This window comes from Aquila chrysaetos, chromosome 2, assembly GCF_900496995.4.
Source record: "Aquila chrysaetos chrysaetos chromosome 2, bAquChr1.4, whole genome shotgun sequence".
In the NCBI taxonomy this organism is placed as follows: domain Eukaryota; kingdom Metazoa; phylum Chordata; class Aves; order Accipitriformes; family Accipitridae; genus Aquila; species Aquila chrysaetos.
Genome location: NC_044005.1, coordinates 71,027,827 through 71,129,977, shown reverse-complemented (window position 1 = coordinate 71,129,977; position 102,151 = coordinate 71,027,827). Strand labels below are relative to the sequence as shown.

Sequence of the window (102,151 nt, the reverse complement as noted above, 5' to 3'; positions counted from 1 at the left end):
TCAGTCTAGGTCCTTGGGCCTGGCCACTCGTGCTGTCGTTAGCCCAAGTGTCTTTGCACGGTAATAGGCATTACGAGTGTAGGCCACGGCAGGGAGGTGGAGAAGAGGAAATCTACCTTGGATGGCTCTGGCAGCCTTTTAGGTCTCTAGTAATTTCTGTATTCGTTGGCCAAGCAGCACACTGGTGAGCGCACTGGAAACCACAGGAACATGACTTCAGGGCAGCTTTTTGAAAGCTGTGTTTCATTGTGTTTGAAATACTAAGGCGCAACAGGAAAAGGTTTTTAGCTTTATTTCCTTGGTGCTGGGAAATACGTGCCAGGTCTGATCAACGCAGCTGCAGCTAGTACTTCTGCTTGAGAAAACCTGAATCATTGGAGCTTTAAGATGAAACATCTTCTCAAATTGAAGTAGGGGGTACTTTAAAACAGAGATACTTTTCACAATAACAAAGGGCTCCACGAGTTATTATCTGTGAAAAGTCCCGGTGTGTGACTGTGATTGCATAGGGTGTGCTAAGGTTTCTAAATCTCTTTTTTGGCCAGGTGTGGCGTGGTTTCCCAGGTCATGGTTACACAAGCTTGTGACAATGAAGCTCGAAGATTCAAGCTGCTGGGTGATTTTTCTGTGGCATTGTGCAGGATAGCATTCTCTTTGTTTAACCGACTCCAAGGTATTTGGCTTCACTTTTTAAAGTTACACAGCTGGGACAAATCCACAAGGCATTATTTAAAAAAAAAAAAAAAAAAAAAAAGGAGCAGGAGGGGAGCACACAAAGAACGTAGCTAAATGGCTTTCCACCAGGTGGTTTTCTCTTTTGTGAAAATAATCAGCAGCAGCCAGATGTGCTGCTCCTCCACGTTTTTAAATAATGAGGCGGCACCAATTTTCAGATTTATTAATAGAAAAATGACTGCTATTACCAGCTGCAGCTTTTTTTTTTTTTTTTGGAGAAAAATACCCTGTTGCTGCTTGATGAGATACTTTTCGTTGATGTCACCTCCGCGCATTTTTAATCGTCGTTTGCTTTGAACCTCTTACGTTAGGCTTCTTGCACCGAACCAACAAACTGCTCTTTCAAGAATCCACAAATACATTGATTTAGAAGAAAGCCGGTGAGCGATGACGCCTTTCGCCCTCCGTCCTCTCTTCTTTCCGCTGGAGAAGGGACGGCTGCCACCCACCTCCCCGCCTGGGCGCGGCGGAACCCCCTCCTGGCACGCCCGGGCCGTTACTGCCCAGGCCGCGGGGCGCAAGCACCCGGGGCGGCCGCTCCTCCAGAGGCGGGCGGCGGCGGCCCGCAGGCCCTGGGGTTGTGCTCGGTCACTTGCACGCATCGGCGCCGCCATTTAACACCACCCGCGGGTTCCGCGGCGGCGGGCCCGCCCGGATGACGGACCGCCCGGCCGCCGGACCGCCGCGCCTCACGGGGCCCTCCCCCCGCCCCACCGGCGGCCGCAGCCGCGCCCGCCGCCGGAGACGGGCCTCCGACTCGATGGTGAAACGAGGGAGGCGGGGCGCTCTAGGCACCCGCGCCGCGCTCTATGGTGCGATGGGAGGAGCGGCGGGGCGCGGCCGACGGCTCCGACCCGGCGCTCTCGGCGCCTTCGGCGGGCACGATGTCGCCTCCGAAAGGTGAGGGCGGCGGGGGGCGAGGCGGCGCGGGTTAGCCGGAGGGGACCGTGGGCTCTCGGAGGGGGGCACGGCCGGAGAAAGGGGGGGGGGGCGATCCCGCCCCGCGCACGGCGAAGCGCGACCCGCGCGCCGGCGGCTCTCCCCCCCCCCGTCTCCCCTGCCCCAGAGGGAGTGGAACCGTCCTCCCCGCCGGGGGCTGCGGCGCCGGGCGCCACCACCGCGGGGGCGGGGGGAAGGGGGTGTGAGGGGGCGCGCGCGGCCGTCGCCGGGGAGGGGCTCTCCCGACCCGCCTTCCCGCCCTCCTCCCGCCGCCCGTGAGGGGCCCGGCCCGGCCCGGGGCCGCCAGTGGCGCCTCCGCCTTCGGGACCACCCTCAGCCGCGGCCGGCTCCGGAGCCGGTTCCCGTCGCCGGTTCCCGCTCTGGGAGCGCCGGGAAGTGGCGCAGCGCTTCTGGGGCTTCGCCCGAGGCCGTGAGGCCCCGGTCGCCGGTGCAGGCGGGCACCCCCCTGCTCCTCGGCACCCACCCTGCGGCCGCCGCAGGCGTCCCTGAAAACGCCACCGGGGCCGGGGGCTCCGTCGGAGTGCGCGCAACCGCGCCAGAGCCCCGGCCGTCCCGAGGCCGGAGCCCTCGGGCCAGCCAGGTGGGCTCAAACCCTTCAGGAAGGCGACGCCTGTCCCTCGGCCGGCTTCCCCCGTAGAGGGCCTTGCGGAGGGCTCCGCAAGCTCTCGGCCGCAGGCTTCGTGGGGACGGGGAGGGGGGGAACCCCGGGAGCAGGAGGGCCGGGGGCAGGAGGGTTCCCCGCAGCATGTGCGAGGCCGGGTCTGAGGTGCCCGCCGCCCCGGCAGCCCTTGGCGGGCTGCGGGTTGCGCTTCGTGTGCCAGGCTTGGCCTTGGGGCTGCTATTTAAAAGAGCCCCGGCGGAGCGGTTACAGGAGATGCGTGGGAGGCCCGCGTTTCTATCCTGAGGCTTTTGGCCTGTCTGGTCCCTTTTGCTGGAAATCGTTTCTTGCGAGTGGGGTTTACTGAAACTAGGGAGAGAAGCTCTGGGAAAGAAACAACAGCTTCCTTCAGCTCTTCTTTTTTTTTTTTTTTTTTTTTTCTGAAGCTGATATAAGTTCAGACTTAGCAGCAGAAGCATATGGGCGCCCCAGCCATGTTTTCCTTCTGCCCCCAGTGCTGCACTAGTACTGATGCAGGCATGTGAGCCAGGCTGGAGAAATGTTCAGGCTGAAAACTAACTACAAGTAGCTTTTTACATAACGCTAGAACTGCCCAGTATGGTTACTAGATTCATTATGTCCTGCTGCATTTGGTTTACCCAAGTTTGCAAACCATTGCCGAATTAGGGCGCTTATTTATTTTTTAAAGAGTAGTTAATATAGGCAAGGATTAAATTCAGTTTTAGTTTGGTAGTACGTAGACTTAAATTTGATGTGTAAAAACACATTGTTAATATAATTTCTGTCAGCACTGAAGTATCATTAGAAAATACATTTTTGTAAAACTGGACTGGGTTAATTTTATTTCCTGGTTGTTATGCCCTTGGATTCCCACTGCCCCTCCCCACCCTCCCCGCAATCCAAACCTAATTTGAAAATGGATTACAGCTTGTAAGTCTCTTTTAAGCATTGTTAGTCCAAAAACTAATTGGCTCTACCTTTTAAAAGTGGTTACTGACGTAGGTAAGATTTTTATCTATAAGGAACTAGCTAATTTAAATGATTGCAGCAGCAGGAGGTATTAACTGTACCTTGCAGAAATGTTATGCAACAGAAGACATCACTGGCTTGAAAGAAAAATGAACCAAAACATCGCTTGCACTGGATTCAGCAATTCATTCCCATCTTAAATCAACAAAGTTATTACAAATCTGCCCGGAGCTTATCTGTTAGCTCATTCCCTCATCAGCGGAGGAACATAAACTTACACTAATTAAAGTACGTTTCATTAGGATATTCAGAACATGACAGATAATTGCCTGAAAGATGCTACTGAACGACCAACATCCACCTGTCATACATAACAAAGAATAATTTGCTGGTTTGAAAAATGGTTTTGTAGACACCACGCATTTGCTCATGTCTCATGTTGTAGCTCGTGCCTTCATGCAGAGAAGTCCTGTTTGGAGTTGTGCACTGTTCTCTTTATTGGTACGGATGCAGACTTAGCCATTCTCTGACATGGGAATGAACTGGCGTGGCCTGGCCTCATCCACCCGATGAAACTCTCAGGCCTCAGAGGAGGGCGGCTGTATGAAAAACTGCCTTTCGCCAGTAGACCTGGGACAGGCTGACTCCCAAATTATGCAGGTTAGTAGTTGGTCCAGGGCAAAACTGTTAGAAGAATTGCTACTGTTGGAGTATAGCAGTGGGGAAGATCCAGGGGATAGCACAGATGATACATAGTCCTTGTTTGGTTTCATTTACTTGGAAAGCCATAACCTTAGTGTTTTCTACAGTGAATAATTTTTCAAGGAAGCCCTTTGTGTGAAGTCCTATCACTGTTCTAAGCAAAACTCTTCTGCTAACTTAGGTGGAAAATAAGGCTGAAGGAAATGCTGCCTTATTTATTAAGATTTGCTAGATTGATTCCCTTCTTTGCTGATACTGAACTTTTCCTCTCTCCTTGCTTTTACTAGTCTGCCAATATTCTTTGTGTCAGACTTCAGTATACTATGTGGAGAGGATCAGCTGCCCTTTAAGAGCAAGCACTTATTGTCAGCTAAAGAGCAGGAAAGCACAGAAGGACTTTTTGATTACTATCAGATAAATGTTAGTCTCTGATTAGTTTTTCTAGAATGAAGGATGATTATGAGGGCAAGAGGACACCTTACTTTCAAACACCTGAAATTCCTATACAAGCTTCTTTGAGAAGAGACTTTAAAATTTGACTTAAACTTTTTATAGGAAGTGTTTCACAACACTGTAGTTATTGTATGCTGCCACAGTAGTATTTGATACAGTCTTCCAGCTGGAGAACACCCTGTTGCAGTTCTTAAATTAAAATGAAGGGCATGCTGAGTCATCATCTTTGTTTCCTTTTAGAAAATGTCAGCTTACTGTTCAAGTTGTACTGCCTCACAGTGATGACCCTGGTTGCTGCAACGTACACGGTCGCATTGCGGTACACAAGGACAGTGGATACAGAACTCTACTTTTCAACGACGGCTGTGTGCATCACTGAAGTTATCAAGTTGTTCTTGAGTGTGGGCATCTTGGCGAAGTAAGTACGGGAATGCTAATCAGTATTTGAAAACGAATCCTTGCTTCTAACCTCAGATTCTCAGATACCGAAGCACGGATACATTTGAGAACATGGCTGGATAGTCATGCTGTGGAAGAGTCATTTTAGAGCGGGTTAGAGCGTGTGAGTCCTTCTCAACTGAAACTGCTTTGTAAACAGCACAATATTCAGGTGTGTCCTTTCTACATATTTTCTATTTTTGTATGCTTTGGATTAGGTTCAAATGTCAGCATGGATTATCTGCGATGTTTTGGATCTTTAAAATATTGGTGTAGATGAAAGCTGGACTATGAGCCGTCGTCTGCTGAGTTATATATAATTGTAATGTTCCTACCCATAAAGGTTCCCAAGCAGTGTTGCAGACAGACGTTTTGCTGTCTCTCTTAACCTTGGGGAATCAATGCTGAAAGACTGTGGTCAGAAAATATTGGAGTTTCTGTAATCCCAGACTGCCACTAAGAAGAACTTTAGTCCACAGGTGAGCATCTGGAGTAGGGAGGCCATCAGTCTGCTGTCTTTCCTCTCAGCTTCCCTGTGCTACATCCTTGGAAGAATCTTTATATTGTGGACTTTTCCAAAGCCCAGTTCTTGCTGTTGTGGTAGAATTTGTTCTTTTAGGGTCTCTGCCTATCCCTTTGTAGCTTTTGGTACATCAGAAGTCTGGCTGTTTTGTGCTAGAGGATCATGAAGTCACATGGTGTACTTCAGATTTTTATCAGATCTTTCTACGTAACATCAAAATGGCATTTTACTTGCTTTAGAAATGAGACAATATTTGAATTTGGTAAGGCAGCTGTGGTGAGCTGCCTTTTGTTTAACCTTTCATTAAATGTAATGTGTTAGAAAAGGCAAGTGTGACCAGTGGCAAACTTCTATTTTTCTTTTTATGCATCCTGGGCTTCTCACTCTGCCAGCACAAAATGTTGGCAGAAGTGTCTGCTGACGAGTGGTTGCGCTGTGGTTCTCACAGTGTTGTGGCCAGTGTGGATTCTGATCCAGCCTGCTTTCTGGAGACTGCAGCAGCCCACATTTCTCAATAGTGAGGGACCTGTGGGTGGCATTTGGTAGCCTCACCTGCGTGTATAATTTCTCAATCTGTTCTTGTGCACCTGGGACCCAGGCTGTTTATAGTATACCAGAGGGGCCTAGTTCAGCAGGCTAAACAGTCTGCCTTTTGTTCAGGGTCAGTAATATCGTGTTTGTTAAACATACGAATGGTCTTTTTGCTTGATATAATTAAAAAGGCAAGTACTTTTAACTCAGAAGTCTATTATGTTTTTAGAACAGCCCGGCACAGCCAAAAATCCATGTAGCCCATCATCCTTCCTTTGACAGTAGTCAGCAGAGGATGCTTAGAACAGAAGTATAGGCAATAGGGCAAGCACGGCCTGAGCTTTCCTTAGCTGGTGGCAGAAGCTTATGGATTTCCCGGCCTGGATGCTGTGTGCACGCTGTGGCTGTAGCGCCTAACGATCCTGTCCTCTGTGAGATTGTCCAGTTTCTTTTTGAACTGTTAGCCGCTACTGTATCTGTGAAATGACTTCTGCAATATAATTATACAGTATATGTAAAAGTACTTTTCCATAAGCCCTTTATCTAGCAGTTTCACTGGATTCTGTCTTCTTGTGTTGGCAGACATCATGAATAATCTTTGTCCCTTCATTTTTATTTTCATATCTCTACAGATCTGTATTGTGTTTTCATCACTCATTTATTTTCTAAGCTGGGAGTCCTAGTCTAATTTTTCCATGATCATCCTAGTACCCATCTCCACAGCATTTCCAGTATTGTTACATTCCTTTTGAAACAGGATCCAGAGCTGCATGCAGCGTTCAGGATGTGAACATGCCATGGCATTAGGCGGAGGGGTGAAGATGCTTTCTGCCTTGGTCTCGGTTCCTTTCCTAAGGATTTTTAATGTTCTGCTCATTTCTCTGAACACAGCTGAGCCTCGAGCTGGTGCTGTCAGAGAGCTACTCGCATCTTTTTCCCAAATGCCCGTAACTGGTTTAGAGATGGTTGCTATATTTTGGGGTTGTCATTTCCTATGATTCTTTCTCATTTATAGACCACTGAGCTTTATTTGCCAGTTAAAATGGGATGAATCTGATTCACTGAGCTGTTTGAAGGTTAAAATATCTATTCTGATCTGGTCAGCTAGTGGGGTTTTTTCCTCCATGGTTGAGAGAGAGATGGGCACCGGCAGACACTATTCATCAGGCCGTGCTCACCTCTTCTTAGTAGGGTGTCTCGCTTGCTGGTGGGTCCGATGCCTTCCTTTGCTGTCCAGGTAACTGAGCTGTTTCCCAGATGGCAAAAGATCTGGTGAATTCTGCTTGGTGTAGTGAGAGCCCCTTCGGCAACTATTGAAAGTTTCCTTTTGGATATCGCATATAATTGAGTATAATCAGCAAAATTTGCCAATTTCCTAGCAATCTCCCATTTTAGATCACTTACGAATGTACTGGAATTTATGCTGTTCAGTATAGTTTCCTGCAGTGTCTCCTTTACAGCTTCCTCCAGTTTTAAAGTCTTAACCAATTTGTCTCACCTAAGGCAAGGTGCCTTTGTAGTTTAATAACCAGTGAGAAGGTAGAATACAATCTGTTTTTTCTGTACAGTGGGATACATTTGGGTGGGTACCTTTTTCTTTTTGAAACAGCCAGCATTGATCGCTGCAACATACAGGATACTGGAGTGTGACTCTCGCATTGTTCTGGCTGCAGAATTTGTTTTCTTACACATTCTTACACTATGCCTTCGCTGTGTTTACTTTTAAGGCTTCTCCTGGAAGGCACATTGAGCGGATGAATGCCAAAAGATTGTCTTTCAAAAGAGAAGTTTATCATCGTTTAAGCTCTGTTAATTGTTTACTCAGCTATACTCTCAACTTCTCATATTTACTTAAAGTCCAATTCACCATCTGGTAATTACATTGTCTACATTCTTAGATGGTACTTAATTACTTAGCAATGGATGAAGAAAAGTAGAGCTGCTTTGCAAACTCTAGTTTTAACTTCAGCTTTTCTAGCAAATGCAGGTTTCTGTTGCAGAACTGATTGTTGTTAGTATCTCTCACCTATTCAGATCTATTAAAAAAAACATACTCTGTTTTTTAAGTCAAATCTAGATCAACGTGAAGAACACTGAATTCAAGCCATATCATTATTTTCTTATTTGATTTTGCAGCGTACATCTTTGGGCACCTTATTTTGCATTAGCAGCTGTACACAGAGGCTTGTTTTAAATTCTTTTTTGTGTAGATTTAAATCTGTCTCCACGTGATCTTTGTACTGAATTCAACTTACAGTTAGAGGTTCAGAAACTACTATTACTGCTGAGATTTGGCTTTAAATTTGTGACCAGCTAATTCACTGAGCATGGTCTGGAACAGAAGCAGGTATAGTTTAAATATTATTTTCTTGGTTGACAGTCCACCTTAGTATTGACTAGAAGCCACCATTACTGTGTGATTTGGGGTTTTTTTGACTTCTTATTCTCACAGAGTAAGAGAACTGTATCTGCACTAATTATATTTTATTTGCAGTTAGACATTTGAGATAGAAGCACTTGGGTGTTACCAGGAACTCTAAGTTTTCTTTTACTGCTTATCTCCCAGTGCTGGGCAATATAATAAATACATTGAGGAATAAGTAAACCAATGATTTTGCCTATAATGTCCATGACTCATAATATTTTATGCAGTTCTCTATCTAGTGCAATTAACCATGGTGAGCTGTAGCATGAACTCTTCCCCTTCCTTGTATTGCAAACTTAGCTTTAAGTACTACTTGTCTATAGATTTTCATGTCAGTGATTGTCCCTTGGGGCATGACATGTCTTGCAGAAGACACCTATGTGACATGCTCGGTGTCACCAAGTGTGTCCCAAGCGAAGTATCCCCTTATGTGAGGACAGAGCTTCACATGTGACCTCGATTGTACAGTGAGAGTGTGGGAAACCATACTCACCTCTGTTTGGTAACTGCACTGCCCCGACTCTGTTTTTTTGTGTGTGCTCTCTGTTACGGGAAAATGACAGAAAGAATCCCTTGTAGCTGCCTGCATAAAGACTGCTCTCACTAAAAAAAACGAAAGGAGAAAAGGAGGTATATGCTTGGTGCTAGGCAGGGAGGAAGGCAAGGGAGGAGAGAAACATGGGTGGAATGATCATGAGAAGAGAGAGTCTGTAAATCTTTGGAGAGGAAAAGTTTAATAACCTGGAGCGCAGAGTCAGGGGTTGATCAGGAATGGAAAATATGCAGGAATAAGGTGGTTAATGAAGGAGCCTGGGGCATAGAGAGATTGCTAATTTTGGTAATGGCTAATAAGAGTTTGGGGCAGGTAGATGATGTACATTTGTGAAAAAGAAAGAAATTGGGACGTGGGTGAAATGTGGGGAATTGGGCTCCTGGAGCGCTGAGGAGGATGTGAGCCATTTGTTCATATGCGTGCGTAATGGCAGCAAAAGAAGTGTTAAATTCAAGAGTGATACAGGTTGCAAGTTGAGAGGCCTGTGGGAGGGGACAGAAGTGATTTTGGATGTTGGTATTTGTTAGTGGCCAAGCCAGAGAAGAATGGAAAGGGGAACATGGGACTTGGGGAAAGCTGGGAAGGGAAGTGGAGGACTTGAGTAGCAGCGACAAGTAAGCAAGAAATGTCAGATTGATGTACAAATGATAAGGGAGAACTAGCAATGCAGAGGTCAGCTTTAATAAGCTGAGGAGCAAGCCGCAAAAGGGGACAGCAGCAAGAAGCAACAGGTTCTTCCCCATTGCCTGCTCTTGCACACACTGTAATTACGTGAAGGAGACGTGTGAAGATGCAAGGTGACAGGGAGCTGCCACACACCCCACCAGACCTCTTCATGTGTGTGCTGGTGCCAGTGCAGCATCTCCCGCAGCACAGGTGAGAAGAGGAACCCAGAGCTGGCTGAAAAATGAGAGGTGTTTCCAGCTCAGTAGTGTGCAAGGATACCATCTTTTTTGGCTGTACTGTGAGGCCCACGTTAAAGGGGATCTGGAAAATCACGGGCATTTGACATCACACACAAATATTAATACCCCCCCTAAAAAAAGGGGGAGGGAATGACAACCTTCTGTCCCACTGGCTGCATAGTTGGTGCCTTATTTCCACTGTTTGCAGTGTTCATGGTTGCTGTTGTTGTTTACTTTATTACACATTAATGCATCTAACCTCCTGGTTCCAGAATGTTGTCTTCACCTTCAGGGGTTTCTACTTGATAACCTCACTGTTTTTTCCCAGTTAATTTTTCTTTTAATGAGCACAAGGTACAACAGATTGTTGAGAACAAATTTTCAGCCTTCCCAAAGGATTCATCGATTTGATTTCTGTTTTCAAATATCAGTTTAGGAGAGCCCTCAGTTATATTACTATTTTATTTTGCAGAGAAACTGGAAGTCTGACAAGGTTAATAACATCTTTAAAAGAAAATGTATTCGGAAGTCCTACAGAATTGCTAAAATTAAGTGTACCATCTTTGGTGTATGCTCTCCAAAACAATATGGCATTTGTGGCTCTTAGCAACTTGGATGCGGCGGTGTACCAGGTAACACACGTTTTTGTCAGTAACTGATCTCTAAATACATTTCTCTTTACGGTTTCATGAGGCATGTGTGCTAGGTATCTGTTTGTGTAGCATACAGTACCCTCTTTAGCCTCAGTCTTAAAGCCAGATGATGCTTTGTTACATTCAGAGCATACACTCTGTTGCAGTGCTCTGGTTTTCTGAGCTAACCCGCTCACTGCTAGAGTCACTTCAAATTCACTTCGTTTTAATTGGCAATGGTACAAAAACCCAAGGATCTGTAGGAAATCAATGAATATAAAATTTTATTTGTCATTCTGTAGTTGAATTCTCTATTTTATTTTCTTGTTTGGGAGGAGTTTATAAAACCACATCCTCTACACTATATTCCCATCTTCTTTAGGTGACATATCAGTTGAAGATCCCTTGTACAGCTTTATGTACAGTCCTAATGCTAAACCGTACCCTTAGTAAGTTGCAGTGGTTCTCTGTCTTCATGCTGTGCGGTGGTGTTACCCTTGTTCAGTGGAAGCCTGCTCAGGCTACAAAAGTACAGGTAAGAGTTCACATTTTGCTGCTTCACAATGAAGAATAAACTGCCTTGTGCTTTGTATTTCACTTCACGGCAGCTGGGATTAAGGTAAGGTCCCTTACATTCTACACAGCAGTCAGTATCTCTTTCCTATTTCCAGCCACTTCATCTACAACATAACCACTAGTTTGATCATTCACTTTTTGCATTTATTGTGTACCAGTTCAGGCAGGCTTGCGGTATTGCTCCAGTCTCACTTGTTGGAAAGGCAACTGATTGCTACAATTAGTATAAATTACCACAGTTCTATCATAATCAGTCTAAGGCACCTTCATAGGAGTATCTGAGTAATACATTGTTTCCAGCAGTTGGCCCTGGTATCATTGTAATTGTTGGAGCAGAGAACTTGGAATGGAAGCACTTGGCGGAATTAGGAGGGAAACTCCAGTGCCTTGTGGGTGTGGGTATGTCAGTTAAACACACCCTTCAGAGGCACTGACCTAACCCCGTTCCAGGAAGAAACAAGTGTCTTCTGTTTCTTAGGTTTTAGCCGCTGGTCAGCGGCATTAGTGGGAAAGGCAGGTCATGCAGCTGGGAAGACTGGCCGCAGCCAAGTAGATGGTGCCTCTGAGCACTGCAAGGGTTGGTGAGAGCACACACAGAAAATGAAACACCACACAGCTACACCGAGCTAATCTGAAGGACAGCTCTAGTACATTTTATACTGTAATGAAATGCTAATAATTTTGCTGTACTTAAAGAAGTAGCTCTGGAATTGATTACTGTAAATTACTGAAGTGTTGCATCCTTTTTAAAATAATGGTTGATGTTGCAGGTGGAGCAGAATCCATGGCTAGGGTTTGGAGCGATTGCTGTTGCTGTATTGTGTTCAGGATTTGCAGGTATAGTATTATTCCTGTACGCAGGTCACAACAAAAGGACTGGAGAACTCATTTTGTTTAAAACAGAACACTCTACATTAGTTAACAGTCTTTGTTGATTAGAAGATAAAAAAGGACTTTATCCCTTCCGCCCATAATTACGTTCTACTTGCAGTAATTGTGGCAGATTCATGACATGATTACTCCAGTTGTCAAGCAAATGACTAGGAGCACATACTATTGGTTTTATGTGATGCAACTTAGAATGCTGGTTTGCAAGTGGAAGTGTCTTTCAAATGCTTAGAATAATAATGTGGGGGAACATCCATAATGACTCACTCCAAACAATTAATTAAGGTACATCAATTTTATAAAGTTGGCTTTACAGTGAATAGCTCCCTTATGGTGATCACATGGAATACTTGCATTTTTTTATAAGGGCAGCTGAGCTCCTTGCTCAGTTCTTGTGCTAACTCAGCCCCGAAATACACATTGCTGTAGTCCTGTAAGTGGTAAATCTAACTGAGATGCAGAGGGAGCACGAGCAATGCGGAGAGAAAGATGAGTAGCAGGAAGCCTAGATAAACCGCATGAAGGATTTTTGGTTTGGTTTCGTTCTACAACCAGTGTTTCCCCTCAGAGTAGTTTTTCTCTGGCTTCTGCAGAAGGAGACCAGAACTTGAGGACAAGTGAGCTGGTGTGGAGAAATAAGGAAAATCAAATTACTACTTTGAAATTTGGCTCACAGGGGCATATTCCCCTGGCTGTAAACTGGATTCTTCCCCCTCCCTCTGTAAGAAAACAAGGTACTATCACCCACCTCTAGTACCGTACAATCCTGCAAGAATAATCTTGTGCTGTGCATACACGCTTGTTACTCATAGAAAACATTCTGGTTGGCAGGGGAAGAAAGGAGGAGGGTGTCGTTCTTGTTTGGCGTCTTTTCAGTGAAATGGGCACTTTGAAGCAGAAATACTAAGTAAGACTGTAAAGCTCAATCAACTTTTCCTGGAAGGTTATAAATTTACTCCTTTCAACAGATGCTCCCAAGCCATGAGACAAAATACAGCATTCACTGTGAAGCCTGCGGAGTCTCCTAAAGCTCTCTAGCTTTCTCTGCTAACGCGGGTAGACAGCTGTGCTTCTAAAGGTCTGCAAATTCAGACCGTTGAAAGGGGTGATGCAGGCAGCTCTAGAGGATTTAGACACATACAGCTTTCTTCTGCAAAAGGATTGCAGCTTGGGCGTTTCCTCACTGACAGCTGTAGCTTGGAGGCAGCTGGGAGGACAGAGTATTTCATCAGTGGAGCTCCTTGTGCCCTTGGGGCTTTACATGTTGAAAACATAAATCCTATTCAAACTCCTTTCCTCCTCTTCCTTCCCATGTCCACATAAGAAGTTATTTTGGCATTAAACCTTCAGTTTCTGGACTGACCATGTTAAGTGTTTTATATTATTCCAGCAAAGTCAAAAAAGTTATGTGTTTTTGTCCCTCAGAGATGGAAAGGAACTTTATTCTTCCAACTGCTGATCCTGTGATAACTTCCAAGTATCCGGGGGCCCAACAATGCTTATAGAAGCATTGGAAAATATATAATGCCAGATCCTTTGTGACTTGAAACAGTACTGAAGAGTGATTTCTCCTAAACAGCACCCGTTCTTTCCTCCATCTTGCCTAGTGGAGCAATTTTAATGCATTTTCAGAAATCTGAGAGCATGGTTTCATTGGTTTGCTTACTGTTTTCTTAGTTTATAAAATTTACAAATATGGTTCATATTCAAGCCAAATTTCTGGTACATTGATTATATCCGGTTGTGCGGTATGGGTCTTCTCAGCGGGCAGAAATCTCGAGATAGATTACTGTGGGTTCTTTTAAACACTGCAGTCATTAACAATACTAGTTTTTTTGTTGATGTTGTTTAGACCTCAAAAATGTATATTCATATGAGATAGCATCATATTTCTTTGGGTTTTTTTATTCTTTGAACCCCTGAAATATAAATCTGTTCTCTAATTTATTCACCATAAATATTCACTGTACTGTATGAAATTATAAATTGCATTTTTCATGACTAAAAGAGTAGCAAGACCTTCCTTGAAGCTAACTCGGGGATTTCCAGAGGAGTGTGTGCCTAGGGCTTCTAACCCACAGGTCTTTTCTCTGTGCCTTCTTTGTCAGTTCCATATACTTTTCTCATATCATATGAAGGATCTTGGGCGACGTTAATCAGCAGTAAACTTGTAGTCAGTAGGGATCGCAACAGAAGCTCGTGGAAGTGGCTGAGAAGATCCAAGTCCTGCAAACTGCTGTCTGTGTTTTGAAATGCTGAGGAAATTCCAGAGATAAGCAGAGTCCTGGTGTGGAAGCAATGGTTAAAAAGGCAGGTAGTGATGGCCTTTTAGTCTGACATACACCTCCTGAGTAGAATAACGAGAAAGAATTTGGGGAATTTCAGTAATGCAGAGCATAAAAGTCACACTCATCAGCGTGGCACTGTGAACAAGAGCTTTAGGTTAAAATGAATTCCATTTCCTCAAAATGAATCTGTAGTTTCAATTAGCAGAAAGCATCGGTTTTGGTTTGCTCTTGTAATCCACTGAAGCGGTGGTTTCAGAACATCACCACTCTGCCAAGTACTCCGCAGGCACAAGGCTTCTGAGGAATTTTCAGTACTGAGGTAATATAGTCCCACCCCTGTTTTTAATTTTTTACTGCCAAGTATCCCAATGGAGGGAAAAAAAAAAAAGAAAAAGTTCTACATCATACTGAAATACATAAATACTGTCCTGGGGATAAAATACCAGGTGCCAAGGTGAAACGCTTTTTTCTGGTGTAGAATTGTACAGAAGAAACTCTGCTGGACAGAAGCCTGGCAAATCAAGCAGAAATGAGTAGTTTCAGTTGTCGATGAGGTTCATTGTTACAACAACTGTAAAGAGAAATAGAATCTATTTTTGATGTTATGTACCCATTAAAATGATCCTGTTGTGGAAGGCACGCTTTTGTAGGATGTGTTGTTGGGTCCCTGGCATTGGGAACTTCTGAGAAACTTAACGGTCTGTAGGACAAGATGATTCCAGTAGTCTTGTCTGGCTTTAAAACACTATGAATGCTGAATCATTAAAGATGACACTTCATCTCACTGAAACCGTTGTTTTTTTCGTTGGTTTTTTTTTTTTTTTTCCCAGGAGTTTATTTTGAGAAGGTCGTAAAGAGTTCAGATACTTCCTTGTGGGTGAGGAACATTCAGATGTACTTGTCTGGGATTCTGGTGACTTTATTCGGTGTGTACATGTCAGACGGAGCCCAAGTTCATGAGAAAGGGTTTTTCTATGGCTATACATACTACGTCTGGTTTGTCATCTGTAAGTATCTTGTGGTTTTAGGGTCTTGTTACATTGTTTTGCTTTTTTAACTATGATAGAACTGATGGCAGAAGCTACAAATTCAGTCTGACACACTGGTTTTTTTACTGTGTTTTGAGGGATTTTATTTAAAAGTATCATTTTCTTGGAAATTATTCACTTGTTCAATTTAAAATTGTGCTGAAACAGCAGTCTAAATAACTGAGTAGTGAGCAGATCCACTTTAAGTGAGTCATAACTGATCTACTAGATGCCACGTAGACATCCCATTTTGCTGAATGTTGCGTTAAATTACCTCACCAATTAGGACGACGTAGCCCAAACAACGAGTACACCGGTGGAGTAAAATGCATCATTTCAAGAGTAACCTACTGCACCTTTTCTAAGAGAAATATGTCATCTGCTTTCCAGTTCTTGCCAGCGTCGGTGGCCTCTACACTTCGGTCGTTGTTAAGTACACAGATAATATTATGAAAGGCTTTTCTGCAGCGGCAGCCATTGTTCTTTCTACTGTGGCATCCTACATCCTCTTTGGCCTCCAGATAAGTAAGTGCCTTTTTGCCTTTGATTTGATGGTATGTGCGTGTTTCCTTGCTGGCCAGCAGGCCGCACACAGTTCATACCAAAGCGATCACCTGTGCCTCCTTTGAATTATTTCTGGTTTTAACTTCAAGTCTTCTCCAGGACTCCTATGCACTAACGTATCATCCCTGTTGTGTTACGTAAGGTGCCTGGTGGTCCTGTGCTTTCAAAGGCATTCACGGTTTGCTCTTTCAGAGGCATCCTACAGCCTCAGGTGGAAAGGTTCTTTCCGATTTTAAAGAGCTTACAAGTTTATACAGCTTTATTCATGAATCACTTTCTGATGCAGTTTAGTTTGTGATACAGCCGTTTACCTGAGACTGCTGTTGATAAGTTATCATTTCTTGTTGGTTTTAGTAGAGCCAGTGCCAAGTTAATTCCTCAACTATTTCTGCAAGGGTTTTACACATCCTGGTTAAGTTATACCTGCTACTGCATGAACTTTTACCTTCCCTGTGCGCTGTGGACATTACCACGTGAGAGCGAGTCAAACAGCAGCTGGGGTCATGACTGACGTGGTGAATGTTTCTGAGAGGAAACGGCAGATTTGGGCTGTCCTGCAACTACAATGGATTTTCTCCCTGATCAAGTCTGTGTCTGATGCTGTACCCAGTAGCTCCTGCGCAGTCATTCACTGTTCAGTTTTGGGTATTTTTTACTTTCCTAACATAATCCAAAGATGGTATGGTGTAATGGTGGAAAAACTAGCTTTCTGATGTGGCATTAAGGAGATGAGACTTAAGGAAAGCTTGCATAAGGAGAAAATCATTGGTGTTTGGCTGAAAAAGAGCACCTTAAAGCAAGTGGTGAAAAACACAACTAGTTTTAAAAATTCACTTGCGCAGAACATATTCTTCATGGCTGACACAAATCAAACCTAGACTGGTGATTATTGTGGTTTAACCCCAGCCAGCAACTAAGCACCATGCAGCTGCTCACTCACTCACTCACTCGACACCCAGCTAGTCCCTGAGGAGCGATCCCTGGCCCCCACTCCCCCCCGGTTCCTATACTAGATGTGACATCCCATGGTATGGAATACCCCATTGGCCAGTTTGGGTCAGCTGCCCTGGCTGTGTCCTGTGCCAACTTCTTGTGCCCCTCCAGCTTCCTTGCTGGCTGGGCATGAGAAGCTGAAAAAATCCTTGACTTTAGACTAAACACTAGTTAACACACTGATGTTTTCAGTTATTGCTATCAACATTCTTCGCATACCTAACTCAAAACACAGCACTGTACCAGCTACTAGGAAGACAGTTAACTCTATCCCAGCTGAAACCAGGACAGTGATCTTTCTGTGAAAGCCTCATCAATAGTGTTTCTTAACCCTGCTTAGAAGTGGAAAGGCAAACCAAATGAGTTATCACAGGCTACTTTGTCACATCCAGTGTGTCTTTAAGTTTATTGTAACATACGCCTGTTGGATGGCGTCTGGAACTGCAGATGTTTCACACTTGCTTTTCTGACCATCACCATGTTCTTGCTGATATGAGACTAACTGAAATGGTGTGGGGATTGTAAACAATCAAGAGTTCTCGGTGACAGAGGACAAGTCTAGATTCTGTGAATTATTAACAGCTTGTTGTCCTGCTTAGTTTTGAGTAACTTCAATACTATCATTCAGATATCATCAGAATTTATATAGCTTACTCTTCTGAAGATTTCTTCTTATACAGTGGTGTTTATTTAAACTATTTTGTCTCCTTCCAGCTCTTACCTTCTCCGTGGGTGCTTTCCTGGTGTGTGTTTCTATTTACCTCTATGGATTACCTCGACAAGACACCACGAAAATCCAGCCATCAGAGACTAAGAGCTCAAAAGAGAGACTTGCTACTGTGTGACATTGTCCATTTTTATGGACAGATAGACAAGAGAAAAAGTGGACTCTAAAAAAAAAAAACCTACATGTTTTTAAAATGAGCCTTAAGCTAGTCATGAAACGGTTTCAGTGGGATAGACTAAAAGCAGAAGTTAGCTCTGTTTTACATGTGAAGCTTCCAGTGGCTGATGCTGAGGCTACATTACAGCCGAGGAGCTGGATGGGTGTTTTATTGAAGGTATTCTTCATTCACATTGGACAATGAAGAGTCCCATTTACAAGGAAAGCAGAACAAAGGAACCAAACACTCAATTGTATATAATGTATATAACGGGGGGAAATTGGTTCTTTGTGTATTTGATAAACTGTCTTGCCCTTTGAGGGCAGAAATTCCCAAAAGCTTCATAAAAATCTATTAAAAAGAGCAACTACTGCCAGCATTTTCTCTTAAACTAGTTGGCAATTGCAGTTTGATTAATGACAGGAAAAGTATCTCCTAGGTGATACAGATGAGGTGACACAACCCCACCAGAATAACCATTCTTCAAGCATCACTTACCTAGAAGTGTTTAGAAGTAGCACTTGCTGTTTGGTTTAAAAAGTCAGAATGAGACCGGTGTTTCTCTTATGTTGCAGATTTTCTTTCACCTTTCAAATGTTTTTTATACCTGCTGTAGCTGGTAGAGAGATCTCCTCTCTTCTCCTCCTTCTCGTTTTATCAACCCCCAGCTGTACAGGGAAAGGTTCACATGTGTTCTTGTGTCTCTGGCTTAAGTATGAAGGAGTCAACTCGGTGTCAGACTAGAAGATTTTTACCTGTATGTTTTATCTCTAAGACTTTTTGTGCACACAGAGTGATGCTTGAAAAGAGTTGCTGTAAGGCATGTTAAGCTTTGATTTAATTTATGAGTGCCGACTGTATAATTTCAACCTCCTCCCTCATTTTCTGAGGCCTTCCAGAAACTGCAACTCTGCATTGAGGGAAAACTGACTTTGGTGCATTTGGGCAACTCGTTTACATTCAAAGTGGAGTCAGAAAGGTGACTAAGTTTATATCCTGGTTAGATTCCTTCAGACATGAGTTAACCAGCTGTGTTTTCCTTGAAAGTGGGACACGTTAAACACAAACATACTTAAATTCTGTTCCAGTGGGAGGGGATGCTCCTCTCTGCCTTTCACCAGCTGTTCTGTGCATCTAGAACAGTGTGCCACCAGAGTGCTGCTCTGGTGAGTCAAGGCTTTGGTGGTAGTGGGCATTGTCAGGCATTTCAGAGGCTGGAGCAGCCACCTGCACCTCTCCTCAGTGGTGTGGTGGCTCAGGGATGCCAAGCAGCAGCTGCCGTGTCTGACTGCGTGTATGGTGCTGAGGGAGCACTGCGGTTCCTCTTCTACCAACTGGGCAGCAAACCCTCTTCTCCCTGGTCATCACGTCGGCGTGACAGAGGAATGGGTGAGGAACAGGATGTGACAGAGTTGGCGGTTGGTCTTGGCTAATGTTACTGAAGGGTGAGTGCAGTACAACACACAGGAAAAAAATTCCCTGGCAGGGTCTGACTAACCCGGTTTGTTACAGGGCAGCTGTAGCTGTTGTACCACTAGGCCTAAGTACACAATGGCAACTGCAGACAGGGAGAACGTTGATCACTTAATTAGGGCAGCACAATTAAATACCAGTTCCTCTACCAAAAGGACGTTATATTTACGAAGGTAAATGCAGAGCAGTTCTCTCTATGGGAAATACCAGGAAGACTGGTATCTTAAGTACACTATTCCTACCAAGTGCCTGGGAGAAAGAGACTGTGACAGCTCTGGCCTCCCTTAAATGGCTGTGCCACGCAACCCTTCTGCAGTCGGTGTGATGGACTGTACAAACCTCCAAGAGCAGACAGAGTTTCCACACTGCATTAGCAATGATACGCAGGAGAGTATTATCTTGAAAAAAATCCTTTTACTAAAGGATGTGACTTCACATTGCATACAGCCTCATTACATTTGAGTTACAGGTGTAATTCCAAGAAGTTTCATTCCGCTGGCTAGAACCAAGCGTGCAGCTTGAAAGAGACAGAGCCTTGCCTGCAAAACAAGAACAGCTGTCAGCTTAATGATATCGCTACAGAACAGGGCATGGTTCTCAGGACAGCAGTTAGGAGCAGCCTGTCAGAGGTGAGAACACTGTGCCCATGCAGGGCGCTGGGATTCGGATGTACGCGTAATTGGAGTACTGACTAACACACCAGTGCTGGCAGAATTCGCACCAGCTGTGGATAGCCCATTGCAGTGTCAACAGAGGGACACTTTTGTCAACCAAGGGAAGCTGGAAAGGGGTGTCCAGCCCAGTCTAATACCCTCAGGGCAGAGCGAGCAGAGGCGATGCCTGCAAAAGAGCTAGCAATGACTAAAAAGTGAAAATCTTTCATGCGCCACAAGCTGTTACAGCCTGAGGATACTGCTGGAATCCCTCCTCTCACTGTGCCTGGGTTAGAGGTGGTCAAGCAACTATGGGCTGCTTTGAAAATTTCACTCATCCTTGTCAATGTCTTAGCTGTTACACAGCTGGCTGTTTGGGAAGGGCTCTATCAATCAGCCTTGCTCCAAAAAAATGTTCTTGAAAGCTGTCACACTGTAAGGGTTTTTTTTTTTTACAGGATAAGGAACTGAAATTTTCCTTATAGCTTGGACTGTCTTAGTCCATCTTCAAAGGCAGGAGTACCTACAGCATCTAAGCTCAAATACAGAGTGCAACTCCATCAATTCCACTGAATTTTTTTCCCCCACAACACAGCTCAACACTTGGATGTGAATTCCTACCAAAATCAGCTAGGTAATTGCTTTTGAAATAGATGAAAGAGAAAATAAGAAAGGCAGTGTAATTAGTATATCATTCACTGAGCAGTTAACGGGTCAAACATTGCCTGGGAGATCAGCAGAAAATAATTTGCATCTATGTGGAACTGCATGTTAACAGTTGTCAGCCTCCGTGCTTTAGCTAGAAAGGCAATACAGACAACTTGGGATAGGTAGGTGGCAAGAGGGAGGAGACAGGTTCAGTTATCTTGTAATTCTCTGTCTTCCCACATAACCACTAAAGGAAACCACCAGAAATTAACCAGCAAGATAAACACTCAAATGTTTACTTTTTAAAAGTTCAGAAGGAAAGGCAATAAGGAAAGGGGTTTGACTGGGTTTGGAGCAGTTGTCCTTATGGAGCATTCTTTTTTGGGAAGGTCAGGCAGAGCAGCCCTCTCCAGCAGGCACAGCCATGAACAAGCAACCCTTGCCTTCCCAAAGCAGTGCCACCCATGGGAGAGCCTGACTATTGGCTCATGGGCCTGCAGGTGCATATTCACCCCAGTGGTTACACAGCTGGGCTGGCAAAGCCTTAGTGGATCATTCCTTGGGACGCCCTACACAGGCTCCAGCCACCGCCTAACAACCCGGTGCCATACCTGGGCTAATTCAGGGGCACTGCCTTTCACAGGAAGAGTTTTATGTGCCACAGCTGCAAGATGGCTGAAATGGAAAGCATGGTGAGAACGGTGAGAACAAGCAAGTCTCTTGACAAGAACAGTGCTATGGGCTACATAAAGCAGCAGAACTGGAACAGCCGCAACTGCAGCACGCCAAAGATTTATTTCCAACAGCCTCTTTCACCTGGCTGAGGGAGGGTATGGTTTTCTGTAGCCTGCATGCCATCAACAACATATGGCTCATAAAATAAACCCAAAACATTCTCTCCACCCCCACAATCAACAAACCCCAAAACCGGTCTGGAAAGATCCTTGAGAGCCTGCCCTGTCATTCCCAAGGGGCAGGATTCCTTAGACAAGTTTCCTTAACTTGTTAAAGCCTTCCCCATACACAGGCTCTACAGCTTTCTCCAGCAAGTCTACTCCCGTATTCCACTGTGCTGTCAAATCAGACAGGTCCCTATGGGGACCCTCCCTATGGAGGTCACATATGCAGTATGACTTACAGTAATAATATGCTTTGCCCATCTCGACACATAGTCTGAGATCAGTGGTTATAAAAGGGGTTTGGACAAAATTTCCTAGCTGAAATTTTGAGATTTGAGAGCATATTATCAGCTCAGATCTGCTCTTTTAGATATGATTAGTCCAGCATGATTCTGGGTTCAGACACTGGGTTACAGCCAAGTGATTCTTTTTTCTTGAAAGCAGTTAGTTTCTGAGGAGGCTCCTGGCTCCTTTGTCTCCTGGTTCCAACCTTGATCTCTACTATATTATTTGCTATCCTACTTTATACCTTTCCTGCTCTAGAGAAACTGCCCCACAAATTTACATTTTCCCACTGTTTTTACTCTTCAAAGCAGTGCAGATGTGAGGGCTGCAGAGCCAGCTCAGGAAGACCTGTCCTTACCAGAGACGGACACCAGTATCGGCAATCACCTTACCTGAGTGTGAGGAGGTAGCTGACAATGTGCTTGGGTTGCAGATCCTGAGAAGATCTATATAGGACCTCATCATACCTGTGAAGAAAGAAAAGGGTTGTTTGGTGTTGAAGTGGTAGGAAGGTGTACTCAGATATAAGGCTGATCAGACTTGCTTAAGTCAGAACAAACACACAACCACAACTGCAGAATTAACCAAAATAATCTTCTGAACCAGACCCAAGTCATGTAATTAGCACACAACTGATTGTTTCTTTCTCATTCACTTATTATTGAAGGAGATGATTGCTTCTGTTCCTCTTCATGCAAACACTGTAGATGGCAGAGCTCAGAGAGGCAGGCTATAGCAAATAGAACACAAGAGCTATATTTGCTCCTGGAACATTATGTCTGGATTTACATTTCAACACTAATTGTAAGTTCCTAGGAGCAAAAAATGTATTAAATAACCAAGACAGTCAAAATAGTCCCTTAGAAGATGTTGCCTTTAGTAAATGCAGCTTAGAATTTTAAGTAGCTAAAGGAAATATTGTAACATTAGAAAAGACAAAAACAAAGTGGGTTTACATAATCCTGGAATAAAATTGACTTATGTAAAACAGTATTAAACTGGATAGTACAGGCAGAGTCATGGAGATCCATGTTTTTTCTTCATGTGTTCTGCTGTCCACTTGTGCACATCCTCTTTTTCACAGCCTGCAAGAAGTTACCAGCACCTCTGGGGCCGAATAGATTTCAAATTCAAAGTGGGGAATGGACTACTCCGGGTCTTTGCTCAGCTCCCAGGCCCATCCCCTCCAGCATGCCCGAGCCAAACTTCCCTGGGATCTTCCTCCTTCAAAGGCAAGCTGCGGGAGAACTGGGGAGTGATGTCTGATAATGGGGGCTCCGTGGTCACGTAAGAGCTATAGCACCAGGGAGGCAGTGTTCCCCATTCCCTTGGCGGGTAAGCTACAAAAACATCTCTTACACATGCATTCAGCAGCTCATCTCAGCCAGCATGCCGCAGGTGGCCACTGTTCAAACAGGGAGGGTCACTGCCTTTATACCACTGTGCAACAGGTGTGAAAGAGACAAAATTAGGGGAAGCTCTGCATTGTCTCAGGGACCACATAGACACCTGCAGCTGTTGGCTCCTCAGAGACAGCAATGTAGGTATAGAAAAATTACTGTTAACTTAACAAGCACCATCAAACAGCCATTAATAAAGCTTTATGAAGCAACAAAGTTGGTATCAAATGAAAGGGCCCTCTTTTGATACCAATTTTGCTGCTTCATGAAGCTGCTGCTTCAGTGTTGGCCTACAACAACTTGTTAGATTATTTTATCAGTTAAATAAGTCCACTTTTGCAGGGATATACACACTACCTTCAATCTACTACTCATTAGTCTGCAAAGTTAATGGCATTCAGAACTAGTCAGCTAATTTTAAGGGCAAATGTTTGGTAGCTTTTCAAACAGCAGAGCAGAGCCATGGGAAGTGGGCTTCTGACAAGTCAGGATTGTTTACCATAGAAACTTTTCAAGAAGAATCTACTCATGGTGACTCACAAGAAGGACTGAACAGTAATTGTTACTCCTGAAATCATGGGATATCTAAACGTGAGTTTGTTAGCCACTGAGTGCCTGGTCTAGTGGATAACCTAAATACTGCTTTCTGCTGAAAGTAAAGGCCCCAGGAGATGTTTCATACAGATTCCATATGGTGCCTGGCCAGACTCAAAAGCCTTTGCAATAAGGAGACCTGAAGCTCTATAAAAACAAGAGCCCTGCAGTGGAGCAACAACCTCTGTTTGGAAATGGACACGTCTGGGATGCAGTGATCCCTGCAAATCAAACTGAAATACATTAACCCTGTCAGTTTTCACACATAAGACAGGCAGCTATACACTAATTAATAAAACCAAGAATTTAACGAATTTTCTGTGAAATACAATTGCATTAGATAAATAAGACACTACTGGTCTTACTTAGAGTGCTGGCTGGTCTTGCTGTTGCTCAAGAGAACATGCAGCATACAATAAACTGCAGGCAGACCTCTTGAGGCAATTACAGTTAACGGTAGGACTCTGCAACCTACGCTTGCAGGCTGAAAGGCGCCACCTGGGACTCTGGCATGGCTTTTGGAAGTCTGATTTTTAAACAGATGCCCTCAAGAAGGCCTTAGTGTGGCCAAAGAAGTTAACTCTCTGGCACTGTGCAGTGCACAATGCAGTATACAGGACCTCTCACTAGGAATTCTGAAAGCCTCAATTACTTCCAACTCCATCACGGGCTGTGCAACATGGACAACTCCCTTGTCTCCGTATTTTAATTACACACCTGTGAAATAATGAAAACAGAAACTGTTCAACTTTAAGACTGATTAATGAAGAACATTACTTCTATTAAAAGGTATTAGTTGTGCATGTTCAGTAGCTCTGAAGGATGTTGAGCTACTGAATGTGCATGCACATACCCCATTTCACGTCACCCAGGAGCACTTCCTCTCCCCTTTCCCACATGGCAAAAACAGAACAAGAGGAACCAAGCAAATCTGCAGCTAGTATTTATATAGAGCTTAGCATATTTTTCTGAAGACAAGAAGTAATTAAGAGGCTCATGTACACAGAGTATGTTCCAAATACTGCTTTTTCCCTCGTGTGGTTTCTAAAGTCCACAAAGATTTCAAGTGAGGGCTACTGTTGGCAATCAGTATGACCCAACAGACAAGCCATTGCCTGAAACAGCCATTTTTCTCTTATGATGGTGCAGTCTGTGCCTGCTCAACAGGCTGGCAACAAATTCAGAAGTTTATTTTAAGGGAACTGGTATTTTGAAAGAAAACTAGACAAACCTGAGAAGATGCTGAAGAACAGAGATGGCATCTGGCTCTTGCAAGCATGCCACATTAATGTCCGTTAGCTGCTCATTCCCATGCATCTGTTCTAAACTAAAATGTAAGAATGAAAAACAAACAAATGTTGGATGAAAAACTCTTATTTGCAAAGCTGAACAAGAAAAAGAGTAATTTGTGTTTTTAAGAAAAAAAGGGTAGGCATCTTCTGCTCAAGCTGAATGGAACATTGAGACAGACTAGCTGACTTCAACCCAAGATAAAAGAATTAAAATTTGTGATAGCTATTCAATATGAACAGGATCAGAGATATGCATGGAAAACAGGCCCAGAAGATGATGTTAAAAGGACTAGGGAGGTAGACAATACCCTAGTAATGGTACCATAATACCATCAATACCTAGATGATAAGGGAGTACACGAAGAATAGACTACAGAAAGGGATCAGGCTTGCATGCTCTCCCTGAATACCATCTCCTATTACCATTGCCTTAGACAGAATACCAGGTTGTATGGGCTTTTGGCCTGATGCAGGAAGGTCTCTTACTTGCTTTTATGAAAATACATATCCATGTCTGCATTAAAAATGATCTGAAATATCACTAGAATTGCTAAAACTGTTCAAACTGGACTCTTTTAAAATTCTTTTTAGAAAATAACCAAACATGTCAGGTCTTTGACCTGAGTCAACAGGAAGGGGTCTGCTTTTAAGCTTGGTTACCAACAATGGGAAATAATAGAATGTTTAAAAAACCCCACTAGCTACAGTGGTAGCTAAAAACATCTAAGTTCTGTGATTTGGTATATGTTACAAGTACTGGCATTTTGGTTTTGACATCAGTTTCTTTAATCCTAGGGCCACCATTCTTCTTCACTGACACCAAGCACACAGAGAGGCTGTTCCTACAACTGGGAAAGTACATGGACAGTTAGCTCAGACCTGTGGAAATGAGGTGGAAATTTCATTTTAATTGGCTTGCTCTTCCAAGAAGTCTCAGTGATTCCTATCATAAACTCACACCTCTGCTGAAAAAGTGAACGTGTGTCATATTTAGGGAAGGAGTTAACACTACTACTTAACAAAGCAGTAAGTTAATAACGTTAAAATACATGTCAAACTGTACTTCTGCATACAAACGGGTCCTCTTACCTATAGAGTCTGGCATGGGTGTACTGCAAGAACACGCCTGTATCTCCACGACTTTGAAGAGCTCGATCCCAGCTAAACTGATAATCAGATGACAGAAGGCCCCGGAAGTCCTGGAACAATAAATTAATGTCACCTAGATACAGCTCTCCATCTCAATTTTTAACTTTTCACAGAAGCTGCAAACACATCTGGAGGCAGCTCAGACTCACCTGAATTATTAGTGCTGCAAGACCAACTTTCTCTGCTGTCTCCATAGGGTCTTCTACCTCTTTGGTTGCTGACAAGAAACAGAGAAAAAGAAATTGTAACTCTGTAGTAGCATAACGACACCCTTGGTCAGACTTGGAGATGCCAATAAAACAGCAGATCTTCCGTAACTGTGAACAAGCAATATGGAAATTGTCAGGATGCAATTCCAGGATAAAAATCTTCCTTAAAAGTTGAGATACAGCTGTTTCAGATGTGCTTTTCCCCCACTTCCCCTAGTATGTGTAATGCAGATTTTAAGGTCAAAAGCATTCATTACAACAGACTGGATAGACTACACTCTTCACAATTCAGACAGCCAATCTCTAAGATCAGGAAGAGAGTGACAGGGCAATTCAGATTTTGTTTAAAAACTCCAAGTGATAGGGAGGCATAAATAGCCAAAGAAAAATTGTTCCAATAACTAATGGAGCACTTGGATGTACATTTAGGGAGCATTCACACCATCCACTGTAGATATCTAAACTGACTGTATTCAGAGAACCCGAGCTGTGAGAATCATAGAATGGTTTGGGTTGGCACAGACCTTTAAAGATCAACTAGTCCAACCCCCCTGGCCATGGGCAGGGACATCTTTCACTAGATCAGGTTACTATACTCATGCAACCTGACCTTCAACATTTCCAGGGATGGGGCATCCACAACTTCTCTGGACAACCTGTTCCAGTGTCTCACCACTCTCATTGTAAAAAATTTCTTCCTTCCAATCTAAACCTACTCTCTTTCAGTTTAAAACTGTTGTCCCTTGTCCTGTCACTACAGGCCCTGGTAAAAAAAGTCTTTCTCCATCTTTCTTATAAGCTCCCTTTATATAATGAAAGGCCACAATAACATCTCCCCAGAGCCTTCTCTTCTCCAGGCTGAACAACCCCAACTCTCTCAGCCTTTCTTCATAGGAGAGGTGTTCCAGCCCTGACCATTTTCATTACACTCCTCTGGACCCACTTGAACAGGTCTAAGTCTTTCTTGTACCAGGGACCCCAGAGCTGGACACAGTACTCCACGTGGGGTCTCAAGAGAGCAGAGTAGAGGGGGAGAATCACCTCCCTTGACCTGCTGGCCACGCTTCTTTTTATGCAGCCCAGGATACGATGGGCTTTCAGGGCTGCAAGCACACATTGCCAACTCACGTCCAATTTTTCATCCACCAGTACCCCCAAGTCCTTCTCGGCAGGTCTGCTCTCAATCCATTCATCCCCCAGTCTGCACTGATACTGGTGATTGCCTCGACCCAGGTGCAGGACCTTGCATTTGGCCTTGTTGAACCTCATAAGGTTTGCATGGGCCCACTCCTCAAGCACCCGTTTGGATGGCATCCCTTCCCTCAAGCGAATCAGCTGCACCACTCAGCGTGATGTCACCTGCAAACTTACTGAGGGTGGATTCAATCCCACTGTCCATGTCATTGATGAAGATATTAAGCAGTATTGGTCCCAGTACAGACCCTTGAGGGACACTACTTGTTACTGATTTCCACTTGGACATTGAGCCACTGACTCACATAACTCTCTGGACACGATCATTCAGCCAATTCCTTATCCATCTAACAGTCCATCCACCAAACCCGTATCTCTCCAATCTAGAGATAAGAATGTTGTGGGGGACTGTATCAAAAGCCTTACAGAAGTCCAGGTAGATGACATCCATAGCTCTTCCCTTGTCCACTAATGCAGTCACTCCATCATAGAAGGCCACTAGATAAGTTAGGCATGATTTGCCCTTCTTCCTGGGTAGACATGACAAGAGCCTCTCCAAAGCATTTCTGACTAACTTAACTCTTATCATTACAAAAGTCTTAAGTCATTACAAAAGAACTTAAGTCTATCATTACAAAACCTAACTAATCTAGGAGAGTCTAAGAGAGAATGTCCTCACAGCAGCTGCAGAGACATGTCTGCAAAGCTATTTCCAGCTTTTTCACAACTCGAGTGATATTCTTTAGCAGATAAGCAGCATGCTGTTGCGTACAGAAATTCACCGAAGGGCCTGTCTCATTCCCTGTCTCACAGGGAAGTTCACAGGGCCAAGCTGGTGCTCCAGTTCATCAGAAGTACAGTAACATTGCCTAGATAACAGCGCTTTAGAAGCTGGATCTTCTGGGAAATCAGTTGCTTCTGTTTGGACCCACAACCTTGCCTAGTGAAAAGGTGATGCTTTTGACATATATAATGCTTTCTATTTTTAAACTCAGATCACAGTGTGCTCTACCAGGGTGTACTCTTCCTGTTTTGTCTCTACTGGAGAGAAAGGAAGATTCTAATCATAGTCTTTTACAAGGCAAATCTGTTCCACTTTGGCAAAGGCCAAGTGCTTTTTTTTTATTGTGGTATATGTAACCTATTAAATTTGCAGAGTTCAGCTTACGATTTGCTGTCCTAGCTGATTTCCCACTAACAGCAGAATATGGAGAATTGTGCTGTTCTCTTACGGCACTACTTAAGCTGAAACAGTTTTGCAGTACAGTTTTAGTATACTTAGATTTCTGTCTTTTGCTTTGCTATTTCTTTGTGCCAGGTCAGTAAAGCCAACTGAGACAACTTTGAGTAGTTCGTACTACTCATACCTTTGCTATTTACAAAATTCAGGAAGGACTAAGCTTGAAGAATATGGGGATAGTTCATAGCCCTGAGAAGTCTCAGACTGGCTATTCATTCACAAAGACAAATATATTTAGATTACGTTATTATATTTCATAACCGAGATTTGTTTCAAAACAGAAAAACTGTCTCAGAATTCAGGCTTTTGTTTAGGTGCTTGACAAGACACAGACAAAGCTATCTAAGAGAAAGTAAAGCAGCAAAGGAAATTGGCATTGTAGAGAGGATTTACATGGACAGGGGATTCATTGAGATTAGTAGAAAGAAAAAGGATGCCAATAATGGAAACTTAAAGAACAGAACTGTGTACAGCTAATAGCAAAGAGTTTATACAAAGGTATTTAACTAACCAACTCCACACAAGTATGATTTTTAAAGCTAGCATTGGCTGTTAGATGCCCAGCTCTCAAAATCTTTTCCATGACAGTCAGGCATTTTGATGCCACACACGAGTTTGTAGTATCTTTCATTGTGTATCCAAACACTTTTCAAACATTGAAGACATTGCTATGAGTCAGGGATTTACAATTTCTTATTTAGGAAAGGGGAAGTTAGGCAGAAATTCAAACATAAGGAGGAAAATTTCTACAAGCACAAGCAGGATTTAGGATCTAACGGATAAGCTCTGGGTAATGCTGCAGTGCCTTCTGAAGATATTATTTTTTTAGCTGTTCTTCGGCTTGCTGCTTGTGCAGTGGAACATGGGGTCTGTACTTCTGCCGTGTCAGTTCAGTCCAGCATAAAAATAAGTTTGCTTTGCACTCAGCTATGATACTAACCTTTAAACTGAAGCTCTAAGCTCCGTTCCTCTCTGCAGTAAAACTGGTTTGAATCCAGGGTCACCCTTCTATCATTCTGCCTGCCCCCCCTTCTCCTTGTCCACTCTACAAGCAAAATTATCTGGATTAAAAAAGCTGAGGAGGCAGAGCAAGGAAGATGCACACTACCTAACCTCATCAGTTCATTGATTCAATTCAGCAGCTGACGCCAGAAAGCACAAGAGGGGGCAGCATTTCACTGGGAACTACTCGAATCTTTTCTGTGTCAAGAGGAAAAGGCTCTAGAGCCACAGTCCGAGGTGCAGGCAAACATCCCCTTCAGCAGATTCTGCTGCAGAGCAGCGACCTCCCGGGGACTCCGGAAACAGTCATGAGGCTGGGAGGATGACAAGGCAGTAGTTGCAGAAACGCTACGGTCAATCTTGCCAGAGAAAACTGTCAGAGCTACAAATCCTTTGGATGAAATCTGAATGTTCCTTGAACTCCAGCCCCAACCTCACTATTGACTAGTTTGTCCCTCCAGAAAAAAGCCACTGTTGTCCCCCAAAGGCAGGTACTTCCTTCCCAGTGCAAAAGCATGATGAAATAATTTCACTGAATGTTAAAATTTGCAAATGTGTAATTTAGGGAAGTTCAAAGAGTTGCAAAGGATTATTTTAACATTGTTTATATTACGGGAGATATAAAAAGTGCAGAGATCAGGGCATATCACTGTGATAAGTCTGATGCAGGGAAAAGTGAAAAGTACAAAAGACAACATGTTTTTGATCCACACAGAGTATCAAAAGAAATGAATAAGACCTGAAATAGCTAACTTTTTGCAGAAGCCATGTTTTGCAACATCCTTGAGCGAACTTCATTTAAAACATCTTCCAGGAAAATTACTTCTCCTCTCCGAGTCTTCATCCCTTGAACTAGACCAAAAGACACATGCTGGCACCTGTGTTGAAAAGCAGCAGGACCTAAAATTACATTTTAATCAAGAGAAATGTTTGCAGTGTTTGTTCAGAGCTGGATTCTTACCAGGAAACAGCAGTAACAGCTGAATAAATAGTGCTCCAACGTGGGAAGCTTGGTGATATAATCAGTAACTCTCATTTCAGCAACCAAAGCTCCATACTTATTATATAATGGGAAAATTATGATCAGAATTATGATAACCTGGTCATTTGCGTGCTCGTGGGAACCTCTCTTGCTACTAGCTTTGGTACAGGGGACTCAATGCAATAAATTGCAATAAATTGAGGAGAGGCAGGATGTAGACAGATCAAATTACTGTGGCAACACAGATCTGTTAATAAGATTAGAAAGGGAGTCATAATAATTCTATTGTGGCCACATTAAACTAAAAGTGTAATTAATCATTGCTAATAATAAAACATTCATTGCTTCTGCTCACAATAATCCCAAGCATTATTCTGGATCCATAACCTAAGGTAATTTTAGTGCAACTTTAAGCACTGTGAAAGGAGGCAGACTAACATTCCTGAAGGCTAAAATCCTATATTTAACCACAAAAAACATGCAGTCTGTCAGAGAGGAATATGATTTAGTCTGCAGATCCCTTATTGACCTTTGCTCAGATTGCTAACAAGATTGGTAATTACAATGAATAACAGTGGGGATACTTTTCCCTACAATAGATACTTCAAGCCTGAAGCATGATTCAAACTCAGATGCAGATCTCTGTTAAAACATCATACTTCAACAAGTAATCGTTTAACATGTGATCACACAATAGCCCAGAAGCTATGCCATAAAGTCTCTGAAAGATTGTTTCCCTTTTTCACATCAAGCAGTTACAAAAGACTGTTAAATGAAAGACAGGACTGTTTTTCACATCCTGAACACATGGCGATGTCTCCCTTCGCAAATAAAGCGGACCAGTAGGAGCAGACATATAGAATGAAAAGGTTGGTGCCAAGGCCCTGAGGCCCACATTGCACACAATTCTGAGGGTTTGTTTTCTTATTTTTCCCTCCTTATTGGACTAGCATTAGTTGGGTCCTACAGGCCAAATGTCTGCTTGCACTCTGGAGTTCATTAGTTGCATGCCAGCAGCTCATCTTGTAGCTCAGTTTGATCCAAAATGCCTACATGAGGTATGCTACAGCATGGTGGTAAGTGGACACAATCAGGAGACTTTCTTCAAAAGAGCACTCCGCTGAAATTCTAATGTACATATTCTTAAAAAAAAAAAAAAAAAAAGGTATATAATTAAGATTCATAAATACATACCTTTCTGCCCAGTCATAACCCATGAGCTTCAGTATTTGGAACAAATGTTGAAAGTGATTACTTTGACTTTTATCTGTCTAAGGAATAGAATTGGTGCATATCAGAAAACACTCCAAGTTTGATAAGGATTAGCTTTTAACACACAAACACAACACACCACAGTACTGTGCCAGTAAGCCACTGCAAGCAGAATTAAGACCTATGAAGACAGGCATTGAAAAATGTAACAGCTGGAATCTATGGCAATGGGACTTTGCATCTTGTTAGAAAAAGTAATCTACCTTTTCAAAAATGATTATTCCTAGGTCTTGAAGGCAAAGCCATGAAGTGAAATGAAACCTTGATGTTCTTTAGTTTCACATAATCTGTGAGGTGCCCATCAAACAGAATGCCTCCATTTTCACTTCAGAACCTTGCTGCTCTTGTTATATTCCCATGTTTTACATCACCAAACTTTAAGGTTCCTTTGGCTTAGAAACAGAACACCTCTTTAAGCTGTCTCTCTCCAGAACCCACTAGTTTATATTGTCTCCAGCATGATTTGTGGAGTTTTACATCACAAGTCAGAGGCATAATTAAAAAAAAAAGTATAAATTTTCACATTTTCATATTAATGATGCACCTTGTGCTTTCTTCCAATTACTCTCTCCTATGACTTAAAGCAGTTTCCAGTGGCAGTTTACGTCTAACAACGATCTTTGTGTTTCTAGCTACAGCTGTTGCTACGAAGTTCACTTTCCTACCTAGTTGCTTTGACTACACTGCTTAAAGACTCCTTTATCCCTCCTTAAAAAACACTGCAGTGATAACCAAATAACCACTGTTTCCTTATTTGTTTGGTATTCCAAGACAGGGAGTGAGCAGTGAGTGAAGTGCTTATTCCATTTTTTCTCAACTCTACCATTGTATCAAGCCTCCAGCACCTGCCTCCTCCTTCACAATTCCTCGTAACCTGCTCCACTCCTATGTGCCACCTCTCTCTGTGCTGATTCACAACCAAGGCTGATAAATGGATAGCGGTGGTCAGCATTTCAAACAAGGCCTTCCAAGCTCTTTTCCATGCACCTTGCATATGGGAGAAGCTCTCTGTACCTGTAACAAAGCCAGATCTCTCGCTTAAAGACCTCACAATAAACTTTACGAAGTTTAGATAAAGGCCAGCTCACTGTACTGGCCAGTGCTGCCTCGCTGTTTCCTCTGCTTCTCTCCAAGTCTAAATTTATCTCCATTCTCCTGTTTTACAAGAGATTATACATTCCATGACAGAAACTGATTTGGTTTTGTATGCACAGCAGCATATCCCTCACCACCTGGACTACAATCACCTCTTTGAAGGACTGCAGTCTTTTGTGAGTAGATATTGTGACAAATCATGACAATACTCACTGACAAAAGACTCCAATCCTTCTAACTTAATTGCTTCTTCGTGACTGTTCACAGAGCAGAATTTTCAGCTAAAACTAAACTAAAAGCCAACTTAAGTTTCCAATTACTTGTCTTGACCAATGTATATAGAAATAACATACAGAAGAATATTTAAAATCATTAATAGGAAATAATCTAATAAAAATCTAATAGCTTTTTTTTTCATAATCCTTTAAACTTCCATGGAAATAAGAACATGAAAAGTGAGGCCAAGATAAGAATACCTATCCGGCAGTACAAGCTGAATTTCAGGTTTCAGCTGGCCACCTGAAAACTAAGCACCAACTCCTGTGTTTTTGGGATGCTGTGTGATACTGCAAGAAGCATAACAATGAGTGTTTATTATGCTTGAACAATCCACATAATTAAAATTGCATGAAAACCAAATTTGTTAAGAAGGATGGAAATAAATACTAGGAATACCACAGAACTTAATCTCTGCCTAAAAGTAATATTCAAAACATGGATATGTAAGTAGGCTAAAAAAGATGAACCTGCAGACACTACCATTTCATAAAGCTACTTTTTTTTCATAGCTTCACAGCATGGCAAAAATAACACAAATGCCCCAAAAAAAGATTCGTATTATGAAGAACGGCAATTTTTTCCTTACAGGCCCCAAAATTATACATGTCCAAATGTAGTCTAAGTCGTTAGCTTTAAGGGCGAAGTCTGCAGCCTGACAGTGTGGATTACATTTAATTCTTCATATACAAAGGTGTTTTCATCTCCTGTTTTGAGTACAACATTCAACGGAATCTTAATACCTCTTTAATAATACATGTCACACATTTTAAAATGTTTTTAATATTTTGCTCATATCACTGCATTTTTGTGAAATAATCAGGATTTTTTAAAAAGTATAAATTGGTGAATGCAGTGATTTACAGCATTACAACTAATAAACCAATTTAATGTTTTAAAAAAACAAGTTGATCTGACAAAAATAAGATGATCATATGAAATAAGAATCAAGAGCCTCTATATAATTTTCGTGTAACAAGACCAGGATTCTGAAATACATTTCTATTTAATAATTAAAGACTAAAATCATCGGTGTTCTCACTTAAACCCATGAAGTCCTCCTGCCTCTGGTAACACTGAGTAAAGTCCTAACCCACTACAAAGTACTGCCACAAAACAGCACCAAAGCTCAGCAAGGCTGGCAGTTCCCTCATCAGGCTGTCTGTCCCACAAACTCTCCCAATAGTTTATGTTATTGTCCTCTCATTTAATGACCCACTTTCTCAGCCCTCAAAGTCAGAAGTGATAAAAATACTAACCATGTCATCCAGAAACTATGCAACCTTAGTAAGGTTGAGACAACCAGACTAGACAGGCTAATCTGTCATTTCCAACTTGAATGAGACATTGATTATAACGGACACACTGATCACATCACAGTCCGGTTTTGCTGTATATCTGTTTGGACGAGGAGTACATCAAAGAGGCCCAGGCAAGGAAGTAGTTACTAGAGTTCATCTATGAGCAGCCAGTCAACTCAAAACTATTGCTTCCATGCTTGCTCGCTCCATGAGGTTAACATTCAGCCCATATCCTAATCTGTGCAAAATACCCACCCAACTATTTTCTTTCTTTCTAACTGTTCCTTCTCCCTTGGTCCCTACTACCTCATGGTGTAACAAATACAAGTAATTACCTATCCACGCAAACTAGACCAGTCAGTAGAGGCAAAAAAACTCCCACCAAAACCAAGCAGTTCCCCCCCCCCGAAAACACAACCAAAAAAATCCCTGTTCTATGACCACATGTGGGAATGGCAAGCTACTGCAAATTTCCTGAAGACTGAAAATAAAAGGAGGAATGTGACTGAACTAAAAGTCGTACTTCAAACTATCTGTGTATTTAGTTTTATGCTTACTGATCTCTCCCCCTCCCCTGACTCATGGTATTTGTAACATTATATTGACTTTTGAAAAAGCTGTACCAGAGAAGATATATGGGCATTACCAAACGCATCACAAACGACATGCAGATTTTTTCCACATGCTATTAATTGACTTCACGTAAAAGAACATGGTTTTCAAAATTATTTTTTTCTAAATCTGGGAAAAAGAAGATCTAAAAGCATCATTTGATATGTCATTGGTAATATTAGAGCAAAAAAGTGTTTCACACAAGTGAGGAGATAATCCTGCTATTCATTACTGATAGTTTTAGAATCGTTAAAAAGCCGAATAATCAAACCAAGAAATATAAAAAGATTCCCTGTCTACAACTGCTTTGTTCAGATTGATTAAGCAGTACTTTATGTGCAATTTCTACATAATGAAACCAAGACACTGTTCAAAGCCATAAAAATTTACATTTCAGATAAGATATCTGGACTTTAGAGTAGATTTAGATTCATTTTAGGCCATTAATTTCTAAATTAACATTTTACAACCATTTATAAGACTAACAGCTTTTTCTGACTTGTTTAAATATTAATTACAACATTTATATAGAAAATACAATGTCAATTGAGTAAAAGTTCCTTTAAAACGAATTGTAATGGATTTTTATAACAGAGAATAACTCCAGAGCTGATTTTTCAACCATTTTGTGCGTCATGAACTGAAACAGAACCAAGAAACACTGCCACACTAAGGCACAGCTGCTGGGCAGTAAGGGCATCTATTTTACTGACAAAAATACCATGTACCAAAGTCATATTGCAAGCAAGAGGCCCCCTGGATTATTGGGGAGAGTCAGGCTCAAAAGTGTTTGGTGAATCTAGAATTACTTACCACATAAATCATAGCATCACAGCTATGCTTATGCATTCGGTCTATAGCAGCAGCAAGATCTCTGAAAGAGACAATGAGAAACTATTTGGACTTTCATTCAAACATACCTCATTATTTGCCTCTTAGGAAAATAATCTATTCTTATGGAGAGGAGAGGTCTGCCTGATTAGAGGGATCCATGTATGCCTTACACAAAAAAGAGGACATGTATACTTTGTTTATGTGTTTGAAATGTTTTTTTAAACCACTAGCTATGAAAATTACAGAGGAAACCAGTCTTATCCACAGAGTAAGTCTGGTCTCTGCCTACTGGAGCAACCAATCAACTGGGACTTGAGAGAAACACCCCTCTCCTGGAAAACTAACCCAGTGCTCTCAGCGTTAGGTTATATGATAAAAAGCTCATCTCCACACACACAAAGTAGTACAGACAAACAACTTGCTCAAGCCCCTCCCAGGGCTGCCACAGGAGAGCCATCAGCCCCATGTCCCAGTGTGAAACCCACCTCAGGGGTCACCAGGAGCAGCTCTGCAGACCACCTTCTGACTGAGGGAGGTATTGCCTACGGGATATGGGACACATGGGATGCAAAGGAAAAGCATTTTGCAATCGCACAAGACTTATTATGGGATGCTTAGGGGAGGAATCAAAGATGGGAAGAGAGGGAGAAGATGATAAAAGGGACAGGTGGCTTGTAAACTGATTGCTGGTTAGTATGTTTGCCTGATTGTGCCCTGCACCTGATCAGCACAGTCTGTCCTGTCTTCTCGTTAAACTCCATTTCAAACTTTTCCTGGGTGAGGGGGTCTCTCTTCTGTGTGCACATGTGTTTGGAGGTCTAAGTATCCGTAACTGGAGTTGGGGACTACAGCTCATATAGGCCATGCACCTGTGGTGCCCGCAACTGAAGGGACTGGAGTTAAGTGAAATTAAGTGATAGCAACTGGAGTCTGACCATGGGTCACCAGGGCCAAGGTGTCTCTGCTGCCAACAACTGGAGTGATGGCACGCACATCAACATGTCACTGACAGCAAATATCAAGCTGAACTAGCCAGCAAGTAGGATAAATGCCCTGGAAGCCAGGAGTGTGCCTTCAAAGATGAGGCACCCAGAGAAGTCTGTACTGTTGGCATCAGGGGGTCCAGGCCAACTGCCGGAGAGACCATGGGGCCTGTGGGTTGACTGAGAGACCTGCCTGTGTATACGTGTGTCTCTGTGCAGGAGGCAACAGGGGAGAGTGAGGATCCAGGGCCAGCTGCTGGATGGACCACATGTCTAAGCTCAGTTACTGGAGGGATCCACTGTGTACCAGCAACTGGAGTGGAGCTATGGGCTGTGAGGGCTCACATGCCCAGGTGCCAGCAACTGGGGAGACCAGGGGATCCAGGAGCCAGCTAATGGGCAGACTGAGTGTTGAAGCTCAGCTACTGGAGGGATACACATTGCACATACATACTCTGTACATACAATACATCTGTATATTACTTACGTAGACAATATATATCACATACATTCGTGTGTATATACATATATACACGCATACATACATGTGTATTTCTTCACACTAATAGATCTTCATCCTACACTGGGGGGATGCGTGTGTGTGTGTGTGTGTGCGCGCACGCCTTACTACTGTTTGGACCTGTGGGCATGGAGCTGTGGCAGCTTGCCTCTATCTGGCTACAGGATTCAGCAGCTCCCTAATGTGCAGGATTGACTGCAGCATCTCTTTAGTACCCTTGTCCTGAAAAGCTGTACGTAGTTTACCCTGACGGCTAGACATCTGATTTATTTACATTACTGGCACAAAGAAACTGTTAAGGCTTCCATACTAAAATCCCTAAGAAGAATTTTAGGATACTGATGAGAAGGCAGGAAAAGATAAAATTGATGTTACAGTGCTGGTGGTCCACTGAGTCAATGAAGACATGGCTGAACAAGTAATTTTTTTATGCATCACACTGTCAAACAACATCTTAAGCAAATGTCTTTATCAAACCTTTGTTATTTGGCAAGTGTTTATTAGATGAAGAGATCCCAGCTTTGTTGTCAAAGTCAGTAGCTGGAGAAAGTATTATGATTTATGGAAAGAAGAGATTTACTGACAGACTGCTTAAGGGGAAGAAAACTATTTAAAAGCAGTTGTTTTTCTTGAGCCATTTTCATCCCATCATAGTTACATTGCTAGTTCCAGTTATGATTACTCATTAGTGAAGGTATTCCATCCCAGAAATAAAAAGCTTCAAAATCTGTACTATTGGTTACAAACGTACTCGTGTACAAAAGTTTACTGGCAAAATAAATGGCAATAAACACAGATGGGCTTACTTGCCTTGTTATATAAAGAGATGTCCCATCACTACGCATGACAGTGGAAAATGATGAGAGGTCTTTCTTTTCCGAAAGATCCACAATTCCTGTCCCTTTTCTATAAGTTGAGAGAAAACACTGAAGTAACTGCAAGCCAGAGCCAATATACAGTTAAGTTCAGATAACATACAGGTCAGAACCAAAACAAAGGCCTCTTGCCATGGAACCCACCTCACTCTAGACAATGTCATTCTTTTCTTTGAATGACTGTATCCTTTAAGTCTTTTTGAATACTGTTCCTCTAAGCTTGTTGTCACCACTGCTGATGCCAGGGAGCCACCTGCCCACATTCTGGTGCATTCCATGACTACAGCTTCCGTTCCAGTTCAGCCAGGCAGCTCCTTCATCAAGGCAAGGATCTCATCTAACTCTGCTTGTTAAATGGCACATGCAGCTATCAAACTAATTAACAGCCTAAAAGGCCATTAGGAGTTGAACGCTGTCATTGTACGTAATTTGTCACGGCCAGGCTTCTGTGCTAGGCACAGAAAAGGCAAACTTAATTTTTAGCTGTGGCTGCACAAATCCTCTTGGTCTTCTACCATAACAGCTACCAAAAACATCTAAAGAAAACTCTTCCTCTTAGATTACATACAAACCTCACTCATCATATCTCATTTGAAATGCAACTGAAATGTTAAATAAACTATACCAATAGATTGAATAATGAGTTCATACATTGTTTTCTGAAGGAGTCCTTTATCCTCCAACGTCTTTAGAATTTCCTGGGAATTTTCGTGGTAAAATGATTCTCCAGAATATTCATCAAAGTGCACTCCTAGACGCTGAAAAGTTCCAAGAATATCAAAGAAGTGTAACATTGTTAAGATTGAGGCTAATCATTTCTTCAAATTAAGTCAGATGATAGGTCTGTGTCACAGGTCAGATAGTGTGCAAAGATTAATTTTATTCCAGGAAATGTCACTTCACTGTTAAAAGGAAAGAATGTTTGGATTTTGATTTAATTGATCTCTGCATTTGAATTCATCTCCCTGAGTTGAATACAGTGTTGGATATAACGTTCATGAGAAATTAGGCATTAACTGGATAGAGCAATTAGTACAAAAACTCTGAGGTAGGTCTCTAACGTGCTGTGCTGGAGGCAAAACCAGTGGACTGGAGAGAAGTTACTTGGACATGAAACCAATCCTATTTTAAAAAGATGCTAAAAGAAATTTTAAAAAGCAGGAGCTAGGTCACAGATGTTGCTGAGCATACAGAAATCACCATTACTAGGAAGGCTGAGGGTATACCTAGGAGAGATAGGATGACCTTAACTGTCAGAACTGGGTGAAATGTAATAGTACAAAAGACAAGGTTTTTAACTGAGGGCAATAAAGCTGTCAGCCCATCAGCTTGATATTTATTAGTTTGAATGGAAGTGGGAGAGAAAGATCTAGCTGTACCAGTCATCATGTGATCAATGATGAGTGACCATTACAATGCAGCTGCATACACAGCCCAATACCCACTTACCCTAACAGGTCAGCCTTCCACTAGAATTATCAAGGTTGTGTCTCACTTAGGAGATCTTAACTTAGAGTACTTGGCACGAATCCAGTGATACGTTTCAGGGAAGAAATTAAAGCACAGCCAGGCTGTCTGGATTATTGAGGAAGGGGCAGGCCACTTCTCTTTTAACTTTGCAATCAACAATGAAAGAAGACATGACCAATTTCTACAAATACGTCAAGAGGAAGGAGATGGAAAAGTGCAAGTTTAAGTAAAGAATAATACTAGAAGAAGGAAGTAGTATAAAATGAGTCACACGTTCTTTGGAGCTGCGAGTTAGAAAAAAAGTGTCTAAGCCCATCAAAACTGGGCACCCATTCCAGAATTTCATTGCAAGGAATGTGGGAAAGAAAAACACTAGCTGGTTTTCAGATGGACTCAGTTGGTTCTTGAGTACGATTACATAGTATTAATACCAAGAGACTGGATTCAGTGACAGAAGGTGTATCTCACTCCTGTTTTCCAGATTCATAAGATTCATTTTTGTGGTCAATGGCACAAACACCTCCCATGAAACAGCGGGCACCCAGCTCCATTCCTGAGATTACAGTATGCAACAGATGGCTGTATATTAGCTCAACTCAACCTGCAGGTGACTTATGTACTGATTACTATTGTAAACTCCTGCTGCTATAATTACTTACACTCAATTTAATATGCAACATACACAGCTCTGCATTATAACATTAGATCAGAAATGTGAAAACAGAGTTATCTCCTGATAAAATTTATTACATAGAAACTGTTAAATTTAGCAGGTTGTTGCTGACTTCAAAGATAGAGCAAAACTGAACAATATTTATCTAACACCGATTTGCTTTGTTGCTTAGCACCATACTCCTAGCTTCAGGGCTTCTGAGAAGGGAAAATTAGTCTAAGGGCCAATTACATGGACTCCATTAAATAAAATGTATCTAGGTTGTCAGCAACTGAAGTGGCAGTCTGCTTGGATGTTAAATCAACTACCGTGCCTTTTCCAAGCAGAATGGGGCATAACCTGGCATATTGAGAAACATCTTCCCCACAACACTGTAAAGTTTACCAGAAAGGTGATGAATTGACAACGCTACAGCAACGTCTGTACCGTTTTTCCAACAACACAGAAAAAGCAGTGCATAAGTTGTACCTTATAAATTCGGCTGTATTCCTCAATACTGAAGTCTCTAAATTGTTTCCAAAGCGACAATGTCTGCTCATCATGTTCCTCCAGTTTTCTAAAGAAATCCTGAGCCAGCTTTTTTGTGTTTTCATCTTGTGCTGCTTTGTTAATCTGCACATACACCTAAAATATAACGGCACTGAAAATATTGAAGTATAATCCTCTCCTCCAATAAAAATAAGCAACGTTCTACAAGAACAATACAAATACATGTAAAGATGACATTTGTAACATCAAAATTTTAAAGACATGTTAAAGGAACACATTTCCTATTTAAAGGATGAATGAGTAGTCCAAATTCCAATTGGAAAATGTATGGCTTATCTTGAAACAAGACTAATGCTGTAATTTCTTACTGCTGTCGCTATCGTCCTCTTTATAACCTTGAAACAACTGCAGCAGCAGAATATGGAAAAACTAATTTATAGACGAAAGGGAAACCACCACAGACTTTTAAACCAGAGACTTTTCTTCAGAGGACCACAAAGTTGATACTTACAACAATTGCACTGCCTAAAAATGAGATGACAGTTGAAGCAGCAAAATCCTACATAGCCTCGATGTTTTACAAGCTCAAAAAATCCTCAACCCCAGAACAGTTCTAATCCAAAACACCTTACTTATAGTACTCTGCACCCATACTAACACATGCTGTCTCTCTGTGGCTGAAGTCAAGCTTAAGAATGTCAACATCTGACTAGACACACACACGTGCACTGTCAGTTTGCTAAAAGCATTACAAACTCTTGTATTAGCCAGCTTTACCTACCTACAGCAAATTTGCCTCTCCTGTTCATTAACATACTCCTTTATATCTAAAGGACAAATATTCACCCAGACAATGATTCCTTGCTTTCCACATATAGTATGTTGAAAGCCCATAGAAGATGGTTTTTAAAAAGTTGAAGTACTATGTAAAAATATTTAAATTAACTAGTGGTTACGTTATGTGTTTAGACCCAAATAGTTCAACGCTGTTTAACTTTTTCCACAAATCATCGTGATCTTGCTAAAAAAAAAATAATTATAAAAACTTCACTCCTGCAATGTTCAGACAATGAGTTTCCCAACAATACCTTGCTCGAATGGGTTCCTCCTATTAAAACGAAAAAAAGCTTCCACAGCAAAACTCTTGAACTTTTCCCCTTCCTTTTACGTCCCAAGATTTTTAGAGATTTTAACAGGCAGTACTGCTGACAAGCCTCCAAGATTAGTGTTTGCTTAGTTCTGCCACAAAAAAGAAATTTAAAGTAGTGGGAAAATTCAACCCTTTCCAAGAACAATGCTCCCTCTCCCCCATCAGTAGCTTCACACATTCTAACCCCCACCCCCAATCTTTGATGTTATAAAGGAACAATAATGCAAAAGGCATATTTGCATCTGACTCTTGACCAAAATGGAAGGTACAAAGATGTTTGGAAACGTACATTTGTCTATACATTTATTTATATAGAAACTGTGCTACGGAAGTTTTCTTTTTAAATGAATTATAGGAAAGACTAGTTTCACAACAGCAGAAGAAACACCACTTTGAAACACATCTCCGTTTTTGATATAAACCAGGAATACAGCTGAACTAACAGTTAAAAACCAGGAATATTTGAGAAACTAATTTGGTCTCCAGCAACTACTGGTTTAGAACTTTTTGCAGCTTGACTGAATACTGTTCTCTACAATTGAAGGTAATTTTTTTAAGGTCATAAAGCCTACGTGCTACTGTAATAGATGATATTTTAAAGCTGTAGTGCAAAATGCAAATATTCAAAATTTAAATCCTAAGAATGGACTGAAATTGTAACTAAAAATTAAATAATATGCAGCAATGCACAACCACAAGAATATGACTACTTCTTGTCGTCTCTTTAAATGAGTCCTACAGCTCCAAGACACCTTCATGATAAGAATCTGTCAATTTTACTGAGCAGGCCTTGGGGATGAGGGAACAAGTGAACAAAATTTATCTATGTCAAAGAAGCTGGCAAACTCAGAAGGAGCTACTCTGCCACATAACAATTTGCCTAATATGTATTCAGCTGTAGAGTAAGTATTCAAACACAGTTTGTTCCTTTGCCAGTAAACAGATTTATGCAAAACAGTTACCCTGTGACATATTGTCCGGACACCGGCATTAGCAATAGTTCCCATATCCAGCTCAGGGTGAAGCACAGCTCAGCTTTGTAATAAGAGAACACTTGACAGTGCTACACAAGAACCCTGACAAAGCCCCATTAACACATAAGATCTTTCTTTCAAAGGATGAAGACTTAAACATTAGCCATTCAGAAAATTTTGTCCACTTATCCTCATGGCTGTTGGATTTGCATAGGTAAGTACGTAACTCACGTTCTCTTATTATGTACAGCACGGTTGTCAACCAAAGATCATTTACAAGTATCAAAAGATAGATGGAAACCTTTTTTGCTCATTGCACTGTATAAACAAGAAGTGACAGAGGAATTGCTAAAGAGGAAGAAATAAATAATAACTCAGATGATATTAGGCATATTTGGATGGAGCAAACCAACAATCAAAACCATATCAGTCCTAGAAACGCAAGACTTGTTAAACTATCTCAGTTGTTACGGCTAACCTGGACAGTCCACTGAGTCAATTTTGTCCCTGACACACAGAAATGCAATCTATACCACTTCCACCATGCTGGTGCGCACCTGAGAGGGTAACCTCCTGCAACAAAACAGCCTCCCCTACTGTTGAAAGGCACTTCCTGAATGCCTGTCAGCAGAAACAACACCTTCTAATGCTCCTGGCTCTTTCACACTCTTGGAAGAAAGAAGAGCATTCTGCAGAGCCAGAATAGTATTATGGAAAGTGACGATCACTCCTCCTTACCTATATATGCTAAGCCTCCATATTAGATACAAAACACTTTAAAGATCCTTTTCACCAACCACAGTGATCTGTGTATTGAGCAATGTAAATTAAATATCACTTATTCTAAAAATACTAGCAACAAAAGGATTTTTACACCATACATGCCACTTCCTTTTCACAACTTTGGTAACCAATGTACTACAGCATTAGATGCAAGACACCATTTCCACTGCAGTTACCACAGTGAGCTCAGTGGTCACCTATGCCCAGTTAAGATAGCTGCTATCGGCTGTGGTGGTAGCAGCAATCAATGCAACCTAAGTATCCATGTGATTACCTCCCTTATGGGGCGTATTTTTCAGCCTAATGAAACCTGTTTCTGCTGCCATTGCTTTGTGAGAACTGTCTCCGCTGCCGTGGCCCAGGCTAGCACTGGTCCTTCAGGCAAGGTCATTTAAATCCAAAATGAGTCTCATCATGACCCTGCAGACATACCATTCTGTACAAAATTGACAGCTAAGTTAAATGGACTGTCCTCTGAAGTCCACAGTTGGTCTTCTATGAACTTACCTCAAAAAGGTGTTGTAAAGGACTGGATTTTAGCTTTTCTTTATTGCCAAAATGTTGGAAACCAACACCCAATAAGCCTTGAATAACAATTAAATACAGAGTTAGACAACAGCCCAGAGTATATTGTTTTGTTAAGTTGTTTTCATAAGCAAGTCTAGTCTTAACATTGTATGTAATAAAAGAAATGCCTTACATTTTTAAACAACATAATGGTGTACGCTACAAAAACAAATCAAAAGTATAACCTACTATTCCACTGCATGAAAATTACCAAAACTATAATAGCTAGAAACTAGTAAGGAATAGTATGTTGGTTTTTCAATTCCTCATAAATGGAATTTGTGTTTCTGGACTTGTAGAGAAAATTATCTTTTACACAGCAACCAGCTGTAAATGAGAAGCCACACAGTGGAAACTGTCCAGTAAAAGAACATGCTCAAAACTCCTTGTTTTGCTTCTTCCCTTAACAGTATTATTATTTCAAGGACAATAGAAACTGGGACACAATACGGTATTCCACATAGCACTCATGTAATATTTTCAAGGGAATTTTTTGTTGCATGCTGAGAATGTGCAGCTTTTTTCATGTATCCAATTTGGCTTCAGCACTTTCCAAAAGCCATCTGAAAGGGCAAGATCCAAATCCCAATCTTTTTGTCTAAATCAAAAGAGCCCATTAACTCATTCAGTAATCTAGCAGTATTAACCCTGCAGCCTCTTAAGATTTTCTGAGGCTGCTTTTAAGGCCATCTCATTCTTCTGAGCTGACGAGGACCAGGACTGAAGTGAAGACAGCATCTGAAGAATAGGTATGCAGGTATCCCTTTGAAAAACCCTCTGCAACTGAACAAATAGCACTGTCTCAGTAACTTCCCTCTTGGAAACACTGAGTGCAGTAGAAGCCATGGCAGATTTTGGTAAGAAAAACAAGTTAGAGTTTAGGAAGTAAAATTAGTCTAAGTCTATTGAAAGTGAGTTGCTTTAAGGAAGCTTGTTCTATGAGCAATCAGAGCTTGATTTCATAATGATCCCTCTTAGATATTAGTGTACCTACACATTCCACCTTTCAAGGCTGCCACCCCCAGCAAGACTGCCAGTTTTTATTCAACCCAAACATATCCTTTCACATGTTTCTGTCTTCCCCAAACTATCCCCAGCCCTTGTTACACTCACCAATTATTGGCAAGATGGAGCATGTGTTGGGACTGATTCCGACTTAGATGTGCTGACTGGTTAGCTGGCAGGCTAAACACAGAAGTTAACTTTCTCTCCCAGAGGGCACTACATTGTATTTCTATCCCTACTCGGCTGCCAACTGTCACAATACCAAAAGAAATTTGTTCTCGTGGAAGCATTTTTCTTTGTCAGGTCTGGCTGAAGTTGGCCAATGGGTTCAAAATTTATTAGGAGCAGAGTGACAGGAAGACAGATGGACAGTGTGACTGCATGTGTTTTGTTACCTTAAGAAACCTGCCCCAAAACTGCCTAGAGGTTGAGGACTTCTCTGCCATGTTTCAGCAAAATATGTTTTCAATTATTACATTTTAAAGCCTCTGACAATAGCAGTTATAATAGAAATGCTGACAGATTGTTAATTATAGCACTGCTTCTGGAAAAGGACCATTATAGTAATATTCCTATGCTATAATTTTATGAAGCATGATTGTATTATTTGTTATAAAACCTGTCATATACTTGAGCTGAGCCAGCCCAAATAAAGAGAGGAGCACCCATTTTGAAAGAAACAGTTAGAATTGCTAGGTCAAAAGCATGATTCTAACAGTTGTGTGCTGGACAACAGGTACACATGTAAGTAACAGGCATTGTGATCCTCATACTTTCAGGAAACTTTGTATTAAAACACAAAAAATTCCTGATATTCAGACTTAGGAGTACAATTTAGTATCTTCAAAGACAGAGTGAATGAGGTCAGCTGAGAAGCCCTTTAACCACATTACATTTCATTGCTTAATTGTCATTGCCACATTCATTATACAATAGCATAGTGGCAAAATTATGTCTAAGGGGCAAAAATTAATTAAATATGCAATTATGAAATTTATTGAATTTTAGGTGAACTCAATCGATATTCAATTCCTATGAAACAAATCCTAAGTGAAGCAAAGCTCTGCTATAAACTGTTTCATCAGAAACAGGGTCAGGAAAGATAAGCTGCAAAGGAAATAATTTAAGAAAGGAAAAAAATATTCTATTACTGCTCTCACAGTCATAAGAATATTATATTCAACTGCCTAAACCCCAGGAATTTACTCTATAAGGAGAAGGGGTAAAACTGAATATATTTTAGTTATGTTATCTACACTGCTGTATCTGAATACATAAATGGAGTAGAAGTAGGGTATTTATGCTAAGTTTTTAATCCAGCTCTGTTCGTAAAGTTGATTCATTGATATTCCCATAAACAGAAGTACCAATGCCACTGAAGAGGGCAGCATAAGGGCTGGAATGAGCAAAAGTGACTGCTTAATAGACATTGCACTTTGTGTTTGCCATTTAAAAATAAATATACAGACACTGTTTTTAGAACCTACTGCAAAAGATGTGGGGGAGTTTTATAGTTTTCACAGGTGTACCAGCTTTCAATAACGAGGAAGTGGGCATGATTGCCTCTTTTTAAATGCCTAAAAATATGTGAAAAACAGCTTTTGGGGGGAATTAAAAAAGGAGAGGAGAATATGGATCAATTTCAAATGCAAGATTAACAACAGAAATCAACAAAGTTGTGAATCCTATGGATGGGTCAACTGCCATATAAGAGGGTTATTTACAGATCCAGCAATTGGACATAAATGATCTCTGGTCAAGGAATAAATATCAAGCCATGCTAGGCTGCACATGAGAGGATTTTTCAGTCCTGACTTATCTGATGGACATTTCAGAAGAGGTAGGAGTGTGTATGTGTGTGCATGCAAACACACATGCATGCAAGATTGATAAGTCTTCTAGGGCCTATTCACTTGCACATTCTCCACCTATACAACTTTCTTTTGCTACATTTTAAAGGGAAACTGAGTATTTTTGGGGAAGCCTTGGGCTATCTTTGAAGATACACTCTCTGGGCTTCACCCTGCCAAAACACAGTTGCTGTGGAAGTTATTTATGCTCTATGAATAATGAACCAGCTTCCAGAGGGAACAAACACACAGACAAAGAAAACATACAAACACACACAAAGATAACCAAATATAAAATATACATTTTGTTACAATTATTCTATTGTTGTGTGTACAGGTGTGGCATAGGTAAGTTAGCAAGCTTACTCTCCCGCAACTGTTACACGTGCAAAATCTGAATAAGGAAGACAGTATCACAGTAGACATGCAACAGCTATGGAAATATGTATGCATTTTGTCTGGAGGCAGCAACAGAAGTTTGTTCAGCTATGAGAGCTCCAAATGTGTAACCAGCACACTCAGAAAATATTGATACTGCCCTTTAAAAATAAACCCCAGATTACACATACGTAATCTGAGAGAGGAGCTACTGAGGGACAGAGGGACTGTTGTTTCTTTTACAGCAGTATATGTCAAACTGCTGATGAATCAGTCTGGATTGTTTTGTTCATATTTTAAGGAGATTAACTACACATTACATGCATGGAAACACAATATTACTCTTTATGAGCCCAGAGTGAATCCAATAGGCCTGCAAAAACTGAAGCTGGAAACCTAGACCATATTATACAGTAGAAAAGGGAACAAGAGAAACAAATATTAAAACATACCAAACTGCATTCCCCAGTCACCAAGGTAATTTATTCTTATTACTTCATGTCCCAGTGCAACTTTGAGATTTGCTATAAAATTCCCTGGAAAGGAAACAAAATTGGTATTATTATTCAGTTGTAGGTAGTCTCTCATCCCAACAAAACAGTTTTCTGTTTCTGTATGATCTGTATTCATAATGAAGAGGAAAAGCAATCAGATTAACTACTCCATAGAATTTGCTAAAATACTTCACAACTAAAAGCAGTAGTATTCTGAGCAGGAAAAGAAAGGCCGTGCATTTGACAGGTGCCCTAAAGTGTCTCATACAACACTGACAAAAACACACACATGTATGTGCATGCACATACTCTGAAGTATTGGAACACGAAAAACACTTTTTAAAGTCTTCTTGTATTCTCACAAATATGTGGCAGTATACATAATTCCTGTCACAGTCAGGCAACCTCGCATCAGGAGGTTATGCAAGTACTCAAAATTCACAGCTGTTACTGTGATGTTAAATTGAGAACATCAAGTCCTGAATCTCTATATACTGCTGGAGCAGTACTGAGCTCTGCACTTAACACACTGTGTCTGATATGCTCCAAATTTACCATATCATATAAGCATGTCTTGGTTCTAACTGTTATTACAAAAAGAACCCTTCATCTTTCTCTTGAGCTTAGCTACAACCAGAGAATTACAAAGAAGAAATACCCGCATCCCTTTCTCTATTTTCCTGTGCTTCAAGGGTACCTTTTGATTACAAAACTGATGTAAAAGGATGCAGAAAGCTTCCTCTTCTTCTGTTACTACAACACCATATTATAGCTTGCAATTACTTTCAATTGCATTCTCTGCAGTCAAGTCATTCTCTTGCTATTGGAAAACATTGATCTACAGAACTATTTTTGAAAGTGGTTTTTTTCTATAGCAAAGGGTCCAGAAATGGAACATAAAGACCCCAAAATACATAATTTCACTCAACTATCAGTCCATGAAGAGGCAGAATTTTTAACTTTATGTAATTAATAATTATAGATGACACATTAAATATAATTAAAACCTAATACATTATTAGCTGCACAGATGCTGTAGGATCTTCTGGTAATAACCTACTAGTTTTTATTGTGAGAGAGGGAAAGAAGGGAGAAATAATGTTTTCCATATGCCATTAGAGTACTGCACAATAAACTTATTAATTATTCCATTACAAATTACAGCAACTGTTAGTAATACTGGCATAAAGTAATTAACATATAAAAGCAACCTTTTTGCAAGACAGCCACCAAGACATAATTATCTGACTGCTGTGCAGTCCAGTGCAAATTGGAAATTTAAAATTCAAAGGACTCTCATAACACCTCAATGAAAACTGCCCTGGGTGTCTCTGTAGAACAATTTTAGACTACTTCATTTAATGTTCACAGTCATAAAACTATATTACGTGTGACTTAATAAATCTGCCAGCAACACACCATGCTCTTTTCTTCACTGCATAATGAGCAAAAGGTTTTTAATTAGCAAGTCGAGCCTGACACGGCCACTCCACTAGAAGAGTGAAAGGTTAGCAGTGATCCCCTGTCAAGTGAAACAGGAAGACAAAGAAGCCCTTTTAGGAAGCAGTTAAATGCATACTTACCTACTATTGTGGAACGCAAATGTCCTACGTGAAACTTTTTGGCAATATTAGGGGAGCTGTAACAAAATTTCACAAATAATGTTTATTCAATGTACAAAACTGCCAGATCACCAAGTCAAAAGAATTCAACTCATGCATATAGCAGAATTGAAATAAAACCACCATTTTCAATTTTTCCTTAAAATTCCCTGATTAGCTTCTGTTCTAGTCAGCAAACTTTTCTATCCAACCAGCTTTTCTTCCAGTATCAGTTAACAGCCAGTGTTACAGGGAAAAAGAAGCCACAAAAACGCCACAACAAAGAATCCCCCAAAACCCAACTACACGAGTGACAAAGGACTTAAACTACCTTCTCACTTTTTACATGTTTTGGACATACGGATCATTCTCCTCATACCTTTATTAGAGATAAATCTGATACTAGGACAGGGGACCTTGTGTACAAGAATCAGTAACTAAAATCACATCTTATTCTACCAACCATGCCCCGCCCAAAACCCGCCCCGTACCCACAATTTTTTGCCTCTGATAATAAAATGGAAGTTCAGCTGTGAAAATTAATCCTCCAAATTAAAGCCAAATGCTTACTTTCCATGACTATGGAAGCCTGCAGAGGGAGTATAAGTGAACAAAAATATTTATACATGAAGAGATCTCAGTCAGCCACTTTTCATTCCATGAGCAGGTGACCATAACCAAAAATTGCACTGGACAGAAATTTTAGGGCCAGCAACTGAGAAGATTTAGCAAGACAAATGCCTGGCTGCTTTAGCAAGTCAGGGAGGAAGGTATTAAGGTGAAAAAAGAAATGGGTTAGTGGCTGAAAATTCAGATCATGTTTCTTGATAACAAAATAAAAGAAGCCTACTTAAAAACTGAATGCTATTATGCACTAAATGAGAATATTCTTAGTGGAGGGCAGTATGAGGCATGAACTCTATAAATTCCAAGAATATAGTCTGGGAAAAAGCCTCAATTCCCTAAATAGAACTTATATTCTACTTGGCAAATATATCAGAGTATCAAATACAGCTGAACATAACACTGTAAATATGGTTTAACTTCACAGGCATCATACATTGCAGCAATGAATATCAATCAGCAAAATATCAATCAGCAGACAAGGCTATTTTCTCAAAGGACTCATCGTATGTGCTTACCTGAACTCAATCACTGCCTTTTGTCTAGGCACTGTAGAGAAAAGTTCACTTTTTACTCCATATTGTGAGCCATCTTTCAACACCTGCTGCAACACAGTCTAAACCACAAGGAAGACAAAAAATAAAATTAAAAAAAAAGGAAAATATGTTTCAAAACCAGAAAGCATGATCATCAAAACTGTTTACCAATCACACAAGAGACTGATCCCATAGCCTTTATTCACATTAGCAATTAGATGGCTGGTCTGCCAAGCAAACAAGATCTCACATACAGATGAAAATGCCATTAACTTTTGAAAGCTGTATCTGATCAATTTAAAAAGTTAGAGAAATTATAGGCAGATTTTTTTGTGGAAATCAAGGCTGAATTTGGTGACAACTTAAAAGGAAGTGGAAAGCCTAGTTTTTCACTAAAATCATTGTTTAGTTACATAAAATGAAAGAGCAAGAGAGTAAGCTGGGGGTAACTGGTAGACAGGAAAGGAAACTCAGTCTAAGCACATGGGTAGAACAGTGACCTCATGTAAAATGAGGGAGTTCTCAAGTAAATAGGGGTGTTACCTTACGCTAACCAGGACCCTCATCCATCCTAATTCAGGTAACATTTTAAAATAAAAAGTACCTTGTAGAACTAGACCATAGATTGGGATGAAAAAGTGGGAGAGCTTATGAGCAGTAGACTTCACTAGAGAATTTACCTCATTGTGCAGTTACATGTTCTCAGCAGGTTTTTTATTATTTATAATTAATAAAAAAAGCTACACAGCATACCTCTGAGCTTCCTCAAAAGCATCCTCTTCCCATGAATACATCTTATCTAGGCACACTTTGAAGTGCTTGGCCATTTCTCTGAATTCCTAGGAGTCCTGTCCTATATCCAAGAGTTTTGCGAAGGTATAATACACAGGGGACACCCACTGTGCACGGCACAGCCAGATCACGTAGGTCCAACCCTTTGGGACACAGCAGACCTTCCACACACTGCTTGTGACTGAGAGCCTACAAAAAATCCAATGAGCTCCAACTGCATGAGCATTATCACACATATGCAGGTTACCTGAATAGCACATGAACCCATTTCATTCGCTTCAGGAAATCTCACACAAAAGTACAGGAGTTCTAGTCTTCATGATTATAACTAAAGCCAATTTAAGAGACAAAACTACTACTACAGAATCCTCTCCATCGGTTCACTGCAGGTAGACTGCAACAACAGCTCATGGAAGGTTTGGTCACTCATAACTCTAACAGTATATTTAAACATCAGCCAGTGGTTTAAGTGACAGAGACAAAAGAGGCTTAGCTATTTCTAATTTTGGTTGTATAAATTTAAACTGCTTCCATTGTTAACCCTAGAACATGAGGCAGATTAATGTTTCTACCTTCTTCCAGTTACTTTACATCACTGTCCACTGTATTTCTTCATTAATCCTTTTTAGGAATAGTATCTGCCTAATGTTCTTTTCCTTTGCTGTTGGAAGACAGCATGTATATACAATGGGGAAGCAGAAAAACAGGAGATTTCTGCAAGAATTTAAGCCTCCTCAGAACTACCGAGTCACTTCAACTTAAGTCTGTAACAGGAACAACTAATATGTTCATGTTCTACTAAAACTGCTAGGTTTTTCTAGGCACCAAAAGTCAGCTGCTTTGTACTCCTTTAGTGCCAAAGAAACCCAACTACTCAATCCTCATGTGTCCAAACACCCCTTCTTCTCTTCCCCCACCTGCAACTCTGTAAGGACACTGTGAATGGTCCCTACAAAAGTGTGTCTAGTTTGAAAGTACAGAGACTGTGTAAAACGCTTTAAAATATTTACTCAACAGCTTGAACACAGTTTGTGGGAAGAGGAATCCTCTGCTGACTATATTATCAGTAATGCATTCATACAGCAAGGTAAGTCCCTGTACATACCCTACATACTCCCATTTGCCACTCAGATGCCAATACACTACAAAACCTAATATATGAAGCTGTATGTATTGAACAAACTTCCTGAAGATAAGAGGCCTTTAACAATGTGAATGAAAGTGGACATCTCGCTTAATTCAATGGAAACTTTTCTTTTTTTCCCCTCCAAAAATCACTTTAAAATTCTTCCGCAATAGATATTCAATAAATTAAAAAAAAAAAAAAAAAAAAGGAACGGCACCTGTAGAAAAAACATTAATTCTGTTCTTATTATGGCACCTAAGAAGGGAAGCTAGATATACACACAAATTGTCAAACTTACCCGTAGACCTAGTCTCCTTATCAGTGAAAGTTACAGCTAGGTTTTATCTCCTCCTCTCTCCTCAGTGACATAATGCAAAATTACATGTCCTAATTCCACATTTTTTCCAGCAAAACTCTACTAGGCCAGACACATAGTTTTGCTTGAATCATTAAACTCACTAGAATACCTACAAATAAAGCATCTTGTGAAATCCTGTCCATAAATAAAACTTACCACTGAAACTACTCTTTCAGTGAATAGTCAGCTGCTCTGTTCTTATCAACATAGATTGATTATAAATAGCTAATGAAAAATTAAAGGGATAAAACAACTGATTGATAGGCATGCCTAAGCATTAGCAATTCACAAGAAGAAAGGGTCTAACCATTCAGCAAAAGAGGATTACAAGCCTAAGGGACTCAGTGGAAGTCCTGATGGGAAGAGGGCTTCACGAGTATTAGGTAAGACCTGATTTCTTGCCCCTAATTCACATGTAGTTTATTTTCTAAGACCACAGTATCATTTTCCACAAGAGTTGCTAAGCCTATAGATTAAGACCATGATCAACAACACAATGTAGCTCGCTCCACAAGTTAGTTGAACTGGCTTAGCAAAGCTTTCATTCAGTTCCCAGTCTAACAGTACCAGCCATCCACTTATCTTTATGAAGCTCTTGCAAACAATCCAGAGTACAAGTGAGACACTACTCTTACAGACTGAGCAGTATCCTCGTTTCATTAAGTTACTGGTTTAACAAACGAAGCTTTCCATTTCAGTCAGGCATTGGACTTTGAAGAATACATCTTCCCTTTTTTTTTTTTTTTTTTTTTTTTTTAGCAAAGTATGTAATGATATATCTGCTATCAAATACTTTTATTTCAGGTATCTTTTCACCATCCTTTTCCATTTTAAACAAGGGTCTTTATATGCAAGATCAAAACTTTTGAGTTTTATACTGTAGAAGCTCAAAGCAGATGCCAAACCTGCCTTTTAAAGTAGAAAGGAAAAAGAGGAGTTATGATTATCAGTGAATGGTAGATACATTGTTTCCTCATAAGGATAAACATTTGTGAGCCTCATTCCAAATTCTAGGCCTACATAACAAATCAGCAACAGGGATCCTCGAGGAGAATAAAAGACAGTTTTACATAGAAAATACCTTTCTAAGACAACAGTAAGTATTCTATAGCATTATATTGAGGAATTTATTTTTACCTTAATGCACCTGAAACATAATGCTCACCTTTGCTAATAATTCCCTGTTTATCGTAAAGTTCACTGTTCCTGGACCAGCGCTGATTTCTCTCACTACAGCATCACACTTCAGCTAAAAAAACAAAACAGAACAGAAACTACATGAAAACAGGTAAACTGGAAAACTCTAATTCAATCCACTATAAACATTAAATATTATTTATTGGTTTGAAGCAATCACAAATGGATCATTGTCATGGTTTAACCCCAGCCAGCAACTAAGCACGGCGCAGCCGCTCACTCACTCCCCACACCCAGTGGGATGGGGGAGAAAATCGGGAAAAGAAGTAAAACTCGTGGGTTGAGATAAGAACGGTTTAATAGAACAGAAAAGAAGAAACTAATGATAATGATAACACTAATAAAATGACAACAGCAATAATGAAAGGATTGGAATGTACAAATGATGCACAGTGCAATTGCTCACCACCCCGCCGATCGACACCCAGCTAGTCCCCGAGCGTTGATTCCCCCCCCCCCCACTCCCCCCCAGTTTATACACTAGATGTGACATCCCATGGTATGGAATACCCCGTTTGGGTCAGCTGCCCTGGCTGTGTCCTGTGCCAACTTCTTGTGCCCCTCCAGCTTTCTTGCTGGCTGGGCATGAGAAGCTGAAAAATCCTTGACTTTAGACTAAACACTACTTAGCAACAACTGAAAACATCAGTGTGTTATCAACATTCTTCGCATACTCAACTCAAAACACAGCACCAGTACCAGCTACTAGGAAGACAATTAACTCTATCCCAGCTGAAACCAGGACAATCATTTAATCAGTCCTGTTGGAAAAGGGATGATTTTATTATTTCCAATCCATGCTTAATAGCTCTGAATGTAACTCAGCCTGAAATGTCACACGTATATTTTACTTCAGCCCCTGCATGTCTGTGTTTTATTTTGACTGGGAGCAGTAGTTGATCTCTTTGTACACACAAAAGCTGAGACACATTTGACAACTTACACAGTACCTGACGGCACTTAAATAAAAAAAAAAAAAAAAAAAAGAAAAAAATCAATATCAATATCTTAAAGAAAACCTGAGACAGAAGTTTTGGACTGCCATTTCTTGAAGTTTCTTACTTTAATGACAATGTTCTGCAGTAAGCAGTGATACAAAATAAAGACGTTAAAGGCCAATTTATTAAAAAATTTCATTTACAACTTCCATAAGGCACATGTTTTGAAAATTCTGAACCCATAAAGAATATTTTGGCACCCAACCCCTAATGTCAACCTCCTCTTTACACAAATTTTGGTCTCTTCACAGGCTGAGAGTTTTGGATCTCAACCTCTTAGGTTTGAGAGTTTCTTATTAAACTAGCTGTCTTTCATAGCCAAGAAATTGTCTCAAAAAAAAAAAAAAAAGATGGATGGAAAGCATACAAAAGATGACACAATCACTTTATCACTTGGTTAATATCTTTGAGAGAGGCAAGCTATACATTTCTACTGAAGCTCATCAGCATGAAGAAGAAATTCTACCCCCATGCTAGGTCTCCAGCTTAGACACTAACTTAACCAGGAGATGAAATCATGGTTAACCTTGAAGTTCTTTAAACTTCACAAGCTCTGGTAACAACAAATTCCAATGTTTATTCACAAGCTACATGAAAAAATATTTCTTGTATTGACTCTGAATTTCCCACCTTACCATTTTACGAAAGGTCCCTTTTACTTATGGGGCAGAGACAAAACAGAAATTCCCACCGGACTTTGTCCATACCATTTGTTCTGCTAAACATTTTCTACATAATCTGTCATTTGTCATCTCAGGGGTTTTTATCTCTCTTTAATATGAGTGCTGATTTGGCCTCTCCATAGCTTTAACAACCTCTCTTCCAAGTGCCCTGTGGTTCTTTAGTAACCAGATCTCCCCATGCCTAAGGCTTGGACCAGAATGCCATTATGCTGTACAGAGGCATAAAACCCCCATAACACAATGCCCCCTCCGCAAAGAACTAACAGTCTGAAGATGAAACAAGCATCAGCCAGCCACATGAAATCAAAAGCCCGTGGAAACAAGACAGTTCTGACCTTTCTGACAGACAATTCTCAGCACATCAGAGCACATTATGTTTCATTTAGTATCACATTGCCTTATTATTTAGGCTATTTTAGTCAACGAGAAAAATTTCCATCTCTTCTGCCTAACCTAAATATCTGTATTTCAAATACGGTGACCTAGTTCCTCAGAAGTGGCTAAGAACATGCTGTTGAACCTTGAAGCACTGCATCAACAGTTTATCATGACAAAAACTGATATCTGCCTACATTTTTCTGTCTCTCTGCTAGTTTTTCATATGTGGTCATATTTTGCTAATTTCTACACTGCTTACCTTCTTTGTGGATGACATGACCAGTCTAAACAAATTATACTAAATGCATCTCCTTTATTCACTACCCAACAAAAAACGTTCCTAAGAGATTAATGGAATTTTTTTTCCTTTGTCTAACTAGCATGGTCCATTCAGTTTTGGGGCTTATGTTGATGGTCTGTTCTTCTTTACTGTTACAATTGCTCTTCCACATAAAGATGTGGGGCTAAGTGTCCCAGGTGTATTTAATGAGCCACAAACAATAAAGGAAAGAGACAATTTGCAGCTTTCTAAACTCTGGGAACAGCAGCTGTTTTTAAAGTGACAGACCAGACACAAGGAAAAGAACTGTTACCGTGACATTACAGTGATTGAAACAGATTGCCCAGGGAGGCTGTCAAATCCTTGGAGGCTTTCAACACCTGATAGGATTTCAAATGTCCTCAGCAACCTCATCCAAAACCCCTCAACAACCTGCACTGAGGAGGAGATGGGAACAGATGACTTCCTGAGGTCCTTTCCAACCTGAATTATTTTATGGTTCTAGATCATCTTTAAGTTGTTTCAGAACTTTTGGTTGTACATCTGTGCGCTATCAGTTATTCTTTCACCTAAGTCAGAATATTCATCTGTTACAAGAATGGGTCCAAGATATGGATCTCTTCAAGATCTCAGCAATGAAGAATGACATGGAGAAATAGTTTAGCTTCTCAACAGTATTACAACTTTTTATTTGTCCTTTTTAACGCCTGATCATAATAGCAACCCAACTTCTCAAGCTTGCTCCTTCTGATGCAGATCAAGAATTGCTTCCACTTTCATTATTCGATCTAGCTCCTCTTTGCAACTAACTTTGCCACAATTTCCTAGTTTATACTCCTCTGCATTGGCATCAGCAACACATTTTTAGATTGTAAATTATTTTTTTCAGCTCAAATGATCCCTCAAACCTCAGCGTCACCTTTCTGATCCCACTTTTGTTCAACTTTATGCATGCCAACTTCTCCAAATTTTTATTTCCTTCCCTTCCTTCAAGATTTGTGTCACTTCTGTAGACATTGTTTTGCATGCTGCTTTGTTTTTATACTGTAGTTAGTCTTAACACCTCAGCTACTGTCATTTCCCAGACTAACACACCTGAAAAAATTGCTGTTCTAAGAAACTTCAATTTCGAGTAGTTAGGGATTTGAAAGTCTGGCCTGTTCGTCCCGCAGGCTAAGTTTATCCATTGCCATTCTAGTGCTGGATTTTGCGGTCTTTGGTTTTCCAAGCCACTGCATACTCAATTTCTTCCTCAAGTGTTGGACAACAGTACAGACCATGGCATACCCTTCAGATACCCTCCTAACTTCACAAATATTATTTACTCTCAAACTATTTGAAAACAATAATTTCACAAGAACCTTAACTAAAACTGCTTCTCCAATCCCCTGTGAAGATTCTGTGTACAATTACACTTGGTGCAGTCACTACTGCTCTGACCGAAGCAGATGCTTGGAGAAAGAATACTATTTACCTTATGATGCCTGTTACACCTCTAGTCTGTAAGTTCGTTATTGCATAAACATATGATTAATGCATTAGCATACCCTTTCAGCTAGCTTCTGAGCCTGAAGATGAAGGTCTTGTGCTAAGCAATCACTAGAACTGTCTTCTGTTACAGAAGCAATGGAAAGCTGGAAATCAGCAACATGCCTGAAAAAAATAGAACACACGAAAATCAGGAAAAAAACCCTGTTGAATTGATGGGTGGATTTGGCAGATCCAAGCTGACTCTGCACATGCCAAGTGTAACCCAGTCACAGATACCTGAAAGTTCACTATGTTTAGAAAGCTGCAATAGAAGGCCAAATATTACTATCGCTCTAATAAAATCAGAAAGTAGATATGGCAAGAACACCATTTCAGAACAAAAATTGTGCTCATGAATAAATGTAATTTACTTGTTAACATCATTACTACTCTCGAGCAGGACACTGAAAAAAAATCCATGATAACTTAATATTGGTTCTAAGCAGTTTCACATACAGATTATTAATGCAGAAACACGTGCCACTCAAGCACTGCCTATAATTTGTACAGCTTTTTAAGCAATTATATTTGTTTTGAGCTTGCTTGAAAAAATACAGCAATTTAATTAGATTTAGGTATCTTATTATAATCGGATTGGTATATTAGCTTAGGTTTGTTTTTCCTGCATTTCTTTTCCCCTAAAGTCCTGTTAAGCTCTTGCAATAATAAGCACAACAGAAAATAATAAAATGACATAACATTGTAAGATAAAAGGTAAACACTACCGTTTTTTGGAGACAGGAACTGCAGATATGGACTTTATTAAATTTTCTGGTGGCAGATCCAAAACCTTTGAAAGCTATATTTGAAATAAAGAACAAATTGTCTTAAGCAAAAAAGAGCCAGGAAAAATACTGCTCCCTGTTTAAATACTCGGGGGCAGAGGGGGGAGGGATATGCATCATTTATGTCTGAAAGCAAATTTCAACCCAGGTAAAAAAGCAAATACTTATTAACTATTATAAGCAATAAAAAAAATATGCAATACAAACCCTAGAAGTGTTAAAGGAGCCTTAGCAAGACAAAACACCACGTATAGCGTCTTTCCCTCCCCCCGGAAGGATCCCCTCAAACCCTGGCATGCCTCTATCGACTGACCTAGTCGCTACACCTCCCTTAGCTTATCCCGCACCTCGCGAGCGGGGGACAAGGAGTCCCACACCACGCGAGGGCCTCTCTAACAAGCTGCGAAGGGCTGGCTTCTTGCCAAGATGAAGGGTCTCCCGATGTAACCGCTCACGGGCTTAAAGCCTGCGGGGAGGGGGGGCGGGAAGAAACCTGCACGCCTGGTGCGGGGCCGGTGGTGTGAGGGACGGTGCGGGGACCGCCGTCCTGTCAGACCTCCCGCCAACGGCCGGCGGGGGAGGGGCACCCCTCCCTCACCGGCCGCCCCCGCGCGCGCCACCAACCGCCGTCCCCGCGCGAGGGGGGGGGGCCGCGGGAGACGCTCGAGCGCGCTCCCGTCCGGCCGCCAGAGAGGGGCGGGACAGGGAAGCCCGCACCGAGCCCCTTGGCAACGGGCCGGACCCACTGTAAGATGCCCCCGGGGGGGGGCGGTGTCTGGGTGAAGGAGCTAAGGGGACGTCTCGGTTATGGCGCGCCCCTCCTCCACGCAAGCTGCGGGAGGGAGCGCCGTACCTGGGAAGCGATGCTCCTCCGAAAGGAACAGGCTGCCATGGCTGCGCCGCCAGGCGGAAGGTCGCGGCCGCCCCTTCCCTCTCCCCCCCGCCCTCACTTCTCCTTTCTGCCCGCCCCCTGGGCGGGGGGGGGTAGTACCATTCTCAGGACGGGGGTGGGAGAGCCCATTCACCCTCCCGTCTGCGCAGAGGAGGTGCGCAGAGGCGGAGGGCTGTCCCACTGTGCAGGGGAGGGGGGGAAGAGCGACGAAGCGAGAGCGTCGGGCTGGAGCGTTTCAGCGACAAGCAGGGGGCCGGAGCGGCGTTCCCGGGGTGCGCGAGAGCCGGCTCGGGCGGCGGCGGCGGGGCGGTTTGTCCGGTACCGCTGGGGCCTGGGGCGCGAGAGAGGCGACATGAGCACGTGCTCCGTCTCCAAGGTGAGGGGGGAGGGGGCGCCCTCCAACCGCCGCTCCGAGCGGGCGGGGGGGCGGGACGGGTCGGGTCGGCCGCTGGGTTTCCCTCCCGCCCTGCCGAGGCGGCGGGGGCGGCCCGAGGCCCCGTACCGGGGCCGGCGTGCCCAAAGCGCTGGCTGCTCCCCTTGCAAGCCTCGGCGGGACGGGGGGCTTCGTCCGAACTGAGCGGTCGCTGCCGGGCCCCCTGAGGAGAACAGCGCGGTTGCGCGGGAAGGAACTGACCCGCAGAAGGGCCCTGCCTCCCTGTCGCGTCCTGCCTCTGCTCCTCTTCCTCGCTTCACCCGCTGCCGTCTCCCTCATCCCCTGCGCCCAGGTTCCCAGTCGCCCTATTCTGTCTCGTCCTTCCCTTCCCGCGTCAAGCCTTGGTGGCTCTTCATCCCTGCCCCGACGCCCACCCCGTCCCGCTTTACCCAAGGCACTTTTCCTTTTAACAGTCAGCCCTCCTGTCTTACTCCTCTGTCCTGTTAGCACGCAAAAAGCGTTCGTACTCGATGTAAACCTCGCCTGGAACTGAGCAGTAGTGTTGTGGCTGTAGGTTTTGTCACTTCCAGCTAAAGTCTGTTGGCATTGCTTGCTGCCACTTTAAAACACTCACTGCGTCTTCCCCCAAAACTAATTTAGTGGAGAAATAAAAATAAAAGTGGTGTCACTCACACGTAATGTTAAATATCTATTATCACCTTGATATTTCTGAGCTGAAAGCTTTTATCTGGCCTGTAGTCAGGGTTGGCAGCAGGGACAGTGCATTCGTCAGAGTGTTAGTATGTAGTGAGACTTAAAATGCTGCATTTTAAGCTTAAATTTATTTCCTGTCTTGCCTGATCGTGTACTCAACAATAGCAGTGGTCCGCAGCAGGAAGGGATGTGTTTTATCATTGGAAGACTCTCGTCCCTTATATTGTTTTTCACTGAACTGTGATCCTTTGGTGTGGAAGTCACTGTGCAGGTTACTACTTTAAGGAGTAGAGGGAAGTACTTTGAAACAATTAAAACTTAATCCAAAACAAGTGGATCTCCTTTTCAGAAATGGCTGTTGCCTTTAAGTAGTTGTGGGGACATGTTTCACTACCCACCTTGCCTGCCGTGTCATGTATGTAATACTTCTTTGCCATTTTATGTTCTGGTCTCTGCTACATTGAGCGATGTAGGGAAATCCAATGCTTGTAAAGCATTAAATAATACTTGTGTTTGATTTGATTAAGTATGCATTGTTTCTTCTTTTATATATATGATTTATAGTTATTTTGGCCGATTCCAGTTGTGCTCTCATGAATTACTGTTCTGACACGTTGTGTGTACTGCAGCATAAATAAGACTGTAGCATAGCTTTTTGTAGTGGAATTGTTCCAGGGTGATTTTGGGTCTGTAGAATAACTACAACTTTTGTCCAGCCGTTTTTAGATGGTTGTTAATATGCATGGTGAAATGGAAGGTATCTGAAGGTATCTGGAATTCGTAAGGCTGTTTTTTAGAGGAGGCCAATATCGTTATCAGTGGTTTACTGCAATTTCTTATTTGTATAAGAAAGGAAATAACATGTCCAAAGTCACCCAACAGATCAAAATTGAACATACCTCTGGAGTTTTATTTTCACTAGATCATTCTTGTGCTAGTGGCTGAACTGTCCTAGGTTGAATTCAGTAATCTTTGCTTGTATGAGAGATGTAGGATTGAATCAGTCTTGTTTATCTATATTGAACACTTGTGTGTTTCCTTCCCCCTTGCTGTAGCACAAGAACCTCACAGTGAGAGTTGGGGAATTCATATGATTTCTGATATATAGGAAATCATTATAACTCTTCAAAAGAAATGAGTTTTTATTTGAGAGGATGGGGGAAGAAATTTCAGATTTTCTAGATGAAAATGGAAAAAGTCTTCCAGAATTCAAAGCTTAATACTTGTGTTTTATTTCCTTCTCCTTTGTGAAGGATCAGATCTAACTGGGAGATGACTTCTACCTGGAGGACTTCCTTGGAGCCAGGGTTTTTATTTATCTGAATCTTTTCCAAACCATTCTGCTTCTAACCATCTTTACTTTTTCAAGTTGGGATGTACTTGTCTTCTGTAGCTAGGGCATGTCATTGGCTTTTGTTAGTGACTTGATAATACTCATTGCATTATTCTGGATCACCTTTTCTATGCATCCCAGCCTCTTCCTTTTTTTTTTGTTTTGTTTTGTTTTTAACTGAAACTGTACTGAGAAAACTCTAATGATGTGTTCCCAGGGAATCGTTTCCTCTTAATTCTAAACCTGTTGGAGGTTATGAGACATTTAAAGAATCTGCTGCTGTTCTAGTTGATGGTTGAGTTGAAGAACATAGTGGAAAGATGAAAAAGTTCCTCCCAAATATGCTGGGATACTGCTTCCACTAGTTTTTCCAGCTTGAAACAGGGATATAAAGGGACAACATGCAAATTGATATCCTTAAGATGCTGGTAATTCAGTTCAAATTGTTGGTTTAATGGAGCACTGAAACTGAAGGAGAATAAAGTAGCCTCAGGAGCCAGTCAGATTGATGCTCATATTGAAGTTTCTATTTTTTTGCTATTCTTTAGGGCTGCTTTGTTTTTAAACCAAGTCCCAAGAAGAGAAGGGTGTCTCAGAAAACAGGTTAGTGCATTTTGATATATATTTCTGTGCTTGAAAAGGGTTAATCCTGGAAGGTTTACCACATCTAATTGAGTTCTTTCATAGCTGCATGAGTATTTTTGTTGCTCCTTGATGTCGATATTGCTGAAAACTCATTTCTTTGGAGGAACCCCAGCAAATTGTTGGCTAGTGTAAATGTTTTTTTCATCTCCAGCAATCAAGACTGTATAGCTATCTTTGTCTTTGCACTTTTTTTTTTACAAGAGAACTCCTTTCCATGCTACCATAAATTGTTTACTGACTGACAAACTATTTACCTGAAGAGTCTGAGTGAGCCACTTTTAAGCTATGGGAGTCAGAAATGATATCCCATTCCTAAGTCTCATCATATTCTGGGTAGTTTGCCTAAGTTTCTTGAGGAAAAGAAGAAAGAAAAGCCATTTGTGAAGATCCCATGGCTTCTGTCCACTAGTATTTGTTATATATATATCTTCTCCAGCCTGTGTGCTATGTATACAGGTTTCTTGTCATTTGAGTAAGACTGAACAGGACTGACTCTTAACTGGAGCCACAAATAATGCTGCTTAAATAGTTGTTGTTTGAGACTCAGGAAACTTACTGTTCTTATTGCCAGGTGTGTTGGCTTTGTGTGGCAAGGTTTTGGTAGTGGGGGGTGGTTACAGGGGTGGCTTCTGTGAGAAGCTGCTAGAACCTTCCCCTGTGTCCGACAGAGCCGATACCAGCCAGCTCTAAGACGGACCTGCTGCTGGCCAAGGCTGAGCCAGTCAGCGATAGTGGTAGTGCCTCTGTGATGACTTATTTAAGAAGGAAAAAACGTTGCTGGGACAGACAGAAAACGGCAGCCGGAGAGAGGAGTGAGAACATGTGAGAGAAACAACCCTGCGGACACCAAGGTCAGTGAAGAAGGAGGGGGAGGAGGTGCTCCAGGCGCCGGAGCAGAGATTCCCCTGCAGCCCGTGGGGAAGACTGTGGTGAGGCAGGTTGTCTGCCTGCAGCCCATGGAGGTCCATGGTGGAGCAGATCTCCACCTGCAGCCCATGGAGGACCCCACGCCGGAGCAGGTGGGTGCCCAAAGGAGGCTGTGACCCCGTGGGAAGCCCACGCTGGAGCAGGTTCCTGGCAGGACCTGCGGATCTGTGGGGAGAGGAGCCCACAGAGCAGGTTTTCTGGCAGGACTTGTGACCCCGTGGGGGACCCACGCTGGAGCAGTGTGCTCCTGAAGGACTGCGTGCCATGGAAGGGACCCATGCTGGAGCAGTTTGTGAAGAACTGCAGCCCGTGGGAAGGACCCACGTTGGAGAAGTTTGTGGACGACTGTCTCCCATGGGAGGGACCCCACGCTGGAGCAGGGAAAGAGTGTGATGAGTCCTGCTCCTGAGGAGGATGGAGTGGCAGAAATAACGTGTGATGAACTGACCGTAAACCCCATTCCCTGTCCCCCTGTGCTGCTGTGGGGGGTGGGTAGAGAATCCAGGAGTGAAGTTGTGCCTGGGAAGAAGGGAGGGGTGGAGGGAAGGTATTCTGAGATTTGGTTTTATTTCTCATTACCCTACTCTGGTTGATTGGTAATAAATTGAGTTAATTTTTCCCAAGCTGAGTCTGTTTTGCCCATGACGGTAATTGGTGAGTGATCTCTCCTGTCCTTATCTTGACCCACAGTCCCTTTGTTATATTTTCTCTCCCCTGTCCTGCTGAGGAGGGGGAGTGATAGAATGGCTTTGGTGGGCACCTGGTGTTCAGCCAGGGTCAACCCGCCACACCAGGTTAAACTTTTTTTTGGCATCACCAGAGCAGTCAAAAGGAGTGACAATTTGTATAACAGAAGTGGAGGAGAAAGTAATAAGGCCAGATTCTTGTGGAAATCACCACAGGCTCATTCATTTAAAGCAGGTGTTACAGTAAGTTCCTCTTTACCAGAGGGACTTACTGTAACACCTGCTTTAAAATTAATCCCAAGTTATTTTTTCCATGAGAGTTGGCACATCTGTAGTTCAGGGAATGAGAGGCAGGGAAATAGAATCCAGTCTGTCATTCAAGTCATTGCAAGATAAATAAATGAACAACCAAGACCTACGCACTTAAACCACATTGAAATTTTACCTTTACTGGATATTATGGTTTTGTTTTTGCAAGATTAGTAATCTAAGCTTGGATAAATCCTACTAAACATGTTTTTCTAGTTAGCAAATGCTTTGAGAAATAAAAATTAATTTGACTGAACTACCCCTAAAAGAGAGGCAGAGGTGAGCTAGTTTGGCTGCTCACAGCAGTTGGTTAGAATGGTGTTCTAATTAAAGAGTACTTTGATATGCATCCATCCAGTTTGGAAGCCCAAACCTGTCAAGTGTGAAGTTTCAGTTGTGAAACTTCACAGCATCAATACTTGATAATACTGTTGCACCCCACAAAAGGCCTTCTGTGTGCATTTGCACCTATAGTTTGAGTTTTGGTAGTATAAAAATAATATTATTCTTTGGTATATTACCAATAACGTGATGGCTGGATTTGCTTTAACGAAAAGCCTAAGACCTGTGTAATCTAAGAGTAAGAGTGGGTTATGTATTTTAAGTGATTTTTCTTAGGGATACAAATGAGGTGTTAGTTTAGGGGAGATGATGAAAATGGAGGATGAGGCCTCTGTCATTTACAGAGCTGTTTTGGGTGTTTTTAATGCTTTGGGAGACTGAATGTGCTCATCAACTGCCTCTTTTCTAGAGGTGGACCACTGTTGATGCTCCATTGAATGGCCACCAAATGGACGTTAATAGCTAGCAAATTAAACTTTTAACATGCATAGGTTTAGAAAAAATGAATTGCTGTGTTTAATGTTGCCTTGTAGCAACAGTTAACAGGCTGTTTACTTAACTTTCAGTCTTTGAGTTCTTCCAGGTGTTGTTAGTGAAGCCTTAAAGCTATACCAGGCCTGCTAAATGTATGCTGGGAGTAGGATGGTTCCAAGCCTATGCCTTTTTTTTTTTTTTTAAACGAAATGTAGATTGTGTGAATGTGGGAGGAAAAACAATGAGAAAAATCTCACTCAGTTATACTAGTTTTTATTCAGTCTCCTGTTTTACTCCTAGCTCTGTCTTACCTTCTTAGTTGGAAGCTGGTGGAGAGTTTCTGTACTCACATCTGTGAGGCAGAGCAGCACCTGGGAAGCCAGATGTATTTGGAAAATGTGCCAAGACACTGTTTTACCAAAAAGGATCTGATTCTCCTTTTCTTTTTCATAAAGAGCATGTATAGAAGTGAGAGGCAGTTTAGAGGTGAGCCAGAAATGTAGGCCTGGTTTGCGCTTAAAAGTTTTGCTGGCATAGTTGTGTCGGTTAAATGTATTTTAAAAGAATAAATAAATCTGTATTTCATGTAACCTGATAGTCCTTTCCCACTATACCATAATATTTTCAGGAAATTGGTGTTAGCTGCGTCTTCCCTGGGGAACAGAAAGGATTTTCATGTATCTATTCTTCCAAGCCTTTATGGTTCATATCTGACTGTAATGGTGAAGGAGGATTGAATATTTATTAGGTGAAAGAGACCCACAAAACTTTCTGAAGCAAGGGAAAGATTTTTTTTTTTTTTTAATTATTTTAATAATAAAGGCTGTTTGCTCTGATTTAGCCTTTAGCTCATCTGGGACTTCAGATGGAAGCCAGTTCTTTACCTTTTGCCTGCTTACCTGGGTAATAGATTCTGCTTTTTTCCTTGCTTATTCTACCAGATACCAGCAGTTAATTAATTGGTTAAGAGAAAAGTCATCTTCTCAGGTATATATATCTATAGTAAGATGTTCTTGTTTCAGTCGGGTGCTTCGTTTTCTTCTCAACAAAAAATGTTTTGTTTTAATAATCTTATTTGTGCTTGCCTTTGCTTTCTGTCTTCTAGCTAATGATTTCGGATTAAAAAACAATGATTCAGAGGATTCTGAGTTGCGGTTTGTTACTTGTCAGTCTTTATGGAATCAGATCAAATCGGAAACAGAGGTGAGTCTTGCACCTCACACTAAAGCGCTGCTTTGCATTTATAACAACACTGCTTGCTGCTTTGTTTCTGGAGACCTTCTTTTTTTTACACGCTTAAAAGGGCAATTAGTTAAAGCAATAAAAGGGCCAGAAATATTGACTGAGACTGAAATCCCTGTCCAGAATGTAAAATAGTAATAATAAATCCATCAATTACCCATTACTTCTAACCACAGAACTGCATGCTTTTGATGCTTCAAGCTGCTGCTTCTAAGCTTCTCTTCTTACTAATTGTCTTTTTTATTAATGCCTGGCATACTGCTGTTTTCTACCTTCAATTCAGTTACATGCTTGCCAGCCCTCTGAGGATTTTAGGCTGTTCTTTACCTCAGTGTTACAGAGTTCATAGCAGCCCAGGATTCACAGTGGATTTATGTGAATACAACTGCATGGATGTCAAATACTGAATGGCACAGCTGCAAGCATAGTCTATGGAATTAGCATGGACAGTGTCAATGGGGTTTTCTGGTGGGGATCAGAGTTAATTTCATACTGAACTGTGGCCTCCTAATTGTTGTGTGTTAGATGGCATGCTGTTGTTGTGTCCCTATAGCCAGGTGGCTTGCATTATGGTATGAATAATTGCTTCCGTACAGCAGGGATTTCCTCCTCTATTCAGGGTCAAGGATTCTGGGCAAGTATTCCATATTCCTCTGCCTGCTGTTGGGCTCTAGACATTATGAGAATTTTTTTTCCAAAGTTTGTTTTGGGATGTACAGTAGAAGCCAGCTGGATGTAGCTTACAATCTGGACCCTTGGGCTAAACTCATAAATTCCTCTAATTCTGTTCCTACTATTCCATGATCCAGCTCACTTTGACTAGTCAGCACCCTTTTCAAACCATAGCTAGCCAGGCCGTGCAAAGCAGTGCACTACATCGTGGTGCTAGTTATAGAGAACACACAGAAGTTTGTGGATGTATATTTGGTATCTTCCTGCCAACTGCTTCAGCTTGGTGGGTTAGCTACCAGCATTGACAGTAATGTTGGCAGCTGCACCAGAAGCTGTCTTGTCAACTACACAGTGGACTATAGGGAAGATGACATTCTGTAGCTACTTCAAGACCTTTTCTTGGATCTTTTTTCTTTGGCACAGTGTTGTCAAGGCTTTTGAGACAATGGTTACATTGCCAACAGTAGCTACAGGATTTTCGGGTTGAAGAACCAGTGGTGTTTTTCCTAGTGCTCCGTGGGATTTCTCCCAGAGCAGCAGGCACAGCCCATCATAGCAAAAGCCTTCCTTAACCACTCAGAAGCACAGAACTGTTGCCATCTGGAAAACCATCATTCTTTCCTGTTCTAAATCTCCTACCCTTGTTTTCTTTGAGGCTGCTAGGAGTTCGCCAAATTCTTTCTTCTGTTCTTCTTGATGGAAGACAGTTCATCCTATATTGACAAATTTATATGCACCTTGCCTTAGAGTTTGATTTGCCCAAGGGCAGATTACCTGCAGTTACTTTTGCTGCTATACATAGAATTTTCTTTATCCATCTTCTGGGGTATCTCTGACGTTTTTTTCTACAGAGTTTTGAATTACCATCTTTTTATCCCACTGTTGGCAAACTTGGAGGTGATCATTGTTCTTACACATAAAATTGTGTGATAATTCAGGTTGGAAGGGACCTTAGAAAGTCTCTAGTCTGAACTCCTGGTCAAAGCGGCATCATCCGTGAGGTCAGACCAGGTACGTGAGGGCTTTATCCAGTCAGGATTTTATTTCTTATATACTTTCAAACCCTGGTGTAGTAAACCTGATCCATGACAGAATACCTGGGAATTGCATGGCTTGCTGGTTTGGACTTTTATTCTTGAAGTTCTAGTAGTGTGCTAAGGGAACCTAGCAGGATATTCTCCAAAGTTTTTTCCAGGGTACTGTTACCTGATGATTCGTTGGTAGGCCATGTGCTTGTGCTGGTGTTTTCCCAGTTCTCTGGTATCCCCTTGAGGTGTTGGAAAGTGAAGAGGATTTAGCTTCCAGGTGCTTTGTTGCGGAGCATTCTTGGTCCTTGTATGTCCATCATAAACTGTGCTGCAATTGTGGCAGCACCATCTGTCATCTGGTGATGACATCCTTTCAACCTTCTCACAACATGAAAAGCTGGCAAAAGTACTGCAGGAACTGTCCTTCATTTTTGGAAGGTGAATTTTGGACCTTATTTGTTTCCATATTGCAAGGTACCCCAGTTTTGAGCCCTGCTGTCAGCAGTGGCCTTGCAAATGTTCTTATTATGATACATCTCATCAAGGGCTTTCAGAAACATTCCCTTCCTGTGAGGTGAGAAATTCCAGTTGCACTCTCAGGATCCAGGTTAGAAACAAAAAGCCTAAGTGCAGGGCTGTAATATGGTAACTTTAGCTCTAATGTGCAGATAATGGTTTTCAGACCACACAACAGATAGTCATGACCAAACCTAGTGTCATAGCAGGGATTGAACTTCCAGTTCATATGACTTTTCCAGAGTAAGCAGTGTCATGCAATTAAATGAGTTGGTCACTTGAAATGCAGAGCAGCTTAGTGTACTTTCTGGAACACTACCAAAACAGTGCCAGTAACAAAGTTGTTTTGACGAGAAAAGACTGATGGATTTTAAGAAGGCTAAGTAAATGTGTAGCACTTCACAAGTGCTCTTTGGAAGAAATAATATATACTGTAACTATGCAAAGTAAGGATTCAGGTTCTTGTTAGGACAGCTTAGTGAAAACGTACAATAACAGTCAGAAGAAGCTTAAGGTCTGATGGATTCTGAAGCAGAAGCTCAGAGGATTGTTATGGGACATATGGTAATAGAGGAGTTGTTACAAAGCTGTTACAAAGCTGATGTCCTAAATTCTTCTTTTTAAAATGCCATGTTACAGTTTCTTCTGAATTGCCATAGAGTTTATGAGATGGGAGCTCAGAGGTGCACAGTCAACATCAGAAAGGCCAGAAGAATATTTTTTAGTAAGTAGAGGGTGAAAAGAGTAAGATTACTTTGTGTACAGTTTTATCAGTTGTTCAGGAGAGCAAACAGGAACTCTTCTGTGTCATGGAAGTGGAGCTCAGGTGTTTGAGCAGGCATCATATACAATCTCCTGGAGATGTGACCTTAACTCCTTTGATAGCTGCCTCATCAATGCTGCTAGGGACAGCCTTTGCAACTTTGTATAAAATCAAGTTCACTGCTGTATATGTCACTTCTTGTTGCTAATAAATCTTGATGATGATTTTATTGGGGGCAGAGGTTTAACCTTGTTTCTAACATCTGTGTTCTAGAGTATATATTGATATCCTGAACTTCAGAGTACAGGGGTTTTTTGTCTGTTCTAGCAGAAGGCATATCTTGGAGTAGAGACAGATTTTTCAAAGGCACATACATAAAAAAAGAAATATAAAATGCTACCACTATATATCTGCCTTTAAAAGTTTTATCTTCCCCTGTTTTCTCTCACCTTTCCATATATTCCTGCATATACATATTGTATGAAAATCATCCTGAAGGGCAAAAGACAGTGTAGCAAATGTGGCAGTCATGTGGTTTAGTATTTTTTCCTATAAAACATACTTAGTGCTTTTCTGTGTATTTTTTTTTTCTTTTTTTTTCTTTCATTCTGAATTAGATTTGGAGGAGCTGAATGTTTGATCTCATTTAGATCTCTCAAAAATGTTTACAGGTGTTTTGTAAGCCAAGAGGGAATAATAGGAATTTTCATGAACATTCTTCCAGAAATTAATTATATTGTTTTATTCCTCCTATGTCACTTACACTTTGTCAGTATGTTTTTTTTTTCTCCATCTTTATTGCCTGTGGTGTGACAACACAGTTAAGCTCATTTGCTTTCCAAGTTATTATTGAGGCATTTCACCAGAAGTTCCAAGATGGGAAATGTCTGTGTTTGCCATACAGTGAATAAATGAGCATGTTTATAGTTCACAGGAAAACTTAGTGTTACTTAAAATGTTACCCTGGAGTTTTAAGGATTAAAATTTATGCAGGAAAGAGGTAGGAAAAGGAAGATATTCTGATGTTACCGCATTTTTATAAATAAAATCTCTCTGTGTTTGTTTACAGCACATACAGGAAGACTTGAATAAGCAGTTATTTGATAATTTAGTAAGTTTTTTGAGGCAGTCTCATTCTGAGTTCCAAGAGAAGACAACAGAATGGACTTGTCGGATGAAGTCCAGAGAAATCCCTACTGCAGCTCTTGTCTTAGGTAATTTTTTTAAAGATATATTTTGTTACGTACATGTGCTTAAAACTGACACAGAGATCAAAGAAAAATATATTGCTGACTTCCAGCAATTTACTGTGAGCGATATTAGCTTCAGAAAAGTTAACAGAAGAGATTGGGCTGGGAGAAGAAAGCAGGATAACACCTTCTTCCCCTTTGTATGCATAATTGTCCAGCAAGTTAACACCTTCCCTAAAGGTCTGTCTCAGGCAGCTGGTAGTGATTTGTTGGGGTTTTTTTTCCTGAGGCACTGGAGATGCTTTCATTCTGTCCCTCTTTCTGCCACCAACATGCTTGGTGGTTTCTATGACTAACCATGGAATTACACAGCTTCTGTATTTCAGATATATGTTCTTGCAGTCCATCTTTACGTGTAGGAAAGCAGTGTCATTACCTTGGAAAAGGAGCAGAGGGTGAAGAAAACAGCTGAAGATCTTTTTACTGAAGATAGTGAAGCTCTGAAGTCTTTCTTTTTTTTGTCCCCACTCCTTTCTTTCAAAGGGTTGTAACTATAATCCTAAACCTGGTTCAAGGCAACCTGATTGCATTTTCAGTGGATCGTTTTAGGGAACCTAAAATCAGGCCTGTGCTTCAAATTTACCATGTGACCGCTAAGCCTGGAAGGTAGTCTACTTCTGTAGGTAGTAGAAAGTGAGAAGTTCCTGCTCTGAATATTTTTCTGTGGAAGAAGCTGTGAATTGCCTTCTGGAGGGGCTTGTTCTTTTTTTTTTTTTTTTTTTTTTTAAACTAAAGGATGTTAACAAAGGCCGTAAATATTGAGTAGTTCACAGTCAATTCAGACTATAGTTCATACTAACTCGTAGTAATTTTCCTGCTTACATAAGCCATGTGAGGATCCAGGTCTCCGGTATATGCGTTGCTCTTCTAGAGAAGGTGAATTTCATCTTCTTGTCTGCAGGCCTTAGATGACTGGGTTTGGCTTGTGAGGGTCTAAGTAGCAGGGAAGTTAGAAAACCAATCATACTCCTTGCAGGTTTGCACCCTTGAGAAATCTTTCTTTAAAAAAAACCCGAAAACACAAACTATATGAGGGGTCTTTGCAGTGATTCCCTGTTCCTTTTAATCAGCTAGTATTAACATGTATGTCTAATCTTGAGCTAGTTTTTCATCTTTCCTCATAGATGATGTGATGCTTTTCATGCCTGCCTTGAATATTTGAGGTATCTTCTGTTTTTTGTCTGCTGTTCAGTTTATTATTCAATCATTGTGGTCACAAATCACAGTAAAAATGCCCTTAAAAACCTGTCTTTTTTCTAGGTGTAAATGTTACAGATCATGACTTGACTTTTAGAAGTCTCTCAGAAGTCCTTCAGAATAACATTACTCCTTATATAGCCTTGCTGGAAGCCAAAGATTGCCCAGGTAAATACTGCAATAGTTTTGCTGCTTCTTCTAAGCAAGCTATCAATTAATTAGAAATTCTAACTTTTTCCCCCAAATGTAAAAATAATGGGATGGAGGGATCTTGAAAATTTCTAAAGATTTGCTCAATCCCATGTTAATGTAGCAGTAATGCCTACTGTATTTTAAGAGGTATCCAGTTCTGTTTAAAACAATGAAGATTGAAATACTTCTTAGTTGTAGCGTAAATGTCAAGAGCGTGCTGCTTAGTGTATTGCATGTTGATATTGTACGTTGGCTTTCCCCTTGTTTAATAGGACAGTGTATGCATGCATTTTACTTTTTAAATGCTTACAGTCATGTTATTACAGTGAGGGAATGGGAAGAATAAAGTTTTGTCCCACTCTCCTTGCTCCTTTTTTGTTTTTTTAAGTAAAAAGATTAAAATCACTTATGGCAGCATCTCCAGATCTGTGGATTGGCTGCCTTATTTATTTTTAGGTCACTCTTAATAGCATGTGGCTGGAGTTCAAGAAAGGTGCAGGGCCAACATCTTAACCTGAATTGTTGCTATCTAGGCAAATTATTAGGATAATTTTTATTGCCTTAACAACATCCATATCATGAACACTTTCAAGCTTTCTGGAGCATGAGATGTGCATTCTGGAGAGAAAAGGAGAATAATTAGAAAAGTGAAAAATAGTAAGTGATAACTTGGGGTAATTTTTTAGAGTATAAGTTGGAGAATGGTTACCGAATAACCAAATGTCTTTACTGTGTGTCTAAAAATGTTTTGTGAAGGCATAAAAAATCTGATGCAGAAGCTGATGGGGCAGCTGATGAACTGCTACATAGATGTGGACTCATTGGAAGACGAGGACTATGTGCAGGTTTCCCAGAATAGAATACGTTGTTCAATGTCTTCTCTTATCGACTGGTATGAGAGTGTAACAAAGGTATGATTTTCTTTTTTTGTATCACCAGTTTATAAAAATGCCTGACCTTTAGATACTTTTAAAAAAGAAACGGAATAACTCAAATTTCTGTGCTGTAGTGAAAAAATGTCAAAGGTTAGCTTTTAATTTAATACTAAGAAATAACTGAGATTGAGGTCATTTGAATATAAATCTCTAACATATATAAATGTGGAGTTAGTTTCTGATGAGGTATGAATGTCAAAATTCTGAAAAACAAGCAAAAAGTACGATTTTGTCATCTGTTTAATTGGGAACTAGAAGCTTAAAATGCAGTATCAACTTAATGCCAGATGCTTTTTTCCCAGGAGTGATGAGATGGTTTGTTTATTAAAACAAATCTTTAAGAAAGAACAGCCATCCAGGCAAAAGGCACCATATTGGTGCTAATGTGCCATTATGTCATCTGCAGCCTACACTACATTGACAAGCAGTGAGAAAATAACTTTCAAAATGTTTTTCTATCTTTGTGTTTAATAAAGCTAATGAAGTTTTAAGATTTGTTTCTGTCATGAATAAAAGTTAGAACTGAGTTTGACGACTTCATCAGAGCACTGTGTTAAACAAAAGTTTAATGGGTACATGCTCTTTTTAATACTGGGTAAAGATATAGGAAATGGGCAATGTCCGTTTACACAACTCATATCTTCTCCCTTAATCCCAATAGAACTTCACCAGTTCTGTCCCACAGAGCTATTCTTTTCTTTGTTGTACTACGGGTTTTTAACATTCATTTATCCTTTGTACTTCATGCTGTGCCAAACAGAAGGAAGAAGAATTGCAATTCTGGATGCTAATAATAAATACAACTGTAGCAAAAAGTCAGTCATGTCACTTTGGAGCATTATAGTATAGTAGATGTGATTCAATCTTTTTATTTTACTGTCTTCTGTTTACTAATGTGTAACGAATGGCTTGAAAGAAAACAGATTCTGAAACTCCAAGCAAAAAAAGAACTTCCTCTTCGAGACACTGGCAATCTCCTCCAGTTGTAGTTATATTCAAAGACATGGAAAGTTTCACCACAAAAGTACTTCAAGACTTCATAGTCATCAGCAGGTAACATGACCTGAAGTTTAGTTCTTTCACTCCTTTACTCATTTTCTATTTGCAGCTGTTTTGAAGTGTAACAATGAGGCCAGTGGAGAGTTGGAATCAAATATTGATGCTGCTTCTTTATAGCAGTGATTGAGCAAAAACCTATTTGCTAGGTTTTGATGATAAATTACCCTAAAAGCTAACTTGGGACTCTGAACCAGAGTGCCTATGGGCTGGGCTGAGATATATTGGGTGGCTGATTTAATTCTTCACATGAGAGGATTTATTGGTACTAGTTGTTACAGAATTCTTGATTGTGAAACTGATTTTTAAGATGCCTAGATCTATCTTTCTTCTGTAGACTTTTAAAATTGTATTCAGAGTATATTTTTTGTATGACTACTGATGTAATGCTGCTTAAAGGTCACTAGCTTACTAATAGGAATATATAAAACTTACCCAGAGAATTTCTCAGTGTTGGCCAGGATCTGTAGTAAGTAGCTGACTACTTCAGGTGCTCCTGTGCTTCTGTCCTTCCTTAACCTGTCTTCCTTAATGTCATCTCATGCATTCTAATCAAAACCCCCTTCTGTTCTCCAAAAAGAGCATCTTATACTTAGTCCCCAGGTTGAAACTACAGTTGGAGCAGAATTGGGGCTGCAGTTGTACAGTTCATTCAGCTGCAGCGTTCACACCTGACACTACCTCTAAACAAGGCTAGGCAATTTCACTTGCTGAGACACCAACAATAAAAATATTTTTCTACTTCAGATCTGGCAGATGGGTTCTCCAGGGAACATTTCAAGAAGTAAAATCAGAAATGCACAATTATCTGGAAATAATTAGGGTGTAAGGCAGGGGGAAATGAGGTTTTAATTGGTTTTTAAGTGTTGTGTTTTATTTTGCTTTTCGTGGCAAGGATAAATACCTAATTATGAGCATATGGAATGTAGATGAAGTGTAGTTCAGGTCTGTCAGTCTACTATTTGCAAATACACTTTTTTTAATAGACTGCATCTCTTCAGAAAAAAGGTTTAGAGGATTCAAATTATCTTATAACTAAAGATTGTCTTGACTAAAGTAGAAGATGGGTAAAAGAGAAGCTTAGCGGACTTGCATAATACTTTGAAAAAGATCTTTGGGATGATTGTAGAGAGTTGGTTTATTCTCTCCATTTCAGTCTTAAACATGTTTAATAATAAGGGTGAAGTGGATAAATGTGAGATGTTGTGATAAACGTTGTGATTTCTTAATCACAACATTCAATTTCTCTCCAATATCCTTTTAGGTTATCAGCGGTGGACGGTAATATATGAAGTTTATTGGGTTTATGTTCAAGTCTCTAGCAATGACTTTTGAGGAGTTAGAGAAATGAAATAATTGTGGGTAACGATTAAAACACCAAGGTCAAAAAGTTGCCATAGTGAAAACAGAGGAAAGGAATAGATTGTCAATTTTAACCTAGAAGATATTTAAGATAGCAGAACTTGTATCTCCTTGAAACTAATAAAAAAATGGAAAATAATGATGAAATAATACTGAAAACACTATTTTATGTAATTTGTATGCTGTTCACGAGCAATACAGCATTGTCCTGGTTATTGGTTCTCAAAGCACATACTAAAAAATTATCTGAAGAAGATGATTGAATCTGGAGAAGTTGGAATTCTTTTTTTTTTTTTTTTTTTTTTTAAGTATAATGGGAACATAGAATTAGAGGGATTTCGTATTTATTTTAAATTTATTAAATGGTGTAAAATTTGTAAATTTTCTTGAGACTGTTAGCTGTTTTAATGTCTCTTCTTATTTTTTCTCTATTTCTTTGGGAAAAAAAAAGTTCATATTATAAGATCCAGTTCTCTGAATATAACTTTTTGGGAAGATAAGACCAGTACAATACTCTAATTGAAAAGATGCTTTTTATGCCACTTCCTGAAATTTGAATCCTAAAATATAATTTAATTTGCTTGTCTAATTTAGGGCTTTAAATAGCTTCCTTTCTTTTGCGTTTTACTCCACATCAAAACTCTTTTGGTTTACTGGCAACAAATCTTTTAATTTACCCCTTTCTTCATCTAAGCTCAGTGCTGTAGTAGGAACATAATGCATTTTTTTCATGATTTTCTATAATGTAACTATTATGTTTTTTTTCCCCTCCCCCATGATCTAGTCAGCATATCCGTGAATTACCTCTAGTACTGATTTTTGGAATCGCTACATCTCCAATGATTATCCACAACTTACTTCCTCACTCTGTTTCCTCTCTGCTGTGCATAGAGCTTTTCCAGTCCCTTTCCTGTAAGGAGCACCTGTCTACTATAATTGACAAGGTAATTCCTTTTCTAAATAGGAGTATGTGTGTGTATTCAAGCACAGTGTACATGCGTGGTCTTTTAAAAGCAGGTTTGTCTGAAGCTTTTGGAATGGAATCTGTTCCTGAGAGCTGTGGATTTTGGATATTTCTACTGATAGCTGCAGCGTAGCTTAATACTGAGAGCTTCCTTCTCACATTGAGACATGCTCACGCACCTGCTTTCATCTTACATTTGCATTGACATCTGTGCATACATACTTGGGCAATTACATTTTGACATTCCCACCTCTTCATTAAAGTAGTGCTTTGATTTGAGTTTTATTTTGTTCCAGAAAAAGATAGCTTTAAACATAGAAAAATACAGTTCAGCCTGAATTTTGCCACCTGTCAAAAATTAGCAGAGTTATTCAAATGATCAAGCCATATAGATGCTGTGCCTGTGCGATTCTTTGTGCAGGATTTCCAAAGTTGCTCTTACATATGCTGAAAGTAGTGGTATCCCTGGTTGTTACAGCAATTTCTGTTCTGTTGTAGTTTTAAAAATAAATACAAAAATAGTGTTAAGTCAAACTGACTTCAAATGCATATTAGTTAAAGGTACTTAAAAAACATGGTGAAATAACAAACTGAAAAACAATCTTTGCATGGATATTTTTGGATATTTTAGTAGAAGTATTGTGTTTAGAAGTTGGCAGTGTATTTAGTATCTCATTTAGTTGAATGCTAACACATAGTGAGAGTTGTATCAAATTGTATATATAAATTTTGCTGAGCTGAATACAGGAAAGAATTTCTGCTATGGCTGCTTTTCCTTTTTGTCTCCCTTAGCTGCTTCTGACAACCCAGTTTCCCTTTAAACTGGGTGAGAAAGTTCTGCAGGTTCTCATCAACATATTCTTGTACCACGATTTTTCTGTCCAGAATTTTATCAAAGGATTTCAGGTAGGCAATAGTAACAAGTATTCAAATTATGGTTGTGAAAATAAAGGGTAATTACTAGGCACTGAAAGACTTCTTAGGTCCTAATCTTGCTGTCACTGAATTGGATGAAAAAATGTCCTTTGGAAACAGTTTGGATCTGTGAACAGGCAGGTGTTTTAAAGTCAAAACTTTAACTGCTAAGGTTTTAAGGGAAAACTTGTAGGACAGGTATGATGAAGCATGTAAAAGCTTATTCTGCCACAAAAAAAATGTATTTAAAGGTTACATTTAAAAGGGTAACCTGCCTTAGTGGGTAGAAAGATCTATATTTTTCTATAGATTAACTTGTAGCTTCTAACACCCCTGGCAGAACTCTCCAGCTCTGATACTCTGTACTGGGTCCTTGTACTCTGGTTTGTCATGGTGTGAGTAGGCTGCAGCAGTGTCTCTTCCCTGCTTGAACTCTTCTGGCACAGTTTCTGGATGCACACTTCTTACCTTTTCAGGGAAATAGGAGCTGTAGTGTCACTTACTTCGTGCCTCAGAGTAGGTGGTGCTTGTGCTCCAAGCAGCTGTGCAGCAATGCGGGTGTTAGATTTAGCCTCTCAGGAGACAAAGTGGAAGACTTCAAGGTTTCCAAAAATAGTCTATGCAGAGCATGATAATTGTATTTTTATTGGTTTATATAGTGCTTTATATCTAAATGTATTTCCTTGTCTGAGTCTCCTTGTAGCTTTTGTGGATTGCAGACAAGAGTTCTCCAAAGAATCTGTAGTCCCTGTAATCTGTTCTAATGCAGGATTGTGAAATAGTTTCTTTCTTGCCTGGTTCCATGTGTGTACTTGTTAGTAAAACTTGCACTTTTAGTGTCATATACCTTTAGAGTGTCTCAGATTCTTTGATATCTAAGATTCAATGATTACACGGGCTAGGAGAAATATCCTGGCTGTAGTACCTCTTCTGCAGACAGACCTGCGTGGGCTTTCATAGGTTTCAACTCCTCTTATTTGAAAGAGTCACCAGGATTTAATGGTTCCCCATTGGCCTGATACGAAAATACAAGTCCTAGCCCTGACAGCATAAGGCTGTGTCCTTGTGTGTTAAAAGTATTCAAGGATGAAGCAATTTCAGATCAGATTTCCTAAGTGATAGATACAAGGGATCACCGTCATCTCATTATGTCTAGAGCAGTGTTAACTCTTCTGACAGGAAGCATCTTTCCTCTTTCACAGTTTTTATGTTTTAAAAATTTTTAGTGGGGTAGTCTGTCTGTGGTGTTTATTTTGTTTTTTTAAGAATAGATGTGATGAGTATATGCCACTATTCTGCAAGGCCCTGATGCTACAAACATTTAGTGCAGCTGAAATGAGTGATAAAGCATGTTTGTATGTATACATAGTAAGAGCTTAGCAGTGTATTTTTGTGTACATGAAACACAAATTGAAATTAGAACATGTGATAAGTTTGCTTGTGTACCGTAGTTGCTCTTCACATCTTTAAATATATACTCTTTGTTATTTGTGAGCATTGGAGCTGAATATGTAACCTAAAGAATGCAGTAGTTCATGTAAGTGAATAGAAAATACTTGACAAGCTATAGTTACAGTTATGTAAGATGAGGGGAAAGATGAGGTACTGAAAATGAATAGCGCATACAGCAAAAAAGGTAACTATGTAACAGTATTTAAAACTGAATAATCAGTGTCCTGCAGTGACTTACGGAATATTTATGAATGGTAATGAATTTTTTTTTGTTTTTTTAAGGAATACTATTACTACCATTATAGTATATGCACTATAGTAATAAGAAAGCATTAAAAGGTAGATATAACAGGATGAATTTTATTAACATCACTGGTTCTTGCTTTGTTTTCAGCTCTGTATCGTTGAGCACTTCTATTCCCAGCCTCTTAGTGTACTGTGTTGCCAACTGGTAGACACCAAGAAGAGAGTAAATTATTTATCACATGATCAGTGTGAAAACATTCGAAGACTGCCCTCTTTTAGAAGGTAAAAGGGGAATAAATTTTTGGGCAGTCTAGTATTTAGCTTTAAAAAAGATAAAAGGAATCTGTAAATGTAGTTCTGTGAAAACTGTAGATCACTTGTGCATATGTTTCTATAGCAAAGGTAAATCAATCAAAAGGAGGACAGTTCTAAATTATTTCAGGAAGCCTTAATCTTCTGGTCTAGAGAGTACAGCTTCTGTGATGTGTAATCACTTGAACTTTTTTTTTTCCTCTTGTTCTTAATACAGAAACAAGCTATTATGACAAATAACCATAAATAACTTTTGAACTTGTTAAGCTGACTTGGAGCATAATCTCTAGGAGTTTGGAGTGGCCTTTCAGCTTGCTGGATTTGACTGTCCCTTTTTGAATCTTTCCAAAGAAATCCTTATAGCAGCATAAACTTAATTTTTTAACCCTGTAATCTTTAATCATACTTTACATTATAATTTTTATGTTCTTGGTTTTTTTGCCATCAGGTATGTGGAAGGTCAGGTATCAGAAAAACAGATTGCACTGCTGACAGCAGACAGCTGCTTAAAGGTAAAGTTTTAAGAATGTCTTTGGAGAGCAAAAATAACTTTCCCAATATATTAGTTTGTGGAGCATAATAAAATACAAGACTAAGATGTATAGTTCTGTATAACATCTTTCATACACTACGTACTGTGCTTCATGTCCAGTAATGGATAATTAGGATCAGCAGGTCAAAACTCCAAATCTCTAGGGTTGCCAGGTATGCCTTTACACAAAGCTGCACAACTTTTCTTACATCAACTTTTAGCTATGTCTAGAAATATAACTGCCTAAAAAGAAGGTTACAAGGTTTATTTATGGCCTGGTCTTTTAATGCTTACTCAGACTGACTTTCTTGGAAAGTCAGTGAAGTGTTTGAAGAATGAGTAAGTAATCTGGGAGGTTATTTCATAAGCTCTTAATCCTCCATACCCTCTGTGTAGTTTCTGATTGAACTCAGTACGGCAGTCTGGGTCCCAAGGCACACATTCACACCAGATGTCATACAGGATTAAAACTTTAATTTACATTGCATGTTTATCTGAAGGTTTGTCAAGTGATTAAAGTCAGGCTACTACTATTGTGAGCCCCTTAGGAATTCACCAACAAAGATCTGTTGGTTCTTTTCACCAGCTGAACTACTCCCAGTAGAAGCATTGCTCAGGGCAAAGGGTTTCTCCTAATTCTTCATCTCAAGTATAGGTAACCTGTCAGGCAAATGGTACCACTAGAGATAAAGCAATTAATTTATCCTAGCAGACCTTCCTGGTCCGTAAGGACCTTTCAAGCATGAAGAGCAATGGTAATGGCTGGAAGAGAGGTTGGTAGCCGGCAAGTTTGCAAGTGCAGTGCAATTATAGTAATCAAGGCGAGACATGATTTATACATGATTTTATGATCCATAGTCTTCAGTGGCAAAAATAGCTTAAGCTACTGCTGTTCCCTTGCTGTTTATACACACCTTGGCAGATATGCCAGCACAACTGCTTTTGTGGCTGTGCAATTAATATAATCAGAGAAACAGTCCAATTAAAGTAACCTGACCAAAAAAAAGACAAGATGTGGGAATTTTTTTGCTGTGTTGTTTCTGCAGAATTTCCCCAATGCAGTTCACTCTGCAGGTGCATAAATGCTTCTGTTGAAACAACAGGAGGGAAGAAGTGGGAATGAGCAGCTGAGACTCTTATTTCTTTGTTTAAAGTTTAAAGACCATGTAATGGGCTGCTACTTTGAAAGTTGAATACTCATCAACTTAACCCTGTAAGTTTGGGAAAGAAGCCGGAATTCTTGTGCTTATGTGCATATGATGCTTCTGACAAACTTTAATTGAAGATACTTGTTCTAATCTCTACAATGGGGTAGGACTATTATTGCGTTGCCAAACTGGCAGTGTAGTCTACTTGAGAAGAAAAGGCCCTACTGCTGCGTTAATGAGGTGCTGTTTATTCTGTATGTTGTTCTAAGCTACAATATCATTCTGAACTTTGGAAGCACTTTCAAGGTCACTATGGTACTACTTCATATAAATTTACTGTTCATGTTCAGAACCAGGTAAACTTGCTGTTCAAGCTTAGCACCTAAACCTGCAATACCCTTTGTCAGCTGCAATTTATATTCCATGTTGTCACCACTTTTTTTAATAACTATGGGAAGAGTTCCACCTATTTAGAATAATAAGTTTTAAAAGCAATTTTACATCCTAATTACTTACAACTCTCTGAAAGTTTTCATAGCAAATTTCATTTGAAATTATGTAAATGTGGTGATCTATATTTATGGAAATAACATTGCATAGTCTTCTAATAATGTTTTCAAACTCTTCTGAAACAGAATATGCCTTTTCACTCCGTTATTTGGCAAAATACATAGTCCTACTGCATTGCTATTTGTGGATATTAACTACATCAGTCTTGAGCTGGGAAACAAGATGAGGGAAATATAGATGCTATAATGCTCTGGGTTTGGGGGAATAAGATTGGTGTAGCAGCATTAAAGAGAACTTGTTTTCTTATCTCAGCTTTTTTTGTGGTGGGGATAATTATTTTTTTTTAATGATCCTGCTTAGAATTAAAATACAAACTTGCGAGTGTCTACCCTAAGGTCTTGGAAGTCATTTAAACAATTGTTATATCAGTGACCCTTAAATTTTAATAGATAAAAAGTCTATGGGGAGAAATTACTTTAATGTTTTTAATCACCTGAAACTTCTTTAACATCAGAAAGCTCTTTGCAGTACTGTTACTTTCAGTCTTTGCAGTATGATACTTAATCTTTCCACATGTCAGTACTTCCTTATATTGCCTGCAGATAAGGTTTTGCTTTTTTTTTTTGTTTAATCGTTGATACCCTTTGTTTCAATTTAACTTCAGAGAACTTAAGTGGCTTGTTTTATTTTTCTCTTTCCATTTGGAATAGTGTGCTCAGGGTTGAGCAAAATGTCAGTAAAATATGTAGAGAATCTTGTGGGTTTTTTTCCTCCTTATCTTTGACTGAAGACGGGTGAGAGATCTTCTGATTCACAAACTTAAATGTAAGGAACCCAAAGTACTTTAATACAGCTACCAGAAACTTTGGGTGCAGTTTTCCTGAAGTGTTACATACACTTCCATGGGAGGCTAGTGATAATGAGATGCCATCCAGTAAATTCAGTAGCCGCAGTTAATAATTTCTTTTTCCTAATATGTGACTTTTTTTTTTTTTTTTCTCTGCAGTTCTCAATCTATGAATAAACAGAAGTCAAGAGCACATAGGAGCAGGAACTGCATATTTCTTTATTTTCTGGGAACTGGTCTTTTTATGTCTACCTAATTAATAAAAACAGCAGCCACCCACAATATAAGACATACATTTTTAAATGCATTCGTAATATAAAAATGCAAATAATAAGGATCAAATCTCCAGTGACATGGAGGAAGAAAGTAAAGTTAATGATATGCAATGTGATTGCAGTGCACTGTGAAATATAGCTTTTTTTCATAGTGGTGATTTCCAATCACAATGATGATTTAAATCATAGCACACCACAATGGCAAAACTTCAGAGTCATTTTAAGTACTATATGAGAGTTTTAAATAAATGGATGTCAGAATGACTTATAAAACAATTATTCTGTTGCTGTAGGAAGTAACACTGAAGTTGCTGGAGGACTTGCATGTTTACCATGAAAATTATGTTTCAGTTCTGAGATGTCTTCATGTTTTCACATCTTCTCTTCCAAAGTATCCTTTGGGCAAGCAGGTGATGTACTGTTATTCCATTTTAGTGAAACACGGGTTTTTTGTTTCAAAGTATGACATCTGAATAAGTATTTATTCTTTCTCTTTGTTTACTATTCTGCTGCTTTGCCCCCTGCTTCTTAAAATGGAGACAGATGCTTTCTTGCTATGGGCAGAGGGTGGTTTCTTTAGTGGCGTGGATGATGCCTTGTCAGTCAACAGGAAGGAGTTTCCAGGAGGAGACAGATGCACAGATCAGCAAAAGAATCCACACATTGACTTTCCCACATCTGGGATTATCTCTATGCATTGCAGACAAATGTATACTCTTCTACCACCTATTAGCTTGGTAGTCAATTTCAGATTAAGAGACTGAGTTTTAGCAACTTCTGTACAGAATAAAATTATAGTAAGGGAACAGTGATAATTGCTCTTGATAGCCATATTGCTCTAATGTCATTAAATCCACCTTCTCATACTAAGTGATTTCTTCTTCCACTAGAAGAGCATGCATATTCTGTGCATGCACACTTGTCTGTTGGTTCTCAATGTATTCCACACTGTTACTAGAATCTGTCTCTAACTACAAAATCAGCATGGTTGTCCCAGTATTTGAGAATAAAAAGATGTTTGAGTTGGGGCATTTGGTTGGAGTTCCTCTCTGTTCTCTGCCGTTATTTTAATCTGAATGTTAGTTGTTTGAAACCTGGTGAAGAGCAACACAAACTCTAGCAACAATAGGAGCTTAGTTCTGTAAGATACTAAATGCTCTCATTTCTTTTGCAATCATTCTGCATCTCTGGAAAACAAATTCCAAAGAAATTATATATTACTTTGAAAAGCTTGTTGCAAGAGTTCCATGTTACTTTGTTTGTAAAACGCTTTATCCTTTCTTCACCTTCTGCATAACAGATCAGGGAGCTGCACTGTGCATGTTTGGAAAACCAAGTGTGGGAGACAGAGGAGTATGAGTCATCTCTTCAGCTAGCAAGGTGATTTTTTTTTTTTTCTTTTTCCATTTTGTTTTAATACCACTGTACACATGGAGGATATCAGTCATCGGTTATCCTGGAACTTAAAGCTGAGGATATTACCTGTTCGCAGCTAGTTGTAAGATTATTTGCAAGTATAATTGACTGCTGTTTTCACTTTGTTTTTCTACCATTTTTCATGAAACTCAACCAGGTTCTAATATCTCTTATGCCCTGAGTAATTATGCTAAAACCACTGAGATTACTGTGTGTGAATGAGAACATCAGTTGGGTTTTGTCTTTTAAAGTATGATTGTGTTAGATATTATCAACAAAATTACTAGTTTTAGTTGGCCTAAATTTTAATCTGTTGTGAAAATTGGAATCTGTTCCAAATGAGTAGCTGAGGCCTTTTTTTTTTTTTTTTTTTTTAATTGCTTTCCCCCTGCCTCCTTTGTCTAATAGTTTGTACAGGGACCGAGTTAATTTTTTGTGTTATTGTGAGCTTAGGACTGTAGGAGAGCCTACACTTCTGTTGTCTGTCAGCATTTAATATGGAAAAGTCATCTAAGCCAATTTTCTTAATAGAAAACCCTTCAATTGCGATGTTGCAGCTACAGACTTTTAAACGTGCTTTATCATGGCAGCTAGCTGTTTCCTGATCATAGCTGCATTCATTCAAACAATACATTGGTTCTGTCGCACAAGGAGCTGATGCAACACCGTTACTGTTACTGCCTCTTCAGGAGCCTCTGAGCTTTTGAGGTTTGATATGTCTGACAGTAAAACTGCATAGAAAAACCATGTCAGTGGTGGGTGGAGGCTAAGTTTCTGGGTTCATATACACATGGAAACATACTCTTCAAACTGTACCTTTGCCATACTGAGTGGTTCTTGTGCATTACCACTGTGCTACGTTCTTTACCCTCATCACTTTGAAAGGATTACATGCTTGATTTGTCATTTCTACAGTCTTTCCTTCTTAATCCTTCTCTGACTCTCCTGAATCCTGACAACACTTATCAACTCTTGCCCACAAATGTGTCATTTTGCTTTCCTGTACTGTCTGTTCTATAATCTCTAATAACTCTTGGCCCTTTTTTCCTCTCCTTTTTCTCCTCCTATGTTTAATTTGCTTTCTTCCATGCTGAATTCATCTGCCTCTTCTCCTGTATGAAAGTTGATGCTGCCACGAGAATCTGGCTTGCTCCTCCTGTATTTCTTATCTGTTTATCTCCCTCCTGTTTTTCCTCTGGTCCTGGCTCCCACTGTGGGAGCTTCTGATACAGTGATCACAGTCATTCCTTTCATTAGATAATTCTTCTTTTTTTTTCTTATTTATTCAGGAATTCTGTCATTTTTCTAACAAAACTCCTTCAACACAATTCTTTCAAATACTTCGGATTCTAGCTGTGATGCTTATTTATTTCAGCTTTTAATTTTAACTCTGTTTTCCATTTTACACATACTTCCTCTTGTCTCTGCTTTTTCTCCATAGACTCTTGCTGCTATCTTTTAGAAGAAAATTATAAAACATTATCTTTCCCCTTCTACTCACAATCTTCTTTTTTTTCCCCTTTGCTCAGGTATGGAAGTTATTCAGTGTTCCTTAATATCTCTGATTTCCCAGGGGCTAGATCACCTGTTGATATGCTTATGTTCACCCTTTCCCATTCCTTATTCTTCTTTTCAATGTTTTTCTGGAGTCCAAATTTTTTCCTTGTATTTAGAAAGTAAAAAATAGAGAAGCTTTTGATGAGCTTATTTCTCGACTTCTAACAAAGTCTCTCTTTTGCCCTTCATGAATTATGTTTGAATGTGGGGGTTTCAGTTGTTGCATTGAGTTCCTTTTGTGGTTGGTTGGTTGTTTCCCTATTGCAGCCTTTCCTTGGACTGGCTTTTATCGCTTCTGCTAAAAAGCGCTCTCCCCAAAGATGGTGTTTCAGGTGATCTAACTTTAGCAATCTAGCCAATAGTTATTCTACTTTAATGTAGTTGTCTAGAAATATCTAGTCCACATTGCATTAACCCAATCAGAAGAGAGATAAGATTAAGAGATGTTGGAGACTGTCTCACTTGATTGGTTATTGGGAGCTAACTGGCTGGGACATTTGGTCAAGATTTTAGGTGGCAAAACTTTGAGGACTGTCTGACCTATTGTCTTCTGTCTAGATACTGGACTCTGGTTTTGTCTGCTAATCATTGATGCCATTTGTCACATACTGTTTATTACAGTCCTGCCCTTCTGTGACTGTTGTCATTTTGTTGTTGACCAATCTCTGTTATCACTTCTTCAGACGATTCCCCACTTCAGCATTCAGAAGGAGTTTCTATGGACCTCATCCTAGCTTCCTTTCTTCTCTTTCATAACTTGTCTCTGAATAATGACACAGATTTACTTACTGTCTTCAGATGAACTGAGATCTTCCTTTCTGCTTTAAGCCTGTCTCTTAACTGAATTAAAATCTTAATCCCACTCTCTGATACCCGGCATACCTTGCAGTAATCTCAAACCCAAAAGGTTGAAAAGGATCCTTTACTGTTTCCTGGTGTGTGATAACCATCCTCTTGCCTGTTCTTTGGGCCCTGTAATCCCATTGTTGTCATAAATAACTTTTTCTAGAACTTGCAGCTTCTTTTTGAATAACATTACTAAAATAAATTTGTTCTTTCCCATTCACAGATCTCCAAATCTGGTTATCCTCTCTCCATCTTAGGTGTTTAATTATTGGAGTGTTTTGTCTGGCCTGGAAGAAGGCTATCTTGTTTACCCATTATATTTTACATGACAGTTCAAAATGTTTTCTAGTGTTTTGTGTGGTCAAGGGTCACCCTTCCTGTTGTTAACTCCTGATGCTTTTCTTTAAAAGACAAGTGTATCTGAAGGCAACACCTGACTTGAAAAAATCCATAACCCTGAATCGGATAAACTGAAGTTTCAAATTCTAGCCTTTACAAGCATTTAGCATCAACTGCTACTTAGAATCTAGAGCTCAAATTTCAATTGCCCCTCCAGACATCCATAAAGCTTCCCTAGCCTCTTCTAAATTCTTTTTTAAAACTCTCTTAGTCAATGTTTAGGTAGCTAATACGGAGACCAACTGCCTGACACACTGATTGATTGATTACGATCATTTCATTCTTTTGTCATGCTCCCTTTTTTGCATAGCTGTGTTTCTTATGTCTTCTAAAATCCTTAAACTATTAGCACCTTTGTTTTGTATAAGACAAAGCAAAAGCACAAGAAGAGGCTGGGAAGGGCTCCTGGTAACAGTGGCTATGATTGTTCAGAACCACTGTTTAGCAATGGGAACTTCTCCCACTGCATGAAGAAAGTTACATGCATGTGTAATGGTACTGGCTTGATGCAATAACTGTAATTCTGGATTTCATTTGTGGATATTTGCAAGGACTTGCTTTGATATCTTTTAAATGAAGGTTCTGAGACTGAGCAGTGCTTGGTGACATTTATAAAATACGCTAATACATAATTAAAAGTAAGTAAATGCTAGGCTGGAGGTTGGGCTAGATGATCTCAAGAGGTCCTTTCCAACCTAAATGATTCTGGGATTCTAGTGGTGGTTAGGTTTATAGCATAGGTTATAGGTTTATAGGTTTTTATACAGAAAAGAGCAATTTGGATTTTGTTTGAGAATCGTGCTGAATCACAAAGAGTAATGGATTTTGTGGATGTGTGAATACATACTAATCTGATTTTTTTTTTTTTTTTTTTTTACCATTTCATTTATCGTTCTTGGGAATGAGTTATGAACCCTAACATACTTTTTTTTTTTTTTTTTAAATCTGACTCTCAGTTTCAAAAATTATAAAACTGTATCCAGCAAGTGTTTTTAGGTAGAGTATCAGAAAAGCTATCATTGTCACTTCTGCAGGAAAATGTGAAGGACATCTATTCAAGTTGATTTATTTCTGTTAATGACAGCAAGGAAAAAAACTTACTTACTGCAAGACTGAATGCTTGAAATCTTGGAGGTTTGCTCTTTTAAAAGGAGTTTTTCAAATTATTTTTTAACTTCAACTAAGAACGTTGAAAGCTGTTTCATCATTCTGTGGTTCAACTTCAGCCAACAATTGTGTCTTTTAGGATGTTGAATAAGTCTGATTTGGTAACCATGCTTCAACAATGTGTGGAAATTTTTGTGTCATCTTCTGGAAAGGAGTTTGATAAGACAGTAGAGAAGTTGAAGGATTTCTTGACCCAGTTTCAGAAACTAGAAGGTGGGTGTGTACCTTCATACATTCCATTGCAGATTATACAAAAGCTGTTTTATAATCTGACCAATGGGGATAATTTTCCCTGGTAATATCCTGTCATTGTATCAAACCATCAGATTTTTCCGGATTGTTTTTTTAAATACATGCACAAAATCAGGAGATGTTTATATTCTTCATTGGTACGTGGTTCATGGTTTTAATAATACGGAAGAGTGATGTAAGATAAGAAATTGGACAGATCAGCAAACATTACTCACTAAATCTGTCATACGTATATTTGGAGCATTTTACCAGATGTTGCAATCATTGAAAACATTTAACAAATAAAAACAGATATTGAATGCTAAATAGGAGCAGACTTCCTTATGGCATGGTATTTAATCCAGATGTATATAAAGTTCTTTCACGGGCACCTTCAGTTAAATTCATGTAAGAGCTAGGATACCAAGTGCCAGTTGTCAGGGCTCTGCTGACATGCTGTAACTTGTCAGGCCCGTATATTTGATTGTTCATTGTAGAGGACATATTTGAAAGTTTAGTAAGGCAAATGAGTAGCAGCCTTCCATCTTTCAGAGGCAGGTTAACAGAAACTGCTGTATTCCTTCTGTAATAGGAATATGACATACTCCAGCATTCTTCTGGAATAGGAATTCTGTTGCTTCCCCTGAACTACGGAGAAGTGCTCCCCTATGATTCCCTTTTGAAGATGAAGTGGTTATCATCTGGTCTGTTTTATGCATATTAAATTAAGTTCATTATCAGTGTGCTTGCCACCCAGCATTTGGACAAGTAGGCAATAAGCCACCAAATGCAATCTAATATTAATTAAAGTAGTCATGTAATGCTCTAGCGTTAACTGAGGCTTGTTTAGAAGAATTGGGTCTTGCCTGTACCATGCATTTTTGAATAGATGTAGTAATAGCAGGGCTGTGGTACAGGAAATAGGTGATCACTTTGAAAAAGCTGTATATGTCACTGAAGATACCGGCGCTGAAGAATCTGAGCTATGATGGAAAACCTAAAGGTTCATCTAGCTTGGAAAAAAAGAATTGAAGCAAAAGGCTTTTAAGTAGTTGGATTTCTACCTTGAGGGAATAAATAAAAAAAGAACTTTGGGAATTCAGGGACATGCAGAACTATAAAACAAAAAAGGCAGTATTTATTTTCATTTAGTATTTGAAGATGTTTTTAAAGCAGAGAACGTCTAATGAATCCATGAATGATCTTAGTTTGTTTTCAAAGCGGATTTGAGCTATAATGAAAAAGTGAGAAGGGGAAGTTAAGATAAACTTTACACAAATAGGTTGCTGAGTTAGGTGACTTCTTCCTGTATGTTTCTGTGATTGCGTTGTTGGTGGGAGTTTTCAGAAGTCTGGCAAAAATGTTATGTACCCAAATCTCCCACAGAGCCCCTCCAGTGAAAGGATAGTCCAAAATTTTTTTTTTTTTTTTTTTTAAAAACAACAAATTCTATCTTCCCAACTGCCTTATGAACTGGAAAAAAATAAAAACATGAAGCTTAAAGAAACAAAATATCCTTATGTTCAGTGTATTTTGAGCTGAAGGATTTCATAAAAAAATCTCTCAAAATATTATCAGTGTAGTAGTGGAGGGAGGAAGTTCTCTGTTTTGAAGTCTTCAACACAAATACAGATGTCCACAGGGCACTGGAAAATACCAACTCATTCTACGTAGGTCACCAAAAAGCTTTTATATATCGTGATTGTCACTGCTGATTGGATATTTACATGTGATCCATAGGTGGAATCTCCATCTTATTACCATCTTCATAAGTAAGGCAAGAAATCTAGTTACCTTTTGTTTTGATTTGAGTATCACTCATACTGGCATTGATTGTGCTTTGGGAGTTTTTGCTTCTTTGTTTTTACCTAAAAATTACTAATTATTGGTGCAATTGATCAACAAACTACATGGCTATGAAAACAAACTTCTGTTATAAATTAAGATGAGAATAAAACTGGGCAATGAAATACCTTAGCACACTTTTGGTTTGCTGCTCTGGTTGCAGTTTCTTGGTTAAGTACGGAGAACTCATTTCTTTTGTAGGTTTTTTTTGCATGAGAAGGAAAAAATATGCAGTGTATGGCTTTTTGAACACTCTTAAAAGCATCAGGAGTATCTAGTGCTAATCTGTCCAACTTAGAAATGTTGAGTATGACATAAGTGGAATTCAAGTGATGTGCAAGGCTTGTGCTGGATCTTTGCTCAGGGCTGAATTGCTTCGGTTACTTAATTACTGTTGGTTAAGCTGCACTGCAGACTCCTTTTTTAACAATCTTTTACAAGGTGTAAGACTCAAAAGCTACCTGTGTTTGGGTCTATGTGAACAAGTAACTGAACACTTCTCGGATTGCTTGGGTTAGGGGGTTTATATAGGTAGTCAGGAAAAGTTTACCCCACATATCAAACATTAGTTTTGTTCTAAAGCAGAAGCTTTCCAAGAACGAGATGTGTCCGTATCGTCACAAAAGGAGCTCCAGAAGAAGACAGACCTTTATCATCTTCAGAAGGTTAGGCCTACGTAGGCTTTACTGACTAGTTCCTTAACTGAATCTTTTAAGATGTAATTGTCCATGGTTAGTTCTTCCCAGCTTGCTGGAGCTCTGAGTAAAGGTTGTGTATAAGTAACTCTTCTTAAAAATGAATGAATAAGTACCAACTATGTATGTCAGGCCCAGCTGACGCATAGAAAATATCTGTCATAAACTAGGATTTTAAAATGCAAATTAGGGGGTTTCTTCTTACTTAACTTGTAAATTACACATTCTGCCTAACATGTATTTCTTTGAAATTCCCAAACTCCTACCAGTTTGAGAACTGAATACACTGGCCTAAATAAAAATAACTGCACGATCACACTTTCAAACATCATCAGTGAAGACATGCCAGCAAAAATTAATTATACATGTTAAACATATAGATTGTGTTCTCCAGAGAATAACTACCTCCCATGTAGTTTTATGCACCACTTTTTTTTAAAGACTTTGTTGGAGTTGAAGGAATCAAGGCGGTCTAAGAAACTGACGAAGTTTGAAATGCTTCGTTTTGAAGTTGTTGACTATATAGACAGTCTTGTAAGGTGAGCTTTCCTGTTTTATATTCCTGCATTAGTTTGCACCATAAGTTGCAAGAGAAATTTTGCTAATGTTAATCTTGTCAAAATTGTGTCTTGGTCCCTGCAGTATGAAGCACACTTTTTTTTTTTTTTCCCCTTCCTATTCTTTCTTTGATGGGGGCTCTAAAAATAATAATTAACCCCCCCCCCCCTTTTCCATAGATTAGTAGAAGTAATTGGCACATGAATTGACCAACTTTGGCTACAGAAAAAAGTGAAGGGAGGACTGGGTATATGTGACAAAATAAAGTCAAGGGTTTTTACCCTAATCTTTGCTGATCTGTTCTACTTAGCAAACTGTATAGATGTCAAGTGTGATATCCTATCCATTTTGGGAACTGTTTTGGTGAGCAAAGCATAGAAGATTAGGGTTTTGAAGGCAGCTCTGTAGCAGAAAATGTGAAAGGCTTGGGGTGGGGGAAGAGATGAAAGCACTTGTTAATTATAGAGCCTTGGCAGGGGGAGGTAGAGAAGCTAACAGAGGTATGACTGTGCCAAGAAAAAAGCTTCAAATATGAAGACAAAGATGAGCAGAGACTCATCAGGAGGCCTCAAGATGGATAAGCAAGATCTGTGGAGTATATCACTCATGTTAGCGTTTCGCCTGCTGCCCTTATTTTTTAAATTGTCAGTGGCCCAGCTAGAGTTCTATGCTAAATCCATTAGATGTAGAGTTGATAATAACTGACTTCCCTGCTTAAAAGTTGATTTCAGCACTGTTCCTCTTGTTTTTTCAAAGATTTGTCAGTATTGGTTGGGAAACATACATTCTTGTCTACTGCGGTCAGAGACTGCAGTAGACTTCTGTTGTTTCCCTTAAGGTAAAGCTTGTATCTCCCTTCCTTCCCCCACGCCTCGTGTTGCTTTTTCAGAAATTACCTTGTTCCTGCAGACCACAAGACTCTGCATGAGATAGTGTATTTCAACACAGCCAGTGTCCTCCGTGAGCACTTGAATGCTGCCCCGAGGATTGCACTTCATACAGCTTTAAATAACCCATACTGCTACCTGAAGGTAAGAAACAAATAAGTTGTTTGTGGTGCTGGAGTAGGTTCTGAAGGCTACACATGAGGATGATGTGTAAGGCTTAGTTTTGCTGTTTCATGAAGCTTGGCACACATTCAGCTGTTTTGCAGAGAACCAGCAAGTTAGCGTTGATAAGCAACTGGGGACTTTGCAAAGAGCTAGGGAATCTGCCTGGCTGAAATAAAGCAGCTAATTATGGAAAGAGTTCTATATGGGGAATCCATTTTCCAGAGCCTAGTCATGCTCTTTTCTTTCTCCTGTAGATGTACGCTAAGAAAAGTCATTTTGTCCTCCATTACAAAAGCGATGACTGTCTATGGGGAAAAATACAGTGTGGCTCTTTCCAGAGACTTTCTTTACAGGGCTGGTGCTTAGTCCTCACTGTGTAGACTTGCTGTAAGGTGAAGGCTGTGTTCAGGCGGAGTGATGACATTAACAACAGCTTAAATACAGGATATTTAAAGGAGTCCTTTGTTTTTCTTTTTACATTTATTTTAATGTGTGTTGTGTATTGACATCCTATCTTTTCCGAGTCCAAGAAAAGGATTGTCGTTGATTCTTTTAGTTAACCGTGCCCTTTTCTAGAGAAGAAAAGCAGCCCCTTTTCCACTTCTTTCATAAATCAAATTCACAGGATGACTGAAAGAAAGAAATAGAGCAAGATTTGGAAAAGGAGTGAACATACTTTTTTTTTCCTCTCTTTTTTTTTTTTTCCTTGATTATAGATGCTGATTGGAGTTATCCTCATGCTCTAACATTTCCCTTAAAAATGTCATTACAGTTTTGAAGAAAACATGGTTGTAGCTGTATCTGAGTGATTATATGTTACTTGAGTCACAGCCAACATTTATCAGGAATCATACTTGATAAAGTCCAGTCTTTGAAATCTACAACCTGATTCATATTGGGTTTGTTGGCACTGTGCCTCTATTTGAATGAGGGTTGTCAGTTTTGCTGTGTGCAGGAGTTATTTCTAAAACCGCTTGAAGAGCTTATTTGTGAAAACAGTAGTTAGCAAGTGGGCTACCATTAAAGAGACCTAATATGAACCCCATTAATTTATATTTTTAGAAAACCTGTAAAAATATAGATTAGGAGAGCTAGCAAAATCTACCCACTGATGGGTTTAATAAGTATTCTCTTTGATGAGTTGACAGGATTTAAAGCCCTCTGTCATCCTGCACTTTGTTCTTTGACATAGTTTAACATATTTCCGATGTTTTCTGAGTAGATTGTGAAGGTTTGGCATGGTTTCTAACAGCAGCAGTATTGGCTGAGTACCTTGCTTAGCATTTTAATCCATGTGAGTCAAATAAGTATTTTTACTTAATTGTATCCATGACTTCTGCATGGCTTGTACTTTCCTGGGCCATGACCAGAGCAAAGTTCTCTAGAGCTGTTCCTTCCAGAAGGCTAGGACAGAAAAGGATCTGCTTCAGTGGAGTACCAGCAAATTATTAATGTGTGATGCATTTCTTACAGGAATCCAGTCCAGTTATTTATTTAGCAAAATGTGAACGAAGAATCATATTTACCCTGAAAAAAATACCCACCAAAAAAAGTGTAATTCTGTTTTCACTGATCCCTTGAAAATTGAACAAGTTGTAACTTGGAATACCAGCACGGCACTGCTTAGTATTGTGTCAGCACAAGGAAATCTGATCTTCAATCTTCCTGGGATTTAGATGGTCATACAAGTTTTGTTCTTGACCTTGGGTAAGAAGGGCGATTTTTTTTTACATTGATCTCAAGAAATGAGCCCTATTACCCATGAAGATAACTTTGATTGCTATGAAACGAAAATCCTTGAGTTGGAATTAAGCTCCCATATCAGGGGGAGGGGATACTAGTATTTGGTCCTTGGGAAAGGCAGTAACATTGATTCCAGGGCAAGGTACAAGTCTGTCCTCAGTCTAGCCTCTGGGGGCAGGGTCAAGCAAGAGAAACATCATCAGTGTTCTGGGTTGTTCCCGCTCCCATACTCTTCTCTTTCTGAAAGAGCACCTCTGTGCTGTACAGCTGGTTTCACGACTGGCTGCTCGTTCTAGGGCAGCTTCCTGCTTGTCAGTCTAGTTATTTCCTATCGGGGACAACGCGTGCGCTGCTGCCTCAGGAAGCTGAGGTTTCCCTGCACGCAGCTGCAGCTCCCTCCCGCTATGCTGTAAAGACTTGGCCTAGTTATCACAAGTGAGGCTGAATTCTTTAGGTACTGGCAGAAACTCTGCACTGCCAATCCATAACACCTTCCCTGGATCATTCTTGGCATTTGCCTGTGGTCCAGCTAGATATTAATTTCTACAGATGAACCTGTTCCAGGAGAGTGCAGTTGCTCTAGAAGTTGCATCCTCTCTTGGCTGTGCTAACTGTTCTGACCTTAAGATTAGAAAATCAATGCAAAGTGTAGGAAGCCACAGAGTTAGAAGTAGCAGAGGGGAAAAGAAAAAAGCGTAGGGTTATCCCTGTGGGCAGTAGCGAGCCACTACATCAGCCAGAAGGTGTAACTTCACCTGTGCCAGTTAGTAACACAGTAGTATTTGAAACTATTACGGTATGTTCCTGAATTATAGTCTGGTAAATTAATGTCTGGAGTGTAACATTTTGAGGGTTTAGCCACGTTACTCTGAATTTATCTGGAGACCATCTGAACTGAACTGACAGACATTAACGTAAGGTCTGCAGCTTTTGTGTTCCATTTACAGAATAAATAAACTTGAAAATTGTTAGGCTTTCTGGAAATTGTGAAATGTCTCATACGTGCTAGAGTCCAAACTGAATCTGAGCCTCAGAAATTGCAGGGATTGAGATCTATGAAATGTAAGCTACAGATTCTCGAGCAAAGTTACATTCTTTGCCCAACCTTCTTTCCTATCTTGAAAAGCATTTATTTATGAAGGTATTCTTTCTAGGGCTTTATAGACTTCCCAAAAGTAACTGGCACATTTTAGTAGCATGTAAAAGTTATTTTAGCAAAAATTTCTGTGCACTGAAAGGAACAATCAGTGGTTGTTTTCATGTTAAGACAGCTGGCTTCTTTGAGTGCATGAAACTGAAAAAAAAATTATGAACTGTTATGAAATGTTGTAAATTTCTGTAGCTCTACAGAGACTTTTGCTTCTGGCTCAAGTGGCTTTTTTACTTCTCAAGTAAATGGTTCAGTGCTGATGACCTGAATTTCCTGACATATAGTTTGTGAGAAATCAGACTTTTGCCTTTATAGGTGCTGAGTTTCAAGCCAGAGAGAAACGATTGTTACATTTCAAAGATAAAACTCTGAGATTAGAGAAGCAATTCTGCTTTTTACTGCATCTGGTAGATCTATACTAAGACTTCCTCTTTCCTTTTGGGGGTGTGGGGGGGAAGGGATACTTTTCTGTTTTCTACACACTACAGTGTGAGGCAAATCATGACTGGTTTCTTTTCCTGAATCCACAGAACAGAGTATCTCTCTCCAATATGTAAATAGAACTAGCAAAAGAATTGGGGAAAAGCCTAATCACATAATCACTCATTAGAGACTGCATAAGTGTACAAAATTGTAGAAGGAACACCAGGAGTTAATTACCTAGGAGGTTTTTTGTTGTGGGTGTTTTGTTTGTGTTGTGGGTTTTTTTTTAATGGTATGTTTTCTTACTTTCCTGGGTTTGGTTTTTTTTTTTCCTTTGTACCACTACTTGCCATTAAACACACATCCAGTAAACATTTGGTTAAAATACCTACTATGTGAATTTCCTGAAATAATGTTATATGTAGCCCTAGAGATTGTTCAAGATTAAAAACTGATCGAAGTTACTGCTTTCATTTTTTTTTCATCAGAATCAAGCTTTGAAAAGTGATGGAGGAAGCATTTCTAATAAAGCTCCTGACATATGCATAGTGTATAAACTTCATTTGGAGTGTGGCAGATTGATTAATCTCGTTGATTGGTTAGAGGTATGTTGACAATGCAAACAGTGCCTTCACCTGCTTTCAGTATTCTGATTTATCTTTATGCTGCATGTCTGCTTTTCTTTAGTGCCCCTTTTCACAGCTTAAATCATGGCATTCCTTAGTCGCGCCTGTGCAAGAACACACAGTAACTCTAATGACCAGCCCACAGAGTCTTCCTCTGACTACTGTGAATCATTTATTTTCAGTATTATTACTCCATGATTAAAATCTTTTGCTTCTGCTTCTATTTTATGCTCGGCACAGATCAGATTTTATTCTTCACAAAGCTAGCTTTAAGTTTTCTGTGACACTTTTATGGAAACAGGCAAGTGCTGCTGCTTGGCAAGTGTGGGGCTCTTCGAGAGAATGCTTGTGCTAGGGCAGAACAAAGGTCCTTCTAGCCCGATATCCTGTCTCATACTGTGACCAAAAGCAGAGAGAATATAACAAGAGAACCTACATTAATATGATACATTCTCCACATACTCCCTAGCTAACAATCATGTTTTAGCTCTAGAGTTTCTTTAATTGGAATGGTTTCTCTGTATTTTGTAAGCCTACCTGGATTACATTACCAATATAACTTTTTAGCAGCCACAGCATCCTCTGGCAAGACATTCCATAGCATAACTACATGCAGTGCAAAGGACATGCCTTTTACTTGTTCTGAGTATGTTTTATTTGCTGCTGCCTTGTTTGTGTATTGGAAATAAAAGTGGACAGAAGATTCCTAACCAGCCTCTTGCTATCCCTCAACTTTATAATTTCTTCACAGCCAACTTAGCTCCTTCATTTTTCCAGAATGTTTAAGCAGTCATGCTTTGAGAACACTTTTCAGTTCGGTATTTTTTTCTGAGTCAGGGACCAGAACTATATTGGGATTTAAAATGCAGGCACACAAGTTCATGGAGTGATGTCTTTTCATTCCATATTCCTGCCATGGTAATATGTAACTTTGCTTGCTCTTGATTGCTGCTGACCTGACATTCTCATGGAGTTACTGTTCCAAGATCTCATTCCTCCTGAGTGATAGTCATCAGCTCAGAGCTTTTTTTTTTTTTTTTTTTTTTTTAATATGCAGCTCTGTCTATGAAATGTGTTAAATCTCTGCTGCTTTTCCCCTTCTAGGCTTTCTCAACTGTGGTGATGGCAGCTGAGGGACCAAATGCAGATGCAGCTTCCTCAGACCAGGTGGATGATATTATCCAGTATCCTTTCTTCATTTCTCTCAAGTTTGACATTCAAATGCTTACAGGATTAATGAACCAGGATTTTTAAAATACAGCTTAATGTGCACGGATAACTAATTCCAGAAAAATTAAACTAGTCGTCGTAACAGCCTTAATGTACTGAAAATGTCACAGAAATAGATCAGCTGAAATAGTTGGGCTGGGGGCAGTGAGGTAAGAGAGCAGCTTTTGTCCATAGGAGGTGTTTGGGTCTGAAACAGAACCAACAGTCCTTAAAAACCAGTTGAACTATTCTAATTGGTTAAGTCATCTGAGAGTTGGTACAGCTGCTGTATAGGGGGAGAGCATTACTGGGGAACAGATGATAGGATAGCTGTGACCTAGAGAGCAGATGGAGAAATAGAGACAGGTTATTATGAGGAAGACAGAAGCATTAGCAGAGGAAATGATTACAGAAGTAGTGTCTCTGTAGAAGTCATGAGTTCTAGTACCTTAGAGTTGAGAATTTTAGTTCCCACAAAACATCCGTTCTGCTTCTCACTTTGTCCTGATACTTAACTGAGGTCTGCAAAATATTTAAAGGACGAGCATTAGAACCAACTCATGGCTACAACAGTAGTGCTGCCACAGAAAAGAGATGAATAGTTGTACAAAAGGAGTCTTAACTACAGGAAGAATATTTATATGGTCTAATACTACACCTAGCTTTCCTTTATTATAAGGCCCTTCTGTTTTTACAAGCTCCACTGGTAATAAATACAAAACTAAATTCTCTATTTAACTCAAGGATATATAGCTGTGTGTCAGGAAGGCAGCAAGAAAGGTATAGTGAATAGCAAGTAACGAAAAGGCGGTGCTGTTTTATGAAACCTCAAAAAAACCCTCTACAATTATCTATCTTCCCTTTTTTTGTCAAGGGCCGTGGAAGTATAAATTCTTTCTTCTTAGACACTACAAAAATAATATCTTTGTAGGCTTTAAGCTTCTCCTAGCAGTTGGGAAAGGAAGTCTTCCTTTGTTGCCACATTGTATACATGTAGCAAAAGAAATACTGATTAGATTGAAGATTTGTGCTTCTGTAGGCAGATGATGCTCTGCACTTATTTCCAACATTTTTAGTGTGCAACACAACATTTTGTGTAATCTGTGCTTCCCATGACTTAGAAATCTTCACCTCCTAGAGAGAACAGTGTCTCTTATCAATATGTGTCATAAAAAAGTATACTCCCTTTCCTTTACTGAAATGTCCAGTGCTCGTTTTATTCGAGCCGTTTCTGAACTAGAACTCTTAGGCTTCATAAAGCCTAGCAAGCAGAAAACTGACCACGTGGCAAGGTTGACATGGGGAGGCTGTTAATGTGCCACCGAGATCTTAATAAACCTGTTCTTTCTAACATTGTGCAATGGCTGTGTTCCCACTAAACTAGTCCTCGCTAACTTTGCATACTGAGTCAAAGTCAACGATGCCTGAATGTTGTGAGATACATTCCGAGTGCCTGGATAGGCTTGAATAGCAATGTTGTTGTTTTAATACTCAGCCTCCCTGTGTAATGTACTGCTCTATTAATGCTCATGTTCCAAATATGGTATTGTTGTGCCAGTTTTAATCTTCTTTGATGTGTGATATTTAACACTATACTGATACAATTCAGGCTAGCAAGCCAAAAGGACAACACTGGCTGTGTAAGCTGCAGAAGTGATGAAGCAGTATTATTAACTTGCTTATAAGCTGACAGGATTTGAGTCATCATTATGAAATGCCTTCCAGATCCTTTAACTACAGATTTAAAAATAAATAAAGCCAGTATGCTAAAAAAGACAATAAGCTTCCATGTTCAGCCTCTGCTGCATGTTCTTCAAACCAAAACTGGTCATAACTCCCTGAAAACTCCTTCATGAGGAAGAGAAAGGGACAGAATAATTTTGAAGATACAGATTTTTGCTCTTTGAGAAAAGCAAAAGCAAACTGTTTAAATCATTCCCTTTTTCTAGCAAACTTGACTAATACTAGCTGATGTTTGCTGGCAGGGGAACTTGTGTCAGCATAGACTAAATGAGAACATGGAACTCACGCACATTGGACAAAGGTAGTAAAATCCACACCTGAAGTACACACTGTAACTTTTCTCTTTGCTGAGGAAAGGAAGCAAACAAAGGAAACAGCTGTGTGAAAATAACAACTGTTGGCCAAGAGTGTTAAAAGCACTGCTCAGCTGACAGCTCTTCAGTCAAGGAACCTTCTCAGTGAACCACCTGGCCCTCTGCACTAAGTGAGCCCAGGATGCACTCTGAGCTTCTGCCAGGATGGAGCAGTGCCTACACCTCAGTACGGGTTACCAGTGCTGTCCCCTTTGTACGAACTGGACTGGAATGGCTCACAGCTGCTGCCTGATACTGTAACAACAGCCACAAATAAAGTGCTCTGCCAAAGAGCTGGAAACCCATGGTCACTGCCAGCGTTCTGGTCCCCAAGGAAGCTGAGGTTGTTAAGAAAAACCCACACCTGATTCCAGATATCAGAGTAACATGGGTATGTCCTAACCAGCCCCATCTTTTTTCTTTCACACTCACTCAAAAGCTACAGTGCAGATCTTACTGCATTAAGCTTCAACTTCCCTCAGACCAGGGTTGGAGAGCAAGTGTGTTTATGCTGATGTCAGCATCCGACATTTTCCAAACATGGAAAAAAGCCTTAGAAACCAAAGGGTAAAAGCTGTGTTTCCCTCCAGAACACCATGTATGTCTGCCATACATTGATGAGCTGTCCTGAGGACTGTGACACATGCACCTCAGTGGTATGGGTGGAGACTTCAGGTCAGTCTTATCACCTAGGAAAGGGCGGCAGTTAAGAGAAAAATATTTGGACTTTGTCTCTCCCCACCTACTTAAAAGCTGAATGGTGATTACTGAGTTTATTGTAAAAGACTGTATTTACCTCCAAAAAACTCCCAGACTTCCTCAGCTGACTGAGAAAGGATGACAGACTTTACTTTCGTTCTACTTGAGGCATTTAAGTGCTGCTCTTAGTGCATGTGTTCAGCTGTCACTAGAATCCAGGTGCTCCCACTTGGTTGCACTGGCACTTCAGCCTACTCAAAACAGCTGAAAATGATAGCCTGGAGCATGAAAGATTGAATCACTTGCACAAACCAGATCTGTCCTGGGGGAGGTGGGGGGAAGTCTTATGACAAGAACCTGTGACTTACCAGGCTGTTTAGCCAGGAATGTATGGAAGATAGGTTAGGCTTGTTTTAAATACCCTCAGAGAAGGCAGGAGTCATGTATTTCCCCACTGCTGTAATTGCAGAGACACACCAACACTTCCTGCTGCATTAAAGGGAGGGCCCAGTTCTAAATGTTGCCAGACAAATTAAGAGGCTGAGGAGGACAAGTAGTTTATCAGCCTTTATACTGCCTAAACATACAACTTGGGAAACACAATGATGAAAACTCAGAGCAAGAATTTTTAGGATCTTAGTGAAGCAGTTGCAAAATTCCTCTTTTCCACCAAGACACAGGGCAAATGAGTTCCACCATCTTTCACTCCAGAGACCAGGCTAGGGGACCTGTATCATAGTGGTCTTTGTATGTAAGGCTTTCAAGCAGCAGCGAGGGAAGCGAGAAATTTCAGTAGGAGCAGAATGTTGAATAGCTCTCCTCTGCCCTGAACCTCACCTATTTATCTTGCCACTACACTTGACAAATGAAAGGGAGTAGCAAAACAGCCGAATGTCTCACTGATCTGGAGGAGGACACAGAGCCAAGTGCTCTGCACAGCTGTCCTCTGCCACCTGCCTGCAGCCTCCCCAACCCTAACCACCCAATGCAAGATAAGCACACACCATCTGACTTTAACACCTTCAGAGGGTAAAACACTTGGAAATAAAGGGAAGTAAGCCTCAACAGCGTGTGGCTTTTAATCCCCAAATATGCAGGCAACATGACCTTGGAACAGAAAAATCAATAGGTAATGACCACTTCTTCAACTAGTAA

At 40.3% G+C, this 102,151-nt stretch overlaps 3 protein-coding genes across 13 annotated transcripts; 2 read left to right on the top strand and 1 right to left on the bottom strand.

Annotated features, from left to right (window-relative positions):
* The first annotated feature begins 1,506 nt into the window (after nucleotides 1-1,506).
* SLC35A1 (solute carrier family 35 member A1) lies at nucleotides 1,507-18,057 on the top strand. Of its 2 annotated transcripts, XM_030040390.2 has the most exons (9): nucleotides 1,567-1,635; nucleotides 3,729-3,943; nucleotides 4,679-4,856; nucleotides 10,286-10,445; nucleotides 10,828-10,980; nucleotides 11,792-11,858; nucleotides 15,028-15,204; nucleotides 15,616-15,750; nucleotides 17,497-18,057. In XM_030040390.2, exons 3-9 carry the CDS (start codon nucleotides 4,720-4,722, stop codon nucleotides 17,625-17,627), a joined length of 960 nt encoding a protein of 319 aa, XP_029896250.1. In that variant the 5' UTR covers nucleotides 1,567-1,635; nucleotides 3,729-3,943; nucleotides 4,679-4,719; the 3' UTR covers nucleotides 17,628-18,057. The 2 variants fall into 2 exon arrangements, with proteins under 2 accessions (XP_029896240.1, XP_029896250.1); XM_030040380.1 differs by lacking the exon at nucleotides 3,729-3,943 and having other exon boundaries at nucleotides 1,507-1,635.
* A 1,481-nt stretch (nucleotides 18,058-19,538) lies between these two features.
* Nucleotides 19,539-60,145, bottom strand: RARS2 (arginyl-tRNA synthetase 2, mitochondrial). Of its 3 annotated transcripts, XM_030040359.2 has the most exons (20): nucleotides 60,029-60,145; nucleotides 59,116-59,189; nucleotides 58,408-58,513; nucleotides 54,490-54,573; nucleotides 51,031-51,128; nucleotides 49,871-49,926; nucleotides 48,246-48,329; nucleotides 44,501-44,577; nucleotides 41,066-41,221; nucleotides 39,106-39,212; nucleotides 38,390-38,485; nucleotides 36,056-36,116; nucleotides 31,881-31,957; nucleotides 30,458-30,582; nucleotides 26,209-26,276; nucleotides 26,000-26,109; nucleotides 24,850-24,945; nucleotides 22,017-22,091; nucleotides 21,052-21,115; nucleotides 19,539-19,678 (listed from the first exon to the last, which is right to left on the bottom strand). In XM_030040359.2, the coding sequence occupies exons 1-20, from the start codon at nucleotides 60,065-60,067 to the stop codon at nucleotides 19,592-19,594; spliced, it is 1,740 nt and encodes a 579-aa protein (XP_029896219.1). In that variant the 5' UTR covers nucleotides 60,068-60,145; the 3' UTR covers nucleotides 19,539-19,591. The 3 variants fall into 3 exon arrangements, with proteins under 3 accessions (XP_029896219.1, XP_029896226.1, XP_040974579.1); XM_030040366.2 differs by lacking the exon at nucleotides 59,116-59,189 and having other exon boundaries at nucleotides 60,029-60,119; XM_041118645.1 differs by lacking the exons at nucleotides 49,871-49,926; nucleotides 54,490-54,573; nucleotides 58,408-58,513; nucleotides 59,116-59,189; nucleotides 60,029-60,145 and having other exon boundaries at nucleotides 51,031-51,130.
* Nucleotides 60,146-60,174: 29 nt separating this feature from the next.
* ORC3 (origin recognition complex subunit 3) lies at nucleotides 60,175-99,983 on the top strand. Of its 8 annotated transcripts, none has more exons than XM_030040311.2 (20): nucleotides 60,181-60,443; nucleotides 63,036-63,090; nucleotides 66,976-67,073; nucleotides 71,161-71,305; nucleotides 72,602-72,706; nucleotides 73,487-73,641; nucleotides 74,582-74,718; nucleotides 76,868-77,027; nucleotides 77,840-77,953; nucleotides 79,809-79,942; nucleotides 80,421-80,484; nucleotides 83,578-83,694; nucleotides 84,585-84,664; nucleotides 88,749-88,882; nucleotides 91,328-91,410; nucleotides 91,882-91,979; nucleotides 92,888-93,029; nucleotides 96,855-96,971; nucleotides 98,097-98,176; nucleotides 99,410-99,983. In XM_030040311.2, the coding sequence occupies exons 1-20, from the start codon at nucleotides 60,420-60,422 to the stop codon at nucleotides 99,513-99,515; spliced, it is 2,148 nt and encodes a 715-aa protein (XP_029896171.1). In that variant the 5' UTR covers nucleotides 60,181-60,419; the 3' UTR covers nucleotides 99,516-99,983. The 8 variants fall into 8 exon arrangements, with proteins under 8 accessions (XP_040974567.1, XP_029896171.1, XP_029896180.1 ...); XM_030040320.2 differs by having other exon boundaries at nucleotides 60,182-60,443; nucleotides 91,331-91,410; XM_030040348.2 differs by lacking the exon at nucleotides 63,036-63,090 and having other exon boundaries at nucleotides 60,197-60,443.
* The last annotated feature ends 2,168 nt before the right edge of the window (nucleotides 99,984-102,151 follow it).

Coding starts and splice junctions, on each gene's coding strand:
- SLC35A1 (XM_030040380.1), top strand. CDS start 1,545: ATGGTGCGATGGGAGGAGCGGCGGGGCGCGGCCGACGGCTCCGACCCG. Junction 10,981..11,791: donor CTCAGGCTACAAAAGTACAG/GTAAGAGTTCAC, acceptor TTGATGTTGCAG/GTGGAGCAGAATCCATGGCT. Junction 15,205..15,615: donor CTACGTCTGGTTTGTCATCT/GTAAGTATCTTG, acceptor TCTGCTTTCCAG/TTCTTGCCAGCGTCGGTGGC.
- RARS2 (XM_030040359.2), bottom strand. CDS start 60,067: ATGGCAGCCTGTTCCTTTCGGAGGAGCATCGCTTCCCAG. Junction 49,927..51,030: donor AAGGCAGTGATTGAGTTCAG/GTAAGCACATAC, acceptor ATTTTGTTACAG/CTCCCCTAATATTGCCAAAA. Junction 24,946..25,999: donor ACCCATGCCAGACTCTATAG/GTAAGAGGACCC, acceptor CTTACATTTTAG/TTTAGAACAGATGCATGGGA.
- ORC3 (XM_030040311.2), top strand. CDS start 60,420: ATGAGCACGTGCTCCGTCTCCAAG. Junction 80,485..83,577: donor CAGCAGACAGCTGCTTAAAG/GTAAAGTTTTAA, acceptor CTGTTGCTGTAG/GAAGTAACACTGAAGTTGCT. Junction 88,883..91,327: donor CCAGTTTCAGAAACTAGAAG/GTGGGTGTGTAC, acceptor TTTGTTCTAAAG/CAGAAGCTTTCCAAGAACGA.